This window comes from Hemicordylus capensis, chromosome 2 (genome assembly GCF_027244095.1).
Source record: "Hemicordylus capensis ecotype Gifberg chromosome 2, rHemCap1.1.pri, whole genome shotgun sequence".
NCBI classification, from domain to species: domain Eukaryota; kingdom Metazoa; phylum Chordata; class Lepidosauria; order Squamata; family Cordylidae; genus Hemicordylus; species Hemicordylus capensis.
Genome location: NC_069658.1, coordinates 12,195,620 through 12,339,798, shown reverse-complemented (window position 1 = coordinate 12,339,798; position 144,179 = coordinate 12,195,620). Strand labels below are relative to the sequence as shown.

At 46.5% G+C, this 144,179-nt stretch overlaps 2 protein-coding genes across 5 annotated transcripts in view; one reads left to right on the top strand and one right to left on the bottom strand.

The window, feature by feature from the left end:
- The window catches only part of LOC128342148 (elongation factor 2-like), a 62,200-nt gene extending 30,658 nt beyond the window's left edge, over nt 1-31,542 (bottom strand). Inside the window, exons 1-8 of one of the 2 annotated variants that reach the window (XM_053289073.1) lie at nt 31,231-31,542; nt 19,708-19,922; nt 16,966-17,147; nt 14,870-15,081; nt 12,890-13,071; nt 11,736-11,841; nt 7,694-7,807; nt 6,295-6,433 (exon numbers count right to left, since the gene is read on the bottom strand). In XM_053289073.1, coding sequence (XP_053145048.1) covers nt 6,295-6,433; nt 7,694-7,807; nt 11,736-11,841; nt 12,890-13,071; nt 14,870-15,081; nt 16,966-17,147; nt 19,708-19,922; nt 31,231-31,233 — 1,153 coding nt within the window. In that variant the 5' untranslated portion in view covers nt 31,234-31,542. Of the gene's footprint in view, nt 1-6,294; nt 6,434-7,693; nt 7,808-11,735; nt 11,842-12,889; nt 13,072-14,869; nt 15,082-16,965; nt 17,148-19,707; nt 19,923-30,746; nt 30,861-31,230 lie in introns of those variants that run through there. The other variant, XM_053289072.1, reaches the window with a different exon arrangement.
- A 34,650-nt stretch (nt 31,543-66,192) lies between these two features.
- On the top strand, nt 66,193-139,506 carry ST8SIA5 (ST8 alpha-N-acetyl-neuraminide alpha-2,8-sialyltransferase 5). Of its 3 annotated transcripts, XM_053299831.1 has the most exons (8): nt 66,212-66,499; nt 86,037-86,144; nt 106,968-107,060; nt 112,364-112,450; nt 115,600-115,744; nt 121,598-121,710; nt 128,214-128,306; nt 130,343-139,506. In XM_053299831.1, exons 1-8 carry the CDS (start codon nt 66,369-66,371, stop codon nt 130,803-130,805), a joined length of 1,233 nt encoding a protein of 410 aa, XP_053155806.1. In that variant the 5' UTR covers nt 66,212-66,368; the 3' UTR covers nt 130,806-139,506. The 3 variants fall into 3 exon arrangements, with proteins under 3 accessions (XP_053155808.1, XP_053155806.1, XP_053155807.1); XM_053299832.1 differs by lacking the exon at nt 86,037-86,144 and having other exon boundaries at nt 66,214-66,499; XM_053299833.1 differs by lacking the exons at nt 86,037-86,144; nt 106,968-107,060 and having other exon boundaries at nt 66,193-66,499.
- Nucleotides 139,507-144,179: the final 4,673 nt, after the last annotated feature.

Genomic DNA, 144,179 nt, shown 5'->3' with positions numbered 1-144,179 from the left:
GGCAGGACTATGCAAATTAGTTAGTCTTTAAGAGGTAGAGGATTATGGCCCCACCCAGTTCTTTTAGGACAAAAAACCCAAGAGTACTAAGAAGAAAATACAGTAAACTAGGAGCAAAAACCACTCCAAAAATTGGGGGGAGGGGGGAATTGGAAAAACTAATGTAATGTCTGATTTAAAAAATCTGTAATAATATTTTAGGGGGAAAACGATGGTGTCCCCAAAAGTGGGAACCATAGGAGCAGCTCTGTGTTCCAGGCAGATAATTTAGAGATACTCTCCAAGGGACAGTCCTTGCGGAGTAGGCACGGGTGTTAACAAGCGGAGGTCGAGAAGCCCTTGGATGCAGCAGCAAGAAGAATGCTCCATTCTCTGCTGCTGGCATCCAAGGGTGTCTCCTTGAGTGGGGACATACCACAGCCCTCAGCCCAACTAGTGGGGGAGCACTCCCGCCTACTCTGAAGGAAGGACCTGTTGGAGTACCTGCCTCTCAAATGCTGCTTGAGCAGAGGTGAAGGTATCCAATTTGTAGTGCCAGGTAAAGGTTGATGGAGCACTCCAAGTAGCCACCCTGCAAATGTCCTGGACTGGAGCATTAGTAGAAAATGCATCCAATGTGGCAGCCGCCCTGGTCGAATGGGCAAACACTTTAGTGGGGGCCTTAAGATTCTGAGTTTCATATTCCAGGGCTATGCATGCCTTAAGCCACCAAGCTATGGTGGCGGAGGTCACTGCCTGATGCATGTTTCGGAGCAAAAAAAGAGATGAACAACGACTCCATATTTCGGATGAGTTTTGTGCATTTTATGTAGGTCTTAAGGCACCTACGTACATCCAGCTTGTGCCAGAATTTTTCCACAGGATGAATCGGTTTTGGACAAAAGGATGGTAACATGACATCCTGGGACATATGAAAAGGTGAGGACACCTTGGGCCAAAAAAAGGGGTTAGATATGAGCTTCACCGAATTTTCTGAAAAAATGCAAAACTGTCTGTGAACTGAAAGAGCCTGGCGCTCAGACACTCTATGCGCCAATGTGACGGCAACCAAAAAAGCGAGTTTTATGGTCAGGAGATGTAAGGCGATAGATTGGATTGGCTCAAAGGGAGAACTCTGTAGAGCCTTCAAGACTGTGTGTAAGTTCCATGTAGCGGAACGGTGCACCACTCGTGGGGATAATAGGGTTGCTCCCCTGAGAAAGCGCCTTAAGTGTGGATGTCTTAGATCTCATTTCCAGGGGATCAAGGTGCTCCAAGCTATTAGGGCAGTGGCCTGTCATTATAGTGTGTTTGTGGAAAGAGCCTGGTCCAGACCATTTTGAATGAACTGCAGTAAATGTTGCATGGCAGCCGCCCCTTTAGGGACTCCAGGGGCATCTGGAGGCCAACATCGTGTCAAGCACTTTTGAAGAGTAGCCATGCTACTTTAAGAGGTGCCATTCAGTCTCCATGTGGCTAGCTGTAACCAGTCTGGATCTGGATGGTGCACTGGCCCTTGTCGGAGTAGATCTGCTGTGACTGGAAGCATCAGATGTTCTACTGTTGCCAGGTTTCGGATTTCTGAAAACCAGGGTCTGTGAGGCCAGAACGGTGCCAGTAGTATGACCTGGGCCTGGAGGAATTTCACTTGTTGCAGAAACCGGGCAAGGAGTGGGGTCAGCGGAAAGGCACACAGGAGATCCTCCAGCCATGGTGCCAACAGAGCATCCAACGCTTCCGCTTGAGGGCAAGGGAACCTAGAGAAGAAGCGCAGTACTGAGCATTTTCTGGAATTGTGAACAGATCAACTGACAGGTGGCCGAAGTGTTCCGATACGAGTCTGGATATGTTTGGGTTCACTGTGTTCAGGTCACCTTACATGTGGTGTGCTGTCAGTGATGTCACGTTCTGGTCGGCCCACTGGATCAGGAGAGGTGCTTCTATCTGAAGAGACTTCAACCTGGTGCCCCCCTGGTGATTGATGTGTGCTTTCGCTGAGGTGTTGTCCATTCAGACTAGGTTGTGGACTATGTGATGGAATGCCAGAAGTGCGAGACAGATTGCTCTGAGCTCCAGCCAGTTGATGCTGTGTCATTTTTTGGTGGTTGCCCACTTTCCTTGAGCTGACTTGTGGAGACACTGGGCTCCCCAGCTCTGTTTGCTTGCATCTGTGGTGACTGTGACCCGTGGGGGGTCCAGAAACCTTTTCCCCACGGAAAGGTGTGGAGGCATAATCCACCATCTCAGAGATTGTAGCACTTGGGATGCAAGGCTCACTTGTTTGGTGAATTTCACGGCAATCTCCTGGTGATGAGGCAGCAGGAACCACTGTAACGGCCATAGGTGGAAACGCGACCAAGGTACCAATTCCAAGGTTGGCACCATCAGTCCCAGGATCCTGGAAAGGGAGAGCCGTGACATGGACTTCTTTAGTAAGGCCTGATGGACCTCTGTCTCCAGGGTGGCTCTGCATTCTGGTGGCAAGATGAGCTTGTTCTGTATTGTGTCTATTATTATGACCCCCAGGTATAGTAGCTGGTGAGAAGGACGCCTCCTGGAGATCTTTGTGTTTGGAGGGTATGCAGGAGTTTGGGGTGGCTATAAAGCAGTGAGGTGGATACATGGTCAACTCTATGTAGTGGCCCCCCTTTACTATGTTGAGTACCCAACGATCTGAGGTGGAGGCATCCCAAACGTGTAAGTGAGAGGAGAGGCAACCACTCAGAGGCAACCCGCCCAAGTCAGGATTGCTATTTTGCCTGCTTGCCCTGGGCAGAGAAGGTAGCCCATTTCCAAAACCGTCTGGAGGGTCTGGATCTGCCCCAGAAGGGACGTTGGGACCTGAAGCCCGCTCCCTGCCAGTGAACGAGGACCAAAAGGGGCGAAAGGAGTGGAAAAACCACCTCCCCTGTGGGCAGTCCAGTTTACGTGATGAGAAGGGCATAGCCGTCTTCTTATCCTTTGATTCCACTAGGGTGTCGTTTAAGGCTGCATCCCTGAAGAGCTTTCCCCATCAAAACGTACTGTGGCCAGATTGGTCTTAGAAGCAGCGCCTACGCACCAATATTTCAAGAACAAGTTCCAGCAGCCCAGCACTGAGGCAGGTCCTGCCCTTGAAGCAAATCTCAAGGACTCAAGAGTGGAATCAGAGATGAAGGCTTGTGCCTTGTGTAATTTTAACAGGGTTTGCCTGCAATCGTGCCAGGTCAGAGACTGGGCCCTGGCCTGGATTAGATCATCCAGCCATATGTGAGACAATCTGGTCACCATGGAGGCGGCTGAGGCTCTCATTGCTAAGGCGGCGGAGTCATGTGACCTTTCCATAGCCTCTTCCATGCGCCTGTCTGCAGTGTCTTTAAAAGCAGACTCTCCGTCTCTGCTCAGAACCGAATTAGAGACTATTTGGACCCCGGGTGCATCTGTGAGGGGCGTATTAAAAATCCCGCCCCCTGCTGGAAGGAGTACAGCTTTGTGGCTATAGTTACCACCTTCCTATTAGAGGCAGAAAAACTCCATTCCCCATTAACAGTCTCAATGAAGGGCTTAGAGAGTGGGAGAGTCACAGTATTTGTCTTTGGTCCAGGAAAAACCATAGCACTTTTAGTCATAGGCTGGGATTCCGGAGGATTAAGCTGGGTCAGGCCTAAAGCATGAATAGTCTTGGACATCAATGGGGCAAAGTCCAATGACTGGAAAAGTATCTGGGGAGCGTGTCCTCTGGTTCCTGACCATCTGACCACTCTCCTTCCTCTGTCTGGTTGGTCAGGGTCTGTTCTCCCCAAGGGGTCCCCAGGGTCCTCTGGAGTGTCTCCCACTGGAATTGGCTCATCGTCTAATGGAATAACTGAAGGGGTTTTGTTTGGGGGTTGGTGAAGGTTCCTGCTTGGAGGTCCTACCAGAATTCCCTCTAAGGTGTGTGCACGTGTGCGTGCTCACAAGTTTTTGATGTTAATTTTAGATCCCGCTCAGGTTGAATCAGGAAGGCCCATTCTGAATGCACGTGTGCACATATTGTCATTATACTGCTGCTCAGAACAAAATTCATTCCGCACACAGATGAAAAAAATTAAGAGAGAACACTGGGTCCCGCAGGAGTTCTGCATGTGGGTCCCTGGGGTCTGGTGAATCGTGATCGGAGATTTCAGAGGAATGGGTACTCTTTTCCCTCTGCTTAGACCTATGTAAATGTAAAGTGTGCCGTCAAGTCGGTTTCAACTCCTGGCGCCCACAGAGCCCTGTGGTTGTCTTTGGTAGAATACAGGAGGGGTTTACCATTGCCTCCTCCCATGCAGTATGAGATGATGCCTTTCAGCATCTTCCTATATTGCTGCTGCTGTACCAGCAGGGATTCGAACCGGCAACCTCTTGCTTGATAGTCAAGCATTTCCCTGCTGAGCCATTAGGTGGCTGCTTAGACCTAGACCTCCCTTTTTTTGTCTTTTTAATGTGCTTGCGCTTTTTCTTTGCCTTCTTAGGGACTGGAGCCTCAGAAACAGAGGATGAGGTGCTTGAGGAAGGTGACTGTTCCCTTCTGTATCTTTTTCACTTTTTAGATTTTAATTGATCATAGCACTCAAAAGAAAGAGCTAACAGATCTTCAAACCATGAGCACCAGGTAGGTGGCATATCAGAGGGCATTTCATCAAGGGATTGCGGCGTTTGAGCAGGCTGGGCTAGGCTAGATCACGCCCTGAGGGTCCGGCGGGAGGGGGTAAAAGAGTCAGAAGGCCCAACATGGGCCGAGCTCACCAATTGTGTGCCTGCTCCAACGGCAGCACTCCTGGTCACCACGGTTCTGTTGCATGGAGTTCTTGTTGCCCCATGGCTCGATCCAACACTCCCCATAGCAAGAGATTTATGAGGGGCCACTTTCTGTTTTTCTGGGGCTGTGCCCTGAAGATTGCTGGAGGAGGCCATCAGTGCTCACAGGGGACTGCAGCAAGCAACCGCATGTTCCACAAAGTTTCAGGGAGTGGGCAGAAGCAGCTTTGGGGCTCGGATCGCCCCCCGGTCGACAGAAACGACCAACTGAGCGGGACGGAGCCACGGAGCACCGCCCATCAGCTGGCCGGCGGGGCACACGCTCAACTCAGAGCTCCCTTCTCTCCCTGGCCTCGAAACGCCCGATTTAGTGGGCCCAAACTGCAGAGTATCACTCAGCAGCTGTTCGGGGAGGTGCGTGCCTGCTCCAATGAAACGCCTGATTGGGCGGGTGAGAGCCGGAGAACATTGCCCATCAGCTGTGCAGCAGGGCGAGTGTTTTGCCAGAAGGGCTCTGCTCCGGAAAAGGAAGCCTGGCTGTGCAACCTCTCTCGGGTGGCTTTCCAGCTGCTTGGAGGTTCTTGGGGAGGCCTTGTTGATCTTTTCCCTTATTGATTCTCACATGGAGCGCATGCCTAGTGTGTTCCATAAAAGGCAGAGAAAGAAGAGGAGACTAAGAGTGCAACCAAAGCGAGGAGGAAGCGGGGCGGGGGGGGGCAGTTTGAAAGAAAGGGCTTAAAGATATAGATATAGATATATATGTGTGTATATATATGTGTGTGTGTATGTATATGTGTGTGTGTGTGTGTGTATATTTATATATATATATATATATATATATATATATATATATATATATATATATATATTTTTGTACAGCAAGAAACAAGACAACAGTGAGAGAAAGAAACACAAAGAGAGTCTAAGCAATGAAAGATGGATTGGAAGTGCAAGGAGGTTTTGGGAGAAGCTGAGAAGAACTGCCTTGGACCATGCAGGACTAAAAGAACTAAGTGGAGCCATGATCCTCCACCTCCTAAAGACGCTAATTTGCACAGTCCTGCCTTAGGGGCCATGTGGAGAATCATAATCCGCTCAAGGAGACTCCCTTGGATGCCAGCAGCAGAAATGGGGAGTTCTTCAAATTTAGCTCATTTATCACGCTAAGGTTTTGCTTCCTTTCTTTGGCTTTTTAAAAAAATGAAAAATAAACATAATGATAGTTTTAAGAGGCTATCTGAACAAAAGTCAGATCTGCCCAGGTGAGTGAATGACACTGGAAGTGTGTTTGGGAGAAGTCTGTTTAGACAGAGACGCATAATAGTTCAGTAGAGGATCATGGATAGTGGCCAGCCCTGCCCCATTATTGGGACTCACTCCCTATGATTAGATGCATGGTCTTCCATATATCATTCAGCATCTACTGAAGGAGTGCAGAATACAATGTGATTAACAGAAATGTGGGTAATGTCTCAAAAAGATGCAATTAGCAAGAGCGATACAACTGATGTGTGCAAAGTGGTTAATTGAATTATTTAATGTTCCTGGTCTTACCCATTGCAGCTTCATCATCAGGTGGTCCCTCATACAGAAGTTCACAGCGATACTTCTGGGCTGTGACAGGGGAAGGCAGATGGATGGTGATCATCTGTAGTAAGGCATCTCCTGCAGGCAGCCAGCGACGCATTACCGCCTAGGAAGCATTTAAGCAGAACAGTTCCAGAAATGCTGTCTGGAATCTCTTTTGTTTCATTGGTCATTTAGATAGATAGATAGATAGATAGATAAATCTTTATTGTCATTGTCCTGTGCAGAACAACGAGATTGAAAAGAATCTACAACCACTACTACAGGACCTAACAAGAATAATCTAAACATATACCCAAACGCCCCCCTCCCATCAACCCACTAAAAACCCACTAAAAAAACTCTAAAAACTAAATACAAAAAACCCCTCAGAAGCTGTGTTTTGCTGCGTTCAAAGCTGAGACCGCTTTTGGGTAGAAACTACTTCTCAAGCGGCTGGTCCTGGTCTTTAAGACCCTATACCTCCTTCTCGAAGGCAGAAGCTGAAAGAGATCATTTCCAGGGTGCGTGGGATCCTGCGCTATCTCTACAGCTTTATTATAACACCTAGTGGCATAGATTTGATCTAAGGTAGGAAGAGTACACCCAATTATTTTCTCCGCAGTCTTAACAACCTTGGACAGCAGTGTTCTTTCTCTGGCTGTACAACTCCCAAACCACACACAGATCCCATAAGTCAACACACTCTCTATAGCACAGCGATAAAACACCAACAATAGATTACTTGAAAGATTAGTCCTCCGGAGAACTCTCAAGAAGTATAATCTCTGCTGTGCTCTCTTCACCAGATCTTTGGTGTTTGCTCCCCATGTCAGGTCATCTCTCAGCTCTATTCCCAGAAATCTAAACACCGAAACCCGTTCCACACAAATCCCTTCAATAATGAGTGGCTGGAAATCCAATTTGCATTTCCTGAAATCCACAATGATCTCCTTTGTTTAGGCGACATTCTCCCTTCAGAATAGGCGACATTCTCCCTTCAGAATCACATGCTATTGTTCCAGTGTTCTTCTCAGATGTACTTAGGTAGCAATGACTCCTCAAGGTTGAGATCTTTCTTGCACTAGAAGTTCAAGCCCACCTTCTTAAATCTCTCATACTCTGTGGATTTATGTATAGATTCTGCAAGCTGTGGATATTATGTTCCAATATCTCTGCTTCTATTTTACTGTGGGGGTTTTCTATGCAGTCCCACAATTCCCCTAGTTTCTCTGTAGCAATCAAATATCTTAGTACTTACTTTCAGCCTTTTGTCTCTATCCCCCATAGGATTGAGTTCAAAGCCCTCATGATTAGGTTCATCAAGCTTTCCCCAAACACATTTTGCCCATGCCTTGTGAGTCATTTCCTGACTACTTAAAAGTACCTTGAGAAGTGGCTTTCCTTCCTTTTCTCGATCTTCAGCATCCAGCTTGATATCCAGTTTCTCAATCAGCTTGGATGTCTCTTCCTTCTTAAAGTTCATAATGGCATCAAAGACCTGTTTGACAAAGGTAGGTTAAAGACAAGGTTCTATTTGCCACCAGACAACACAAAACTATGAGCAATATGTGGCCAAGAACCAAGTGGTGAAAGTCAAGTGAGAATGTCCTCTTAATTACTTCAAGACCCAGATTTCATTGCGTGTGTGTCAGTTCTATTGAATACCTGAGTTTTGCAGGCGACTAAACAAGATGCCCTTCCCAATGTTGCAGCCATCCACATCGTCTAGCCGACTATTATAACTTTCTATCAGGGATGACCATTACAAATTATACCCAGGGGCTCTTTCCATTCTGCATGCCTGGCTAGGTTCATGATTCAAGGCATTTTGCCAGAACAGCAGTTATTGAACCCAGTATTTGCTTTATGGCACAGTGAGGCTCAGAATTGGGCTGTAAACCACCTTAAATCAAAGTACTCCAGCTGAACTCATTTGGGGAAATCAGGCTGATAACCTGCAAGCCTTCAGAGTAGTTTTACGGGGACTTAGGGAAGCCCACCTGCTCATAAGTCAGCTGAGTTTCTCAGATCTCACAATTCCTATAATTGCAACACCTAATTATGAATAATTTAACAAGGATCCTACATTCCACTCTTTGGTGACCTGTAAATAGGAGCACTGGTTACTTCAGGATTTCTTCCTGCTGCTGGATGCGAGCACATCTTGTGAGTTATACTTCCCTGTTGCTCCAGAGGCAGGACTATGCAAATTAGCTTAGAAAGCTTTACTAACTCTGGGAAGGATAACCCCACCCAGTTCTGAGTAGCCAAGTAGAGATAACAGAACAGAGAATACTAATTTAGAGGTCAACTTTAAAGTACAGTAATGTAGAGAAAACAGGCAACCCTTCAGTAGACCCAGACAGCCCATCACAGGTAGACCGAGATGTCCTCATATCCAGCAGCAGGAAGAAGCCTTCACAGGAAATAACCAACACTCCTTTCCCTGCTACTGAAAGAGGGCATCTTGAGGGACATGCCATAGCTATGAGATCGGGTGGAAAGCATCCGGGACTACTGCTGAGGGAGTACCTACTGTAGCACTCTTCTACCAAAGGCAGCTTTGGCGGAGCATTGGATGTCCATCTTGTAATGACTTAAGGTAGACAGAGATGACCATGTTGCTGCTTTACAAATCTCTAACAGGGGCACATTTGTAGAGAAGGCTGCCATTGCTGCTGCTGCCCTGGTTGAATGAGCTGAGATATGCAGAGGCGTTGGTATTTTTAATGTGTTGTATGCCAGGGATATGCAGGGTTTGATCCGCTTGGCAACAGTGGCTTTTGAGACCTTCTGGCCCATGGAAGTAGAGAGGTACAACATGAACAAGACATCTGAGGTCCAGTACAGCTCACTATGTTGGATGTACATTTTTAAAGCATCATCAGATGTCTAGATCGTGCCATGCATGCTCTGATGGATGTGAAGGTTTATGGCAAAAAGAGGGCAGGATAACATCCTAGGATCTGTGAAAAACTGATGGCATCTTTGGGATGAAATATGGCTCAGGGATCAGTCTGAGTCTGGTGAGATTATGCATAAGTGTTTGTTTAAGGATAGGGCCTGAAAGTAGCATAACTCCTCTGAGGAGATGTTTGAGGTGAGATTGTATGAGGCGTTGTATGGGTAATGCCCGATTGTCTGATGGGCATTAGAGACCAACAGTCCTGAGAGTGCTACTGCTTGTCGTTTTAGTGTGTTCGCTTTTAGACCCTTGTCTAACCCCCACTGTAAGAAGTCAAGAAAGTCCATGAAGTTGCATGTTTCCCTATGCCTGCCGTTTCTAGTGCACCAATGCAAGTTTCCAGGCGGCTAATTTTAACCAGGACAGATGGTGAACAATGATGGGTCCTTGCTGTTATAGGTCTGTTGAGACTGGCAGGAACCAAGGGTGTATTACAGCGAGATGGAGGATCGTTGGAAACCAGTGTCCCTTCAGCCAGTATGGAGCCACTTGGTTGACCTCTGCTTGGTACAGCTGGACCTTGAGAAGGAATCTGCAAAAACCTGTTTGGGTGTAGAATGGGGTACTCTATTCTGTAACCATGCTGACTAGTTTGAAGGACCCAGCTGTCATGTGTGGAGAGTTCCCAAGCATGAAAGAATTGTGTTAAATGACCCCTCACCAGGAGAGGCCATGAGTCAGGATTGCTGTCTAGTTGTTTTATTCTGTCCTGTGAAGGGCTGGCACTGTTGTCTGGTTTGTTTGTTTTTTGGGTCTAAACCTGTTCCAGAAGGGACAATGAGATCTGTTGTCCCTTTCCCTGGGTCTGAAGGGGACCCTGAAGGGATGAAAAGACTGAAAGGAACTCTTATTCTGCAGAAATACCTGTGTTGTGGGCAGGACTTTTATCCTTGGTTTCGGTGAGGAGCTCATTTAGGGCGCCAGCGCTAAATAGCTTGGAACCTACATATGGGACAGATTGCAAATTGAAGCGAGAAGTGGCGTCTACCTGCCAATGCTTCAACCATAGGGTTCGCCTGGCCACCACAGGAGAAGCAGTAGACCTGGCTGCAAAGTAGACGGAATCCATAGCTGTGTCAGCTGTGAAGGTCTGCACTTTTTGGATCCTTAATCATATTTGTTTTAGGCATATGGAGGTCTTCTGGTGGGTTTTGAATTAAATCATCCACCCATATTAGTGAAGCCCTGGAGATAACTGATATTGGCATAGATGAGCGAATGGCCAGTAAGGAGGCTTCGTGTGCCCTTCTAAGGGAAGCCTCAATCTTTTTATCAAAAGGATCTCTGAGGGAGGTGTCTCCATCTTTAGGGAGAACTGGGCCTGACAGGAGGCCACTACAGGTCCATCAGTGGGAGGCACTTTAAGGGCCTCGTGGTTCTCCTCAGGAAACTGTAGAACCTATTCGCCACCATACTAGGCTTTCTGGTGATAGCAGGCGATGCCCATTCTCATTTCACTGTGCCACTGAAAAATTCTGGGAAAGAAAAATTCTTTTCCTCGGTCTCAGTTTTAGGAAATACAAGGGCCTCCTTAGCATTGGATTGCTCCTTCTGGGGGGTACCTAATTGCAAACCCAAGGTGTATATTGCCTTACTCAGTAGAGAGGCGAAGTCATCTGGGATAAATAATCTCTGAGATGAAGAAAAAGATTAAGTAATTTGGTCCTCAGACCATTCCCCCTCCCCTCTTGTCTCACTTTTAGGATCTTGGTCCCTGGGAACAATGGGGTCCACTGGGAGGGATTGCTCTATAGGAGGAACTGCTCCAGCATTATTGGGCCCTGACCTGAGAGTACATGCAGATTGGGTGATTCATAGTTCAGAGGACTATGCCTATGCCTTAGTGATTTTTCTTTACGCTTGCCTTTTTTAGATTTCCTGTGAGTTTGGCTTTCAGACGATGAGCAGAAAAAGAAGTCCCTCCTTCTCCTTTTTCATTGAGCCCCCTTGGATGGCCAGGCTTGTTGGAGTGATTTTGCCAGTAAGTCTTAGAACCAGGTCTGCCATGCTGGAGGCAGAGCATCAAGGAACTCTGGGAGTAGAAGTGGTGGACCTGGCTGCAAAGCGGACCAAGTCCAGGAAGGGAGCGCTGAACCTGTTCGTGCAGATCCCTATGATGCTGGGGGGCTTTCATGGAGGAAAGTTTGCTTAGCAAATGATTAAGAAAAGAAGAAAAATAGAGAAGGTTTTTGGAGAGAGGAGAAAAGGCTGTCTCTGGAGCAGGACTGACAGAACTGGGCGGGGTTATCCTTCCCAGGGCTATTAAAGCTTTCTGAACTAATTTGCATAGTCCTGCCTCTGGAGCAAAGGGGAATCCATGAGATGCTCTCTTTCAGCAGCAGGGAATAACCAACTTTTAGGAAGACAAATTTGGTGGCCTTGTTCTCCTAAGAGTTACAGGGAAAATGAACTCACTCTCCAGTTCACACAGTAATCCTCTTTTGATCAAACTAAGTTTTACCTTAAAAATGGGATCCAGGATGAGCTGGCAGAATGTCCGTGGCAATTTCTTTCCATCAGGATTGGTTGCTGATTTGCTGAATTTCCCAGCTGCTGGGTCAAAATACCTATATAAAAATGAGAAAGTTTACAATCTAAAAAGTCAAGGAACTGGAAAAGAAACAGTCCTTTTGCTAGTTTGTTCATTTACCTGGACCTAGCATATTCCCTTCCCAAAGAAGCCAGTCACTCCCCTCCCCGCTACTGCAATGTGAAAACTTCTCAGAAACTTCCAAATGCAAGATGCAGGTGCAAGGTAACCACTTATTCATTTTAAATAAGGAGAACAACACTCATGCAACTGACAATGTGGGCTATAGTCCACAAAAAGCTGATGTTACAGTATGTGTGCTGGTCTTTAAGATGCCACAATACTCCCCCCGCACACATTTTTTATTTGGTAGGAGGCAAACACAAAACCGGAACAGGTAAGTATTAAACATGCAAGTAGAACCTTTCTTACATTGTAAGGCTACAATATTTGAGACCTTTTAGTTTAGAAAAAGGTGTCTAAGGGGAGACATGATAGAGGTTTATAAAATTATACATGGTGTGGAGAGAAATAACCTTTTCTCCTAACACAACACAAGAATCAAGGGTCATCCCATGAAACTGGTTGCCAGGAAGTTTAGGACTGACAAAAGGAAGCACTTTTTCACACAGCACATAATTCACCTATTATGGAATTTTCTGCTACAGGATGTGGTAATGGCCACCAGCATGGACAACTAAGCAGGGCTTAGACAAATTCAGGGAGGACCGATCTATCAATGGTACTGGTCTTGATGCTATATGCTACTTTCAGGCTCAGAGGCAGGATGCCTCAGTACTACTACTATAAATATTTATTATATACCACTTTCCAGCAAAAGTTCTCAAAGAGGCTTACATAGGAATAAAAAAAAAAATACCAGCTGCAGGGGAGCAACAGCAGGAGAGGGGGCATATCTTAATCTTTGACTTGTGGGCTTCTCAGAGGCATCTGGAGGGCCACTGTGGGAAACAGGATGCTGGACTGAAGAGGCCTTTGGCCTGATCCAGCAGGGCTGATGCTATGTTCTTAACCACTCTGCTGTAGTCAAATAAGCTACATATAAATATAAAAACCCTACTCACTTGTCTCCCCATAGCTTTTTCATCATGTCTTCCACCTTCTTGGCCCTGTCAGCTGCTGAGAATTGTGCTTTTTCCCCTTTGGAAGCAAATTTAGCTACATACATCTCAGCAAACTGTTTCAAAGTAAAAGCCCAACCATGCAGGCCAGAGCCAAAGCCAACGGTACCAATGACAGGATCAATCTACAAACAGAAGGAAGGTCAATTTATTACAAGCAACACATTAAGACTGCAGTCCTAAGTACAGTTGCTTGGAAAGACAATTCACGGGACACAAATAACTGCTCGAGTGTGAGTGTAAGCATAGAGATGAACCTGCCTGGTATAAAATCAGACCACTGGTCCAGCTAGAGTACAGGAGGCCCTCTTTTTCCTTGGGGGTTCAATTCTGGCCTATTTCCAGGAACAGGGAAACCGGGGTGGGGTGAACCTTGAGCCTATGGGGATTGGGGGGTTAGGTTCCTCAGCACATTTGTGTGCTCAAATCTCATTAAAAAGTGCAGGGGGGGGGGGGCAGAAATAAGAGTAGTAAAGCACATTACCTTGCTCTCCAGCAGTGCCACCCCAACCCCTCCGAGCTTGTGTGTGTGTGTATGGGGGGGGAAGAGTCACAAAATGGCCACCAGAAATGACACCAGATGTCATTTCTGGATGGCACTTAGCCACAAATAGCTGAAATAACCCTACTTCTAGTGTGCAATTTTTTTAAAAAAAAAAATTAGTCTCTATACCACAAATAGCTGACAATTTTCCTAACATTAGGCAAGCAAAGAAACTAGGTCTCGATACTGAAAATGGAGCTATTTATTTTATAATAAATAAATAGCTAAAAATAAAGCTATTTTTGGCCCGTGAACAAAGAAACCAGGTCTCTATGAACCACCCATGAACAACAAAGGCCATGATAGAACACATGAAAAATTAAGGTCTCCTGTATTGTGCCATGTGACTGGTGTAGCTCTCCAAGGTCTCTGGCAAAGAAATGTCCTTCCCAGCCTGGCTAGCCAAGATCCTTCTAACTGGAGGTGCTGGGGACTGAACCTGGGACCTTCTGCATGCAAGGCATATGCACTACCTCTGAAACACAGTGAGCCGGGTCTCATGATCAGTGAGACCCGGTTCGTAAGAGTGAGTGGGGAGAGCGGGCTAGGCCCACTCTCCCCGCTCACGATCAGAGCAGGAGCCCTGGGCAGCTGGATCAGCCACCCACACGATTGCTGGCTCCGTGACAGAGCCGGCAGGGGCTGGGGAGCTCGGAGGCCACGCAGCCCCTGGAAGCTCCAGTATGCCCTGCGAGAGCACGCAGGGCATACTGGGGAGATATCCGGAGCCGGGAGTCGGCTTATCACCTCCCCTCCGGGAGTCTACTCACGATCAGGAAGCCCAGGTTTGCGGAGCACTCACTCCGCAAACCTGGGCTTATGGGAGGGCTACAAAAGTGGGCTAGCCGCTTGGAAGCCGGTGGTTTACACGAGCAGCAAAAACTGGGCTAGGGTCTCCTAGCTTGATTTTTGCTGTTCTTGAGAATAGCCTCAGTATTTCCCATATATAAAACTGTTCTATACCAAGTCATGACATAGCCTACTGTGTAGTTCAGTTGACAGGGTCTCTTCAAATTCCCAGGTAGAGGTTTCTTCTCCCCAGCTCTGCTACTTCTGATTCTTTTAACGGGAGAAAACAGCGATGGAACCTGAAGCGGTTCCAGCAATGGAACCATCAAAACCACAGGATCTGTCACTGCACTCAGCCCTCCTCCCATAGGAGCAATGTAATGTTTGAAAAAGAGAAGTCCCCAGAGAACAACTGCAGTACTGATTTCTGTGAGTAGCATGAACAGATTGCTCCTCTGAGTATGGGTTGATTTGGGCAAGCCTGAAAAACCATTTCTGCACTGGCTCCAAATAGTGGGTTTTGACAAAGCAAACACACCTCTGAAAATATATTTCAGATCCATACCAATCTAAATGTAAGTTTTCTTTACCATAATATTACCCATGGGTCCAGTTTCACCCTCTCCATAAGTGGAGATTATAACATTGACATTTTCCACGATGCGCTGGAAAGTCTGATAAAGCTCCTCTGGTTCTAGCTGCAGTTCCAGCAAAGCACGATCCATCTTGTTCATCATCAGCACTGGCTTGATACGTTCAGCAATTGCCTGGCGAAGGACAGTCTCAGTCTGTACACAAACCCCTAGATGAGGAAGTGGACAAAGTTTTCTAGTCCCTTTGATGCAAAAGCCTTTCGAGAACCATTCACAGAAAGGTTTTCTCTACTGGATTTCCCTCGAAAATTTCAACTGATGATGAGATGAAACAGGTCCCCTAACAGTTTGAATCTATGGGTGACTGTTACGGTAGTTGCTGCTCCCACATCAGTCCTTTCATACTCAAGAGTCTGGGTAAGCCAGTGTACACTCTGCGGAAATTCTGCATGCTGTATAAATTATGCAAATTTGTATATGCTTGCTTATTTTGCATAATTTCTTCAGAAACCCCGACGATCAATCCTGCTGAACCACACCTGCATACTGTACCTAAGAAATTTAACCAGATGTTGCCCACACATTGGGAAGCCTTATCTTCACAGTCCTAAGGACTAGAAAGCTGCTTAAAAAGGGGAGGGGGGATTCTCAGGGCTGAAAGAGCAAATTATGAGGGGCCTTAGCACCCTCCCCAAAATTACTTAAACCGATTGTCTTTCTTTATATCTCACTTTTTCCTCCACGGAGCTCGGAGAGTCTTAAACCAACACATGATGTAGGTTAAGTTGACAGTCATTGACTTGTCTAAGGCCACCCAGTGTATTTCATTGCTAAGGGATAAAATGGGCTAGTCAAATCCATGCCCCACACTTCAGTTACTTAACCACTTTGACTTCTCATTCTGTGTTGCATGTGTGGACAGGTCTACACATTGGCTTCCCATACTGTATTGCGTGTGTGATTCATGGTGGACAGGTCTATCAATGTCTACTAGTCTGGTGGCTGTGGGCCACCTCCAGCCTCAGAGGCACGATGCCTCTCAATACCAGTTGCAAGGGAGCAACAGCAGGAGAGAGGGCATGCACATACCTCTTGCCTGTGAGCTCCCCAGAGGAATCTGGGGGGCCACTGTGTGAAACAGGATGCTGGACTAGATGGGCCTTGGGTCTGATCCAGCAGGGCTGTTCTTATGTAATTCTAAAAAAGTAGATAGGGATGTGCATGAATCAATTCGGTGCTTCCAGTAGGGACACGCTGAATCGATTTGGCACAGCCCACCAAATCGTTTCAGCGGTGCAGGGAGTGGTACCTTTAAGCATGAGTAAAGCGGGTCCTTATCTGTCCTCTGCCCTGCCGCTCACCCAGCAGCCTGTGCACAGTGGCAGGATGAAGCCCTACAGAAGCACCATGTGGACTTCTGAGCAGTCCTGTGCCGTGCCCAGAAAAGCAGCAGGATGGCGGAGGCCCAGGTAAGGACCTGCTTTTCTCATGCTTGTGGAGGAGCAGGTAAGGATTTGATTTACTCATAAGAACACAAGAACAGCCCTGCTGGATCAGACCCAAGGAGGCCCATGTAGTCCAGTTTCCTGTTTCATACAGTGGCCCACCAGATGCCACTGGCAAGCCCACAGGCAGGAGCTGAGGGCATGCCCGCCATCCTGCTGTTACTCCCCTGCACTGGTATTCAGAGGCATCCTGCTTCTGATGCTGGAGGTGACCTATAGCCCTCAGACAAGTAGCTGTTTCATGCTCAAAGGTACCGCTCCACACCCTGCCGAAACAATCGAACACATTCCTAAATAGAGAATCTGGATCAGCAACAGACTTTTCATTGTAACTTGCAGGCTCAAGTAGTGGTGTGTGCAATATCAACTGCAGATCAAACAATCAAATTACTAATTTCTACATACCTGAAGCTGGTACACCGCTAAGTGGTAGACGAGCAATGACTGCTATACCACTTAACACATCCCACACAGTGTAGAAATGCAGATACATTCTCAGAAGACTCTTATCCTCCATCTTTGTGGTCACCTTCCAAAGAGCAGAAGCCTCATGTGCAAATTCATCTTCCGAATTTTAAGCACACTTACCTGATACACAGTCAACAACTACAAGGGCACCATCAGTGACGCGAAGCGCTGCAGTGACTTCAGAGGAGAAGTCCACATGCCCAGGGGAGTCGATCAAATTAATGAGGAAGCCGGAGCCATCTTTGGACTGCTTGATAAAGGCCAAATCATTTTCCGAAAGCTCGTAGAAGAGAGAAATGGCCCTGCAAGAGAGCAGAATGGAAGGTTCCCCTAAATACTTTTTAATGTAGTTATTTAAAATTTCTGACACACCCCATGCCTAGATAAGGCACTTTACAATACTACAATGCATCCTCCTATGTGACAAAGCACTGCTTTGGGTCCCTTCAACCAAATCCAGGTGGTGGAGTCAGATCTCAGGCCTTCTGTGGTGGCAGCACTCTCTACAGAATTGCCTCCCTAGAGAGAGATGTTTGGGAAAACTCTGAGGACAGATAAGATTTTCCCTTTTAGAAAAGCCTTTGCATCGCTGGACTAGCTTTTACACTATTTAATTTCTTTGCTTTCAGCTGCTTGCAAGAAAGATGTCTTCAGATAGTTCAGTTGCTATATTTACAAAATGTTGTAAGTTGCTGCAAGAACTATGTGCTAAGCACATAGGAATAAGCATAAAAATAAAGATGCCGCCCCTGCCAAAAGACAAATTAAACCAGATGGACTAAGGCACAAGCAAGTCTTGCTGAATACAATAAGGCGGGCGGTGGGGGACGGGGACTATGCATGTTTGGGAGTAAGTCCAATTGAAATATTAGGGCATGAGAGTACATTTGCATTTTCGTTATTTTAAAAATGCTACCCACCTATTTCAAACTGACTCAAGGTGGCTTACAAAGTTTCATCTAAAAACATTATAAAAACAGTAAAGAACCATAAAAGATTAACAATATAGGAAAACACCACCAACCATTAAACAGTGGCAGAGGTAAGCAGAAGTGAACAAACGGAGGATTAAGTCCCAGACTCCAGCCTCATCCAAAGACTGGTTGTTAAAAAGAGAGAGAAAGAGAGAAAACTATACAGATCTCATATAGGAAAGAGATGAAAGAGTGGAGCAACTATAGAAAGAGCCATCTTGTGTGGAGATGGACCTCTAAAGGTGCTGGAACTGGAACTCACAGAAGAGCTTTTTAAAAAACTATCCTAACAGGGTAGGGAAATTCATACAGGGGAAGGTGGTCCATCAAGTTCCTTGGGGCCAGAAACTGGTTTAAGGCCCTAACCAGCACTTTGATTCATGCCCAGAGGCAACTGGGTAACCAATGCAGTTGCACTAGAGCAAGTGTTATATAGTCTAAGAATTCTACATCTGTTAGGATTCTCAGTCACATCTTGCAGCAGCTGCAGCAGCTTCCAAAGAGTCTTTAGGGCAGCCCTATAAAGAGTGTGCTATGGTAATCCAAATGAGACAAAACAAGAGTGCGGATAACCATGGCCAGGTCTGACTGAGACAGAAACTGAAAACAGCTGGTAAGGATGTGCACGGAACTGGTTCGGGGGACCTTTATGGGCCCCCGAACCAATATGAAAGACCGGCAGTTCGGCCGGTTCAAAGGTGGGGGGAGGATCTCTTTAGGACGGGGGAGGGTGCCCAGTCCGAGGAGGCATTGGGGCAGCAGGGAGTACACTGCTGCCTGCTGGACCATTTTAAAAGGCAGTGTCGGCAGGGGAAATGCAGCGGGAGGAGTAAGAACCAGTGGTGGAGGGAGGCTGGCAGCGGCCTGCATTCAGCCGCTGCCGTGGCCTCCTAACCCTGCATCTGACAGACACAGGGAGCCGGCTAGCCACGCCCCCATCTGATGTCAGACGCAGGGGGCATGGTCTCCCTCCCAGGCCCTGTTGGGGAGGGAGATTGGCCCTGCAAGTCCAGGAGCGGCTCACCCCGCCTTTAAAAGGCAGACTCCCTTGGGGAGCAAAATAAAACAACGCCTCCCACGTCTGACATCCAGCGGGGGGGGGGGATCTTTAAACCTGTTCACCCAATGGTGGCTCTGCCCCTGGTAAAAGCACCATCCCCCATCCTTAAAGAGATCCCCCCCACCTTCGAACCAGCAGGCGCCAGTTCTGTGCACACCACTAGTATCTGGCACATGAGTTGACACTGTGGCCACCTGAGCCACAGTGACTATCCTAGCTTAAGGATGGCTCCAGGAGGATTCCCAAGCTGTGGACCTGCTCCTTCAAGGGGAGTGCAACCCCAACCAGAACAGGCTGACATACCATCACTGAATTAGCAGCTCCCCTGGCCATGAGCGCCTCCCTCTTGCCCAGGTTTTGTTTTAGTTTGTTAGTTGAATTCCAGTCCTCCACTGCTCCAAACATACAATTGCAGTCATAGTGTACTTCTAAATGGGTTCAAGACTAGAGAATTCATTTCTACCATACTTCATACATACTTTGGCACAAAATCATTCCCTTACAGAAGATGCCATCAGTAACTTTGGCCTGGCCTTCATTGTTTTAATGGCCTTTGGGCCTCTGCATTTCCCCCGCTCTATACACACATGTATGTATACCTTATGTAGCTTTCTTGAATTGTTATCAGAACAGCTATTTCAGTGCATGCGATTATGGACCGGAAATTTGCAGCTTTGGGTTGCTGGAATGAGGCAGCCTGATCCATAAGCCATTCAAAGTTGGAATATATGAAATAAACCTAGTTTAGTCCCATGGATATAAAACACTCAATCTACGGGCTTGTGCCTTACAGCCCAAACTATTACACACAACATTTACGATACTCACGTAGACTTGATTGTGATACATCTTTCCTGTTCATCTTTCCGTGTGTCAGTAAACCGCGTTTCACCCGCTCTGGCTGAAGCTATGATACCTGCTTTACACACCAATGAATCTGTAAGTGTAGATTTGCCATGGTCAACATGAGCAATCACAGACATGTTCCTGATGTTGGATTTTTTGTCCATGATCGCTCGGATCTGGTCTACTGTGAAATTCACCTGGGAGGGAAAGGAAAGAAAGCAATTAAAGCTAAGACTTATCTTCAGAGAAAGAGAGAGGTAAAATATCTGTCTTACTCCAGGGATTTTTCAAATAAGTTATATATATTGAAACACCTGGTTTCCATGGCATTAAAGTGAGGAGCTGAAGTGAGTAAAATGCTGCAATGCTCTAAAATTCACCAGATTTGTACTCTACAAAGCAAGTATCAGAAACCATGATTCTATTTGCTAGAATTGGCTTTTTGGCACCAACAATGTAACCATACTTCTCTTGGGAGGACTGGATTAAAAATGCAGCTATTATTATATTATATCATATTTAAGGGATGGGGCCATAGAACAGTGGTAGAGCATCGGATTTGCATGCAGGAGATCCCAGGTTCAATTCCTGGCATCACCAGGTAGGGATGTGCACAAACCTGTTCGGAGGCCCTTTTACGGGCCTCTGAACAGGTTCGAACACCGGGGCCGGTTCGAAGTTCCACACCAGCGGGGGTGCCACTTTAAGGGTGGGGGAGAGTGCACTCACCCCTCCCGCTGCTTTCCCCTCCACCAGCGCTCCTTCCTGGTAAAAACCTTCGGGGCAGCAGTGTACCTCCCTGCCGCCACTTCCCCGTTCTTGGCCAGAAGTACCGGGTGCACGCACACAAGACGGGCACATGTGCACCTGGTACTTCTGGCCACTTTCGGCCGAGGATGGGGAAGGGTATACTGCTACCCCGAAGGTTTTTACCAGGAAGGAGCACCGGCGGGGGTGGGGGGAACGGCGGGAGGTGTGAGTACATCCTCCTCCGCCCTTAAAATGGCACCCCCGCCAGCGTCAAACCGCACACCCGTGGTTCCATGCACATCCTTATCTCCAGGTAGGGCTGGAAAATATCAGCTGAAACTCCTAGGGGTCACTGCCAGTCAGTGCTAAACGGATCAGTGGTCTGATTAGGCATAAGGCAGCTTCCTATTTTCCTATTAGGCTTCATAATTAAAGAGGCATCTAATAATAAGATAAGGACTCTCTAAATTCACCACAGTCACCATGACGAGCATCCTTGCTTCACTAATGGCAAGCATGAAGCTGATGAAGACCAGCCCTCACTCCTCCAGCCTGGTTTGGACTGGAGCTTAACAGAGCTCACCACCACAGCAGAGCTGGGCTTTGGAAGTGCTCTGGCTTCCTCCACAGCTGAGCACAATAAAGGTGAGCCCATGCCCCTGATCACCAAGCCAATGAGAGCGCTCATAGTAATACTCAGGTGCCTCCAAAGTTCAGTGTGACAAGAACAGTCCCTCTGCTCTTGAGGTAGAATCTCACTGGTAAACGTCAGGGTCAAAGCCAGTACAAGTTTGTGACTTTTAATCAATCAAATTTTAAATCAGCCTAATAGGCCAATTCAACTCAACTATTGTCCTAAGTACCACTATTGCAGCCTATATGCAGAAACAGCTGGGGGAGGGGGAAGGGAAGGGCAAGTCATTTCCATTTGCCTGGCTGGGACCAGCTGCTCCATTGCTCCCTCCCTCCCAGAACTGCCTCCTGCAGAGGCCATCGGCTATGGTGCCTGAATTTGACTCTTCCCTCCCTGGTTGTTTTTCAATCAGATCTATTATGTTGTAGGCCATTATTTTAAACTGTCATCTGCTTTGATTGCATTGGCAGAATGGCAGTATATACCGTATTTTATGGACTATAAGACTAACTTTTTTCCTCGAAAAATATCCGCCAAAATTCAGGAGCGTCTTATATGTTTTAACAGTTTAATATGTTAAAACTCTGAAAAACTGGATTAAAATTAAGGTGCGTCTTATAGTCCGTAGCGTCTTATAGTCCGTAAAATACGGTAAATGTAGCAAACACATTTTAAAAACATGTTACAAAAGGGATGTCTAGCCTTTCAGCATAAAAGCTCTATTAATAGTTGTGCAGATGAGGGAATTCTGGCAGGTGCTACTCAAGAAAACAGGTGGTGCAGGGGCCTGAAAGCTGCGTCTGCCAAAAATCCCCCAATTGCACAACTATTAAAGGCACAGGAGTCCCAATGCTGAAAGGCTGCCCATCACCATTTGGGGTCCAACCCATCAAAGGGAATGTCCAGGAATCCTGTCTGGTTGAAACTTTCTTCTTTGGCTATAATTTTCAAATAAACACACTGCTATTTACTGAGAAGGGTTATCAAAGCAGGCAGCTTATAGGATTGGCAAAAAGATAACACATTTGTCAACAGTGTTCTAGGGCTTTCCCAGACAGAGATCTACACCAGCTTCCCAACACTTAGGGTCGAGGTGCATTCATACTAAGGAGGAATTGAGGACAACTTCAGGACGGCAGCAGCAAGGTGCCATTCATACAGCCAGTGGCATTATTCACCTTTTTCCTTGACTCTTAAGGCATCATATCTGCGTCATTAAGTAGTACTATTTAAAATGCTTTAGTGGGATGCCCAGTCATTTCTAACTGGTTTTCCAAGGGTTTCCATGCTCTTTTTATATATACAGTATGTATGGCTCTGTGGTCGCCAGGAGTAGACACTGACTCGACAGCACAATCGTTCCTTTTTCCTTATGTATGAGTGTGTGTGTGTGTGTGTGTGTGTGTGTGTGTACACGTGTATATCTTTGCTGCTCTGGTGGTAGAGTGGCATGGTGTTCTACCACCAGAGCTGCAAATAATTTTTTTAAATTTTTTTGCTGCTCTAGCACTAGAGCTGCATGGTACTCTCCCACCAGAGCAGCATCTATTAAGGAGTGGGGAAACCCTTGGAAAGCCAATTAGAAATGATTGAGTATCCTGTGGAGGTGGAGGAGGGGGTTAGGGATATGCAAGGTCTAGCGGGCAGACAGTTCGGCAGCGGGGGTGGGGGGTGCTACCTTTAAGGAGCAAGGAGGGTGCTCTTATCATCCCCCTTCCCCGCCAAGCCCCCAAAGCCCCCACATTGCATGGGGTGGCGACGTACCTTCTTTCTGCCTCAGTCAGTGTCAGAGCGGAAGTGGCCGGTGCGTGTGTGGGAGGAGGGGAGGAGCACCCACCCTGCTCTGCCGAACCATCTAAACCACCAGACCTCCAAACCAGTTTGGTGGTCTGTGCACGTCCCTAGGGAGGGTGGGGAAGGAGATGGCAGCGGAGGTGGCAGAAGCAGCAGCAGCAGCAATGTGAGCGATCCAGATTTACTTCGGTTTTTGCTTATCTGGGCTTATATGTGCAGACAGGTGGCTTATATTCTGTCCTAACTCATGCTAAGTTAAGCTACTTTCCCCAACAGTAAAGCTGGCAGTCTGGAAAAGCTTCTGGTAGAGAAATTTGCAGGAAGAACCCTTGCTTATTTCAAGAAGTATTACAGACAATGTATTGCGGGATTGCAGAATGAAAGTCTAGTAAGCAAGCTTAGAATTACTTTGTGGCTCACTTAGTGGTAGGGGGAAAATGGAATGATGAGTTACTAACACAGAGAAAAAAATTTGAGAAGACTACTAGAGTCAGGAAGGACCTCTACCTTCCCAGTCTCCATGAAAGGTACCTTACACCATAGTACTGGTTTTTTAAACCCAGACTTTGGTATAGAGTATAATATCTAGGGCAGGGTTATTCAACATAAGGACCAGGATTCTTTACAGTCTACAGTGTGGAACCCAGCACCCATACCACGCTCTACACAAATGGCTGAACTGTATTCAGGACTGATGCCCTTAAATAAGTGGTTCTCAACCTGAGTTCCTCCAGATGTTGCTGAACTACAACTCCCAGCACTCCCCAGTACATGAGCCAGCTGGGGTGCTTAGTACCATCTGGGGGGACAAATGCTGTGTGATTTTTGGACAAGATCTGTACTCCCAGAGATGGAAAATAAGTAATAGCATGGCAATAATTCCTGCTTTCAGTGTGTTTTCACATTTTAATTGTCCTAAAGTGCCAAAAATCACTATGAGCATTTGTCCAGAGATGGTACTGATGGTCAAAATTTGGCAGTCTGGCTCATGGACTACTTGAATAGGATAAAGAGGTTGGCCTACCAACAACTGCTGCTACATGTCCCAGCATCAGCCTCTTCTTTCTCTGTCCCATTTAATCTACCAAAATGAGTATCAAGGGGCGTGGAATGTGCAATTTGCACAAGGGGAAGGCCAGGGCAGGGTGTAGACTGGGTGTGGTGAAATGGATGACACAGGGATATTTAGGCTAGCAGGAGGACTGGAAGGCTGCTCTTCTGGCATGCAGGAAGATTCCGGTGGCCAAGCAGGAGCATGACAGAAAGGCTTTGATAGTGGAGAGTTGTGAGCTGTAGGTGTGTCCTTAGACTTGAAGAAGGAAGCAGCACTGGTGCTGATGAAAGAACTTTGGCAAGCAAGATGTGGACCAGTGGTGCACTGCAGTTAGATGGTGAGGGGATCTTGGACATCTCCCCATCAGAACTGGTGGGGCTTTTGGTGCAAGATTATGGACATCTGTGAGGTGAGAGCTTGGTGACCAACCCCATTCAAGTTTGATGACCTTGAGCTGGGAATCAGCCATTGGGAGGAAAAGTTCTATGATCTGAAGAAACACATGAACCATTGGAAACAGCCAGATGAGGAGGCTGAGCAATAAATAAATAAATGTTGCTGCACTCATCTGACATATTCAAGGGACTTCTCTTATAAAATAAATAGTGAGCCAACTGATAGCAGGGGCACACTGGCTTGTGTTCACATACCACAGTGCAAGTGCCACTCTGGATGCTAGCCATTTCCCCCACCCCCTCAGATTACTAGGGCATTCCTGAGTGAATGAGAGTGGCGAGAAAGATCTCTCCCCCTTCTCTCCTGGCCTTTTCCCTCAATTGTAAGGGAGGAAAAGAGGAAGTAAGATTTTGTAAACAGATCAAAGCAAGCACACAGTTTGTTTTATTTCTAGCTCTCAGGAAACAGCGGACAGTCAGAGTGGTGTTTGCACACAGGGATGTACCACATCCAAGCCTCAGATTCTCCCCCTTCAAACAAGTTTATGGGAGACAGGTCTGGGGCCCACTTGAGTTAATCCATCACCAGTGGGAAGCAGGAGGCTCCCATGAAGGTCAACATCCTTGACTTTGTGGACCAACTCCAGAACACCCTTAAGGAGACTTTACAGCTTGCTCACAAAAGTCTCTGGGAGGCACAAAAGGCTTAATAGGATGAACATGCCAGGGAATGCACATTTGAGCTGGGAAATCAAGTATTGGTTCTTTGAACAGTTCACACTAACAAAACACAGGCAGAATGGCAAGGGCCTTACTGGATTAAGGAGAAACTGAGGACCGTGACCTATTTGGTTGACTTACCAGGACCCAGCTTAAATCAATGATTTATCAAAGCTATACACACGTGCAGGCAAAAACAGGGTAAGGAAGCCCAGCCCAGTTTTGCCTGTGTGTGTGTACCACCAGGATTGGGCATGATCCTAGTGGCACTGTGACGGCAAACCCACTTCGGCAGTCACCCCCTAAAACAAGGTTAGGAGATTGAACACTCTCCTAACCCCATTTCTGTGATTGTGCAGCCCCAGCTAGCAGACTGTGGGGATCCTGGAAAGCTTCAGGGAGGGGAGGGGGGATCCCCATAATGCACCACGCACTCATGTGGTACATTCTGGGAGCTCCAGGGGTTGGGGCAACGTGTCCCGGCACCCCGGCCCTCCGAGCTACTGGCAGCAGCCAGCAGTCGTCTGGGTGGGTGATCTGCCCACCGAAGAGGAAACCCTCAGTCGTCTGCGGGGAAATAAGCTCTTTAGGGCTTCCTCCCCACTAACCCTCTTGCCCTTTCTCACTGCTCATGAAAAAGGGCTCATCATGTAAACACCCTTAAACCATATTTCACCCAAGAAGCTATAATATTCAATGTCAGTGTTGAGCTAATGGACAGAATGCGTGTCCCTGATTATAAGTGCTTGGGTGACCGAAAGCAGGGAGGAAATTCCCTGGACTTGGAAATTCCCTGTCCAAGTCACAGAAAATGGAAGCCTGGCAGTTGTGTATCCGGTTTGCCACTCAGTTTTCCACTTTACCTGGGCATATGACACTGATAACTCACTCCAACACTGGAGATGGACCTCCTATGTGCAAAGGTCCTTACCATACTCCCTACTTGAAATACCAAGCCATAGAAAAGGAAATTGAAGAAATGTTAGCTTTAGATATAATTAGACCTTCTTAGAGGAACTGGGCCTTCCCTGTAGTTCTAGTAGACAAACCCAGGTTTTGGGTGGACTACAGGGAGCTGAATAAAAAGACCATTCCCAACAGCTACCTAATGCCTAGGGTTGATGGCCTGCTGGAGCAGCTGAGGAGGGCTAAGTTCATCAGCATGTTGGACTTGACATAGGAAGCTGCCATATACCGAGTCAGACCATAGGTCCATCTAGCTCAGTATTGTCTACACCAGGGATTCTCAAAGTTGCGTCCCCAGATGTTTTTGGACTTCAACTCCCATAATCCCCAGTCCCAGTGGCCTTTGGTTGGGAATTATGGGAGTTGAAGTCCAATAACACCTGGGGACCCAACTTTGAGAATCCCTGGTCTACACAGACTGGCAGCGGCTTCTCCAAGGTTGCAGGCAGGAATCTCTCTCAGCCTTATCTTGGAGAAGCCAGGGAGGGAACTTGGAACCTTCTTCTCTTCCCAGAGCGGCTTCATCCCTTAAGGGGAATATCTTACAGTGCTCACACTTCTCGTCTCCCATTCATATGCAACCAGGGTGTACCCTGCTTAGCTAAGGGGATAAGTCATGCTTGCTACCACAAGACCAGCTCTCCTCTTGAGAGATCAGAGGGTATTGGCAAGTGCCACTGAATGAAGGGGCTCAGGAGCACTCAGACTTCATCAGTTCCTGGTTTTGCTATTTGGATTCAGGAATGCCCCAACCACCTTCCAAAGACTGCTAATCAAATCCTCAGGCAATTGGGAGACTTTGTAGTAGTCTATCTCAATGATATAGTCATCTTTTCTAATAAGGGCGATCACTTAAGACACCTTGAAGCAGTGCTGCAGTGCATCAAGGATGCTGGACTTACCATCAAGGCCAAGAAATGCCAGATTGGACTCAGTCAAGTAACTTACTTGGGACATAAGATGGAACAGAGCGCCACCTCACTTTTAGAGGCAAAGGCTGAAGCCATTCTAGACTGGGCCACTCCAAAGACAAAGTGTCAAGTGTGGTTCTTCTTGGGATTAGCAGGGTACTACAGCAGCGATATAGGAAAATGCTGAAAGGCATCATCTCATACTGCGTAGGAGATGGCAATGGTAAACCCCTCCTGTATTCTACCAAAGACAACTACAGGGCTCTGTGGTCGCCAGGCATCAACACTGACTCAACAGCACATTTTAACTTTACCGTAAATTTGTACCTCATTATAGCAGAGTGGCTACCCACTTCTGACCTCACAAAGCATGCTAGCCCCAATGATGTGTGGCGGACAGAGGAATGTCAGGCAGCTTTTGATGAACTAAAAGCTATCATTAGTAACTGCCCTGTGCTTCAAGCACCTGATTACACTAAGCCTTTCATTTTAACCATTGATGCTTCTGAGCAAGGCATCTATCTATCTATCTATCATATTTTTATACTGCCTGATATGTATATCTCTAGGTATTGAGGCTGTCCTAACTCAGATCGGACCATATAGTGCAGCATCCTGTTGTTTTCCTAAGAAGCTATCTGGAGCAGAGGACATTGAAGCATCCCAGAAAAGGAGTATTATGTGATTGTCTATGCCCTGGAGAAATTGCACCAGTATTTGTGGGGCATTACTGTTGTAAACCCCACCGCAGAGACTGAAGTTTGGGGCAGTATACAAATTTGAAAAATAAATAAATAAATATTCCCTCAGAAGGATGAATCTGTTCATATAAAAGTGGATGGTGGCAGCCTACTCAGGACTCCTCACAGCTAGAGGGATTTTGATTCCCTCTCTCTTTGACTGTTACAGACACACTTTCCATCTAGGTGGCCAGATATGGCTTTAAAAAAGCCAAATTCTGGCTTACGGCCCATCTGACCCACAAGTATATCCCTTAGGTTCTGGCAACTCTGCTTTCCATATTATATATCCATATCTGTTTTTCTGCTTCTCTCCCCCTTCCCTAATCTTTGTTTCTCTCTCTCATCCATTCTCTCCACTTCTATCTTCTCTCATCTCTTAAAGAAAATGCTGGCTTTGCCCTAGTATGACCCAACTTAGGCTAGGTTGTGACCCAGTTCCTGTTCCACCAGTTGAAGACAAAGGAATATCACTTTGCAGGCCTGATGCTACCCACAGAATGGCAGCTGACCATTTGTGTCCTAGAGAATGGAGATGTATTATGCAATGCCTGGCACTCTGGGATCTTCACCACCTTGACTCCCATTGTCTCACCAAAATATATAGAACAGAAGGCCAAGAGAAAAACAAATGTGTGTTCACCATCCCAGGGCCTGAGCACCAACTAATAGGTCAGAATTTCAATATCCAAAGGCTACATTTAAAAAATAAATAAATCCTGTATTAATGCTGCAGCAACGCATGCCTATCTCAATAGTAGTATCTAGGCTGCATCTGTAAAGCACAGTAAAATATTAACACCTTCTCTAACAGTAGGATTGCCTCACAGACCACTTCCTGAAAGAGTGCCTGCATCCAAACTCTTCCTTTCCTGCATACAGCAGGAGAAGCTTTAGTATCCCAAATTCCTTCCCTGTTACACTGGGGGGAAATTCAGGGTTGCCTAGAAATGTAAATATATTATCCCCGATCCAATGAAAGTTAATCATAGTTATTCTTAAGTGCCATTCAAATCAATGAGGCAAGTGAATTGCAATTAAGTACAGCCCCACTTACATTCAAGGGGATTTGAGCATAACCAGTGTTAGCTGTATTGGGGTCTCTCTTATTACTGTACAAGTGAATTTTAGCCCGTCGAAAAACGGGCGCTAGTAATGCTTTCGGCCCCCGCCGCCGAACCTCCCAGCTGCCCGATCCCACCATTTGTACAGGAAAGAGGAGCTCGCCAGCAGAGCTCCTCTTTCTGCAAAGGCTCTTCTCAAACTGGCGCTTTGAGCGGAAAGGACGCCCTTTCTGCTCAAAGCGCCAGTTTGAGAAGAGCCTTTGCAGAAAGAGGAGCTCTGCTAGCGAGCTCCTCTTTCCTGTACAAATGGTGGGATCGGGCAGCTGGGAGGGCGGTTCGGCGGCGGCATTTTTCAGGGCCAATTTGGCCCTTAGTAATTTGGCGGGGGGACGGGAATGGTGGGATCGGGCCCCAAGGTTTCCCCCCCCGCCCGGCTTTACTGGCGGCACCAGGCCTCGGCGGCGGCTCCGCCACCACCTCAGCCAGCTTCCCCGCCGCCTCTTCCCCCGGCGCCTCTCTCCTTTATTTGCGGCGGCCGCTTCTGGCCCCGCCGCCGCCTCACCCGCACTCCCGCCGCCAGTTGCCCCGTCGCGGCCACCACCACCTCTGGCCGTGGCCACGGCTGCGCCGCCGCCTCTCCCGCACTCTCCTCCTGGCGTAGGCGGCGGCCACTTCTCCTTTTCCCGGCCCCAACATGGCCGCCGGGTCCTGCCGTTGGTGCCTCCCTTGCCCTGTTCTGGGCATGCCCAGAACAGGCCAGGCACGAACGCACGCTTGGTGTCCGTCCACGGACGGACACCAAGCGTTTTATTAGAGAGGATAAGACTGGCTCTCCAGAGTATGGCTGCAACAGTTTCCAGTCCTGGCTCCAAAAATTTCAGCAATTAATTTTTAAAGGTGTTTTTTTGCACACTTACTTGAGAGCAAACTCCTTTAAACTCAGTGGCCTCTATTTCAGAGTAAACCTTTATAGGAGCAGGCTCTGTTCAAGTCTCACTTCGGCCGTGATGGCTATAGTCTTTGGCAAGCCATCTGTGGCTCTGCTCCATTCCCTAACTCTAATATTGTCCTTCCTTACAGGTCTGTTGTAAGGACTGCTGAGATATTTATTGTATGTGAAGTCATCTGAATGTGTGTGTAGTGCAGTGAATAAATGTCAAGAGGTTATTCTTAATAAAATCTTGACAGTTGCCATCATTCACCTTCCCTTTGAGAAAGAAAGAGTTGTCGTTGTTTCTTTAAATGCGCTTGCTACATTTTGCTGCTATTTAAAGCCAAGGCGGGGGTGGTGAAGTGGGGGTGAGCTAGCCAAAAATAAAATAAAAAATAAAACCACCCCCGTATATATCCTCTTGCAGTGCCTGCAGTAAATGGCTGCCCACCTGGAAGACACAGCTGGTGTAAGATAAAGTACGAAATTAAAACTAAAGAGCAGCAATACGTTCTTAAAAAAAAACAATTCTCCTTTCCTTCCACTGTGTCAGATTCTGCCACTCCTTCATTACCTTGCACACTGTTTTGATTCTGAAAACACTGCAATGGGAATGCACTGCTGAACACACCACCTTACAGAGGGTTGCGCCTGCATGTAAACATACACCCTGTTCTTGGCTACCTGAACAATAGAGGAAGAATTCAAGAGCGATTTCTACATTTTTAGAACATCGATCATAGAGGGGATTAAGAGGTGCACAATAAATGTGCCTGCTCGCTTGCAGCTATTCCCTGCTGCTGCTGAGAAAGATCTGGGACGGACATACACAATACAGCCTTCCACCTCTCCTATTGTACAGGACGCCTTTTAAGAACCAAAAATGTCCTCAGCCATGAGAGGTCAGGAGGCAAGGGAGATTGTATCAGGGCAAGGACAGTTAGGTCTTCAAACCTTCAGCGGGATTTCAAAATCGCTGATCGGCACTGCTTTGGAAACTGTAGCTGGTTTTATTTATTATTATTATTATTATTATTATTATTATTATTTATTATTGCAAACCTGGATCCTAAGAACTTTGAAAGTCGGGTCTTTCCTGCAGACATGCAATAAACACAGAATGACTAAGATCAGCCGATCTAAATCCGTCAAACCCACCATTAATGGGTTATGAAGGCGGGGGGTGGGAGAGACACAACCCCAATAAGCTTCCATTCTGTTTAGGGGATATTGGGGGACAACACTGGGAGACGTTTCTCCGGTCACCCCCTTGGAGGGCAGCTGTCACGGACTCCCAGCCTAACTGGCAGGGTCTAGGAGGGAGACGCTCCGCGAGGGTCCGGGCAGGGGGGGAAATGGCGCCTCCCCCCTCCCCTACGCAGGGAGCAACTGCCCTGAAAATGGTGGTTGTGGGCGTCGCGGGGCCCCACGAAAGAAGGGGTCGCGCCGACCTGAAGGGCGTCTGCGTCACGAGACAGGCCCGCGGGCAGGTGGCCCGGGCTCCCCTCTCGGGGTATCGAGCCCTCTCCCCCGGGGAATCGCTCACCATTTTGGCGGATGGCTCTGGATCTTTCCGTCCCCCCGCCCAGAAATCGCCGCCTCCTCCTCCTCCTCCTCCTCCACCACCACCACCGCGGCGGCCACCACAGCCGAGACCGAGGAGGAGCGAGAGCCGAGAGAAAACGGCGGAGACCACCGAGGGGGGGAGACCCTAGAGCGGACCCTTCGGAGGCAGCCGCCGAGGCGCTCTAGTCGGTAGGACGCTGTCTATGATCTGCAGCCTCTGAGAGGGACGGAGGCGGTGTCTGGCGTTGCTAGGGCGACGGAGCAGCGCGGCTCAGCAGTCCTCCAAAGCCCCGTCTTCCTTGCCCTCCCCGTCCATCAGCAGCACTTCAGCAGGGGCACCCCCCTCCCTCTCTGCCTTATCGTTCCGTGCAGCTTGTGCATGATGCGCCCCCAACGATGACAGTGCCGTGTGTTTTCTGACACTGGCTCTCGCACCAAGCATCACTGATCTCTGAGCGCAACGCCGGAAGCCACGCGAGCCGCTTCTCCCTGCTCTGCGTTGCCTTCGATGCATTTTGCAAGAACCTGCTCCACAGCCAGCCAGTGCTTGGAGTGCTGGACTTGGATAGGGGAGATCTCCTTGCAGTTCTCCTTTCAGCCATGATGAAACTCACTGGGTGACTCTGGGCCAGTGGCTTCTCGCTCAGCTTAACCCACCTCGCAGGGTTGTTGTTTTTTGGTGAGAGGATACACATCATGGTTAACCATGTACACTGCTCTGGACTCCTTGGAGGAAGAGTACTATATAAATGTGACAACAACAGGCTTCTGGACAGCCTTCTGAAGTGCACACACTTGTGTAGGGCTGTTTGTGTGCAGCGCTGGGATTGATCCCAATGCCGGTACTGCCTTCCCCATAAGCCTGGGTTTTGTGCCTGGGCTTATACCTATGTTAAAGGGCATGAGCACACCCTTTTCTCCAGGTATGGGGTTGTGTGTATGCCTGGGCTGCATGCAGCCCGGGCATACTCAGAGACGGGTGCCTAGAGTGCCTTTCTCTCAGGAATAACCCCCAATGTCCTGTGCTCATCATGTGGTTCATTGTGGGATATCCGGAGGCTGGGACAATGAGACCTGGCCTCCAGAGATCCGTGCTGCTCTGTGCATGTTTGTGCATGTGCATGTCTGTGCATGTTTGGGGATCCAAATTTGAGAATCCCAGCCTTAACACATTTCTTGCAGCTTCATGAGCCAAAACCCTTGGGAAATGCTTTGTGCATCTGATAAAGCAGGCTCTGTCCCTGGAAAGCTTATGTTGCAATAAACGTGTTAAGTCTTTTCAAAATTTGTTTATTGTCAGATTTGTACACTGCCTTAAATTAAAATAATTACAGCACCTTTGAAAAAACACAAATATTTTAAACACTTCAAACAATCCTTATCTATAAAACGCTTGGTGTCCGTCCGTGCGAAGCGCATGGCCAGAACAGAGCCAGGACCGCCAGCACCCGGTGGCCAGAAGCGGCCGCCCCGAAGAAGCCGGGTAAGCAGCGGCGGGGGACACTGGCCGAGGCGGCGGCAAAGCCGCCACCTCGGCCAGAGGAGACGGCGCGGCCAAGGAGGCGGCAGAGCCATGGCCGAGGCCTGGCCGTGCTGCCGCTTACCTGGCTTCTTCGGGGCGGCCGCTTCTGGCCGCCCAGGATGGCCTCCGGACGAGGCGGCGGAGAAGAATGCGGCGGTGGGCCCGGGCAGCGGTGGACCAGGCCGGAGCCGCGGGCGGCGGTGGGTGGCGGGCCCGGCCGGAGCCGCGGGCGGCGGTGAGTGGCGGGCCCGGCCAGAGCCGCGGGCGGGAGGGCTAATGGCGGCGGTGGTCTGGAGCGCAGAGCTCCCCTAGCGCCCGTTATCCAACGGGCTACAAAACCACTAGTACAGATATAAAATTACAATATTAAAAATAATATTTAATAATAATTAAAGTTAAAAAACATATACACAATGATGTACAGAGCAGCAGTAACACAGAATATGGCCCTTATCTAAAAACCTGGGTGAGAAACCATATTATAGCTTTCCTTCTAAAAGCCATTATGGAAACTGAGGAGTGGATATCACCTGTTTTGTTTTGCAAGTTACCTAACCAGAAGACACTAATGTCATTATCAAAAATCACTTTACCATGTGCAACCCTAAGGATGCAATCTTTTGCACACTTTCTTAGAAGTATGCCCCATATAGCAGGACTCACTTCAGAGTAAACATGCATAGCACTGTGTAGCAGAAAACAGTGTAGTTGACCCCCTGGGGACCAGAGCCTTGAGTGGCTTCCCAGGTACGCCACAATTTGGTGGCAGCAGTGTGGTAGGATTCAGATTTGTTGGATTTGAATTTGGTGAAGTTTGGAAACAGTATGGTAAAACTTACCAAAGACTGAATCACCTAGAAGTTTTTATTTTATTTTTATTTATTTTATTGTTAGATTTATATACCGCCTTCCATTAAAACAATCACAAGGCGGTTTACAAAAGTTAAAACACATAATAAAAAATGAATTAAAAGTATTTAGCTAAAAATATAAAAACAATCTGATATTAAAATATATAATATACAAATACAGAAAACATGGATAAAAACATGGATAAAAACACACAGAAGCAGCAATAAAACAATCATGTAAAGGCCTGGCTTAAAACCAAGATTTAACAAGCTTTCTAAAAACTGTGACAGAGTCTGAGGAGAGGATGGCCACTGGGAGAGCATTCCAAAGCCTGGGGGCAGCAATAGAGAAGGCCCTGTCCCGAGTGCACGACAACCTAGCCTCCCTCATTGTCGGCACCCAGAGCAGAGCCCCTCAGATGATCTCGTCAAGTGGGCAGAAACCCTTGGGAGCAGGCAGTCCCGCAGGTATCCCAGGCCCAAACCATTAAGGGCTTTAAAGGTCAAAATTTATTTGTTTGTTATTTCTCCATGTAAACCGCCCTGAGCCATTTTTGGAAGGGCGGTATAGAAATCAAATAAATAAATAATAACAAATAAAATAAAATAAAACCAGCACCTTGAATTGGACCCAGAAACACACTGGTAACCAGTGCAGCTCTTTCAAAATAGGTGTGATGTGATCACACTGGGCAGCTCCAGATAGAACCCTAGCTGCTGCATTTTGTACACGCTGCAGTTTCCGGATATTCTTCAAGGGCAGCCCCATGTAGAATGCATTGCAGTAATCCAGCCGTAACATGACCAAGGCATGGGTAACTGTGGCCAGATCTGCCTTCTCAAGAAAGGGACACAGCTGGCGCACTAGCTGAAGCCATGCAAAGGCACCCCTGGCCCTGAGCTTCCAAAAGCAGAGCCGGGTCCAGTAGTACCCCCAAGCTGCGTACTTGCTCCTTCAAGGGGAGTGCAACCCCATCCAGAACTGGTAAAATCTCCTCATCCCGATAGGCTCTCCTACTGACCAACAGTACCTCCGTCTTGTCTGGATTCAGTCTCAGTTTATTAGCCCACATCCAGCCCATCACGCCCTCCCCGATTCAGGACATCCACTGCCTCCCTAGGATCCGGTGACAAGGAGAGATAGAGCTGAGTGTCATCTGCATATTGCTGACAGCTCAGTCCAAGTCTCCGGATGACCTCTCCCAGCGGTTTCATGTAGATGTTAAACAGGATGGGGGACAAGATCGAACCCTGTGGGACCCCACAGGCCAATGGCCTTGAAGCCGAGCAGTCATCCCCCAGCACCACCTTCTGGACTCTCTCCCCAAGAAAGGAACGGAACCACTGCAACGCAGTACCTCCAAATCCCATACTCAAGAGGTGGTCCAGAAGGATACCATGGTCGATGGTATCGAATGCCGCCGAGAGGTCCAGCAGAACCAACAGGGATGCACCCCCCCTGTCTAGCTCCCGGCAAAGGTCATCCACTAGAGCGACCAAGGCAGTTTCAGTCCCATACCTGGGGCGGAAGCCAGATTGAAAAGGGTCCAGATAATCCGTATCATCCAAGACCCTCTGCAGCTGGGACGCCACCACACTCTCTATCACCTTGCCCAAAAAGAGAAGGTTAGAGACCGGTCTATAGTTGTCCAGGCTGGAGGGATCAAGGGAGGGCTTTTTCAATAGTGGTCTTACCACCGCCTCCTTGAGGCACGATGGCATCCTGCCCTCCCTTAATGAAGCATTAATGATCACCTCCAACCATCTGCCTGTCCCCTCCTTGGCAGCTTTTATTAGCCATGAAGGGCAAGGGTCAAGAGCGCACGAAGTCGCCCGCACACTGCACAGGATCTTGTCCACATCCTCAGGCTGCACCAACTGAAAAGAATCCAATGCAACTGGACCAGATGGTACCAAAGGCACGTCTGCCAGAACTGCCCAAACTCTGGAGTCCAGGTCAGCACGGATGCGAGAGACTTTATCTGCAAAGTGACAGGCAAACTGATCACAATGAGCTGTAGATGATTCCTCCCCCATTACCTGGGTGGATGTGTGGAGCAATGTTTTTACCACACGAAACAGCTCTGTTTGTCTGCACTGAGCAGATGCAATGGGGGCGGAGAAAAAACATTTCTTCGCCGCCCCCACTGCCACGGAGTAGTCCCTAAAATGGGCTCTAGTTTGGTGTGACCATAAGTTTTGAGGGAAAGGACCCAGAGTATCTGCAGTCAAGCAGTTGCTGTTTTGTTTATTTGGTTTGTTTAGGGAGATAGGTGTTAAAGGAACATGCCTCCAAAAAGGTCCCACCAGCTGAACAAGCAAATTCGGAGGTAGCTAGAAGAAATGGAGCAGAAACAGAACAAAGCTCAAACTCAGAGTCTTTGGAGATCTGGAAGGTAAAGGAGAGGCTTGAAATGGCACGTTGGCAGATTCCAGAATCTTCATTTAGCAGCCCCGGTGAGAGTACTCAAGCCAGTTCCACATGGCTGGATGCTCACTATGACCCAGTGAGCACACAGGCAGGAGGGGCGGGGCAATGATCTTGTGTGAGAGAGGAGCTGGGTAGGATGGCACCATCCTACCCAGCTCTTCTACCCAGCATTTTAACAAGGTAGGAGGAAAAGCTGCCTTGTCCAGCTCCTCTCTCACACATGCCCCCTCCCTCCTGCTTCCTAGCTGTTTCCTCACATATGATTGAAAACTGGGAACACACAAAGCTTCTGAAACTGGGTAGGACACTTGTCAGCTTGGGGGGGCATTATTGGGGGGCCATTACTGGAGGAGCTGGAGAGCTAGAGGGTTCAAGGTATTGTGCTCTGTACTCCTCTTATATCTGCTCCCCTCCCCATTTTGGTTGATTTTTTGCACTTTAAAATGAGGAACTCAATCCCAAGATTCCCTTAGGCACAAGTTTCCAATACTGCGGTTCTGGCATTCATGGTTGTAAGTGGGAACATGACCTCCATGAAAATTGAGAACCTCCTGTATATGTGATCCCCCCCCCACCGTGTGCATCCCTTTACACTTACTTACATTGAACTACATTTGCCATTATGCTGCCCAATCACCCAGTTTAGAGAGCTCCTTTTAGAGCTCCTCACAATCTGTTTAGAATTTCACACCCCTAAATAGTTTCATGTCATCTGCAGATCTGGCTACCTCACTCTTCACCCCAATTGCTAGAATATTTATGAATAAATTAAAAAGCACTGGCCCCAGTACAGCTCCCTGGAGGGCCCCACTCCCCTCTGTTGTGAAAATTGTCCGTTATTCCTACCCAGAGGTGTATCTAGGGAAAATAGCGCCTAGGGCAAGCACTGAAATTGTGCCCCTGTCCAAACATCTGACACCCATCTTTCAGATAACTTTACCATAATATCAGCTGAAAAATACAAGTCAAGCCCGTTAATCTTTTAATATTTCAAAAACTATTTAGCAGTGGACATAGCCAGACCAAAAAATGCTGGAAAACTACCAATTTCAGTATGCAGGGGCTCATGAAATACCCAAATACTATGTGGAGGTGTACTTGGAAAACTAAACAGAAGTGCCTGTCTCATTCTCTGCTATGCATTGTAGCATCACTATTACATGAGTTTTAAAAATAAATGGAGAACTTGGCTTTTCCCAGATACTCTGAAAAATAATTAAAGGATATGCAGAGTAAACTGTGTCACTGCTTGGAATATATTCTAATATTTCGGAAAGGCATTTAAAATGAGAGAAAGAGAGCAAGAAACTCCCAGTGGCCTTAATACTAAGGATTTCACACTGATTCAAAGACAAACTCATCATTAATAGCCATATTATTAAGTCATCACATTTAACTCACTTATCACAAGAAGCAAAGTAAGAGCAAATGAATACAATCCTAGCTCATAAGCTTCAGCTCAGTATTCTCAAGCCCTGATTCTCTGTATATAGTGCCAAACTGAATATATGTACAGTGACATATTATATTAATTTTTTAAAAAATTACCTGTAGCCCCTTCGGGCGGCTTCCTAAAGGCTGTAGGGGGGCGGGTCTGCAAAGGTTCCCCCTCCCCCCACCAGCCTCTTAATTAACTGCCACAGCCCATCCCGGGCTGATTTTCGGGCCTGTTTGGGCCTGCAAAGATCAGTGTCATGGCCATTTTGGAGGCTGCCACACATGCTGTGAGGCCTGGCAAGGCCTAGAGCCTTGCAGGGACCATTTGAGCATGTGTGGTGGCCATTTTTTAAAATATATTTTTTTAAATGGCTGCCAAAAACAAAATGGCCACCACACATGCTCAAATGGCCTCTGTGAGGCCTGGCATGGCCTAGGGCTTCACAGAGGCCATTTGAGCATGCATGGCAGCCATTTTATTTCCGGTGGCAATTAAAAAAAAATATTTTAATAAATGGCGCCCCCCTTCAAGTGGCGCCCAGGGCACATGCCCTGCCTGCCCCCTCCTAGATATGCCCTCACCCTCTGTTTCCTGTCCTTCCACCAGTTACCAATCTATAAATGAACCTGTCCCCTTTTCTCTTGATTACTAAGTTTACTCAAGAGCCTTTGATTAGTGACCTTGTCAAAAGCTTTTTTGGAAGTCCAGTTTAGGTCGTTTACACAACACTTGAGAGCACTGGGGAGGGCAGGAGGGGGAAAGAGGAGAGCACCTACCTCAGTGACTAGTAGCCATTGATAGAATGGTCCTCTGTGAATCTGCCCAAGCCCTTTTAAAGCCACCCAAGCTAGTCCTGAGGCAGGAGCAGAAGCCTAGCTAGGGGAGAGGGGACTCATGTTCACCTCTCTCCCCAGCGGCCCCTTATGCACAGCAGCTATAACTCCATGTGTGACACCATATGCAAGGGGCATGGCCAGCACTCGGAAGGGTCCATGTGGCTCTAATGAGATCATTTCCCTGCTGAAAATGAACAGGGCAGGGTGTTTTCTTCATTCTATTCCTCGCTTGGAATGAAGAAAATAGCGAGGGGAGAGCCAGGCAGCTCTCGGGAGCTGGGTGGCTTGGGTTCTTTGTACCTGTCCACTCAATCATAGCTCCATACCTGGGTCAGAATCTCTCCCAGTCCTAACTGGAGATGCTAGGGATTGAACCGGGGACCTTCTGCGTGCAAGACAGATGCTCTACCACTGAGCTACAGTCCCATTCCCTAATAAAATGTCTCTAAGGAATATCCTCTGGGAACACAGTGCTCACATGTAGTCACCCATCCAAATGCAAACCAGGGTGGAATGTGCTTAGCAAAGGGGATGATTCATGCTCACTACTGCAAGGCCAGTTCTCTTCCCCATGCTGATGATCTGGTTAAGAAAACAGGAACAAAGCAGGACATGTCAAAAGTACACTACTGCCCTTTTTGTCTGTTCATTCCCCTTTTCATAACCAGCCCAGTGGAGTGCAAGAGAGATGTGGGAGAGTGCATGCTCATGCTGAGTTGGGTGGCAGTGGCTATTGATGCTGTGAAGACAGAGGCAGTGGAGGTTGGTACGCATGCATGTGCAAGAGCTCATGTGCACAGGGGTGGCATTTGCAACTGCCTCAGAAGCCTTGAACTGCCATTGAAACCCCCAAAAGGCAAATTCAGGAACATTAGAGACAGAGTCATAGACTGGGAAATGGAACAGTCCATGATAAACAGGGCAGATAAGGAATATGCTGTGGAATCTGCCGGTTGGCAAGCAGTCCTGGGTATTCACTCTTTATGTGCTGCTTATTGACTACAGAACTGCATTCAGAGACAACAGTGCTCCTGCTGCTTTAGCAGCTGCCTTCTTTCTATTCAAAGGCAGAAGCATATCCCAAAGTGGCTCCCTAACCAGCAGAGGGTGATCAAGCCACGTTGCTTCTTCATGACTTTAATTCTGCCAAGCTTGATTGCTCTCGTTACATCATGATTATATATTCCATACCCTCCAACATTTCACTGAACCAGATAGTGAAATCAGAACTCCTCTATTCTCGAATGAAGGATTATTGCCCAAGCTCCATCCTACACCATTATTTCATGTTGCTGAAAGCAACTCTGCCTCTTTTGTATTTTCTATTTACTTACTCTGCTACCCTATCTTGCTCTGTTTTAAAAAGCAGTATGGTGTTTTTCCCTTAGGGGAATGACAGGCCAGAAAAACATAATTGTCCTACAATCCATTATCAGCAGTTCAAAATAAGCTTCAGTAGAGTGTGAAATTGCCATTTTGCTGTGCACTATGTTGTTAGTATTTATGCAAGATGAATCCACATTCTCCTTGGTAGGAACTCTGAAATACCCTTCAAATTTCAATTTCTCATTAAAAGAACCCTGAAATTTGCTTTTAATTTCACTTTAGAGATTTTTTTTTTCAGCCACATGCACACATACCACTAAAAGAACTAATTCACAAGAGCACGCACCACTGAAAGGTGTAACTAATCTACATGAGCACACACCATTAAAATATGCAACTTCTAGAGACCTTGGGAAGACCCTTGTACCTTGATGATAGCTAGCATCTCCCTCTCCCACTCCCTCCCTCCCTCTCCCTCTCCCTCCCTCCCCCCCATCTTACACACACAAGGCACCTCCAAAAGGCCAAAATAGGGACAGTGGATAACATCTTAATGCAGCTTGGATGTTCCAGGAAGATGTGTCCATATGTGGAGAGCTTTCCTAGTACAGCTTCGGGCATATACTAGGGGAGGGGAAATTTCACCAGTCTGCTCTGCCTCCAGAAGTGCCCTGCACCACCTAAAAATATGTCCCTGAGGGTCACACAGCCCTCAGGGACATATTTTTGGCTAAGGCATATTTCCAGAAGCATAGCAGATTGCCCAAATCCACCTGCTGTGTGCCTGAGGCTGTGTGGCCCCAGCAGTAGGGGGAAGCTTTCTGCAGCATGGACACATCTTCCTGGTGTGTCCATGCTGCGTTAGCCAGGAAGATACCCAGTGACTGATCAGGCACAGGTTGCAGAAAACAGCGACTGATCCTGGTAAAGACAGTGGGGACATATGGATTTGATTGTTTAGAATGCAGTTGCCAAGCTGCATGTTAATATATTCAGTGATGCCTGTGGGAAGTTAATTATCCATTCTCAATGTACCCTAAAACTGTGCCTTCCACGCATTCAAGAGTTCTGAGCTTGTGTGGGTACTCAGAAAAGGAATTTCTTTTTATCTTTTGGGGTTCAGATAGCCAATCAGACCTTACTGGATGGGAAACTGGAGATCTGTTTATTGTCACAGCTCAAGTATATTATACAGGAACACATCTAAGAAACCACCTTTCTTTGCTGCAGAGCAGCATCAGGAAGGGGCAATTTGCATTGGAGAATGTTAGAATCCCTATTCAAACATTATGTTGTACCAGTGCACAGATGTCTGTATACTCGTATGTGTTCTTGTATAAATGACTGATTTTATTCATTCATTCATTCATTCATGCATTCGATTTATATACCGCCCTTCCAAAAAATGGCTCAGGGTGGTTTACATCAAAATAAAAACAATTAAAATAAATTAACCATTAGAATCAAAACTATAAAAACAGCATAAAACTAATTAACAGTTAAAACATTTAAACAATTAAAAAACCTGGAGAACCAGGCCGAACATTTACAACAATTAAAACCGTTTGCAAAAATTTAAAAACCCTGGAAGGCCAGGCCAAACAGAAAGGTTTTAAAGGCTCTCCTGAAGGCCAGTAATGAACTCAGATTACAGATTTCTGTTGGGAGTGCATTCCACAGGCCTGGAGCAGCTACAGAGAAACTACAGAGAAGGCTTTTTTCGATTTTAAAAGTGAACCGGATACTGCTGTAACTGTGTTCAACATAGTATGTGACTAACGGTACCTTTGTATAGTACTGTCCCTGTGTATGGGAAGGAGAACTAGTCTTGGGGTAGCAAGCTTCAATTGTCCCCCTGGTTGCATATGAATGGGAGACTAGAAGTGTGAGCACTGGAAGATCTTCCCCTCAGGGGATGGAGCTGCTCTGGGAAGAGCATCGAGGTTCCAAGTTCCTTCCCTGGCATCTCCAAGATAGGGCTGAGAGAGATTCCTGCCTGCCACCTTGGAGAAGCTGCTGCCAGTCTGTGAAGACAATACTGAACTAGAAAGACCAATGGTCTGACTCAGTGTATGGCAGCTTCCTATGTCCCTTCCTATGTCCCATTTGCTAAGCAGGGTCCACCCTGGTTTGCATTTGAATGGGAGACTACATGTGTGAGCACTGTAAGATATTCCCCTTAAGGGATGGGGCTGCTTTGGGAAGAGCACCTGCATACTTGCATGAAGAAGGTTCCAAGTTCTTTCCCTAGCATAATCAAGACAGGGTGAGAGAGACTCCTGCCTGCAACCTTGGAGAAGCCACTGCCAGTCTGTGTAGACAATACTGAGCTAGATGGCCCAATGGTCTGACTCAGTATAAGGCAGCTTCCTGTGTTCCTATGCACAGTGTGCACTTGTTGGATGAGTGTTCAATGCACTGAATAGGGCTAGAGAAGAAGCGGGGCCATAACTCTTCTCCCTGCCAGGCCAGCGCTCTCTTCCTGATATAACCCCTCCATTGCTTTTCTCCCTGTGGAGCTCCAGATGCATCTTTGCAAGATAAAATGCAAGCCTGGAACCCAAGGGGTGCGGAAGTCGCTCTATGATTATTATGACTTAGAGTCTGGGTGAATCCAGCTGCTCTTTCCCTAGGAGGATAGATTTAAACAAGTCAAGAGAGGGCTTCCTTCGTGCAGAAAATCAGTAGCTCTTAAATACCATTTAACTTGGATTTAACCTGCACCCTAATGATGCAGCTCTCTAGAAAAGGATGAAAAAAGCACTTAACCAGTGCCCTCTTCCAGGGGCGTAGCAAGGTTGAAAAGAAGATGTGCCCCGGGCCCCCCCTGCCCGGTTATTTTCCCTGACACCCCATGCCTTTGCTCCAGAAGAAAATATAGACACACAGAAAAACAGAACATTCTCAGCATGCCCTTTCTCTTGCTCCTGTGCAAATAATATCACACGCTCCCCACCCTCTGATCAGGAACCAGCAACTGGCCACTGGGTCAGGGAAGCAGGAGGGGAGAGTTAAGAACAGGCTGTTTCCCAGCCAGTGCCCCCCCCATGCCATGGGGCATATGTCTCCTGCCCCCCCCCGCCCCACCTTGTTCAATTATAGCTACACTCCTGCTCTCTTCCCAGCCTCCCTACGGCTCACTTGTATACTGTACCAATACAAGGCAGTCTTTATTTCCGAGAACAGCAGCCCTGTTCCAATGTCTTGCTTTAAAATTAGCATTCAGGGCAGGAAGACACTTTATTTTCTTGTAAACAGCTATAAAGCAAGTGGACCCATGGTGACTAGCACGGACTGTAGCTTTTCAGTCGTGGCAGCTGGCGTCTGTTCTTAAACGTCTCAGCCTGCATTGTTTCTGCCTTGCGAGCAGACCTAAAGACATCAGACATATGGTCCATCCTGTTTATGGGTAATCAAGTTCATTGGTTCCCCTCAATTTCATATCCAGGTAAGGGGTGATATAAGCAGCAGTGTAGTCTTTGGCATGAATAGATTGAGACTGGTGGTGTGTGCGTTTCATTCTGCCACACAGTGAATTAATTATGCACTGTCCCTTTAGGTAAAATCTAACCTCCAGTCCTTCCCGCCTTTTCTTGGCCTAGAAACACCCCCGCTGCAGGCCTGTGTTAGGAGCCCTTCCCTGAAGTTGTATATAAACCTGTTACATCACCAGCATGTGAGTGAATCCAGTAATTTGTGGTTTTAAGTTTTCATCAGTTTTAAGTTGCCCTTAAGTGGCGCAGCAGGGAAATGCTTGACTAACAAGCAGAAGGTTGCTGGTTCAAATCCCCGCTAGTACTATATCGGGCAGCAGTGATATAGGAAGATGCTGATATAGGAAGATCCTCCCATACAGCACGGGAGGAGGCAAATGATAAACCCCTCCGGTATTCCACCAAAGAAAACCACAGGGCTCTGTGAGTGCCAGGAGTTTCTTCTGAATTTAAAATAAAGAAAAGGCTAAAACAAACAGCAGCAAGGAATAAAGAAAGTAAAGAACTTTGGAGGGTAATTAACCCGACCAATAGTCCCAAGGCCGAGGAGGGGTTGCGGAAGGCAGAAACATTCCTACCTTCCTCCCACACATGACTGGCCATTGATTCCTCTCCCACCATACCATGCAGCCACACGAGTGAGCGCAGATGCCCTCCTACCTGACTTTTAGCCCCGGTTTAAAACCCGGGCTAAGGAGCCCCAGGATCGGGACCGATCCCAGCAGTTCTCTCGAGCAGCTCAACCTGTGTAGGGCTGCTCTAGCCTAGGCAGAGCTGATTGTGAGACTGGCCCCAGCATATGAAAGTCATCTTCTGAAATAGCAAGTGAAACATAATTCAGTAACACTCAAGGGTAATAGCTACAAGAAATCCTTAAGAAATACTGCAGCCAGCAAGCATACCAGCCACTGTGAGGTTGTTGAATACTAGCTTAAGAGTTATGTCTACGATTAAGTTAAGAATAAAATGAAGCCTTGAGTCACACTTGTAAATAAAAACGTTAGTGTTGTTGCTTTTACATAAAATGTGATGAAGTCTCTTTTCTACCAATACCTACACACCTAGCCCTCATCATACATTACCAAAAACAGCACTCGAAGAACCTTATGGTGGCAGCGTAAGCAGAAGTGCAAGACAAGGTTATGACACTTTTATTATCCTCATACTGAGCGGGAGGAGGCAATGGTAAACCCCTCCTGTATTCTACCAAAGAAAACCACAGGGCTCTGTGGGTGCCAGGAGTCGAAATCGACTTGACAGCACACTTTACCTTTATGGGGGAAGGCTTAAAGAAGGGCATTGGAGTCACAGGGGATTTAGGAAATGTCAGAGTTGGCCTTTGGCCTTTGTGGTTGGGGATGGTGGGCATTGTAGTCCAGCAACTACTGGGGGACCCAAGGTGGAGAATCCCAATGTTTCTCAAGATGTTGTGAATTCAGACCACCTTCCAATCTTACTTTACTTTCTCAGCCCCTAACCCAAACCAGAGTGGTCAAGTGGACTATACTATGCCAGATACTCTTGGGCGATCCTGTTGGCCCATTTCAGCATTGCTTCTGGCTGGGGTTCAGAAATAAACATGCTTTAGTCACCGTAATAGGTTACTGTTGCTACGAGAAAGATAGGAGGGGGGGGGAACCCTACTGATTCTCCTGGAGGCTCTCAGTACTATTGATCATGGGGTTCTCCTGGACTGACAGCATGGGCTAGAAGTGAACAGGGTGCACTTTACTCCAGTTGTTCCATTTCTGCCTTGCTGGGAGGTTTCAGAAGGTGGTGCTAAATAACTTTTGTTCTTCCCCTTGGAACAGGGGCGTAACGACAATAGGGCAAGGGGAGACAGTTGTCTGGGGGCCCACTGCCTAGGGGGGCCCCCAGAGGCAAGTCACATGACTGATTCCCCCAGCCACGCACCCGCTTGGGCTTCCTTCAGTTGTATCCATCCTCCGAAACTAATGTGAGTGTTAAGACCTGGAGCTACCAGAACAGCATGTCTTTCTCTAGTACCATTAAATGACTTGCATCATCCACCATTTACAAAACCTTTAAAAATAATTTAGGATGATGTTCTATTGTGGCACATAGGAGATGTATAAAGAAAGAAAGAAAGAAAGAAAGAAAGAAAGAAAGAAAGAAAGAAAGAAAGAAAGAAAGATAGATAGAGAGATATGCTTTTTGTTACCACTATCCAGCCTCCTTTAAGATTACTTTACTTCATCAGCTGAGCTTTGGGGCGGGGGGGATTCTAAAATCTTGTCTCTGGGCCCACTCCAACCTTGCTATGCCCCTGCCTTGGAACCTTTCTTGTGGGGTCTCACACAGCTCTGCTTTGTCTCCCGTGCTCCTTCATAGACACATGAAACCACTGAGAGAGATCATCCAGAGTTCTGGAATGGGTTATCATCAGATGCTGGTGATGTCCAGCTCTTTTCCTTGTGAAGGAGGTACAGCAATGCCTTCCTTAAATGACTGCCTGATAATGGGCTGTGTATAAGCTGAAACAGAACCCAGGCAAGATGGAGTGGCTCATGGCGGGTGGTCCTAGAACCTGGGAAGCAGTGGGACTGCCTATTTTGGATGAGGTTATGCTCACTCAGACTGGCAGATTAGGAAAGCTCCTGCATCCAGGTCTCTTCCTGGCTTCTCAGATAAAGGAAGTGACAGGGGTGGTCCTTTCATGAGGCAAAGTGAGACAATCACTTCAGGCAGCAGATTATTGGGGGGCCAGCAGGGCGGCAAGATGTCCTTCGCCATTGCCTTTGGAACAGCTCTTTGGGACCGACCTAACCCTTGCAAACTTAGCAAGAAGGGCCTCTCCTCACACTTGCTCCTTGCAAAGCTTGCAAAAAGGAGGGAAGAGGAAGCTGCTGGCAACCTGCCTTCCTCCCTGTCATGCACTTCTAGAGCTTGCAAGGGCTGGTCTGGCTGGGTACCACCAAAGGTATAATTCAGGTATAATTCTGCAATCACCTCAGGTGCTGTAATCCCTTGGGCTGCCCCTGGAAAGAGGCCCGGATCATGTTCTGTTGTGCCCTTCACTGAAAAAAATGCCCTGGTGGTAACCTCTCAACGACTCTAATTCACTGTGCATGAGATTGGCTTATACACTACAACCAAGTGCTGGCTAGGAGCAGGTGAGAGGCCGCATGTTTCCCACTTCCCAGTGCTGGCTGTGTCCCCTGCATTGGCGTGCATCTGATGCTGACGCAGGGGTCATGGCCAGCACCAGGAAGGGGGAGCATGCGGCCCTTTGAGTGAGAGACAGGGACACGCATCCTCCTTCCTGGTGCTGGCGCCCTGCATCAACATGTGCCTGGCATCGACACAGGGGTGTGGCTAGCACAGGCAGGAAGCCATCTGTCCCTGGGCCACCACTAAGACCACTGCACAGCACCCCTGGTACCGTACTAGTTCTTGTCTTTAAGGCCCTGTCCAGCCTGGGTCCAGAATATTTAGGGAGCGCCAACCTGAAGTCCACTTATGAGTTTCAGCTGTAGTTGCCACCTTCATTGAAGGTCAAACACTTTCTAATAGGCAACAAAGCCTTTTTAGTTATGGTCTTGCCTCTATGGAATCTGTTACTCTTCTCTGGCAGCCTGGCCCACTTAGGTGAGCTGTTAAAAAAAAATTTTATTGAGACAAGTGTTTAATCTTTAATATGATGAGAGCTTATTTGAGCAGAGTTTTATTTTCCCCCTGCTGCTGAAAAAGGCTGCTGATTAAGTTGTTGTGACGTTATTACTCTTGATGTTTTAAATTATACTTTTAGATTTGAAAATTAAAAAATGCTGTTCCCTGCTTTGAGAATTCTTGTAAACTGGGAGGTGGATTACACTATCCCAAATGAATGAACGAATGAACGAACGAATGAATGAATAGTAGTCCACTCCCATGCCAAAATTCTGCTTTCCCTTTAACTTCTCTGCCCCATTCTTATGGGGCAAATAGGGGGGATCATTCTGGCAATTTAGTGGGGAGGGGGGAAGCAAAAGGCAGCCAAACTTCCTTTTGGCAAAAGCAGTTCCTGTCATCCTCCCAGCTGCTTTTCTTTAAAACCCAAAGGTCCCCACAGAAAAACACTATGCCATCAAATAGCATCATTCTGAGGGGACTTCTGGATAAAAACAGAGGCAGCCACCAAGGAGACAGGTAGCAGCAAAAACAAAAAAAACAAGTGGGCTCGGGGCAGTTTCAGAGCACCCCGCTAGGCGCCCCCCCCAATTAAAACCAAAAGTCCTCTGTACTGTGGAGCTGTTGTTCTCAAACTTGGGCCCCCAGATGTTGTTGGACAACAACTCCCCTCATAGCCTGTGGCCAATGTTGCTGGGAGTTGTAGTCCAACAACATCTGGGCACCCAAGTTTGAAAACTCCTGGTGTAGAGAACTTTCAGTTCAGTCTTAATAAATAAGCAAACTATCTGTTCCCATGCTACAGTCTTCTCAGATAGATAGATAGATAGATAGATAGATAGATGCATGCATGTAGTTTGCTACAATGTGAGAATACAATAAAGAAAACACAGAGAAGGTGGTGGTTGCCTCACCAAAAAACCCCGTCCTCTACAAGCTGCAGAATATCTATTTCGTTTCTATTTAGGACTCTGTGGCGCAGCGGGGAAATGCTTGACAAGGGTTCAGATCTGCACTGGTACTGTATCGGGCAGCATCAATACAGGAAGATGCTGAGAGGCATCATCTCATACTGCTCGAGGAGGCAATGGTAAACCCCTCCTGCATTCTACCAAAGAAAACCACAGGGCTCTGTGGGTGCCAGGAGTTGAAATCGACTTGACGGCACACTTTACTTTAGTCCCTTGGAGGCAGGAGCAATGCCAAATCTTGGTTGATGCAGGAAGGAAAGCTCCATCTGCACCAGGCCCGTATTCCTCCCCAAATCTTGTTCAATACTGGGGCACTGGACAAGCACAGAAAGAGGCTAGATGAGGTATCGGTCTGCACCGTGGACAGCTCACTGTGGAGCTTAAGCTTCCCCCATTCAGAGGGAAGTGTCTCAGGCTTTGAGTAATAATTTTAGTCAGGATAGGGAGACCACAGGCAGATCAGGTAGTGACCAGAAAGAGGCTACAGGGAGACCATAGGGAAACCAGAAGGAGACCACAAGGAGAAGGAGACCACAGGAATATCAGGAGGAAACCATCGGGAGACCAAAGGTAGATTAGAAGGGAGATCAGAAGGAGACCGCAGGACATGGCTGCTCAACTTCGGCCTTTCTGCAGATGTTAGCCTACAACTCCCATAATCCCTGATTGGGGATTATAGGAGTTATAGTTCAAAAACAGCTGGAGGGCCTAGGCTGAGCAGGCCTTTCTGGTCAACACCGCCTGCCTTGGGGAGACCAAAGGGAGACCAGAAGGAGACCACAGGGAGAAGGACTATTCACACATTAGGGCTATTCATACATTATTTAATTTAATTTAATTTAATTTAATTTAATTTAATGTATTTATTTATTTATCATATTTTCCTACCACCCACCTGATATGTACATCTCTAGGTAGTGTACAAAATTTAAAATATTTAAAGTCAACCCAGGTTAAAATACACAAGACACAATAAAAACAATAGCATAAAACAGTTATTAAAACAAATTATTAAAATTAATTCTAATTAAAAACCTGCTAGAACAGGTGAAAGTCCTGAGGGTCTTCCTGGAAACAAACAGAGAAGGAGATGTTCTTATTTCAGCAGAGAGCATATTCCAAAGCCCTGGGGCAGTCACAGAGGAAGCCCGGTCTTGGGTCGCCACCAAACAAGTTGGTGGCAACCATAACTGGACCTCTCCAGAAGATCATAACAGGCAGCTGGGTTCATGACAAAGGAGGCGGTCTCTTAAATAGCCAGGACCCAAGCCTTTAAGGGCTTTATAGGAAATAACCAGCACTTTGTATTTTACCTGGAAACATATTGGCAGCCAGAGCAGTTCTTTTAAAACCGATGTAATATGGTCCCTTCATGTTGTCCCAGAGACCAATCTGGCTGCTGCATTCTGTACCAATGTTATGTTCTAAGTGTGTACAATCTGTATTTAGTATACACAAATTATTGTTCTTTATGCATTAATAGCAACAGCAATAGCACTTACATTTATATACCGCTCTATAGCTGGAAGCTCTCTAAGCAGTTTACAATGATTTAGCATATTGCCCCCCAACATTCTGGGTACTCATTTTACCGACCTCGGAAGGATGGAAGGCTGAGTCAACCTTGAGCCCCTGGTCAGGATCGAACTTGTAACCTTCTGGTTACAGGGCGGCAGTTTTACCACTGCGCCACCAGGGGCTCTTTCAGTTATTCAGTTATTCAGTTAACAGTTATTTACACATTATGTTAAGTGCATGGACATCACTACACTTGATATGTACTCTATGTTTGAGGAGGTTGTCCTCATGGTGAGCATGGGAGAGTGTGATTCCGAAGCACGTCAGCACAGGATGAAACTTACAGATGTGCTCTTGGGGACTCTGTGCTGAAATACAGTGCTCATGATTGCTTGAATAGGGCTGCAAAAGCAGACACTTGTCCACACATACAACATAATGTGTGAATAGCCCCCCACTCTCTCTGCTTTCTGCCCTACCCAATGCAAACCATACTTGACCAAACCCATCCTATAACAGACACACAAATATATGATTAGTCCCTACTACATACATCATGTGCCCAAATACATACATTATTGTACTACTACTATGAATCTTTGTATACTAGGGGTGTGCATGGAATGTTTGGCGCAGTTCAGTCTGGATTTGAACCAAATTCAGATCGAACCGTGGGTATGCAAGCCAGTTCGGTTGAACTGATCAGTTGGGCTGGTTGGTCTGACAAACCTACTCGAACCAGTTCAAAGTGGTTCTCTATCAATCCGCTTGAACTGACCCGGTTCGCGGTGGTCCCGTTCATGATCGAACCAGTTCTGCACATCCCTATGTTATTTGTTTGTTTGTTTGTTTGTTTGTTTGTTTAACATATGTTTATACCGCCCAAAACTCACCTCTCTGGGCAGTTTACAAAAAGCAAACAATATACCATTTTTCAAAGTAGTTTTCAGAGCAGTTTACATTTTTTAAAAAAAAGAGATAGTTCCCAGTACCCAAAGGACTCACAATCTAAAAAAAGCTATACTGAAAGAAGCACCTATCACAGATAGAACTGCATGTACCAGTTTTTACTCACCCAGGCTTTTAATTAAATATCATTTTAATAGTTTTAACACTGCTTTTAAAATATTGTTTTAAAATTTTTAAATTGTAATGTTTTGACTTTTTCTGTTATCATTTTGTTTTAACTAATGTTTTAACGTTCTTTGTTGTAAGAGACACAAGTTTTTTCTCAGAGACATAGGTTTTGGGTGGTATAAAAACAGTGAATGTTGCTGGTGTCTATCTTATGTTTCTTTTAGATTGTGAGCCCTTTGGGGACAGGGATCTATCTTATTTATTTATTATTTCTCTGTGTAAACCACTCTGAGCCATTTTTGGATGGGTGGTATAGAAATAAAATAATAATAATGTTAAAAAATTAAAATAAATATACTTTCCTTTGATATATACTCACAATGATGAATACTCCTGCCAGATTTTTGTTGCTAGAAATAAATTGAAAGCTCCTTGAAAAGTAGGTTGGATAATACAAGCTGAATTGTGGGAATGATGCAAAATCTGAACCCTGTTCATATGTTATATCTAGTGCATGTACAATTGGTGTTCTGAGTGCAGGAACAGTTCTTCATGTGTCGTGTTCAACGCACAATGCAGTAGTACACTTCCTATATGTTTCCTGCATTTGAGGAGACCTGTATGTCCAGATTCACTTTTTAAATAAATACATGTACTGGCATTCACACAAAAAACATGGACATATGTACACACACTGGTTTGCATGAACAGTGTAATGTCTGCATAGGGATTGACAAGTGCTTGCAAACTGAAACACTTAATACTATATTCCTACTCAGTCCACATTCCTACTGTGGACACAAAGCCACTCAGTAAACTCACAACATTCATTATTTTTTCACATCAGGGATATACTGCAACATTTTGTTGTGAGAGGGCCCATCCTTAAAAAAAAAACAAAAAACCACATATCTCTGGTGACCTCTTTCCTCCACAGCCATCCAAGCCCCTGGTACACTTCACCATGTGGGAGCATCCAATAGTTCTTTGATCTACTGCTGTTATTCTAGTTCGTGTTTTTATTGTATTTGATTCTTATCTCTGTAAGCCAGTTTGAAGCCATTTGGTGGTTAGTTGGAGCAGAAATGCTATAAATCTGGGCTTTTCAAACTTGAGTTGATGTCCAACAACGTCTGGGGACCCAAGTTTGAGAACCCCTATTATAAATAAAGAAAATGGCCCTCTCATCTTCTCTTTGTTCATCTTCATGTTCCCCCATCTAGATAAGAGCGGCAGACTAAGAAAGCCCCTAAGCCCAGACCATTTCACCATACTCTCCTTGATACAGGAGCTTCTCCTCCGTTCTGCTTCATAGTTTGCATCATGGCCTACTACTTCTTGGTCTTCTCTAGAAATACAATCCTGTACTGAATGACAACCAAGGACCAGAATCCTTGAATATCTGCAAGACCCAGCTTGATAGTCCTCCAGGAGCTGTGAAGCTTCTTGTTAATTTGAAACAGAGTACTAAATTCCCTTTATTAGGCATCTACAATTAGCATGGCGGGAAATTGAGCTTTAATTGGGTTTTTGCATGTGAAACTTTTAATAGGCTTTAAAAATGTGACACCTGGGTATGTTCATTTCCATTTTGTGCAATAAATAGAGGTTAGTCCTGTTCTAGTGTCTAGGAGCAACTACATACAGGCAGTCCTTGACTAAGATGCTCTGAGCTAAGACAAACAAAATATTTGGAAACGTAAATTGCCACCTTGTTTCACCTTTACTGCTGTGTTTCAGCCTTGCCATATAGGGGAGGGTCTGCTAGACCAGGGATTCTCAACGTTGGGTCCCCAGATGTTATTGAACTTCAGATCCCATAATCCCCAACCAAAGGCCACTGGGGCTGGGGATTATGGGAGTTGAAGTCCAATAACATCTGGGGACCCAATGTTGAGAATCCCTGTGCTAGACAGTTGCTGATGAGTGTGCTAGAGGTGGAGGTAGGGACAGCCATGGCTCAAGCCCACTTTGTCATTGAGACTGGCAGTTCTGGTGGCAGCTGCTGCAGCAACTTAGATTATGGAGGGATTGGCTGACTCACCGGTCCAAGATGCTTCCCCTGTGACCGCTGCTGATGCTTCCACTCTTCTTCCTCCAAACTCAGTCTCTGTGCTGTTATGGTGGGAGCCTGGCCCATTCCCGGCCCACAGAGCGCTTCCTGCCACCGACCCTCCATCCTTCTCTTTCTAACCATTGCCCAGAAGGAGGAGCAGCAGATGGAGGAGAGCTACCCAGTGAAAGAGCCAGGAAGGGTGTGGGTGACAAGCGGGAGCAACTTCTGATTCTCCAGCCATATTCTGCTGCATATCTGCACATCTGTGACTGGCAAACCACCAGCTTTTGCCAACAGCAGAAAAAGAAACAGGTTATCTGGCCTTGGTTCAGGAACTAGACTTCTATTAATGGCCGCATTCTCACATAATGTGAAATAAGAGTTTAAAAGGTCCAGAGGTTGCCAAACCTGTACGTCCAAATGCAGGAAATTCTGGTCCCATGAGGAAAGTGAGCTGAGGTTTGCTTTTCGAAACCCCAAATAGAACCCTCAGGTTGTAGTGAGTTTTGCTGCCCCAACCCAAGGTTGAATGCAGACAGCGTTACATCCGGAAGCAAAACTGCAGGCTGAGTTCCCTGTAGCTGGAGTTGAGGAGTGGAGCTGAGTTCCCTGTAGTTCCTCCCTCTCTCCAGCTATGATTGGCTGTGCAGGCTGTCCTTCATGAAAGAAGGAAGCCTGCACAGCCAGTTCCCTCTCCTCTCTTCTGTCTCCCTGACTGCAGTCTCCCTGCTCTTCATTATGTCCGAATCTGGACAGGAGAGCAGGGTGGGATAGGGACTGGAACTGTGAGTCCATTGGACCCACGGTTCCATGTTCCATGTGAATTTGGCCATTATTTTCTATGGGGAAATAGGTTCTGAGTTAAAGCATTTTGACTTAAAATACAGTTGTCAGGAACTGATTGTGACATAAGTCTGAGGACTTCCAATGTTAAATCTGAGGACTATTAGAATATAATTGTTGTTGTGAGCCACCCAGAAAACTATTTGTTATGGGTGGATAACAAACAAAGTTTATTATTGTTGTTGTGGTGGTGGTGGTGGTTATTGTAACAAGCCACATTTCTTTTTGTGAAGCACCTGTGTGAGTACAAATTTATGCCTATGACTTTGCAGAACATTATACTTTTAAGATATACTTTAAAGGCAGAGGGAATTGCTCCAGTCCGCACTGCCCAATGCAGCTTGGGCTGATCTCCCTCCCAAACGGGGCTGCGTGGCCCCATTTGGGAGGGAGACCACGTCCCTGTGCCTGACATCAGACACGATGGCGTGGCTAGCCGGCCCCCTGCGTCTGATGTTGGATGTGGGGGGTGGGGCCATGGGGCCATGGTGGCAACCGAAGATGGGCCGTCATCAGCCTTCCTCTGCTCCTGGTTGTACTCTCTCCATAGAGTAATCTTTGGAGGACATTCCTGCTAGTTTTCATTTCCATTCCTCTGACAACAGCTTTAAAATGTTGTAGTCTCTCTTTTTTGTGCTTTGAAAATGTCTTAAAAAAACACCATTGCAAATGTGACTGCTGCAGGCTTGATAGTCAGGACAATCAAAGCATGACAACACACTGAGAGCTGGACGTACTACAATGCTATCGCCTATTTGCCGTCTCTAGGGGTGTAGGTAAAAGGTAAAGTGTGCCGTCAAGTCGATGTCTACTCCTGGTGCCCACAGAGCCCTGTGGTTTTCTTTGGTAGAATACAGGAGGCTAGGGGTTTACCATTGCCTCCTCCCGTGCAGTATGAGATGATGCCTTTCAGCATCTTCCTATATCGCTGCTGCCTAATATACAGTAGTAGCAGCCAGGATTCGAACCTGGCAACCTTCTGCTTGTTAGTCAAGCATTTCCCTGCTGCGCCATTAGGTGGTGTAGACCTTGCAAAAAATCATAATGAGCTTTCATTCCCCACCCCCTGTCCCATGGTACTACCAACCCCCCCAGCTGGTTCATGTATTACAAGCCTTCAGACCTTACTCCTCCTAAGGAAACCCAAACTATTTGTGCTACTGGAACATCTCACTGCCAAGGGAAGGGCGGGGGGCGGAGTGTGCAATAGTGCACTACTCCATTCATGTGTTGAGAGCTTTCTTTAACTATAAGCAGCGTCTTGTGATCAGCATTCTCCTAGTAGAGTGTTACAGAATGCATCAGTCACTGGCTGACATACTGGAGAGTCCCATAGAAATCAAGCAGTTCTTTGGAGTAACTCCTGAGTATTACTACTGGATAGCATTGTGTGGATATCAGCCACTGTCATATTGCTAAAATCTGCAGGGAAGTCATTGAAAGTGTCGATGTCTAATTAATGCATGGCTCAATAGAGGGTATCCTCTTTATTTATAAGGATAAAAATAACTCATGAATGTGAGTATAATGATAAACACCATAACAACCTGGAGGCAACTGGTTGGCAGATGGACCTTGGTTAATACAACCAATCTATGGTTCTTCAAGTGACCTTTATGACATTAATTAGAGGGAAGCCAGCTGATGCCATTAGGGGCACCGAGCTGCATTAATAGCTGGCACAAACAAGGATACTTGATAAAGTCCTACCCTCTCCAATTGCTGATCTTATTTTTAGCCCTAGGAATGGTCACAGTGTAATGCAGCAAAAGTCGTGTGGAGCAATCTTCCTGGTATTTCAGATCCCATCTGCTCACTCCCTGGATTTTAAAAGGGAAAAGCTCTCTGGATAACGGACAGACTAGAACAAACCACCTTGAAACAGGAGATATGACAAAGAATATCAAAGTTTCCATAACATCCATGGGAGAGGAAAATTTGATCCATTGTACTTATGCATAAATTAAAAGAGATGGTTAAATTACATGAAGGAAATGATAAGGCTTTATGGAATTGAGTGAGGTACTCGGGAAATATATACTCACAAATTTAGTTATATAAATGTATCATAGCTTTCTTTCTTTCTTTCTTTCTTTCTTTCTTTCTTTCTTTCTTTCTTTCTTTCTTTCTTTCTTTCTTTCTTTCAATTAACTTGCTTAAAAGAAAGAATACTGATAGGAGAATTAGGATTACCAACCCTCCCAGACTGGCTGACAGTCCCCAGGAATGTGCACCCATCTCCAGGTGACGACTGAAAGCAATGCTAAAGAGGCTCAGTGGCAACCCTAAAGAGGTAAATGGGAATTGTAGTCTAGCAGCAGTTGGAGACCCTCAGGCTGGCCACCTCTGGCCTGTAGCTTTGAAATGCTCTGGGAGAAGATGCCGCCACCAGTCCCTTCACCTGCCTTCCTCCCCTACCACACCCATTGCGGCCTGCAGGACCCTGATTTTTGCCCAGCTGCAAGGAGGGAGGAGGGCAGGCACATTCATTCCTACGTCTGCCTTCTCTGTTTCCCTGTCCACCCCCTGCCCCATCCGCTTCCTGCCTGCTTTTGCAGAGAAACACTGTCCACAGGCCTTTCAGCGAGCATAATTATGAGATCTAGGTAACATGGAATTTGTAGGGAGTTGACTGGAAGCAATATTTAAACCAGGCCTGCTCAGCTTTGCCCCACCCCCCAGCTGTTTTTGGACTACAGCTCCAAAAAGAGGACCCGGAAGATGTACCTATTTTCCCAGGCCTTCAACTGATACCAAATTTTTTTTGCATTTCAATGTGTTTTTATCTATTATGATTTTTAAAAATCTTTTTATGAATTTTAAATGTTTTATATTATGTTTTAATTCTGAACACCGCCTAGAGATTTCGATATTGGGCAGTATATAAATTCAATAAACAAACAAACAAACTCTCATAATCAAACCATATTGAATGTGTGTACTTAAGTTTGGGGACCAGGGATAGAGTGGGGCTTCTATTGGTGTGCCGATTGCCCCGCTGCTCAACAGAGTCCCTAACTGAGCTGACGGACCTGGTCTCGGACTTGGTGTTGGAGTCGCCCAGGCTTGTGGTGCTGGGCGACTTCAATGTTCATTTCGGGACCAATTTGTCTGGGGCAGCTCAGAAGTTCATAGCGGCCATGACGACTATGGGCCTATCTCAGGTGGTCGCGGGAGCAACGCACATTGCAGGCCACACGCTTAATTTGGTCTTTCACTCTGATCAGGGTGGTGTTCCGTGGGTGGGGACTCCTGTGATTTCCCCATTATCATGGACGGACCACCATCTGGTTAAGGCTGGACTCCCAGTCACGCCCCACCTTCACAGGGGTGAGGGACCTATTAGGATGGTCCACCCGAGAAGGTTATTGGATCCCATAGGATTTCAAGAAGCCTCGGAGGGATTCAGTGTTGGCTCTGCCGGCGATCCTGTTGATGTCTTGGTGGAGAATTGGAATAGCAAACTCACCGGGGCGGTAGACATGATCGCTCCTAAGCGTCCTCTCTGACCCGCTTCAAAACTGGCCCCTTGGTATACAGAGGAACTACGGGGGCTGAAGCGGCGAGGTAGACAATTGGAGTGCAGGTGGAGAAAGACTGGGCTTGAATCCGACAGACTGCAACATAGAGCTCATTTGAAGACCTATGCTCAGGTGATATGTGCGGCAAAGAAGTGATTCTTTTCTGCCCGTATTGTATCCACAAGTTCATGTCTGGCGGAGTTGTTCAGAGTTGTGAGAGGGCTAGTATGTTCCCCTCCTCCCTTGAATCAGAGTTTGGAACCATCGATTACCTGCTGCGATGTGTTTAATGAATTCTTTGTGGGGGGAAATTCTCGTATTCAGGCAGACTTGGATTTTGTTTCCACACTTACTTCAGTATCTGTTGTGGAGGTATCCAGCAACTCCTCTTATGTGGTTAGGTTGGATCAGTTCCAGTTTGTGACTCCTGAGGATGTGGACAAGCTGATTGAAACAGTGCAGACCACCACCTGTCCTCTTGACCCTTGCCCGAAATGGCTTATACTATCTGGCAGGGGGGGTTGTGGTAGAAGGCCTGGTAGAGATCATAAATGCATCTTTGAGGGAAGGTAGGATGCCTCCTAGTCTTAAGAAGACAATTATTAGACCGCTTCTAAAGAAGCCTACCTTGGATCCCTTAGAGCTGAGTAACTACAGGCCTGTCTCCAACCTTCCGTGGCTGGGCAAGGTAATTGAGAGGGTGGTGGCCTCCCAGCTCCAGACAGTCTTGGAGGAAACTGATTATCTTGACCCATTTCAAACTGGCTTTCGGGCTGGCTATGAGGTGGAGACTGCCTTGGTTAGCCTGATGGATGATTTCCAACTGGGAATGGACAGAGGAAGTGTGACTCTGTTGGTCCTTTTGGACCTCTCGGCTATCGACCATAGTATCCTTCTGGAGCGTCTGAGGTGGTTGGGGGTGGGAGGCACTGCTTTGCAGTGTTTCCGCTCCTACCTCTCGGGCAGGTTCCAGATGGTGTCCCTTGGAGACTGTTGTTCTTCAAAATCTGAATTTTTGTATGGTGTCCCTCAGGACTCCATATTGTCTCCGATGTTGTTTAACATCTACATGAAACCGCTGGGAGAGTTCATCAGAAGATTTGGTGCAGGGTGCTATCAGTATGCTGATGTCATCAAAATCTATTTCTCCATGTCAGCATCATAGGGAGAGGGCATAACTTCCCTAAATGCCTGCCTGGAGTCGGTAATGGGCTGGATGAGGGATAACAAACGGAAACTGAATCCAGATAAGATGGAGGTACTCATTGTGTGGGGTCGGAACTTGAGAGACGATTTTGATCTGCCTGTTCTGGATAGGGTCACACTTCCCCAGAAGGAACAGGTACGCAGTCTAGGAGTGCTTCTGGATCCAAGTACCTCCTTGGTGTCCCAGGTTGAGGCAGTTGCCAGAAGTGCCTTCTATCAGCTTCAGCTGATACGCCAGCTGTGTCCATTTCTTGAGATAGATGACCTCAAAACAGTGGTACATCTGCTGGTAACCTCCAGACTGGATTACTGCAATGTGCTCTATGTGGGGCTGCCCTTGTACATAGTCTGGAAACTACAGTTGGTTCAGAATGCGGCAGCCAGGCTGGTCTCTGGGTCATCTAGGAGAGACCATATTACTCCCGTATTGAAGGAATTACACTGACTGCCGATATGTATGCCAGCGCAAGTACTTTTTCTAGGGGTCATAGCACATGCTTTGTAATCAGAAGGTTGCTGGTTCAGTCCCCAACATCCCCAGTTTAAATGGCCCTTGCTTGAGACCTTAGAGAATGGTTCTCGGTCAGAATAGACAGGCTAGGTTAGATGGACCAATGCTCTGAACTGGGCCCAGCTAAAAGGTGAAGCTGGAGAATTTGCCTCCTCCCACCTACGTAAAAGCAATGGGGACAGAGCAGGTGGCAACTGAGACTCCAACAATGTGGGATTTAAAAACAACAACACCTCTTCAGCCCACCATGTTATTTCCCCCATGGAAACCACCCCTCTCTCCCAAATGCAATTTGCCTTGTAAGGCAAAACATACAGTTAGCACCCAAGTACCTGTATATTTCCTTCCCCATGAGGCAAACAGTAGCTTCAGGAAGTGTGTGTGTGTGTGTGTGTGTGTGTGTGTGAGAGAGAGAGAGAGAGAGAGAGAGTTCTCAGAGTTATAACTTGACCCCAACTTTTTATAAAAATAATCAATATGGGGAAAGTGACATGGAAGAAAGTTAAACTTTCCTTATTGCTACAATCTCAATTGCCCTCCACCCCATGCTGCTTTTAAATTAAAAATTAAAATGTGAGAGAATCCATTTGTGATTTCCTCCTGTGTCCTGTCCAAGCAGCGGGTGTTTCATTCATCCGAAGGGGAACACATCCCTTAGTACTGCTTCTAGAAGGTGTCCAGAACATAGGAATTGCCCCTGGTACAACAGCGACAGTCGAAATGCATATTATCCTGCACAGGAAACTATTTAACGGAAGTGAGTTTCAAAAGCAGATTGTGATGGGGTGTGAGGCTCAAAAATCCTGCCAGGTGTGCCAAAGCTACCTACCTGAAGATGCTCTTTGCATCATTGCCAACAGTAGCAGCTCATGAATGCATTGCTTTCTCCAGAAAGATTGAAAAGAGCATCTGGTCAAAGATCAAACTGCTGCATGTTTGCTCAAGAATTAGATAAGACAGGATGTGTGCATGCATGTGGGGGGAATGAACATGCCATTTATTGGAATGGTCCAATCTCATTTATGCATTAATTTACCTTTTCATATAATACTCCATTCATTCAAAGTGATGATGAAACATTTAATTTAATTGCAATTTCTCCAAGCTGAAGTTGTTTTGTGTAATCTAATATCATCACTTCCCCTCCCCACAATTTAGGAACACAGGAAGCTGCCTTATACTGAGTCAGACCATTGGTCTACCCTCCTCAGTATTGTCTACCCAGACTGGCAGCGGCTCCCCCAAGGTTGCAGGCAGTAGTCTCTCTCAGCCCTACCTTGGAAATGCCGCCAGGGAGGAAACTTAGAACCTTCTGCATGCAAACATGCAGATGCTCTTCCCAGAGTGGCCCCATCCCCTAAGGGGAATATCTTACAGTGCTCACAAGTCGTCTCCCATTCAAATGCAAGCCAGGGTGGACCCTGCTTAGCAAATAGGATAATTCATGTTTGCAAGGACAAGAACAGCTCTCCTCAAATGGGTGCCCATAAGATGTGTAAATTCCGCACAGGACTCACAACTGCAACAGACTAGCATTGCTACCTTTTTAAATGGATTCAGCTTAAATTATATACCTTTAATAGCTGGCTGAGAAGCCAAAATGTATTAGCCTGCAAACCTTCACACCCCATGTATCTCCTTGCAAAGAGAAAGCTTAAACTGCTATGTTTTTCTGCATGTCAGGCTGTTCTTAAGGGCAAAGGATTGAGGCCTCTAAAAATGGTGACAGAGTTGCAATGGATACGTGAGCTAGGGAAAGGTCATATGATGATCCCCGCGTTGCAGAGTGTAGAAATAAAATAAGATTCAGAATTGCACAATGACGTGTGAGTGTAATTCACCTGTGCATTTTGCTTGTCTGTGCACAAATACTTTGTTGCCTAGAGTCACAGTCCATGAAATGTAGAAGCCTACACAGAGTGGGAGAAAATCCTCAGACCTGGGAATAGGACAGCACTATTGCAGAAGAATGTTATATTCATTGGGGAAGATTCTGTGCACAGGGTTGTCGCTATAATTGAGCAGATAGGTTCAAAGAATCTGAGCCCCCCACCCCAGCTCCTGAAGGCCCCCAGCTCGACCCTTCCCTCTTTCCTTAACCATCTCCCTCACTCCAAGGGACCACCAGGAAGCGGGACAAACACGTCCCCCTCTTCCCTAGCTTTGCCCCTGATGTGGGGAGTCGCAGTGGAATCTGCAGGAAGCATCTCTGGCAGGGAGTGGGAAAATGGGATCAAGAGCTGGATTCTAGAGGAGCCTGGCCTGCTCCCTTCACTTTTCTCATTGTCATCAATCACTTTTTACATCATCTAGCACCTTGAATTTTTTTTTTTAACATCTTGAATTTTTGAACTGCACAGTTGTTGTTTTAGATCTGCACTTTTAAAGGTCAACAAACAGGGTAGCAGTGTGAGAACTGCACATTTTTAAAAAGTCCTGCAGTCAGGGGTGTAGCGAGACCCTCGGGGGCCCAGGGACAAGAGCTTTGTAGGCTCCCCCGTTGCGTGTGTGAAGTGCGGGTGCGCCCCAAGCCATGACCCCTGCATCTGACATCAGACGCAGGGATCGGGGCAACCCCCCTCCGCCGCCCTTGCCCTGCGGAAAAGAGATAATGCAGTTGTCTATTGGAGCAGCTATGCAACACTGATTGTGTTACCACTATACCCAACTAATGCCGTCACGGTCATGTGACTTCCACGGGCTTGTGATTTCCATAGTCAAACTGCACAGGTGCTCAATTCGGCCAGCCAGCGAGAAAGGGAGAGAGGCATGCAGGCTGGCCAGAGAGACCCGGCCCAGCCACAGCACCTGCCACTGCCGCACGGGGGCAAAGATAAGAAGCAGCAGTGGGGCAGGGGTGGCGGGACAGGGGTGGCGGGTTGGTCTGCTTGGGGGCCCCTGACCCTCTGGGCCCAGGGACATTCTATTTATTTATTTATTTTACATTTATATCCCGCTCTTCTTCCAAGGAGCCCAGAGCGGTGTACTACATCCTTGAGTTTCTCCTCACAACAACCCTGTGAAGTAGGTCAGGCTGAAAGAGAAGTGACTGGCCCAGAGTCACCCAGCAAGTCTCATGGCTGAATGGGGAGTTGAACTCGGGTCTCCCCGGTCCTAGTCCAGCACTCTAACCACTACACCACGTTGGCTCTGCTTGTCCCTGCTTGTCCAATGGATGCTACGCCCATGCCTGCAGAGTAGCTTGAGAATGGTCCCCATGAAGCAGAACACGCCCTAGCAGGTAACAAACCAGGTAGCAAGCAGAGCACTGGCACAGCTGGATCCGTCTTGAATTCCCTTCTCCTTCTCTGTCAGCCATTAACTAAAACCTATGCTGGTTTCGAAAAGGCTTCACTAGAGAAGCAAGTAAATTTAGATGTTTTGTTTCTTTTCTCAAAACAAGGCCCCAGTCTCACCTATCCAGCAAGTAGCTTCCATGTGTTCTGTGATGACAGCCCAGGCGGAGGAAAGTGGTGTTACTGCACAGAAACCTTATGAGAGGGGTTCTCAACTTTGGGTCTCTGGATGTTGTTGGATTACAACTCCCATCATCCCCAGCCACAATGGTCACTTTGTGGCTGGGGATATTGGCGGTGGTAGTCCAACAACATCTGGGGACCCAAGGTAGAGAACAGAACCCCTACCTTATAAGCTACCTTAAAGCTTGGGTGGCTTTAAAAGGGACTTAGACAAATTCATGGTGGACAGGTCTATCAATGGCTACTAGTCTGGTGGCTGTGGGCCACCTCCAGCCTCAGAGGCACGACAATGCCTCTCAATACCAGTTGCAAGGGAGTAACAGCAGGAGAGAGGGCACGCCCTCAACTCTTGCCTGTGGGCTCCCCAGAGGCATCTGGTGTACCCCTGTGTGAAACTGGATGCTGGACTAGATGGATCTTGGGCCTGATCTAGCAGGGCTGTTCTTATGAAGTCTTAGGTCAGCTAATCCCCTATGAAACACATCTGTCTTGAGTTGACTTACTCTCTGATGCCGAGATCCACTCCCAGCCTCAGACTGAAACAACTTTTGTGTGCTGACCAGTAACTGTTAGCAAAGTTGCATTAAAAATAGATGTAGACTGAGAGAGATTTGGATAGAGAGTGGCACCATTTTCTAGATCTGTGTGGATTGATTTTCTCTTGGGAGTATCTGGATAAGGGATTGGTTATTCTAGAAATCCAGAGCTTCAGACTCAAGGCTGTTCCCACAAACTGGTAGATCTCTTGAGATCATTAGCTTTGTAACAGAATGGAAAATGAATTAATAAATGCTAATTTGCTTTGGTTATTAATCAGACGGGTGGGCTGTTGTGTCTCAGCGGATGTTTTAGACAAGAAAGGAACAGATGACATGCCTACAGCTCTCAGAGCCACAGCAGCAACAAAACATGGCCATTTGTGGTTCCATCTCTGTAAGAGCGGCTTCAAAACATATGGTCTGTCATGGTTATGAACAGACTTATTGCAATGATTTATGACTGGCTGGGGGAGCTTAATGCACCCCCAATATCTGTGGATGATTGGATGCCATTCATTGTGTATTGGAAAAATGGATTCACTCAGGACAATGCAAAGATGCAAGTGCTGGGCACGTTAAAAACAGGTAGGATCATGTGCTGGAGGAATAAAAGAAAGCTACCTTTCTTTATTGCTTCTTTTATTACACACACACACACACACTTTTGGATCACTTAATGATGCATTTGGTTTAATATTGTTGTATTTATATGCACATTTTTGAAAATTGCACTGTATGAACTGGTAAAGTGTGACATTATAATACAAGTGCCTTTGAGGAAAGACACCTATATCCCCATTAATAATAACCATGGACTATTGAATCCCGGCATGGCACTCTCACTCTCTCACTTATCTCTTCTGTGCATACTGCAGCCAGTGATACAGCATTTGCTTTGCAAGCAGAAGGTCCCAGGTTCAATCCCAGCAGTCTTCAAGAAAGGTTGGGAAAGCCTGCTTGTCTCAATTCCTGGAGAGTCACCAAGGTGGACCAATAATCTGATGCGTAAGGCAGCTGCCTATTTTGTATTTAGATTGTAAGCTCCTTGAGGAATCGACTTACTTTTGGGAATGGTTTTTTTAAAAAAAGTTTGTTTTGCTTATTTGGTGTTCAAATACCAAAATAGCCACCTAATGGCACAGTGGGGAAATGGCTTGACTACCAAGTCAGAGGTTGCTGGTTCGAATCGCTGCTGGTATGTTCCCCAGACTATGGGAAACACCTATATCCGGCAGCAGCGATCTAGGAAGATGCTGAAAGAAAGACATCATCTCATACTGCGCGGGAGAAGGCAATGGTAAATCCCTCCTGCATTCTACCAAAGCCAACCACAGGGCTCTGAGGTCGCCAGGAGTCGGCACCGACTCGACAGCACACTTTACTTACTTTACAAATATCAAAAGTATTAATGGGGCCGTATAATTATTCTTGCTTGTTGGGTCACACCAGCTTCTTTTCTTGGAAAGCGTGGATTGTTAGCAGTGGCCCTCTGACCATCTGTCCCTTGGAAACTTTGCAAGGAAAGCCTCTCACATTCCTTGCAAAGCTTGCACGAAGCACAAGCAGAGCTGAGGAGGCTGCTGCTGGCAACCTTCTCTCCAGCCCACCCCTTCCACTTCCAAAGTTTGCAAAGGAGACATCTGAAAGGGGGCTGGCAGCTGGCCCCCACCAGGGTTATGGGGCAAGGCAGCATTTCACTCCTCACTCCAGACACAATTGCTTAAGCCACTCTTAAGCATCTCAGACAACAGTGCTGCACAAAGAAGACCCCTGCCAGAGGGTCACAGCAGAGAGCACTGAGCTGGCCTGGCCAATCCTTTAACTCAGTACTTGCATTTCCACCAGTGAGCACCCTTTCTCAATTCTCACCCACCCACCCAGTGTAGTGAGGTGTCATTTCATTCATGTCCACAGCTTCCCATCTCACAAAACAAGGGCATAGCTATAATTGAGCGGATGGAGTCAAAGAACCTGGGCCCCCCAGCTCCACCCCTCCCCTCCCTATTTCCTTCATTATCTCCCTCACTCCACGGGGCCCCCAGGGAGAGGGGTGAACACGGGCAGGGCCCCTCTCCCCTAGCTACGCCCCTGTATTGGTCCGATGGCGCCTTCAGCAACCGCCTTGCTGAAGCGAAGCAGGCCCAGGTCTGGTCCACACCTTCACAGGTGACTGCCTAGGAACTCTGTGTAGGCAGCCGTGAGCTGCATGGTGGGAGAAAGGCAGGGTAGCAGCCTGAGAAATGCCTAGTTCAGACCGCGGTGCAGTGCTTGGGCTGCGTTCAAATCCCAGTTTCGCCTTGCAGCTTTCTAGGTGACCTTGGGCCCTCACTTCACCCATCTCACAGGGCCCCCATCGTGGGGCGAATGGGGTAACCCCTCTCCTTGTCTCCTCCCTCCTTAGCGGAAGGAGTTGTGGTGGGCTAGAAATGTGTGAGTAATAATATGCTACAAGGTGCTGATGACATCCTTGGAATTCAGCGGGAGCTGATTCATGCCCTAGCTGAGGAGGGCTGTCTGTTTCGGATGCCTGCACAGAGGGAGGGGGGTCGACAGTCTCTGGGCACGCAGCTCCTAACAGGGCATCTGTTCCTCGTTGGGCAGGGGAGGGGCCGCGCGAGGAGGACAAGGAGCGCGAGTGTGTGCGTCTCCCCGGTTTGCGGCGGCAGCGGCGGCACAGCTTTCCCTCTAAATCAGCGGCCGGCATTCAGGGAGAGAGCTGCTTCTCCGTCCTTCAAGCGATGCGCAGTGACCTTGCCTGAGCTTGCTTGGGGGTTGGTCGGAGTAGTTGTGGAAGGGAGACGGAGAGAGGCGAGGGGAAACAGAGGAAGGCGCATCCCAAAACAAGCCCAGAGCAAGCGGCGCCTGAAGAAGGCGTTGCATGCAAATGTTCCAGGACGGACCCCCCCCCCCCACTTTCCCCCGCGCTCTCCTCCGTCCGGCCCCCTCCCCTCCCCTCCCCCCGAAGGCTTTTTCCTTCGGCCGCAGCGGCGGCTCACGCCAAAACGCAGCTTCGCCGCGACGCGCTAAGCAGAGCGCCGCGTCTGCGTTGGGCTGTGCGGCGGGCAGGCACCCCGGCGCCACCATCCTAGCGACCGTCCCGATTCCTCGGCAGCAGCCGCGGCCGTGCCGTCCGAGCCCAGCACGGCCGCGTCGCAAGTCGCCTCGCCGGAGTCCTTTTGGGGTGGTTGTTGTTGTTGTTGTTGGCAGCCGCCCCAAATCAGGCAACCAGCCCGACGCGGCGTTTGGGAACCGGGAGCGTTTCCTGGGAGGCTTCCGGGTGGCTGCAGCAGCTGGAGGGTTGGGGTTGGGAAACAAACTGTCGGATTTGCCGCGTTGCTTCCCCCCCCCCCCCCCCGCCGCCCGGATCTGGGGAAGAAGAAGCTGGAAGAAGAGCGTCGGGCAGCAGCGGAGCTGCCGGCTCGTGGGTGGGCCCCCCTCTCCCGCCGCCGCCACCACCACCACCACCGCCGCCGCTTTCCATTACGCGCGGGCCGGGGGCCGCCTCTCGCCTTCGCGCAATCCCAACCCAAGCGCCCAGGCGTTCCCTCCCGCTTCTCCAAGCCGTAACAACCCGCCTTTTCCCCGCCGCGCCGGGAAACTTTCCGCGGCGCACGGAGCTTGGGACGCCGCCGCCGCCCTCTCCTCCCCCCGCGCCCGGAGAAGCGATGCGGCCGGGGCACCTTGTCCTTGGGTGGCGGCGGCGGCGGTGGTGCGCCCACAGGCTGGTGAGCGTCTCCTGCCGCCGCCCCCACCTTGGCACGAGTCCCGCCTAAAGAGGATGAGCGGGAGCCCCCTCCGAGCACGAGCGTGACGGAGATTGCCGCCTTTCCTTCCAGCCCCCTCGCCAGCCGTTCCCATTCGCTGCCAGGATGGGATACTCCGACCCGACTTCCAGCAGGGATTTGCTGGGGAACCGAACTTTGCTTTTCATCTTCATTTGCGCCTTTGCCGTGGTCACGCTGCTGCAGCAGATCTTGTACGGCAGAAACTATTTCAAGAGGTAAGGACGGAGGCGCAGGAGAGGAAGGAGAGAAAAAGTTCCTGGAGCATGGTCGGAGGATGCGGGTGTGTGTGCTTGTGTGTGTATCCATCAGTTTTAGAAACTGGGATGGTGGTGGCATCAATCAGTTAAAATCAATCAATCACTCAATCAATGTATCCATCCATCGAAACGCAGTACAGAGTCTAGTGGCATCTGGGTAAAGCTGCAGTTTTATGCCTGTTTACTTGAGAGTTTTTACTTCAGTCGCGCTGAATTGCGGTAGAACTTGGAAGGAGTAAACATGCATAGGCCCCCTGAGTGTGGACACTTACCTGGGAGTAAACCCCCTTGAACAGATTGGCAGTTCTGATGCCTAGGCTTGCACTATAATTGATCCGTGGTGGCATAAAGCTGTCATAGATGGGAGCTCACCTGCTGCATAAGATGTGTGAAGTGTTAGAGCTGGCCCCAAACCTGAAGAGCCAGACAATTTCTAGACTTAGTGATGGACAATGTGGAGGGGAGGGTAAACGAGCATCTCTTTATCCCCTGTACAAGTAACACACCTGGAACAGGAACAGGACTGCCTGGTACAAATAAAGATTTCATTAAACGATGCTGCTTCTGATTATCCTAGTCTTGGCAGCACAGTTAAATTTCTAGGCATCCTGGCTCCCTTGCACCGGGGATTTGTAAAGTCTTGTGTTATCCTTGGTTGGAGGATCTGTATCTATATATGTACACACACAGACACACACACAATGATCTGTGACAATGTATGCAGATAGATGATGGGTGTGTAAATGAAGTGTGCAGTCTTGTTCTGGAGTGGAACAGTTGTGCTGAATTTCAGATTGCCAGTTAGTAGAATAGCAGCGTAACCATTTTGGGTACACTAGGAATCTCCCCCTGCCTGCTGAGGGTGAGAGGGATCAGTGACCCCTCTACTTAAGCCATTTTTAAAAAGTATCCAAGGAGCTTTGGACTACATGTGGATTGAATTTCAGTGTTCTTGGAGGTGCGGATGTACTTTGTTTGAGATTGTATGCTCAGCTTGGCATTAAGGGTACAGCTCTTCTCAGCAGAATGTCATTCCTTAAAGTTTGCAGGGCAGCCTCATGTATCAAAATGGTTTGGGCTTGAAGGATCTCAGGAGGAGATGCTTTGGTTGCTACTGTCCTGTAGGTAGGTAGTATTTGAAGCATGTATAATTTGGGGTGGGGGAGAGTAATAAGCATTATCAAATGAATACCCTGTTCCTTAATACTATTTCTCAAAAATAAGTCCCACACATTTCCACCAAACAGATGTTTTTTGGGGGGGATGGCTCAAGAGGGCATCTGTAGGGTGTGAGCTTGTGCACTGAACACCCTGGTACTTACTGCTGAGTAAACATGCACAGGTTTGGGCTACAGGTTATGCAAATGAAGAGGTTGCTGAGACTCCGGTCCAGAGACAGTTCATTCCCATTGAAATCAACGGGACTTACATTGGCCACAAAGTTATGCCACTGATTTGATGGGGATTTGGGGTAACAAATCCAGTAACAAATGTTACTGGATTTGGGACCAGCAAGTCCCAACTGTGGACTTGAAGTGTGGTTTTTTGTTTTTTTTAAAGGATTAGATAAGTTTGTGGTGATGAGTCTCTCCTGAGCCATGTTAGCTGAATGGAACCTCCATATACTGAGCAAGTATATCTGTGAATGCCAGATGCTGGGGACAGAAGCTCATTGTCTCTATGCCCTGCTTGTGATCACCAATGGTTGGCTGCTGTTGCAAGCAGAATTCTGGGCTAGGCAGATCTTTGGTCTGATACAGCAAGGCTGTTATTAAATTCAAGTAATGACCTGGGCAATACTGGATTGTGATTGGGACGTACTTGAACACATGGCAAAGCATGCCCATTGGCATGCACTGGAATCCATGGGAATCCAGGAAGATGTTGAATTTCCAAGTGGCCACTGGCGGGCATCAAAAGATCATGGTGTAAACCATTCCAACTGTGGCCATTGTGGGAGCAGAGGAGCACTCAGGTAATTTTGGAGCCTGGATGGAGCTAAAGGCCTTTGGAGTTGCCCCCCCCCCGCACCCACTGGAGGTCTCACCCGACAATATCATCCCCCTACACACACACTGTGACAAACACCATATTTTTAACATGTGGGTTCTCAAGGGCACAAACAATACTGAACTCACAGGAATGTAAGAATAGAAAATGAGTATATTGATGCAAATATGCATTAGCAGAAACACTTCAACACACACAACTCAACACGTTCCCACCCCACATATTTCTTTCCCCATTCCCCGCTCTTGTCTCTGAAGCACCTGGCACAGGTCACAATCACACTTGGCCGCCCGGCACACTTGGCCGCCCGGCCAGCGGTGACCACACCACCTAGGACAGACTAAAGAAGATTTGGGGGCCCCAAGGGGGTGTGGAGGCCTGGACTTTGGCCCCGAAGCCCAGGGGTAAGAGCGCCACTGTGTGGCAGGGAATTATGGGAGCTGTAGTCCAACACCACCTGAGGACCCAAGTTTGGGATGTAAGCAGTTACTTGCCCCCGCTTTAATACATTCCACTGGCCTTTTGGGAAGTCAGTGTATTCCTCTGGTCATTCAGAGGGAACTGATGCATTCCAATGGCCATTTTGTGTCATTTGTTTCATGTATGTCCCTCCAGATTTCTGCTCAGCCACAAATTCCATAGCTGGCCTTAAATAACTTACTATTGCTTAGCTGTATGTGCATGTAGATCTATACACAAGTACAGTTATTCACCCATTATGCTCAACTTGTGCACAGTGACAAGCTTCCTAACTCTGCATTTGAGAGGGTCTGTGCTTTTAAAGTGGGCACTTGTACAGACATTCACACAGAAACATGTACATGTGTACAGATACCTGTATGCATGGGCTGCTGCCCTCACTAAGCCTGGGAGGAGAGCTGGTCTTGTGGTAGCAAGCATGAATTGTCCCCTTTGCTAAGCAGGGTCCGCCCTGGTTGCATTTGAATAGGAGAGCACTGTAGGAAATTCCCCTTAGGGGATGGGGCTGCTGTGGGAATTAGACTTTTTAAAAAAAAATTCATCTGCATGCTTGCATGCAGTAGGCTCCAGGTTCCCTCCCTGGCACCTCCAGATAGGACTGAGAGAGACTCAGCCTTGGAGAAGCCGCTGCCAGACTGTGTAGAGAATGGTCTGACTCAGTATAAGGCAGCTTCCTATGTAAGCCTTTAAACAAGCTGGTACTGGGCTTTTCTCCTCTTGTGAGCCCTTTGGGGACAGGGATCCATCTTATTTATTTGTTATTTCTCTGTGTAATCTGCCCTGAGCCATTTTTTGGAAGGGCGGTATAGAAATTAAAATCATCATCATCATCATCTTGAAAATACACTGTACCATTTCATACTGCAGGGGTTCTCAAACTTGAGTTCCAAGATCTTGTGGGACTACAACTCCCATCATCCCTGTCCACAAAGGCCATTGTGGCTGAAGACGATGGGAGCTGTAGTCCCGCAACATTTGGGGGACCCATTTGAGAATCCCTGCTATACTGAAAAGAAAATGTGGCCTGGTTTCATGCTATTTGAGTAACTGTAAATATATTACATGATCTTTAATGGCCATTTTGTAACCCTTTCCAGGGTATATCTCCAGGACAGGTGCTTTTATCACCCGAATGTAGTTACTCTACTGTACAGAGATGCTGCACTTTTAAATAGATTATAAAACCACTAAAAGCATACTTTTTAAAAAAAATGTGTATATTACTAATCTGACTCTCAAGGTCATCAGAAGGACGACTGACATGAGTATAGCAAAATGACCTTTGTAGTGCTGTTGCTCCTTAAAGATAGTAGTTGCTTGCTCAGTTTTAGTCAATTCATCAAGTAAGTTTGCATAAATTTGCATATGAATACAACAGTTTGTAACAAAATGCTTCTTTTTTTTAGCTGTTTGTGTTTGTCATAGCATTGTCTTGGGAGAGGCATTACCTCCTACATAAGCGAAAAGAGGGAATTGCTCTTTGGAGATGGTGCTTGTCATCTTTGATTTGTATAAGTGCTTGCATTAAAAATTTAAAAAAGCAAAACAAACTATTCTGCCCAATTAATCGGGAAACACTTTTGGCAATCAGTGTTTGGATAACTTCATGGAGGAGAGGTCTATCAATGGCTACTAGTCGGAGGGCTATAGGCCACCTCTAGCCTCAAAGGCAGGATGCCTCTGAGTACCAGTTGCAGGGGAGTAACTGCAGGAGAGAGGGCATGCTTTAACTCCTGCCTGTGGCTTTCAGTGTCATCTGGTGGGCCACTGTGTGAAAGAGGATGCTGGACTAGATGGGCATTCTTGGGCCTGATCCAGCAGGGCTGTTCTTATGTTCTTAATGTGGTAAGTCTAATTAATTCATGCACACTTACCTGAGAGTAATCCCACTGAAAATAGTGGGACTCACTTTTGAATAAACTTGCATGGATTGCACTGTAAAATAGTAGTAGTAGTAAGTTTATTACAATAATAAACCAGCACATAAAAAGTAAAGATAGAGGTAAAGTGATTTGTCAAGTCAATTTTGACTCCCGGAGCCCACAGAGCCCTGTGGCTTTCTTTTGGTAGAATACAGGAGGGGTGTACCATTGCCTCCTCCCACGCAGTATGAGATGAGCATCTTCCCATATCTCTGCTCCCTGATATAGGTGTTTCCCATAGTCTGGGAAACATACCAGCAGGGATTCGAACCGGCAACCTTCTGCTTGTTAGTCAAGCATTTCCCTAAAAGTAGCACACACAAATTAGTATCATAGGCGTACACTGTGGGAGCAAGACAAACAGCTCAGATCGCATATACTACCTGGTGATAATAGTATTAGTGGTAATAGAAAGATATTATAACGATTAAAATAGGGCTACTTAACCAACAATCTGCTAGCCCTAACCCTGCAGAGTGGTCTGGAAAGGAATAGCAGCCCATATACTTTCGGAGAGAGTTTTTCACACTGCAGCAAATGCAAAATAACTTGCTATTTTTGCAAACCTTTCTCCCTCCCTTGAAATCTTGCCCCGGCTCTGTGAAAGAATCAGGCACCTGGTTTTTGGAAGTTTGGTTCTAGGGAGGAGAGTAGTGTGTTCTTCATTGTAAGACCCAAAGGCCAGGGTCAGCCCCCCCGATTAACCCTAAGTGCAGCCCCCTGACTAATTGTTTCTCGGGCCTGTGTGAAGCTTTGGCTGAAGCTGAATACTCTGCATAGTCCACCTGGCACCATGTGGAAACAGCCATTCTCACCGTGCCATGCTGCTTTCTTCCCAGCGCTTGGGGGCCCCACCTTGCGAGCCCCTGCACCATCTTGGAAGGCATGCACAGAGTGCTGGGCAGTGTAGCCCTTCCCAGCACTTTCCCCACAGAGCTCTTAATTGAAGGCTCCGTCTCTCTTAGACTCTCCCATCACTGAGAAAAGTGCAGTGCTGTCCAGAGGTCAGCACACTGGGAAATGGCTCTCACATTGAAGGTTTTGTGGGGGTGTGTGTGTTTGTTTTGCCAAAATGGCCCCCACTTGAAAAATAGTGAAGGACACTGTTTTAGAGCAATGGTCGTGTTGTTTCACATAAGCTTGTGGTGCTGTGAGGCAGTGCTGGGAGAACACTGCCAGTCTGGAGAAGCAAGGCGTTTTGGATACTTGAAATTTACATTACAGTTTGAGTATCCGGACATCCGAAATCCGGAATGCTCCGAAATCCGGACACCACACCGTAACAAAAACACCTCGGCTCACCCGCTCGCAGATTCCCAGTTTTGCTGCTTTTAGACATGCAGCCAAAACTTACTTATTTCAGAAGGCTGTTAGTGACAGGTGTTTTATCTGTAATTCTCTCTAGTTGTGGCTCTGTTTTTATTGTGAAGCTTTTAAATGTTTTTGATGTTCTCGCTTTGGTGCTAGAGGGAAAAGGGAAAGCCCCCCCCCTCCACTCCCTGCTCAGTTTTGCACCTGCTCTGTTGGCGTCTGTTTTGGCATTCTGGATCCCATGCCCAAGATATCTCATTGTGCAAATATTCTAAAATCCAGAATAATCCAAAATCCGTAACACTTCTGATTCTAAGCAGTCTGGATAAGGGATGCTCAACCTGTATGGGGCTTTGTTTCTGAAATGTGTCCAGGCTCTAGGCTTTTTGCTGCTCACGGTCATATGCAGGCACATTAAGACGCAGTACCAATGTGGCTGCAGTATGAATAAGGCTGTAATGTGATCAACATATCAGGCAATCAGACCACTCGTTCATATAACTCACACTGCTGTCCTTTTCCGAGGGGCTCGGGCCCTCCTGGGTCTGAAGTAGGGGTCATTCCAGCCTTGTTACCTGAACTGCTTTGTAGGAGGAGATGCTGGCAAAGCCATGTATTCTACCACTGAGCTTGAGAATACGTCCCATTGAACTGGGGTGTACTGTCTGTGTGTGTGTGTGTGTGTGTGTGTGTGTGTGTGTGTGTGTGAATGGTTGACTTCTGATCAAACTTACTCAGGACAGGCCTTGATCAATTTTCTTTTGATGTAGGAGCCAGCCCCCAAATTTAGGAGCCAGACAGTGGACACTTGACAAAATTACTGGACTTAGTGATGGACACTCTGGGCGTAAAAAAAAGTGGGGGTGGGGGAAAGCATCTGGAAAGGATAAAGCATCTCTTTATCTCCCTTACAAGTAACATACTTAGAACATATACAGAGCTGCTGAGACAAATAAAGATTTTATGAACTCTGCCTTTGAATATCCTAGTTTTGGGCTCTGCAATTAAATTTCTAGGTGCCACGGCACCCGGGCACCTGGGATTTGTCAGGCCCTGACTTAGGACCATGCAGCCTGCCATCCAAGTAACAAACAAACAAACAAACAAGGTAGACACCAGCAACAACCAGTGGAAGGGACAGATGCTCTCCCCTTGCTAGATACCTCTATTTACCCGAATACAAGATAATAAGATAGAAAGCATGTCAAATCGTCGCTTTTTACACAGGCTTTTATATGATTGTCTCCACTGCTGCTTCTTGTATTTTGTACTGTTTTTATGCTAGTTTTTTAATTTAATTTTTTTAAAATCAGATTTGTTTTTATATTTTTTAGCTCAATATTTTAATGTGTCTTTTTTATAATCTTGTTTTTAGATTTTATTGTGAGCCGCCTTGGGATTTTCTCAGTGAAAGGTGGGGTATAAATTTAACAAATGAATAAATAAAATAAATACACTCTGAATTTAAGATAACTTAATATAGGCTACATACAGGTTATACCCATACTTACCCAAAAGGAAGAGGACTCTGGATTTAATACAACCCACTGATTTCTAACATCAAATAACTTGGAAGGAATCTCATCTTGGATTCAGGTAAATACCATATTAGAGAATCACCATTCAAGTGCTTTTTGAGCAGGGAATGGACTACAGACCACTGGTGCAGAATACCATATTCGAATGTTTCCCCACATAAAATATTCTCTGCAAAGAGAGAGCTGGCACTCTGGGCTGAGCTGGAATCTCTTTTGCTCAGCCCAGTTTTCCAGTTGCAGAGTATTTTACATGCATACAAAGAGAAGAGAAAGGTTACTGCAGGAGACGAGAGGACCAGCCGTGCCATGTTGGAGCACACAAGATAATTTGTCTTCTCGTAAAACCAGCTGCAGGGGCCTGCAGTTTAGACTGCGGCTGCAGCACCAGGGGAGTGATGGATTCCCCAACTTAAATGGCTCCCCCAAGCTGCTATTCGCTGTAGAGTGGAAAACTCAATTTTCTCCTCTGAGTCTAAGAGCAGCTTTATGGGGGCAATTAAAGCTTGGGGAATAGGCACAGACAGGGGCAAATCTTGGACCTTTCCCTCTGTGCTATGTCCCTGATCCAAATCAATCCCCACCTTCCCGCTGACACAGCTAACTTTAGAAGGAGAAGATTACTTTGGGAATTACAGCCTTGGGAACTGCATCACATCCATGTTGGCCCAGAAAAATAATGGTCAAAAAACTCGAAACTGTGTCCTCTAGGGTCATCAGAGTTTGTAATCTTCTCTCCCCTAGCAAGAGAGACTAATAAAAGAAGTCTCAATTAAGCTTTATTAATACTGATCTCTAGGGTAATTATTTTCATTGCTCGATGCCAGAGGTTTCATTGCCAGTGGTTGCTGGTTTGAATCCCCGCTGGTGTGTTTCCCAGACTATGGGAAACACCTATATCAGGCAGCAGCGATATAGGAAGAAGCTGAAAGGCTTAAGAACATAAGAACAGCCCTGCTGGATCAGTCCCAAGGCCCATCTATCCAACATCCTGTTTCACACCGTGGCCCACCAGATGCCCCTGAGAAGCCCACAGGCAAGAAGTGAGGGCATGCCCTCTCTCCTGCTGTTACTCCTCATACATGAGATGTATGAAAGGCATCATCTCATACTGCATGGGAGATGGCAATGGTAAACCCCTCCTGTATTCTACCAAAGAAAACCACAGGGCTCTGTGGTCGCCAGGAGTCGACACCGACTTGATGGCACACTTTACTTTTACAAGACCAGATCTCCTCAGGCTTTCCTCCTCCTGGTTGCATCAGTTCTTCGCCTGCCTGAGTCAGATGGACACAGCCAGGTAGAGGCTTGATTAAACACGGCAGGTTGCTCCCCCCACCCCCTTCCTGTTTGCATCCATCAGACTCAGGCAGGGGATGCACCAATGCAACCAGGTGAAGGAGAGAGAGAAGAAACCAGAAGGGAATGGAAGCAAGTACGGCCGTGAGCCAACCCCACCAGCACCAAGGAGCAGAGGGCATTCTAGCTCCTAGAGTCAAAGAAGATTGGTTGAGGCCTGCAATAAGCAGTGATCATTCAACGAAGCCAAACATGCCTTCAGCTGTTGCAGTGGGGATTATGGGAGCTGTAGTCCAACAACACCCAGAGACCCAAGTTTGAGAACCCCTGAAATAGCCGTTGTGGCTAATAGCCAGTAACAGACCTATCCTCCATGCAATTGTCAAATGACAATTGTACACCACCCAGAGCCTTTGGATTGTTTATAAATGTAGCCCTGGCGGTTTATAAATGTAATAAAATAAATAAAGAATGACACCAAGTATGTACGAAGTCATGCATAAGCGTTTATTTTGCCACAAGCATGTGCAGTGGGCAGTCCAAGTATGCAGAGTGTGAACTCTCTCAGCACATTTTATACATGACCCTGCAAACTAGTTTTCTGGTATAGAAACACTCTCCATGTTGGAAGGGGAAACAAGGTCGGGTTGGAATGGATCCATGGAGCCTAGCATAGCCCTCACAGTCTCTGGAAATGATCAAAGGATCTCTCGCAAGAGATGCAAGAGGTACTGTGATTTTGTTAAAAAATTGAACCTGGGATGGGAACATAGGTAGCTGCCATATACTGAATCAGACCATTGGTCTATCTAGCTCAGTATTGTCTTCATAGACTGGCAGTGGCTTCTCCAAGGTTGCAGGCAGGAATCTCTCTCAGCCCTATCTTGGAGATGCTGCCAGGGAGGGAACTTGAAACCTTCTGCTTTTCCCAGAGCGGCTCCATCCTCTGAGGGGAATATCTTCCAGTGCTCACACTTCTAGTCTCCCTTTCATATGCAACCAGGGTGGACCCTGCTAAGCTAAGGGGACAAATCATGCTTGCTACCACAAGACCACCACTCGGGGTGGAATGAAAGCACCGGTTTCTAATGTGAGACTGTTCATACGAGTGTCATTAGTGGAAAAGCTTGACCTTCCTCCAATGAACCTTTCTGAACCCAGTTTTCTCCCCACTCATTTTATTTGATGACAACCCTGTGAGGTAGGCCAGGCTGAGGGACTGCCACACTGGCCTCCAGCCATTGTGGCTGAGGATGATGGGAGTTGTAGTCCAACATCATCTGGGAAACCACGTTTGAGAAGCCCTGTGTTACACCACTCTGACCAGTAAAGCAATTGTCGACTTCTTCAACAAAGCTGGAGCAATTTACACCAAAGGGGACCCTTTTTTTGGTGAACAGAACTACAAAAGCCTCCATCCAGCAGCTGACAGTCAAATCCAAGGCTGTTGTCACGCAACGCACATTTAATCGCCTCTCTTTAAATAGCTGTAATTTAGGTTATTATAAAACCAAACGTCTCCAGATGTGGCCGAGGCAGCTAATTGGAACGCCGCTCAAAAGAGAGAGGGCTTTAAAAAGAAAGAAAGAAAGAAAGAAAGAAAGAAAGAAAGAAAGAAATTGGTGTGCTATAAATGGATGCCAGTCCCAATTCTTGACACTCTCATGGAATTTGTTTGTTTTACTTTTTTATTCCATGTGCAAAGCTCCTGCTCACTGTAACATTCATGGGATGTTATCCCATTTGATCCTCACAACACCCTGGTGAGGTAGTTTAGACTGCATGGCTTCACATGACCGCTGGTAAGTCTATAAGTGGGGGAAGTGGGGATATGTTGAGAGCCCAGAGAGGGGGCTCCCGGCAGCGTGATGCCCAAACCTGCCCCCCAAGGTTCTTGTGCTTTCTGTCCAGCATTCTCCCAAGATTCCACACCCGACTTCAAACCTTGGTTACAGAAGTTAGGTTTTGGTGGGGAGTATGTCGGCTGGAGAATCTCAGGAACTGGGCTTGGGCAGAATCTGATATCACACCCTTTGGGAGCATGAACTCTTGGTTCCCAACATATCCCTGACATTTTCCCTGCTTACAGACTTGCCGACAGTCATGATTTGCCCTAGACCAGCCAGTGAGCTTCATAGCTTGGAGGGATTTGAAACCAATCCTGTACATAAGAACATAAGAACAGCCCTGATGGATCAGGCCCAAGGTCTATCCAGTCCAGCATCCTGTTTCACATGGTGGCCCACTAGATGCCTCTGGGAAGTCCACAGGCAAGAGGTGAGGGTGTGCCCTCTCACTTGCTGTTGCTCTCCTGCAACTGGTATTGAGAGGCATCATGCCTCTGAGGCTGGAGATGGCCCACAGCCGCCAGACTAGTAGCCACTGATAGACCTGTCCTCCATGAATTTGTCCAAGCACCTTTTAAAGCCATCCAAGCTAGTGGCCATCACCACATCCTGTGGCAAAAAATTCCATAGATTAATTATGCACTGTGTGAAGAGGGAGAAACATTTCTCTCTGTCCACTCTCTCTATTCCATGTATAATTATATATACCTTGATCATGTCTCCCCGTATTCACCTCTTTTCCAAACTAGAGAGCCCCAGATGCTGTAATCTAGCCTCATAAGGAAGGTGATCCAGGCCCCTGATCACCTTGGCTGCCACACTGGTCTTTTCTTGGTCTCACCCAGTGTTCCCCCTAACAGGGATTCCCAGATGTTAACTACAATTCCCAGAATCCCCAGCTGCAATGCCTTTTGCTTGGGGATTCTGGTAGTTGTAGTCAACAACATCTTGGAATCCCTGTTAGAGGAACCACCGGTCTCACCCCACTATAAGAAGATCTGAACCAAGAGAGCACTAGGCAGAAATTACTGTATTCCAGACAGAGGTTTTTTTGGGCTGAAAGGTAGGTTCTGGAAAACTAATGAATGGAATATATAATATTTTCTGCTTGTAGTATTGACATTTAAAAAGAATTGTGTGCTTGTGTATCGACAATCACTAAGCACCTGTGGAGCCAAACTAGTCAGAGTTCTGTGATTTATTTATGTGTCACTCTTCCTTTGAGAAGCTTGGAGCCGTGCAGACAGGCCAAGAGATCAGTGACTGGTTTTGAGTCATCGTGGGTGAAAGGAGATTTGAACCCAGGTCTCAGTGGTCCTAGACCAGGGCTGCTCAACTTTGGCCCTCCTGCACATGTTGGTCTACAACTCCCATAATCCCTGGCTATGGGCCACTGTGGCTGGGAATTATGGGAGTTGCAGTCCAAAAACAGCTGGGGAGCCGAAGTTGAGCAGCCCTGTACCTAGTCAAACACTCTTAACCACTATACGATGCTGTTGATTGAAAGATATTTCACCTTTTCTTTTTCAGGAACTAGTCTGCTCTTTTGGTGAGGACTGGAGGGCAAATTTGTGTGAGGGGAGGGGTCTTTAACTCTTTTCCCTGAAGTGACTATCTTGCTGCTGCTGCTGCTCTTGCTGTTGTTGTTGTTGTTGTTGTTGGTGGTGGTGGTGCTATTTCCCTCCCTCAAAACTACAGAGGGGAAAATTTCACCACATGGTCACTTCTTGAAAAAGGAAAATATGTGGGCACTGCAGTTCCAGTCACTGGAACCACATCTTATCTAAGAACATAAAAACAGCCCAGCTGGATCAAGCCCAAGGCTTATCTAGTCTAGCATCCTGTTTCACACTGTGCCGACCAGATGCTTCTGGGAAGCCCACAGGCAAGAGGTGAAGGCCAGCCCTTTCTTCTGCTGTTACTCCCCTGCAACTGGTACTCAGAGGTATTTAGAGGGCCATCTACTTTGGCTCCATGCATGGTTATTTCAAAGGTTAAAAACTAGCTGTCTACAAATCCCTCTAGCCATTGGTTAAGCTTCTGTGATGTCACAGAGAAATCATGAATGTACTCACTGATTGCTCAAGATTTGAGCATGGCATGAGCAATCTTCTGTTGTCAAACAGGGCAGCATATGTCTGGAAGAAAAGAGAAAGGCCCACTTGCCTAGTAGAAAACTGTACACAGGATCTAAAGGCAAGAAGGCCTGTTTCCTGTAGACAGGCAGTGGGTGGAGAGAGAAGAGAGATTTGGAGGTGTGTGGCTGGGAAGCAGAAAGAGCAAAACAAGAAGGTAGGTAGGTAGGTCAACAGGCAAAAGGATGGGTCTGAATTTCATATGTTGATGTCTAACCTGCCCCTCTGCATGTGCTACAAATAGTGGCAGTCATACTGTGTAACATTTCACACATGTAACAGGACGTGTGTGCAGCTGCGTAATAGCCCTCTTGTGCAAATGCAAGAAATTGGGCTCATGGAGTTGCATGATGGGCAGCCATCAGAAAGAATGGCAGTTCATTGTGCAACTGTATTTGTGTAACTTCTTGTGTTTGTGCAAGAGTGCTAATGCTCAACTGTACGCGCATTCCATTACAGTGTCTGGAGCGTTGCTTAGCGTGTCTGCCACCCATTTAAACTAGTAACTGTGGCATGTATAGAGGGGCAGTTTGGCTGGACTAAACCTCCCATGATGAGGACAAGGACTCCTGACACACTGGAAGCAGGGAAGGACACCCTCACTCATGGCGCACATGAGTCCATATTGTGTTTGGATGAACATAGGAAGCTGCCTTCTACCGAGTCAGACCATTGGTCCATGCAGCTCAATACTGTCTACATAGACTGGCAGTGGCTTCTCCCAGGCTGCAGGAAGGAGTCTTTCTCAGCCCTAACTGGAGATGCCAGGGAGGGAACTTGAAACCTTCTGCATGCAAGCAGGCAGGTGCTCCTCCTGGCCCCATCCCCTAAGGGGAATATCTTACAGTGTTCATGCATAGTCTCCCATTCCAATGCAAACCGGGGTGGACCCTGTTTAGCAAAGGGGACAATTCATGCTGGCTACCACAAGACAAGCTCGCCTCCTCCAATTATTGTCTGAAACAGAGCTAGGCGTATTTTGTGCTGGAAAATCAGTTTGAGTCTCGAAATTAAGATCTGCAGTGGTTTTTACTTTTATTCTGCATTGCAGGGGTTCTCAAACTTGGGTCCTCAGATGTTAACGCCATCGTCCCCAACCACAATGGCTGGGCACATGATGGGAGTTGTAGTCCATCAACAGCTGGGGACCCAAGTGTGAGAACTCCTGCTGTAGAGGGAATATGTATCTTCAAAAGTATGTCTGCTTATATTCAGTCAACCCCACAATTCTTCCTATTGTTTCTGCTGGCAGCTGCATTACATAATGTCTCTCCTTTCTAAAACCAAAAGGATGGCAGAGGAGGGAGAGAACAGATCACACTTGAACTGTGATTTAAAACTGCAGGAATTTGCAAGCTCTCGCTGCTTGATTGCACCTTGCGAGGTCCTATTTGACTGTGAAAATATTGCAACACCAGAACTCCTAATATATACATCAGCACCTCTGCTAAATAGCAAACTTGTTATCAGAGAGAACATTTTCTTCTGACTCACTGGCGTTTGTTTGGATTTTTTCTTTTTGTGCTTGATAAAGAAAATAAATCCGTAGGCAATCAATAAAACTTTGAAAGGTGTTCCTGTCTTAGCACAATTTCCCCACAGAGCAGTGTTTTTTAAAAGTTGTTTCTTTTAAATCTCCAAAGATTCCAATTTAAAAAGCACTCAAGGTGCTTCACAGCAATGAATGAAACACAAGATCATAGTTCAGGGGTTCTCCAATGTGGGCCCCCAGATGTTGTTGGGTTACAACTTGCCTTTGGCCGTTGTGGCTGAGGATGATGGGAATTGTAGTCCAATGACATCTGGGAACCCAAGTTGGCGAAAGACCCTAGAGCACCTTTCTTATGAGGCAAGGCTACAACACCTGGGGCTATTTAGTTTAGAAAAAAGATGACTGCGGGGAGACACGATAGAGGTCTATAAAATCATGCATGGTGTGGAGAAAGTGGATGGAGAGAAATTCTTCTCCCTCTCCCATAACACTAGAACCAGGGGTCATCCCATGAAGAGAAATTTAAGTTGAAGTATTTTTTCACACAAAGCACAATCAACTTGTGGAATTCTCTGCCACAAGATGTGGTGGCAGCCAACAACCTGGTTGGCTTTAAGAAGGGCTTGGATAAATTCATGGAGGAGAGCTATGCCTCTCCTCCAGAGAGGATGCCTCTGAGTACCAGTTGCAGGGGAGTAACAGCAGGAGAGAGGGCATGCCCTCAACTCCAGCCTGTGGCTTCCAGTGGCATCTGGTGGGTCACTGTGTGGAAGAGGATGCTGGACTAGATGGGCATTCTTGGGCCCAATCCAGCAGGGCTGTTCTTATGTTCTTAACCCCGGCCATAGTGGAAACCAGGTCCTAATATTCAGTAAGAAAGAGGACCATAGAACAGAAAACTATGGTGGCTGCAGTCCCCATGCACATTTACCTGGGAGTAAACCACACTGAATGCAGTGGGACTTCCCATCTGAGTAAACATGCATAGTTTTGGATTGTAAGTGCATGGCTGCACTTTCACTTCAGAACTGGAGAGCCTAAGAATCCTGACAGACAGTAAACCTCCCAAGGCACTAATAGGCTCCACTTCGATCTCAGCAGGCTCCACCCCATCTTCTAGGAACCACCCCTTTGCTCCTAGATCCTGCTTCCAGAATCTGAGCCAGGGCTGTCCTTAAAAAGCCCTGGTGGAGTGCAGGGCCTGGGGCAAATCAGCCAGTGCAGAACCCCTTCCAGTTCATTTTAATGGGGGTTAAAAGAGTAGTACTCGAGGCAGTCACCCTGCCTGCCCTGCCCTAAGAACAGCCCTAGTTTGAACAATTTCACATATACCCTGGTGGGGTCTGAGCTGTCAGTGACTGACCAGGAAAGAGATCTTGGGGTCATGGTGGACAGCTTGTTGAAAGTGTTGACTCAGTTCATGGCAGATGTGAAAAAGGCCAGTTCCATGCTAGGGATCATTAGGAAGGGGATTGAAAATAAAAATGCTAATACTGTAATGCCCTTATACAAATCTATGGTGCAGCCTAATTTGGTGTACTGCTCACAGTTCTGGTCAATCGTATCTTAAGAAGGACATTGTAGAACTGAAAAAGCTACAGAAGTAGGCAGTCAAGATGATCAGAGGCCTGGAGCACCTTCCTTACAAGGCAAGGTTACAGAACCTGGGGCTTTTTTGTTTGGAAAAGAGGCAACTATGGGGAGACATGGTAGAGGTTTATGAAATTATGCATGGAGTAGAGATACTGGACAGAGACATTTCCCTCCCTCTCACATAACACTAGAATCCGGGGTCATCCAATGAAACTGAAGGCCAGGAAATTTAAGACAGACAAAAGGAAGTACTTTTTCACACATATAATTAACCTGTGGAATTCTCTGCCATGGGATGTGATGATGGCCACCAGCCTGGATGGCTTTAAGAGGGGCTTAGACAGGTCTTTCAGTGGCTACTAGTCTGACGTCTATAGGCCCCCTCTAGCCTCAGAGGCAAGATACCTCTGAATACCAGGTGCAGAGGGGGCAACAGCAGGTGAGAATACATACCTTCATCTCTCACCTGTGGGATTCTCAGAAGCACCTGATGGGCCACTGTGGGAAACAGGATGCTGGACTAGATGGGCTTGGGCCTGATCCAGTAGCACTATTATGTTCCCCAGAGAGAAATTTTGAGCAGAGTTTTTTAGTGATGTGCAGAACAGTTCGTGGTCAGAATGTTCTGACTGCTAACCGGTCCGTTCTGAGTGTTCCGAACTTGAAACAGAACACCCTTCAAATGAAGGGCCTGTTCCAAGCTTGGAATGGAATGGCCCTGTTCTAAGTCAGAACATTCAAAACGTTCCGAGCACCATTTTGGACTCCAAAATGTTGCGCTTCTGGCTTTTCCGCATGCGTGGCCGCCATTTGCATGGTCAGCACCACCATGCAAATGGCTGTTGTGTTTGTGCAGAGTCCAGAAGAGTGCATTTTGGAGTCCAAAATGGCACCTGGTGGACCGTTCCGGCTCAGAACAGGGTCGTTCTGTTGGAACAACCAGATCGACTGGTTTTTCCGATGGAATGATCTGGGCATTTGCGTTCCGTTCTGAGCTCCATATGTAACACAAATGACATTTCATGCACATCCCTAGAATTTTGGGGGAGATAAATTGGTTTCTGCTCTAATTCAGTAAACTAGGTCATGTTATTCTACTCCTTGTCTTTAAAGGAGACGGGGAGGGGAACACACAGAACTGTAGCTAAGCTTCATTGTCATTCTGATCCATGATTAATATTTCTATTTCCTCTTTGATGTTTACATTCAAGGGTATTTACTGCTTAGTAGCCCATGAAGCTCTAAGGCACAGCAAAGAACTAAGCTTGCTGTTCCCCTTGAGCGACCTTGGGTCCTCTTGCTTCCATCTGATCAATTCCAGTCAGTACTCGCCTCCTTCTTCTACAGAGCCCTTTGCTGACAATCCCTATCAGTTTTCTTCCCAGTGCTGCCTGTAGCCTGGCATCCTGACAACAGCCGTATCGAGAAGACCGCACTTCTCTTTTCAGCTGGCATGGTCCCTTGGGATCCTTCCACCAGCTGTGGGGGCTTTACTGAAACACCCATGAAACATGTTTCCAGGAGAGGTTTCCCAGGGCCCCTTTTGGGCAGATGACTGCATTCATTGTGCAGAACTCCACAACAAACAAATCCCTATCCATCCATTATGTCCAACACTTGTATAGGCTGTGTACAGTTGAAGGGATAGCAGTAGCGGCCAGTGAGGGCGCTGGTGGAGGGGCGTTGAGAGGCACCTTGAAGAGGAAATGAACTGGTGCTTACCTCCGCTCTCGCCGCACCTGAACGCTGCTCGGAGAAGCAGTGTGCCGCCCAGCACCCCTGTGGTAGGGGATCGCCTCCGCCAGTCACTTGGCTTCCATGGAGCCGATCCCCCGCCCATGGCCAGGTGAGTGGCGGAGGCGATCCCCCACCACAGGGAGTGCTGGGCAGCATGCTGCTTCTCCAAGCAGCGTTCAGGTGCGGCGAGAGTGGAGGTAAGCACCAGCTCATTTCCTCTTCAAGGTGCCTCTCGCCACCCCTCCACCGGTGCCCTCACTGGCCGCTACTGAGGGATAGTCAGGCTTGAGGGAGGCCTAGGCCTCAATCAGAGTAGCTGCTTGGGAAAGGGCTTCTCCAAATAAGGAAGAAATCCCGGGAGAATCAAATCCCTGTGGCCCACTCCAGAGTGAGGGCAGGGGTTACTAGACAACAACCTATAGAGAAGTAAGGAAAGGTGTGTTAGAGTTCAGTTCTTCTGAGTGAGGTCTATTCAGCAACTACTCTGAGAAAAGGGGAGGCTAACAGCCTGGGGCTGGGAATCAACTGGAAGTTCCTTACCTGGAAGTAAGTAGCAAGGATGAGGACCGGTTTAGCTAGATGTGTCAGGGAATTTATGTTTGTTTAAGTGCTTGGATCTGACTGCATGGTTCTTGTAGTTCCTGGGAAAGGGATTTGATGCCGCTATAGTCTTCCTTAGATCCAGTTATTAATAAATCGTTGTTGTTGTTGTTGTTGTTGTTGTTGTTATAGAGTGTCACTCTTTACTGGGTCTTGCCCCTAGTCACATGCTTCTGAAGCCCTAAGAGTGCTCAAGCCCCTTGTAGGGAGGGGTTTTCCCATTTAGAGCCCCTGGTGGCGCAGTGGTAAAACTGCCGCCCTGTAACCAGAAGGTTACAAGTTTGATCCTGACCAGGGGCTCAAGGTTGACTCAGCCTTCCATCCTTCCGAGGTCGGTAAAATGAGTACCCAGAATGTTGGGGGCAATATGCTAAAAATCATTGTAAACCGCTTAGAGAGCTCTGGCTATAGAGCGGTATATAAATGTAAGTGCTATTGCTATTGCTATTTATCCTCCCAGAATATTCCCTTGGAAGGGTGAATCTGCTCATATAGGAAAGTGGATGGAGGCTGCCTACCCATGACTCCTCACAGCTAGAGGAGGGATTTTGTATTCCACCCCACTTGATTGATACAACAGTGTACACAGATAATTGTATTCACATGATATATTGAATGCAGACACAGCGATATAGTTCCTATCTGTACCATGCATTTGAGGGGCCCTGTATCCAAGTATACTTTGATAATGAAGGCACATACTGTCATTCACACAAAAAAGCAATCTCCAGCATGAAAAAAATCTATTCTCTGCCAGTTTTCCATCCAAATAACCTAATATACCATGAAGAGGCCCTGGTTTCTCCCTGTTTTAGCTCCAGGAACATTATATGACCTCTGCAGGGAGCACAACAACCTCTAGGCTTTTAAAAGAGGAGAGCTGGTCTTGTGGTAGCAAACATGAATTGTCCCCTTTGATAAGCAGGGTCTGCTCTGGTTTGCATTTGAAAGGGAGACTACATGTGTGAGCATTGTGAGGTATGATGGGGCCGCTCTGGAAGAGCATTTGCACGCTTGCATGCAGAAGGTTCCAAGTTCCCTCTCTGGCATCTCCAAGATAGGGCAGAGAGAGACTCCTGCCTGCAACCTTGGAGAAGCCGCTGCCAGTCTGTGAAGACAATACTGAGCTAGATAGACCAATGGTCTGACTCAGTATATGGCATCTCCCCACGTTCCTAGGCCAGGAGTTCTCAAAACTTGGGAGCCCAGATATGTTCATTTCTTCTCCCCTTATTCCGAATGCCTTATCCTAGGGGTTCTCAGATGTGGATCCTCAGATGTCACCTACGCTGACAACAGCTCCCATCAGCCCCAGCAACCATGGCCACCATCATTCGCACAGCCCTCGGGGACACATTTTCAGGGGCTGCAGTGGGCTTCAGAGGGAAGGAGAGAAATGAAAAACCACCCTTTTGCCACTGCACCTGCGTTGTTTTAGTCCAGATGTCTTTATTTTGCCCACCCTGTAATATATGCTGAAAATAACTGAGCTGATGAATGGCGTGGAATATCAATTTCCTCGTTTTCTTGCTAGTGGGCTGCAGTTTAGCTGGCAGAGTGGCGAGGAAATGGCCAACTGGACCGGCAGCCTCAATTTCACGGACGGCGGAGCTCTGAGGAATGGCAGTGATCCAGGCACCAGGTACAAAGCCCACAGGCAACCGCGGTGGGTGGGGTGGCCACAGTCAGCAGGGGAGTGACCCCAGCGCCACTCCCTGAGACACCGCTCAGTGGCACGGCCCATCCCTTGCATGGGAAGGGAAAGGTCCCTGCCTGAAGCCCCGGAGAGCCCAGCGGGTTACAGTAGACAGCACCGTCCTAGACAGACCAAAGAGCATTGAGCGGAAGTGCATTCTGCAACGTAGCTACCCTGTGCATCAGCTTCAAAGCTGTGGATAGCATTTCATTTGGCTGTGGATAGCATTTCAACAGATTATTGGGGAGGAGAGCTGGTCTTGTGGTAACATTGGGCAACACGGTGCTGTCGAGTCGGTGTTGACTCGTGGTGACCACAGAGCCCTGTGGTTGTCTTTGGCAGAATAGAGGAGGGGTTTACCATTGCCATCTCCTGCGCACTATGAGATGATGCCTTTCAGCATCTTCCTGTATCGCTACCCGATATAGGTGTTTCCCATAGTCTGGGAAAGATACCAGCAGGGATTTGAACCGCCAACCTTCTACTTGTTAGTCAAGCATTTCCCTGCTGCGCCACTTGAGGTGACTAGCAAGAAGTAATTTCCCCCTTTGCTAAGCAAGGTCTGCCTTGGTTGGGATTTGGAAGGGTGACTACACATGAGTGCTATAAAATATCCCCCTTAGGGGATGAGGTCATAGCTCAGTGGAAGAGTATCTGCGTGGTGGTTTTCTTTATTTAGCAGGGTAAAAGTAACTGGCCCTATCCACCCCCAGCACAGTACTTCCAGTGTCTGTGGCTAGTGTCTATCTTATGTTTCTTTTTAGATTGTGAGCCCTTTGGGGACAGGGATCCATCTTACTTATTTATTATTTCTCTGTGTAAACTGCCCTGAGCCATTTTTGGAAGGGTGGTATAGAAATCGAATGAATGAATGAATGAATGAATGAATGAAAAGGTCCCAAGTTCACTCCCTGGTATCTCCAGTAGGGCTGGGAGAGATTCCTGCCTGTAATTTTGGAGAACTGCTGCCTGTCAGTGTAGACAGTATTGAGTTAGATGGATTGATGGTCTGACTCAGCGTACGGCAGCTTCTTATGTTCTTAAGGTGGGGGGCATGAACAGAGGCAAAGGGCCAGGCAAACTTACCAGTGGTGGCGATCAAACATTTGGCTATTGGCAAGCAGCTTAAAACACCCACACCCACACACAGCCCACAAGGTTTCTGCATAAGGGAAAGAAGCATTACTCTCACTCTGATTTGGCTTCCTGACCATGTTATGTAAAAAGAAAAGTGCCCACCAACCGGTGGGACTCCTGAGAGCACCCCCCCCCCAAGCCCAATGAAACTGGCAATGGCCAAAAACGGTGAGGTCTTTTGATCATGCATGAGCTAACTGAGATGGTTGGTACCATCTGGGTGGACAAAGGCTCCTTGTGACTTTTGACAAAGTCTACAACCCCCTAGAGATGGTAAATAGGTGATCGCATTGCAGTCTTTTCAGCTTGCAGTGTGTTTGCATGCTTTCATTGTCCTGACCATCAGGCCTGCAATGGCCAAATCTACAGTGGTGTTTTAAAAGCTTTAAAAAGTTTTCAAGACACAAAAACGACTTGAAAAAATTATTGAGGTCAGTGGAATAGAAATGAAAATTGGCCTCCAAAGATTACTCCAGGGAGAAAGGACAGCAATTTGTTCATTGTTAGCGTAAGCCTGACTGATCCTTTCCTCTGTTCAAAAATGGTTGCAATTTTACCTGCATCGTTTGAGGGGTAGGGATAAAGAAAGGGTGATTGCACACAGAAAACTGCAAGTGCAATAATGCTATAAACTATTTTCTATTTCTGGTGAGATGGACATTGCCAAATAATACTATGAGTATCTGTCCTCTGGTACAGTGGACAAAATTTGTAAGTTTGGCTCAGGGACTAATTTTCGTAAAACTTCCCACCCCTCCCGAGAACCTCCAGTTTGAGTTAGGAAGTTCTGAGGCAAATGTTTGTCTCAGCAATAGCTTCACAGACCCAGGAAGCCTCTAGGCACTGGAATCGTTAAGGGACGCTGGGACTTCCCTTAAGTCCGAGCTCAGTGGCTCCAACTTGTGAAGAAATTGCCCTTTGCTGTTATTATTTATTTATTCATTTATTACATTTATATCCCGCTCTTCCTCCAAGGAGCCCAGAGCGGCGTACTACATACTTAGGTTTCTCCTCACAACAACCCTGTGAAGTAGGTTGGGCTGAGAGAGAAGTGACTGGCCCAGAGTCACCCAGCAAGTCTCATGGCTGAATGGGGATTTGAACTCGGGTCTCCCCGGTCCTAGTCCAGCACTCTAACCACGACACCATGCTGGCTCTCTTGTGAGGGAAAGGTCAAACGGAGTGCTAGAGTGCTAAGTGAACATTCCACTACAAGAACTCCAAACTGGTGTAAGCTATAGAATCAAACCATCACAATTAGACAGGAAATAATTTATATGCAGATTGAAACCAAGCAAAATAAACAAAATAATACAAATATGACAAAAATTTATATACCGCTTTTCAGCAACAGTTCCCATAGTGGTTCAGAGAGAGAGTGGGGAGCACTCCCTGTCCCCAAAAGGCTCACAATCTAAAAGAGAAACATAAGATAGACACCAGCAACAGCCAGAGGAGGGATGCTGTGCAGGGGATGGATAGGGCCAGTTGCTCTCCCCCTGCTAAATAAAGAGAATCACCACTTTAAAAAGGTGCCTCGTTGCTCTGTTAGCAGAGGACCTGTACAGGTTCTCTGCAACTCCTTGACAGGGCTGTAATCCAGTCGTGGTGATACTTTGGCTAGACTGGGAGGATGGTAGTGCATAGGCTGAATCCTGGCAACCGTGTGGCCCCAGCTTCAAGATATACTGTGCTCTTGAACCTCAGCTATGAGATGCATTCAGTGACTAGTGCCAGAATCCTCTCTTCGTGTCTGATTGTCTAGAGTGGGGTTTCCCACCCGGGGTCCCCAGATGTTGTTGGACTACGATTCCCATCATCCCCAGTTACAAGGCGTTTAGCCGCTTTGGCTGGAAAGTGGGGTGTAAATATCATACACAAATAAATGGGTGCGCTTCCATCTGTTTGCCAGCCCATCCTGAACGTGCTCTTCCTAATCTTTTGTGCTCACAAATTTGCTTTCATCTTGGAATGCCTTGATCTCTCTCTCACTTTAGAAAATCAGCCGTCTTCCAAGCAGAGAGAGGAAGGTCACTCCTTTCTCACCATGCCTGCCTGCGTGCACAGTTGACTCCCTTTGGTTTCTGCATATCTTCTGATCTTTGCAGGGCTTGAACTGAGGAGTGGCATGCTGGGCAAGCAAACAAAAGATGCTTCTGTGCTCCATCTTCTAAGGGCAACTCTCTGCTGTGAGGTTTATCACTGATGTGAGCAGAGCAGGAGGACGCCATCCTGAAGGGCACTTCCAACTTGAGTGGGTGCACCATAGATTCCCGGGTGGGAAGGCAGTCCCTGAAGGTTACAGGAGCTCCAGATACGATACTGACACGTTCTCTGTTCTGCCTGGCAGTTTGTATAATGGCAGAGCGTGGAAACTGGCTAAAATGTAGTCATTTAAAAAATGACTCAATTTATAAAATTTAAAATTAAAAGTTTCCCCCTGCTAACTGAGTGAAGAGGCACCTTTAAAAGTGGTGATTCTCTTATTGAGCAGCGGGGAGAGCAACTGGCCCTATCCATCCCCAGCACAACATCCCTCCAATGGCTGTTGTCTATCTTAAGTTTCTTTTTAGATTATCAGCCCTTTGGGGATAGGGAGCCATCTTCTTATTATTACTCTTTTCCTACATAAACCACTTTGAGAACTTGTTTTGCGGGGGTGTGTGTGTGTTGAAAAGCAGTATATAAATATTCCTAATAATAATTCACAAACAGGGTTTTGGAGTGCATGTAAAGGAAAGGTTCAGATTAATGCCCTCTCATGCAATCAAGGGCTGCCCTGAGAGCTGGTTGGGATGTTCTTCTGTGACATCAGGGCAGGCACGATTTCATTGTGTCCCCAGGCTTATCGCTTGTGCTGGGTAGTGCCTGTCTGAATTGGATCAAGGTGGTTTTTTTGACTTCCTGGATCACATCACTACAGGCTGCATCTGCGGGATGCATATTTCAGTGCTTTCCGGTGGGAGGGAAAGTCCCTGCATTTAGAAAAACAGCAAAACGGAGGGAAAAGCTAGATCGAGCTTTTCTACCTGAATATGTTAGATTTCTGCATGCGAGGAGGAGTTTCTTTTCTTTCTTTTTTCCATGAAGACACACTCAAAAATGGCTGTTGCTGGTCACCTTATGTTTCTTTTTAGATTGTGGGCTCTTTTGGGTCAGGGAACCATCTTATGTATTTGTATTTCTGTGTAAACCGCTCTGAGAACTTTGGTTGAAAAGCAGTATATAAATATTTATCATGGTCATTGTCGTAGTAAAATCTAGAAGTGGCTTGCTTTCGGTTAGTGGTGGATTGCCATCTCTTTCCCTGAATACAAACCTTTAGATCTCCAGTGTTGTGGGAGAGAAGTCATCTGCTTGAGAGGATTCCCTTTCTTGTTCCTCTGGTTCCTTCTCCCTGTCTCGTTCCTCTGAAATCTGGTATGACTGAGAAGGTTTCTAAAATTAATTCTGGGGAGAATGTGGTTTGCTATTGCTTTCAGTTCACTTGCATCTTCCTCCCCACTGCATTCATGATGTGCAGCACAAAGACAACAGTCTTGATGTGACTGTGTGTATGACTGCTTCAGTATTCTTTTTTGTGCTGTGTTTCAAGGATGCACAGGGCCATTTCTGCTCTTTGGTTGAACGCTACACCAGAAACTCCAGATATAATCATGTGTGCAGCCGCATCAACATTGCGTCTTTGCAGCGTTCTGTCAAAGCACATGTGTGCATTGATAACGCATGGGGGTGGGCGAGAGACACCACAGAAGTGAAGGAGCTGAGTTGTGGCAGATGGTATACACACAGTGCTCTGCACAAAATTTGGAAACTAAAAACCTCCAGAACCACAGAGAATACCTAAATGCATTAGCTGGTTCCCCTCTGGAAGCAAAACCGGTTAATTTGCAGTTCCAAAGACTGGGAGATTCAGAGGTACAGTAAGTGTCCAGGGTCTGGGATACGAGGTGGCAGCCTCGCTAATGGAGCTGGGAGGTTGCCAGCTTCTCCCACCTCCCCGACAGTACTCTTAACCTAGTGGTTAAGAGAGTGAGCTATGAGTCAGTGATGAGTCTCTAGTTAAAACCTTGAACTCATTCAGTGGCCTTAAGACGTACCAGTATCTCTTAACTTCAGCTCTGCTATTTGCAATATGGGGATTATCATGTTGGCCTGCCTTACAGAGTTTTTGTAAAGAAGACTGAGAATGGAACATATGAAGCTGCCTGCTGAGTCAGACTGCTGGTCCATCTAGCTCAGCATTGCCTGCACTGGCTGGCAGAAGCTCTCCAGGGTTTTAGACAGGGCTCTTCAGATAGCACAGGTGCTGCCTGCCTCAACAATTCAGGAGTTACTACGGGCATATTTGAATGCATGTGTAGTTCTTACAGATTGGTAAATATGAGAGCCAGCATAGCATAATGGTTAGAGTGTTGGACTAGGACCGGGAAGACCCGAGTTCAAATCCCCATTCAACCATGAAACTCACTGGGTGACTCTGGGCCAGTCATGGATCTCTCAGCCTAACCTACCTCACAGGGTTGTTGTGAGGATAAAAATAACCATGTATACTGCTCTAAGCTCCTCGGAGGAAGAGCGGGATATAAGTGTCAAAATGAATAAAAGTGTCAAATAAATAAATATTATGATTATTATTGTTTAGGAACATAGGAAGCTGCCCTATACCGAGTCAGACCATTGGTCCATCTAGCTCAGTATGGTCTACACAGACTGGCAGCGGCTTCTCCAAGGTTGCAACAGGAGTCTCTCTTAGCCCTATCTTGGAGAAGCCAGGGAGGGAACTTGGAACCTTCTGCTCTTCCTAGAGCAGCCCCATCCCCTAAGGGGAATATCTTACAGTGCTCACACATGGAGTCTCCCATTCATATGCAACCAGGGTGGACCCTGCTCAGCAAAGGGGAAAATTCATGCTTGTTTCCACAAGACCGTCTCTTATTTATAGCTCTCTGATATGCAGTAACAAATTAAGTTCCTTCCTTTTGTCTCCATGTCAGAAAAAGCACAACTGGCAAACTTCTATTTTAGATTTTCCCCTTTAAGGTTCTTTATTTCCCTCTCAGCACCTTCCTCATTGTCAGGCTCTGCTCTGGTGATAAAGTGGCAATAGACATAAGCACAAAGTGATGCTTACTCTTAATTGTCACATAGCAAAGTTACCTTGCGGAAAATGTCTTCCTTCCATCCCGCTGACACTTTGGAATAACCAAAATTGCTATTGCATTTAAAAAAATCCTCATTTTTTCCTAGCATGCTTCAGTACTATCCTCTGGCCTTCGTGACAGTGGATGATGGGAGTTGTAGTGCAACAACATCAGGGGGATCACCATGATTGAGAACCCCTGGTTTACTCTGACTTGGGGAATTAAGTCAGGGGGAATTGCTGGGGATTGAACTTGGGACCTTCTGCTTGCAAAATATGTGCTCTACCCCTGAGCTGAGCCCCTCCTTTTAACTGGAGTTACCGTAGTTTTAAAACAGCAACACAGTTTACTGGTAGATTTCCTGGCCCTATTCAAAATGCTGGTTTCTAACTTTCAAGCCCTAAATTTCTGGAGAATAGGATACCTAGATGATTGCCTTGTCCCATGTGAATCTTCCTGGATATTAAGATCTTCATCCAAGGCATTTCTGTGGGTCTCACCCATTGGCTGAGGCGAGGTGGGCGTTGACTTGTGATAGGTCCTAGTCAGTGGTGGTGCCCTGCCTTTGGAATGCTCTTCCTAGATGGAAGCTCTCCTGGTGCCCACTTTGTTCTCTTTTCAGTTCCAGATAAATACCATTTGCCGCGGCTCTTTAAAGCAGGGTTTCTCAAACTTGAGTCCCCAGATGTTTTTGGATTTCAGCTCCCATCATTCCTATTCAGTGTGACCAAAGGGGTTGATGGGAGTTGTAGTCCAACAACCTCTGAAGACTCAGGTTTGCGAATCCCTGCTTTAAAGTGTTCTAGTCTTCACCGGTGGCTTTCCTCTGGCTTTTTGAAAACAATTCTCTCTGCTGCTTTGCCTCTGTTGTAAATTGTTGTTGAAAATTATGCATAAAAATGGCATAAAATAATTTATGCTAATAATTTTTATTTATTTATTTACACTTATATCCCACTCTTCCTCCAAGGAGCCCAGAGCGGTGTACTACATACTTAGGTTTCTCTTTCACAACAACCCTGTGAAGTAGGTTAGGCTGAGAGAAGAGTGACTGGCCCAGAGTCACCCAGCAAGTCTCATGGCTGGATGGGGATTTGAACTCGGGTCTCCCCGGTCCTAGTCCAGCACTCTCACACACCACCTTATGCAATTTGTGAGGTGTGCCTGAAAAGGGGTGCAGCAGTGCTTCCATTGATGGTGGAGTTTCTTGCCCACCTACACTCTGGCTCTGAGATGCAGTGTCTTCTCATGACTCTCTCCTACAACCAGGCAAGAGACCTGCCACATGGCTGTTCACCCCATTCCAAAGCGTCCATTCAGATCAGCCTCTTTTGCCCGTCTCCTTCCGTTCCCCCCTCCTCCTGCATCCTGCCTTGATTTGCTACCTCTCTAGGTCTCAACTAAGACTGCTGGTGGTGCTGCATCTCTTCCGATTGCAGGGGTAGCCGCTGAAGCAGCATGAGCCCCAGGGAAGGCGAGAGAAAGCTGATCTATATGCTGCAGTTTCCGTGGGGCTGCCACACCTGGGCTGTAATGGACTAGATAGCTCTTGTGCAGCAGTTAAGTGACTCAGGGCATCTCATTTGCAAATTGTGCTGCTGCAAGCTTTCATTCGCAGGATGTGTTCCTAGTACTGCTTCGCTCTTTCTTTAACTCTCTGTAGCAGGCAGGGCTTGCACGATTCTGACCCACCAGGCTGAATGGATATACTACTGTGTGAAATGGAACATAGGGACATAGGGAAGGTTGCTGTATACTGAGTTAGACCATTGGTCCATCTAGCTCAGTATTGTCTTCCCAGACTGGCAGCAACTTTTCCAAGGTTGCAGGCAAGAGTCTCTCTCAGCTTTCTCTTGAAGATGCTGCCAGGGAGGGAACTTGGAACCTTCTGCCCTTCCTAGAGCGGCTCCATCCCCTGAGGGGAGTATCTTGCTCACACATGTAGTCTCCCATTCATATGCAACCAGGATGGACCCTGCTTAGCAAAGGGGACAAGTCATGCTTTCTACCACAAGACCAGTGTCCTTATACTAAGTCAGACCACTTGCTTTATCAATCCTGGGTGGTACTGGCTCTGCAGGGTTCCAGACAGGGCTCTTTCCCAGTTGGAAATGCCTGGGATTGAACCCGCAACCATTGCATGCATAGCGTGTGTGATACCGCAGAGCTGCAGCCCGTCTCCTTAAAAAGAACAAGAACCTGGCCCAGTCCACTTCTACGAACACGCAGAGCTCCCTTACCAGGAGCTGATACTGGTACTCTGACTGGCAGCAGCTCTCCAAGGGGCGGCGGGGCCTGTGTTGGCCCCAGGTGGCAGCCACTGCTGGGCTTACTTACCTGGTGGTGGTCACTCGCCAGCATCACCAGGGTGGGTGGGTGGCTGCTGCTGCATGGCGGTGGAGTGGGATGGTGGCAAGAGCTCTCCCGCCTCCCAGTTATACTGTGTTAAGTCTGTCAGGGGTTTGGGGGCCGGGTTTGCGTGCTGGTGACAGCGGGAGAGCTCTCACCACCATCCCACTCTGCAACAGCAGCTTTAAAAGTTTTTTTAAGTTTTTAAAAATGGCTAAAAGAGATCAAAAAGTGGGAGAAAATGAGTCCCTATTGGGAGGAACATTTCCCCACAAGAAGTCGGGACATCCCCCGCAGGGCGGGACAGTTGGCAACCCTAGCCTCCACACCCGCTGGGGGCCTCCAAATCCTCTTTAGTCTGTCCTAGATGGTGTGGTCACCACTGGCCTGCTCTGTGCCGGGCGGCCGAGTGTGTCTATGACCTGTGCCAGATGCTTTAGAGACAGAATGGGGAGTGGGGAAAGAAATATGTGGGATGAGGATGGGGGGTGATGCTTTTAACTTGCAGTGGGGTGGGGTGGGGAGCTCCAAAGGCCTTTAGGTCCAGGCTCTGAAATTACCTAGCTTCACCTCTGTACACCGTCACAAAACGGGAGCACACCCAGCTCCCAAAACCGGGCCGGACTTGACCATAAACCCTTTTCATGGCCGTGTGACCTGCCCTGGTGTGTCCCAGGCATGTTTGTTTACAAAGGCTGACGTGCACAGGGTTACGGAGCTGGCATGCTGCACCAGGGGGCTCTGCGGACTTCAGAGGCAGCCCCGACACTGTTACGGAGCAGAGGTTGCCAAAGCCGCGTTTCTGGAGGCTTCTCCATTGTCGTGAGTGGGGAAACATCTGGAAAGGCTGCTCCTGAAATCGCCACTCCAGAACTGCTGCTCCAGAACTGCCTCTCTGAGCACAGCGTTACAGCTCCAAAACACTGGACCACTAATAGTGGGCCACAATTTCTAGACCACTTTTCAACACAAAAATATCCACAGGGTGGTTTCTACAAAATGATGGCATTATTTATTTTTTATTATTTCTTGTTTACACAGTCAGACAGGTGTTATTGACTGGTTTGTTTTATGCAGACATCGAGTCCTTCCCAAGGACCTGGGATGGCTGAATTTTATTGTCAATTGTTATAGATATCATCGCAGAATATAGGCTGTTCCCAGTAAAGCTGCTTTTTGTAATTGGCTGATGGTGATTTCTGTGGCCCCTATGGTGTTGAGGTGCTCTTCAAGGTCTTTTGGAACTGCACCCAGGGCACCAATTACCACTGGGATTATTTGGGTCTTTTTCTGCCACAGCCTTTCAATTTCCATTTGTAGATCTTTGTATTTGGTGATTTTTTCTATTTCTTTTTCTTCTATTCTGCTATCCCCTGGTATTGCTATGTCGGTTATTTTGACTTCTCGACTACAGTTATATCTGGTGTATTGTGTGGCAAATGTTTGTCTGTTTGTAGTTGGAAGTCCCATAATATTTATTATTATTATTATTATTATTATTATTATTATTATTATTAATAATTCAATTTTTATACCACCCTTCCAAAATGGCTCAGGGTGGTTGACAATTAAAACAAAACCATTAAAATCAGTTAGCAATTAAAACCAAAAATTATAAAACAGTATAAAACAATTAACAATTAAAACCTCATAAAACAGTAATTAAACAATCACAACAATTTAAAAACCATGAAAAACAGGTTACAACATTAAAACCAATTACAACTTATTAAACCAGTTACAGGTATAACCTAGATCCAGTTTACACAGTTTAAAAGAAAACGTAAAAACAACATAAAAGCAATCGGTAAAACAGATCTCCAACTGATTCCCAACTAACTGGTGGAACAAAAAGATCTTTGCCTCGCTCCACAAAAGAACCAGGGGAGGGCAGATGTAGACTCCTTGGGGAGCATATTCCAGAACCCTGAGGCCATCATGGAAAAGATTCTCCTGTTGGTAGATGTTAGTCTTGTCTTACTATTTCTCCCACTACTGAATATTTATATACTGCTTTTCAACCAAAGTTCTCAAAGCGGTTTACATAGAAAAATGAATACTACATGGATAAGATGGTTGTTATTAAGAACATAAGAACAGCCCTGCTGGATCAGGTCCAAGGCCCATCTAGTCCAGCATCCCGTTTCGCACAGTGGCCCACCAGATGCTGCTGGAAGCCACAGGCAGGAGTTGAGGGCATGCCCTCTCTCCTGCTGTTACTCCACCACAACTGGTACCCAGAGGCACCCCGCCCCTGAGGCTGGAGGTGGCCTACAGCCCTCCGACTAGTAGCCGTCAATAGACCTCTCTTCCCTGAAGTTATCCAAACCCCTCTGAAAGCCACCCAGGTTGTTGGCTGTTACCATATCTCGTGGCAGAGAATTCCACAAGTTGATTATGCGTCGTGTGAAAAAGTACTTCCATTTGCTGGTCCTAGATTTCCTGGCAATCAATTTCATGGGATGACCCCTGGTTCTAGTGTTATGGGAGAGGGAGAAGAATTTCTCTCTCTCCACTTCCTCCACACCATGCGTGATTTTATAGACCTCTATCATGTCTCCCCACAGTCGTCTTTTTTTCTAGACTAAACAGCCCCAGGTGTTGTAGCCATGCCTCATAAGGAAGGTGCTCTAGGCCCCTGATCATCTTGGTTGCCCTCTTCTGCACCTTTTCCAGTTCTACTATGTCCTTCTTTAAGACATTTGTAGGTTGCTTAGGGAGAGACATGGTGAGTCTGTGCCAGTGGCTGGGTGACCTAAGTAGTGTACATGGGGGTGCATTTCCCTCCCGCAAGAAGGTTTAATAGTAGCATTTCTAGCATAGATTGCTGCAGAAATTTAGGGGGTGAAATTTTCACTAGCACATAATTTCCTTTCCAGAAAGGCTGCACCTCCTAAATGTCTGCATGACCGGTAGATCTTAGAAGCATAGGAGTAGTGGCAGTAAAAATGTTGGCAATCTACATGCTTTATGCGTCCATCCTTCCGCATGCAGAAAGAGCCTGCAGTATTTTAAAAACAGTTGAAAAATTGCTCTGGGAATTGGGGTTGGCTGGGTGGAGGAGGCATGTTGGTAATGTCACTGGCACTGGCCAGTGTGCCCTTTACAGTCTGCTTTTGCGGCAAACCTGCAGAACTGCTTTATTTCAGAGCTTGCCTCAGGATAGGAATAATTTCAGCACAGTAAAAATGCCAGCCTAGAACTCCTGAAGATTTTGTCCAGATCTGTTTTGTATAGATCCAGACTGTTGGGTCTGTTTATCAGCAAGGGGACAGATGTACCTTGGGCAATCAATCCTCAACCAGATCCCATGTCTCATAGCCACCTTGTTGCTGAACGTCATGTTGATGAAGTGGGCTGATTAGGACAAGCAGGAAGGGCAGCTTTTCATGCTGCTACCCATTTAAAGTGCTGTTTATGCACTTTAAAAGCTCGGCGCTGCAGCTGCGAGTCCCTGCGTCATTTGGAGTGGGAGTGAATAGACACAAAGCTGGCACTCACAGTGGAGAGCGAGTGGGCAAAGGTACCAAGCGTCTCCCAGAGAAGCCCAACCTGCTGGCTTTGGAAAGAGCCCTCCCTCCACACCTGCAGGCTGACTGTGCTGATCAGCTGCAGAGGAAGTCCTGGGATGGGAGAAGTTGTAAAGTGAATGGAGGGACAACGGAGTGGGAGGAGTGCTAGTCTTGTGGTAGCAAGCATGAATTGTCCCCTTTGCAAAGCAAGGTCTGTCCTGATTTGCATTTGAATGGGAGACATGTGTGGGCACTGTAAGATATTCCCCTTAGGGGATGGGGCTGCTCTGGGAAGAGCACCTGCATGCTTGCATGAAGAAGGTTCCATGTTCCCTCCCTGGCAGCATCTCCAGATAGGGCTGAGAGAGACTCCTGCCTGCAACCTTGGAGAAGCTGCTGCCAGTCTGTGAAGACAATACTGAGCTAGATGGGCCAAGGGTCTGACTCGGTATAAAGCAGATTCCTATGTTCCTAAAGGATTGTGGAGTGCTGCACGCAGCTTTCAAAAGTTCTCCCTGCTCTGTGTTCCATACTGTTTGTGGAACTGGCATCAGACCTCCACAGCAAACATCTGCATCTTTGGCCTCTGTTTCGAGCCAGAATAGCCAGATGAGGGTTGTGGGGGCAAATCTGGAACCCCAAGCAACTTTTTCTGTCCCAGCAGTCCAAATGTCCTAACGGACAAGTGTTGTAACGGTGGAAAGTGGGCCATATTTTGGCTCTCCAAATCCGGGTACCCTAATTTGAGTATTGTGTAAATTAGCTACAGATAATTTGCATATTATCTACCTCTCCATGCCGAACTCCTCAGGAAATGGCATATCCTCCCTAAATGCCTGCCTGAAGGCAGTAGTGATGAGGGATAACTAACTGAAGTTAAATCCAAATAAGTCGCGGGTACTAACTGTGGCGGCGGTGGTGCTGGGGTGGTGGGGAGGACCTGAGAGATGGTTTAGATCTGCCTGTTCTGGATGGGGTTACACTCCCCCTGAAAGATCAGGTACGTAGCTTGGAAGTGCTCCTGGACCCAAAGCTCTCCCTGGTTTCTCAGGTTGAGGCGGTGGCCAGGAGCACTTTTTCTCAGTGGTACATATGCTGGTAACCTCCAGGCTTGAGTACTGTAATGCACTCTACGTGGGGCTGCCTTTGTACGTAGTCCAGAAACTACAATTGGTACAGAATGCGGCAGCCAGATTGGTCTCTGGGACAACACGAAGGGACCACATAACACCAGTTCTGAAAGAACTGCACTGGCTGCCAATATGTTTCTGGGTGAAATACAAAGTGCTGGTTATTACCTATGAAGCCCGTAACGCTTGGGTCTAGGCTATTTGAGAGAGTGCCTCTCTTATCATAATCCCTGCCACCTGATACGATCTTCTGGAGAGGTCTGGTTAGTCTGGTTACAGTTGCTTGTTTGGAGGTGACTCAGGATTGGGCTTTCTCTGTGGCTGCCCCAGGGCTTTAGAACAAGCTTCCTGCTGAAATAAGAACATCTCCTTCTCTGTTTGTTGTCAGGAAGAACCTAAAGTCTTTCCTCTTTTTGCAGGCTTTTAAGTAGAATTAATTTTAATAATTTGTTTTAATAACTATTTTATGCTATTGTTTTTACTGTGTTATGTATTTTAATCTGTGACTTTGAACATTTTAAATTTTGTACACCACCTAGAGATGTAAAGAGAGCCAGCGTGGTGTAGTGGTTAGAGTGCTGGACTAGGACCGGGGAGACCCAAGTTCAAATCCCCATTCAGCCATGATACTAGCTGGGTGACTCTGGGCCAGTCACTTCTCTCTCAGCCTAACCTACTTCACAGGGTTGTTGTGAAAGAGAAACTCAAGTATGTAGTACACCACTCTGGGCTCCTTGGAGGAAGAGCGGGATATAAATGTAATAATAATAATGTACATTGATTGATTGATTATGTGCTGTCAAATTGGTGTCGACTCTTAGCGATCGCATAGATAGATCCTCTCCAGGATGATCTGTCTTCAACTTGGCCTTTAAGGTCTCTCAGCGGTGCATTCATTGTTGTCGTATTCGAGTCCATCCACCTTGCTGCTGGTCATTCTCTTCTCTTTCCTTCAACTTTTCCCAGCATTATGGACTTCTCAAGGGAGCTGGGTTTTCACATAATGTTTCTGAAGTATGATAGGTTGAGCCTGGTCATTTCATTTGTTCCTCGAGTGAAAATTCTGGATTGCTTTGTTCTATGATCCATTTATTTGTTTTCCTGGCTGTCCATGGAATCCTCAAAAGTCTTCTCCAGCACCAAAGTTCAAAAGTGTCAATGCTTTTTCTGTCTTGCTTCTTCAAAGTCCAGCTTTTGCATCTATATCAGGTAGTATTAAAAATAATAATAATTAGCAGGTGCACTTTCCAGTTGACATATTTGCTCTGGATATCTGCCAACAATAGCTGGGGAAGATATCTGTGCCTGATCATTTTCTTTGACATATTAACAGCAGCAATAGAACAACAACAACAACAACAAATGCACAGCTTTTCAGTTAAGGCTGCAATTCTGTACACACTTACTTGAGAGGAGATCTGATTGAAACCAATGCTTACCTCTAAGTAGGTGCTTACTTCTGAGTAGGCATGCATAGAATGTAAAGCCAAAGTCCTTCAACATTACAATACACAGCCTGATGAGAAGGCAGTGATTTACATCAAAAGCAAGCTATCCTCTCAACTGCTGGATAGAGATCCCCTGCTGATACAAAACAAAGGCAACATTCCTCAGGGGATTACTGTACTTGTGAAACTCTCCCAGCAAGCCTCCTGTGCTTTACCTGCCTTAATCCAAGTCCAGCGGTTGAGCAGAATAGTGACCACACATTTCCCCCCATACCTCCACTTCTACAAGGGCTAGAGCTTAGCTTAAAAAGAAAGAAAGAAAGAAAGAAATCTGAAATCTGGGGGAATCTGGGTGGGGTAAGCAATCCAGGTGACATCCTTAAAATCCGGGTACTACTACTTGGAAAATTGGGGAAGATGGCAACGTGAAAAGTGGGGTTTCAGAGCATATTAGTATGGGAACAGAACTTACAGGCACCCTCTTAAGGAAGCGGCACAGAGATGGCAGCTGCAGCTTTCATCAAGACTGAAAAGGGCTAGAGTTGCCATGAACATAATTTGATGTTTTCTGTCATTAATCCAGGCTAACTTCTACTCCCAGGTTTGGGGAGCAGAGCTGTTCTTGTGGTAGTGAGCATGAATTGTCCCCTTTGCTAATCAGGGTCTGCCTTGGTTTTTGTTTGTATGGGTGACTCCACGTATATGCTGTAAGATACCCCCTTAAGGGATGGGGTCATTAATCAGTGGGAGAGCATCTGCATGCTAGCATGTGGGAAGTCCATTTAGGGCTGGGAGAGGACCTTCTCTGAAACCTTGAAAAACCAGTGCTAGTAAGTTGCAGTCAGAGCCCTGCTGCAACTGCTCAACTTGGCCCTCCTGCAGACGTTGACCTATAACTCCCATCATCCCTGACTATTGGCCACGGTGTCTGGGGATGCTGGGAGATGTAGTCCAAAAATAGCTGGAGGGCCGAAGTTGAGCAGCCCTGGTGTAGACAATATGGAGCTAGAGGATCTGACTTGGTATCAGGCAACTTCCTATGTTTAATGCAGCCACCATGGGCTGGTTCAGAGATATGGGAAAACCTGTGCACATTAAGTATAGACTGTGCTATATACACTTGATGACTGGCTGCTGAATGTGTGAACTGGCTTCATAGGTGAAGTTTTGTTTTGCAGGTGAGATGAGAGGACATGCAGCTTCCGTGTGTGGTGGTTGATCTGGACATGCAAACCACCACTGATGCGTAGGCCTCAGGTGCGAACTGTAACGTGTGAGCCATCAGCAAGCAGTGCCAATGGGGGAGAGAGGAGTCTGTTTTTTAACCTCTTTAGCCACCTTGCGTATGGCACAGTGGTTAAGAGGTAATTGATCAGGTTCAAGAGATATTGACCATGCCATATCAGAGAGGAAGCAGGAGGGGAAAATACATATTAGATAGCGTGACTACTAGACTAGTTGTTACTCATAATGACTGTGTGGAACCTCCAGAGGCAGTATACCTCTGAATACCAGTTCCTGGAGGGGGTACCAGTAGTGGAGGGCTGCTGCCTTCAGACCTGCCTTGTGGGTCTTCTCAGAGGCATCTGGTGGGCCACTGTGGGAAACAGGATGCTGGACTAGAAAGGCCTGGCGCCTGATCCAGCAGGGCTGTTCTTAGGTTCTTACATACGGCAGTTCTTGAGGGAAGTTTTCAAAAAGATCCATTTGCTGGATGCTTTTGTCCTTTTGGAGGGGGAGCCATTGAAACTGTTGGAATTTGCTATGTGATTGATCATTGTCTCTGATCTGGTCCAGGGCATGCTTGTCTATATATATGTCTGTGTTCAGGCTTGGGGGTGGAGTCTGAGTTTCTTTTATCCTTCTTAGTTGTTCCGAATTCGAACAGAGGTTCTCTCTCACTTAAATAAGAGACTGTTGTGTTTACTGGTTAGTGTTTAAGTAATAATAAATGTTCAAGCTCTTGTTTCCTGCAACTAAAGCCAAACTTCCTGTGCAATTACTTACAGAATATAAGTAATCACTCTGCAAACGAAACAACACGTGTGCTATTATACTGCAGGTATTATAGAGACATTCATAACATTCATATAACTCCATTTAAAATAAAATTTCCAGGCCACCGGATGAATGTTATGTGCATTATATCCTCGTAGATCAAGATGATAAGGTTTATATAAGGTTGCCAAGTTCTGCCTAATAGTATTCGTCAGGAAATGATATCTATTTGATTGCATAAGAATTGTGTTTAATATGATAGTACTATTCTTTTTAGTGTATAATTATTTAGTTGGGTTTCTTTTCTCCTTTTATTATCTTATGTATGCATTTATTGAGTACTTTTATTTCTACTGGCCAGTGACCATAATAAAGTTTCTGCTCTGTTTTGTAGTTCTCATGGTGAAAGAAAAAACCTGGGCAAAAGAGCTCGGAAGTGTGTGTGTGTGTGTGTGAGAGAGAGAGAGAGAGAGAGGGGGGTGTGTGTGTGGTGGTGGTGGTGGTGGGGTGTGGCGGATGGTGGTGGTGAGTTTCCAGACGGTAATATGAGGCAGGCTCTATAAAGCTTTTTTCACAAGTTCCAAGTGCAGTTTTACTCACTGTACAGATGTTCTTGCAGGCTTCCACACTCCTTCCTTGTGTAGTCTTACCCTCTGTATACACATGGAGCAGGGACATCATGTGATTTTCACAGTTCCACCTGCTGAGCAGCTCTTGCATTCCATGAAGAACCCACCCTTTCCCCCGATTGCTAGGAAAGAACTAATGAAAAAAGTTGTTCCTCTTGGAACACAAGAGCTGGCCAGTAGGTGGCGCTGCAAAAATTGTGCATGGCCCCTACTTGGTGTGTGGTGTGGTGGTGCTAGAAAGGAGCGCAGAAGCCTGCAGGAATGACTATAAAGTGAGCAAGTCTGTGCTTGAAACTTAGGCAAAACCTTTGTGGATCCTGTGCTTTGTTACTATCTGGCAACCCCCAGAAAGACGAGAAGGAGAGACAGAGAGAAAGAGTTAGAAGGATCTCTACTGCCGCAAAGATTCAGGATGCACAGTAGATTCCTATACACGTTTACTCACAAGCAAATCCCACTGAGTTCAGTGGGGCTCCCTCTCAAATGGGAGTGCACGGGACTCTCATATGAGAGTTGCACGGGCCTAAATGTGCAAGCAAGCAGACATTCTGGGGACATTGGCTTCTCTGGAAGGTACATGTCATGCCCTGGAAGCATGACCCAACTTTTGGACTCCTTCCAGCAGAGTTTTGATTACCCAGTTCAAGTGAAGGTCTCCGATGGCAGCCGCCTCTGCTTCTTCTAAAATGTTGTGTAGTGAAACACGCTGGACAGACAGGCTCCTTTCCTTGCTGCTCTTCCTTCTGGCTGTATCTAGTGGTTTGATTCTATTATCTGGCCTAATAGGAAATGACGCGTTTAAAATCACAACACCTGGGGAAATGTTGACTGTGTGTCCTTCTCTGAAAATTGGCCCCAGCCTCACTTCTTTTGGAGTTCCTTTATGAGCCAAGTTGCCCACCGGATTCCCATATGGCTGATGATGAGCTGTTGAAATCTGAGCTGAATTTTTCTAATTTAGGAACGACAGGCAGCACAGCTGGTGAATGACAGATGTCACCCTTGGAAGATGTATTTATCTGTCTTCAGGGCTGCTGCGTTTCCTCTTATCATCTTGGATCTAACCTTGGCTCAAAGGAACATGCTTGGTTTCTCCCAGTGCTTAGGGAAGTGGAGGCAGGCTTGTGGGATAGTCAAGCCAGTGGTCCATCTTGCCCAGGACCACGTATGCCAGGCGAGCCAGGCAAATGCTTGGAAGGCTGGACTTTGGGAGTGTTGGACTTTCCAGTTATTTGTTATACTAAAAAGCACCTATACTGTTAGAGTGGGAAATGTTGTTTTAATTTGCTCATATATGGCAAGAATAAATACAGACTGGCAGATGCATATGTGCAGATTAATCATCTTAATATGACAGGGATACATCCTGCATGCATCAAAGTCATAAAAGGGAATACAAATGCAATTAAAAAAAAACCCCAAGGTGAAAATATGAGGAGTGTGTGTGCTAAAGACACTTGCCTCTGATGCTAACTGGCCTTGGGTTGGCCCTGAATACTTTGACTAGCAAAGGTCCCTGGCTCTAGGGTAGGGGTGGGCAAACTTGGTCCTCCAGCTGTTGTTGAACTAACAGTAACAGCTGGTAGGTAAAGATTGATCCACCCCTGCCCTAGGGGCTCATGCGCTTGCTTGACGTGGGGTTACCTTTGAAGACCACTCTTGACACTGCAGTCGATTAAAAATACATCCACTGGATTGTTGACCCAGACAGATGATTTGGAATATATCTGACCAGTCTTCAAAAGAGCATCACGGGCTTCTTGTACATTTTTAGACTCAGTCCAAAGTGCTGGTTTCAGCCTATAGTATAAACTGCCTTATGCCGAGTCAGGCTATTGGCCCATCTCACTCAGTATTGTCCACTCTGACTGGCAGCAGGGAGTTTGTCACACAGCAGGCTTTATTGTGAGGCTTTTACTGTGAGCTTGAAGTAGCCCCCAAAGAACCAATGCCAAAAGTGGATTTTCCCCCACCCTGACTATAAATCAGGCTATACTCTCACACTACGAAAACCCTGAAGTGTGTGTGAAGTTCTCCCCCATAGCTCGCAGGGGCTTAAGGGAAAATCTGGCTGATTCCAGAGGATATGTGAGCTAAAAGCCCTGTGTGAAAAATGCCCTGCTCTTCAGGGTTTCAGACAGAAGTTTTCCCCCGCCTTACCTGGAGCTTTATCAGATGGTGACTTTACTGCAACTTTGCTTTTGGAGGGTGGGTGTGCATTCACATATCAGCCAGATTTACCCCAGTCCATGAGCACTTCAAACATAATTCGGTTTTTTCCTTCCATATTGGAACCTAGCCTGATTTAGAGCTAGGTTTCTGGCTGCCATTTTCTTCGACGGAGCCACAAAATGGCTCCTGTCCTTGTTAAAAAAAAAAAAAAAAAAAGGAAAGCTCCCCTGCCCCTGCAGATTTTTGGTCAATTTTCAGATGCTTTGGGTACACAGTTTGACTCGGAGGAGCAGCAGAGCAAGGTAAGAAGCCCCCCACCCCTGTGAAATTTGGCCAACTTTCTGCCATTTTCGGCCAACCGGGATCCTAACCAGCGTGGTGTAGTTGTTAGAGTGCTGGACTAGGACCGGGGAGACCCAAGTTCAAATCCCCATTCAGCCATGAAACTAGCTGGGTGACTCTGGGCCAGTCACTTCTCTTTCAGCCTAGCCTACTTCACAGGGTTGTTGTGAGGAGAAACCTAAGTATGTAGTACACCACTCTGGGCTCCTTGGAGGAAAAGAGGGATATAAAATGTAATAAAATAAAATAATAAATAATAACCCCCGCGATCCCATAGGCTCAGTTATTCCGTTTTCACGGTTTCCATATCTGTGGCTGCAGCCTGGAATGGAACCCCCACAAATATTGAGGTTCTTCTGTGCCCCCTCCCTGGAAGTATGCCACCATTGAATTCAGCGGGAACTGGCACAATCCAGGGTGTGTGGGGGGGGATATCAACTTTTGCCTGCTCCTCCGAATTCCCATGTTTGCATGCAAAGAGTCCCAGGCTGAATCCCTGCATTTCCAGTGAAAAATGAGTGAGAATGAGAAAGACTTTTGTCTGGTTCTCTGGAGAGCCATCGTTAGTGGACTGAATGGAACGCTGGGTTTATGTAATGGAAGACAGTTCATCATTCATTTGACTACAAAAGACATTTGTAGGTTCCAGACCTCACCGAGACCACTAAAACAAAAAACCCATGGCAAAATTCTTTATTTTCCTGAAAAAAATGGACGAACGCACAGAACTAGAGGCCATCCAAATGCAGGCCTGGGTGGACCCTGCTTATCAAAGGGGACAATTCATGCTTGCTACCACAAGACCTGTTCTCCCCCCTGTGTGTGTGTTTGTGTGTGTAGACAATTTTTAAAGCTGCAAACATATAAAATGATCACGTTTTTCCTTTTGTTCTTATGTTTCCCCCCAGGTACTTTGAATTTTATGAAGGTCCTTTAGAGTTCAACTCCACAAAATGCCTTGAACTGAGGCGGGATATCATTGAGGTGAAGGTGCTCTCAATGTAAGTGGTATCTGATCACTTTGGCACCCTGGTGTTAGGCAGGGGTGTGTATGTGTGTGTGTGTGTGTTGAACTTTGACTGGAGAGACCTGAGTTCAAATCCCCACTCAGCTAGGAAGCTCAGGAGGAGCTGTGCATTCTCTCCACAAACGCATGTTTTCCAAAGATGATTTTGCTGGGTACTTATAATTCAGGGGTATTTGCAGGGGATGATGAAGAGATGGTGGTGGCTGAACTTGTGGCTGTTGGCCCAGCAGAATGTGGATGTCTGATGTGCTGACTCAGCACACCCGATCTGTGTCTACTCCTCTGTTGCAAAGTGCCCTTATTTTGCACATTGCAGTGTGCTCTCCTTGCTTCCTTTAACCTCCCCCCCACCCACACACACACTTTCTTCCTCCCTGCTGTTTTCTCCCTTGGGGAGATTTCGAAATTATCATGCTCCACTGGTCTAAAGTACAAAATGACCTAGTTCTTTAAGAACAACTTATGGAAGTTCCTAAATGGCACCACTTTCAAATATTAAACCCCCTCTTTGTGGAGGAGCCAAGGGAGAAAAGAACCTCATTGTGTTCAAAGGTTAGATAAGTATACAGAGGGTTCTTCTTATGTGGTTTTCTAAACTGGGACAACCCATTAGAAAAAGCGTGATTTCCCCCATAGGGCGAGGGTTCTCGAACTTCAGTCCCCAGATGTTGGACCACAACCCCCATCATCCCCAACCACAGTGACCAAAGGCTAGGAATGATGGGAGTGGTTGCCCAACAATATCTGGGGTCTCTTGCCGTAGGGTTTGAGGTGTGCCTCTCTTCTTCTGGGACACTCAGGGTTGCTACACTTTAGAGGCAGGATATTGTGGAGGCTTTGAAATAGGCTAACCCTCATAATAACATGCATAGGAACATCAGAAGCTGCCTTCTACCGAGTCAGACCATTGGTCCATCTAGCATGATGCTCTTCCATTGAGCTATGGGCCTATCTCCTAAGGGGAATATCATACGGCACTCACATATCATCTCCTGTCCAAATGAAAACCGAGGTAGAACCTGCTACTAATATGCTCAGGCAATACGTGCAGCAAATAAGCAATTCTTTTCTGCACGTGTTACGTCTGCAAGCTCATGTCCGGTGGAGTTGTCCAGGTTGTGAGAGGGCTAGTATGGGCCCCTTCTCCACTGAATCAGTATTTGGAACCATCAGTTACCCACTGTGACATTTTAAATGATTTTTTAATAGACTCAGACTCCACAATTACTGCAGTGTCTGATGCGGAGGTGTCCAGTGACTCCTCTTGTGTGGTTAGGCTGGATCAGTTCCGGTCTGTGATTCCTGAGGATGTGGACAAGCTGCTTGGAATGGTGCAGCCTACCACCTGTTCTCTTGACCCTTGCCCATCATGGCTTATACTATTTGGCAGAGAAGTTGTTGTAGAAGGCCTAGTAGAGATCATAAATACTTCTCTGAGGGAGGGCAGGATGCCTCCCTGTCTTAATTATTAGACCTCTTCTAAATTATTCCACCTCTTCTAAAGAAGCCTGTGTTGGATCCCTCAGAGTTAAGCAACTACAGGCCTATGTCCGACCTTCCGTGGTTGGGCAAGGTGATTGAGAGGGTGGTGGCTTCCCTGCTCCAGGCAGTCTTGGAGGAAACTGATTATCTAGACCCATTTCAGACTGGCTTTCGGGCAGGCTATGGGGTGGAGGCTGCCTTGGTCAGCCTGATGGATGATCTCCAATTGGGAATTGACAGTGTGACTCTGTTGGTCCTTTTTGGTCTCTCAGCGGCTTTCAATACTAATGACCATAGTATCCTTCTGGAGTGTCTGAGGAGTTGTGGGGTGGGAGGCACTGCTTTGCGGTGGTTCCACTCCTACCTCTTGGGCAGGTTCCAGATGGTGTCCCTTGGAGACTGTTGTTCTTCAGAATCTGAATTTTTGTATGGTGTCCCTCAGGGCTCCATATTGCCTCCGATGTTGTTTAACATCTACATGAAACCTCTGGGAGAGATCATCAGGGGATTTGGTACAGGGTGTTATCGGTATGCTGATGACACCCAAATCTATTTCTCCATGTCAGCATCATTGGGAGAAGGCATAACCACCTTAAATGCCTGCCTGGAGTCAGTGATGGGCTGGATGAGGGATAACAAACTATGACTTAATCCAACTAGGACGAAGGTACTTATTGTGCGAGGTCAGAACTTGGGAGATGAGTTTGATCTGCCTGTTCTGGGTGGGGTCACATTTCACCAGAAGGAACAGTTACGCAGTCTGTGGGTGCTTCTGGATCCCAATCTCTCTTTGGTTCCCCAGGTTGAGGCAGCAGCCAAAGGTGTCTTCTATCAGCTTCAGCTGATACGCCAGCTGCGTCCGTTTCTTGCGATAAATGACCTCAAACCAGTGGTACATATGCTGGTAACCACCAGGCTTGTGTTCTATGTGGGGCTGCCTTTGTACATAGTCCGGAAACTGCAGTTGGTCCAGAATGCGGCAGCCAGGTTGGTCTCTGGATCATCTCGGAGAGACCATATCATTCCTATCTTAAAAAATCGACACTGGTTGCAATAGGTTTCCGGGCAAAATACAAGAGTTTGGTTGTAACCTATAAAGCCCTAAACAGCTTGGGCCCTGGGTATTTAAGAGAATATCTTCTTCGCTATGAACCACACCACCCTTTGAGATCATCAGGAGAGGTTCATCTGCAGTTACCATCTGGACTGGATGGGTCTTGTGCTCGATCTAGCAGGGCTTTTCTTATGTTCTTAAGCCCACAAGCAGGGCATGAAAACAGCAGCCTCTAACACAGTGTGGTAGACTGTTTCTGAACATGGAAGTTCTATTCTTCACTATTATGGCTGATAATGTGAGAAGAAACCTGCCAGATCAGACTCATCTTGTGTCTAGTCCAGGATCCGGCCTCCTTCAGTGGCCAAACAGAAGCTTCTGGGAAGCCCACGATAGATATCCTTCCTCTGGGAGTTCTCCACACAGCACAGCAGGCTTCACTGTGAGTTTCCTGGGAGACTTTACTGCGAACTCAAAGATATCCCAAAAACCTGACGCCAAAAGTGGATTTTTTAAACCCCAATTGGACTGCACTCTTAACGTGCAGTGAAAAACCTGAATTGTGTATGAAGTGCTCCCCAATAGCTCGCAGAGACTGTGGCGTAAATCTGCCTGATATGTAAGCGCACACCCTCCATTCCAGAGGAGATGCGAGCTAAAGGGCTTTAAAAGCCCTGTGTGAAAAACCTCCTGCTATTGCCCTCTAGAAATTGGTATTCAGAGGTATACTGCCTCTGAACGTGGAAGTTCTACATAGCCATCATGACTGACAGCCATTGACAAGACTTCTCCTTGATGAATTTATTGAACCCCCTTTTAAAGCCACGTTAAAGCTTTCTATTCTGGACTGAGATGAAAGTTTCATGTAAACTGTAATAATTCTGAATTATTTGCTCTAAGCTTTTTAAAAACTGTCTTCTTTGAGTGCTTTTGATTTGTTATTTTGGAGCAATCACCTGGAGCTTTACCAGACAGCACCCACGGGTTTACTGCAAGTTTAAAGTTGCGCCCCAAAACTGACACAAAAAGTGGATCTTTTTACCTGGATATAAATCGGGCTACATTCTAACACTCAGTGAAAAACTCGAATTTTGCGTGAAATGTTCCCCAATAGCTTGCAGGGACTTTGGGATAAATTTGGCCAATATGTGAATGCACACCTCCCTTATGGAGGAGATGTGAACTAAAAGCAGGGTGTGAAAAACTTCCTATTAAAAGAAACCTGAATAGATTAATAGTATGAGTTTTATTTGATGAATCTATCTGTCAGTTAAATGTCATAAATTTGGGCTGCCAGGGTTTTGTCTAGGACCTGCTTTTTGGAGCATATAACTATGATTTTGTTTAATCTACCAATCTGAATAATTAAAATAGAATAAATAAATAATCTACATTGGCTGCCAGTTCCTTTCTGAGCAAAACGTTAAGTGCTGCCTCTTACCTATAAAGCTCTTGATGGCTTAAAACCAGGATATTTTTGAAGCATCACCTGCTCTCACATGGGTCCCCAAATGTTGGACTACAACTCTCATCTTCCCTTTGGCCATTTTGGCTGGGGCTGATGAGAGTTGTAGCCTAGCAACATCTGGGGATCTCACAGAGATCCTCACTTCCCTTTTCTCCCAATCCAGTTTCAGCTGCCTCAATGCCATCCTCTGATCTTTAGTTAAATTATCCTTTTCCAATAATCTGTTCAATTCCTCTGCTATAACAATCTGGTGATCTGTGAACGAAAAACATGAAAGAAGATTTGCACAAACAAGGGTGTAAGTTTTGGCTATTGAAGGAAATATTGTGAAATGTAAGATTAAAGAGGCTACGTATATTGAAAAATTACATCCATCCATTAATATTAAGAAGAAAATGAGAGAGGCAATGAAATGTATTGGCTAGTAAAGGGCAAATAAAGGGTTGATTTTGGAGATTTATTTTGGAGAGCCACTACTTTCCTCCTCCTCCTCCCTTTTCTTCTGTCGTAGGAATGGTTACTTCAGCTGTAGTTACTGTATTTAATCTTTTGTTTCCAGCTGCTTGAAATAGAGCATTGATTATGGTGTTTGGAGATTGAAACACGTTTGCTCGGTTTTGGAAGAACTGTTGTTTATTTTTTTATTCTATTCTATGCACTAAAGCAGTCTAAAAAACGTGTTTGAAGAAAGGAAGTATGCGTATATCATCACCATTATATTGTCTTATCTGATGTTTATTTCACTTATATGCTGCCCATCCCAGCATGTCTCAGGGTGGTTTACATCAAAAATCCAAACCATTTAAAAATAAAAGCAGTTAAAATATACATACGACTCGTTTTTAAAACCATTTATTAAAAGCCAAGCTGAAAAGATGGGTCTTTATGGCTCTCTTGAAAGCCTCCATAGTTGATAACCCTGATGACCTCATGTCTCCAGAATCAAGCCAGCATCTGTCACCACAATCTCATCATGCATCCTGTTTTCTTGGTCATGCAATGCCCTTTTCAGACAACAGCATTTGACCTTCATGTGTTCAGTGAATGTGCTTATTGCAGCTGGTGGAGCCCACTGCCTCCCAGTCATCATGCATGTCTGAACAGAATGCTAGAGTGGATTAAATCTCATGGAAGTGATAAATGTTCCTGCTTTTGGGTTGAGAGACAGACTCAACAGCCTCTTGGGTCCATTTCATGAAGTTAACTGAGATTTCAGGACAGCAGAAACTCTCTCTTTTCTCCAACTTCTTCAACTTCTTCTTCTTGGTTTTAGGGTGAAGCAGTCAGAATTGTTCGAGAGGTGGAAGAATCTACAGATGTGCAAATGGGAAATGAATGTCACCGAAGCCAACTTTTTCAAGTAAGACATGGGGCTTAGTCTAACTGGATTTAACAGGATATGTAGACTAGTGAACAGCTGGGAAATCATCAAGACACTGTTGGCATTCTGCATTTGAAACAGATTCATTCTGGATTGGTTTAACTGTCCTGACTTCATTGACAGTAATGTGGGAAATGTAGTTCTATAAAGCAGGGATTCTCAACGTTGGGTCCCCAAATGTTATTCGACATCAGCTCCCATAATCCCCAGGCAAAGGCCACTGGGGCTGGGGATTATGGGAGTTGAAGTCCAATAACATCTGGGGGCCCAACGTTGAGAATCCTTGCTATAAAGAGACTTAGGAATCTTTGCGAGGATTACCAGTATATTCAGAAAACAAAGAATCACAGTTTTCTTTGAATGTTCCTTAAGGAATCCTGGGATGTGTAGTCTTGTGAAGATGTGCAAATGATTGTCCAAGATTCCTAGCCCCGTTATAGAACTACAGTTCCCACCATGCCTTTTATATATACTAAAACTGTAGAGGTTTTGTTTAAATGTTGGAGGACACTGATGTTAACCATTTTACTGCCCCAGTTCATGCAGAGACCATTTAGGTGCATGAACTGTGCCATTCATTTCAGTGGAGAAGAAAGCTTAATTCCTGGGAAGATGTGGATTGGCGTCCTCCATTGAAATGAATGAGTAAATTGTTGCCTGTCTGTTCTTCGGAGTTTTTGTGCCAGTAAGAAATGGTTGGAATGGAAACAATGAAAACTTGATGTTATAGAGGCAGCTCCATGTGTTTAAACATCCCAATCTTGTAGAAAGGGAAGGGTGGGAAGTCTGATGTTTAAAAGGGGAAAGGGCATGTGGGAGAGGGGATCTGAGCCCTCCCCCTGTCCAGTTTTCCTCCCTGCATCCCTTCTCCCTAAGTGCTACAGTTAGGGCTATAGCACAGTGGTAGATCATCTGCTTTGCATGCAGAAGGTACCAGGTTCACTCCCTGGCAGCATCTCCAGGTAGGGCTGGGAAAGACTCCTGCCTGAAACCTTGGAGAGCTGCTGCCAGTCAGTGTAGACAATACTGTGCTAGATGGACCAGTGGTCTGACCTGGTATAAGGAAGACTCCTATGTTCCTAGTTAGCCAGACTTACTGTTGATATCAGAGCCCCAGCTGTGTGATAAGTACCTGGGAGTAGAGGCTGTGGGGAGGTGTGCTGTGGGTAGGGGGAGGGTTCTGCATTCCTCACCTGTGCAGCCATTTTGACCCTTAAATCAGGCTTCCCCTCCCTTTCTGTGGGATGGGGACAGTTCCATGTTTAAGCACAGCACCATCACAACCAGTTCGGCAGATGAGAAGATGAGTTTCCCCCAAATGCCATTCCAGACAGAACCCGGAGTTATGCCTGGCTGTCACGCCACCACAGCTTCACTGCTTTGACTCACAGCTGATCTGACAAAACAGATGCTCTGAACCAGCGTTCCCTCTAATTTTTCTCATCAGTGAGCGGAATGAGTTTTGTTCTGGGTGGCAGCACCAAGGCAATGTGCACATTATTATGTGCCCCTCTAGATACAACACACACACACACACCCCAAAAATATGGAAGGAAAGAAGTGTACTTTACAATTCTATTTATCTGTCTTCTGTTCTAAAAGCAATTGTATTTGCCATTGGTGGTTAAAGGTGGCCTATTAAATAATTAAAATAAAACAAAATAAAACTTGTCTAAGTTTTATTTATTTAAATTTAAGTTCATCCCTGCTTTCTTAGTCTTTTCCTGTAAAATGTTGATTGCCTGAGTGTTAGTCACCCCTATAATTTGATAGTCATGCAGTAGACTTCTCATTTCCTTCCAAATGTCCTGGAGATTGGAGCTAAAACATGCCTTAGATTAGCCAAACTAACTTAAGGTGGCTGCGGCCTTAACTGTAGATTGATTAATTTGTACATTTTTGTTCCATCTTTTGTATCTGATTCGAACCTTCAAGGCAGGTAATAACATCAGAAATTTAAAGATAGATAAACATAGAAAGCTGCCATATACTGAGTCAGACCATCGGTCCATCTAGCTCAGAGTTGTCTACACAGACTGGCAGCGGCTTCTCCAAGGTTGCAGCAGGCAGGAGTCTCTCTCAGTCCTATCTGAAGATGCCAGGGAGGGGAACTTAGAATCTTCTCTGTGCAAGTGTAAAGACTGAATTTTATTTTATTTTTTGTATTTGCAGAAGAAATTCTGAGCAACATACCGGGTTACCCCAATTTATTAGGATTTAAAGACAAACCATCATTTAAAGGGCTTTTAAACTGAGTTTCCTGGGATGAAGCAAGTGCATAAAAGTAGATTTCTTTTGGTGGGGAAGGGGGAAATGCTTAATGTTCAATGTAGCAATTTTGGAAGCCACTTTCAAGAAGTTGGGGTGTTTTAGTGCATTACAGACTTAGGATTCAGAAGATAGCCCTTTCCTGTTAAACCCCATTTGAAAATAAAATGAGTGAACGGAACAGTTGCTGCAGACGGGGTCTGGGGATGCTGCTGGCCGCTCAAGCCTCCGAACGCACAGCAGCCCCCTCCCCAGGAGTGCTAACACACACACACCAGGAAACAAAGCGCGGCACACAAACTTTTTTTTATCCCCCCGCCCCCATTATTCTGCCACTTACACTGGCAGAATCTTGCCTTTTCCCTCCTCGTGGTGGCCGCGCTGAGGGGCTGCCGGGAGCCACCACTGCCTCCTCCTCTACCACCATCGCCTCCATCCTCCTGCAGATCTTGGTGGAAGTCTCACGAGAGGGGACTTTGGACTCTCCCAACCAGAATTGGGATGAGACCGGCCCCATCAGGGAGAAGGGGAAACTGGGCCCTTGGCGGGCAGTTGGCCAGTGGTGGTAGGAGCAGCAGCGTGGCCAGAAACAGCTGCACAGGTGAGGGGGCTGACATTTTATGCGCACACGTGCACCTTAGAGAGAACAGTGCTCTGGACCTCTCTGAACCGCCGCATACCAGATAGATGCTCTGTCTTGCCAGAGTCAGCCGTTCTGATTATATAGCCAGGACAGACGGGCTCTGTGTGTCTCAGCTGGTCTCGTAGCGACCTGCTGCACTCAATGTTTGTGGGCTTTGTGTTTGATCTGGGCGGCTATTGATTCGCCGTGTGAAAGAGTCTTCTTGGTCCTTCCCTAGGTCTACTTTGTCAAGGTGCTGCAATGCCCCGGCCTTCCTCTTCACCACCCAAAAGAACACTCCTTTGGGAACGAAGCTGAAATACGAAGTGGATACAAGTGGGATCTTTCACGTCAACCAAGAAATATTCAGAATGTTTCCAAAGGTGCGCAAAATGAATTGACTGATGTGAGATGCTCTAGGCAGGGCTGCCCTTGAAGATTATTCACAAAATTTAGCTTCTGCCAAATGCTCCCATCAGACTGCTGATTGAGAGCAGCCAACTGGATCATATTACTCCAGTTATATTAAGTGTGCACTGGTTATCCTTGTGTTTCCAAGTTCAGTTCAGGGTGAATGAATTGTTACCTGGGGTATCTTATAATTATGTCCTCATTTTATAGATGCACATCTTGCCTTTCCATTCTTAAGACTACTCAAGGTGGCTTGTGATGGTTTAAAAAGAAACCATCATCAACACCCTAAAACCAAACAGCCCCTAGGGCAGCACAAACAGATTAATCCTATAACTGGAGAGTGATGCATACACTCATAAAACTACTTACCTGGGTGTTACTTATATTTGGATAAAATCATATTATATTTGGATAAAATACCCAACCAGCAGAAGAAAATGTAACCCTAGGGCCACATACACATTAAAATCCCAAAGAAGCAACCCAAGTCGTTTTCACCAGATGGATCTTAAAGGCCACCTTCCACTGTATGTGCTTCCTTGTGTGCTCATTTCAGCAGCAAAATCCCTCCTCCAGGCACCTCCTGTAAATGAGGTTTAGAGGAGTCCGCTAGGAACAGGGCCTTTTCAGTGGTGATACCAACTTTATGGAATGCCTTCTGTCAGCCCGGAGTCAACCAGTCCCTTGAGTTTAAGCTTCTGCTCTGCCACCAAGTAAACTTTTATATTTTCCCTGGCCGAGTCTACTGAAACAGCCATCCAAACCTCTATTTCATTCAAAATTCGGTAGTGTGGAAACGCTTCTAAGCATGGAGTGGGGAAAACAGACAGAAGCCACAGATTGTGAAATTCAAAAAGAGAACATTTTCTCTAAAACAATAAAAATCCAAAACAGTAGTTCTTTTGGAGAATGTTATACAAAGAAACAGCAGCCATATGAGCATAAAGGAACAAATAAAATAGGAGAAAAACACATTCAATCTAACCTGCCATCTAACTTTAAGGGACTACTGTGCCTTAACCCAGAGTCCTTCCCTGGAGTTTTCTGATAATCCCCTCTAATCAGCTTCTGCATTCAAGCCTGGCTTTTTCCCTTGCTCAGCTTCAGGTCTGGCTCTTCCGTTCCAGTACTAGAGGTTTAAGTCCAGACTGCTCCTTCCTGCTTTGAGGGTGATTCAGATCTCAAGAGGGTTCTCAGCTTAACTCTCCCAGTGATTTCTTAGCTCTTAATTTCAGCAGCTCTTCTCTCCCAGCTCTCCCAGACTCCCAACTCCAACTAAGCTCTCTGCTGCAGGCAGGCCTCCTTTTGTTCTCTTCCCCCACTCCAGTTTTTTCTAAGCAACCCAATCAGGACAACTCAAGTTCCCTCCATTATTTTAAAACATACCCAGTCAAATCAAACCCTCTCTTCCCTCCAAAGATTAAGCTGTAAAACTCTTCCCTCCCAAACCAACTATAGAACAGGAGCTGTGAACTTTCAACCGGTGCTCAGCTTTTTGACACAGAACACAGGGAACAGGCAAATACATATGCAGTATAGAAATCTGTAACATCAAAAAGAGGAGGTCCCGGCCTCATTCCTTCACACCTCCTGAGGGAGGCTGCCAAGTCCCTCTGCTGCACTGCTTCAAGCACCAGGCTAAAGCCTGGCTCTTTCAGAAAGCCTTTGAGCGAACTGATGCCTGCTTTTATACAGGTTTTCTGCTTCTCTGCACTATCATGGTGCTGTTTCTTTTGTCTTTTGCAGCCCTGATGCTGACTTGATTTTTATTCTTATTTATTGTTTGATATTGGCTGTTTTATCTGTTAGTCCGTCTGAGTTATTTTTTATTAATTGAAGTGGGATATCCATTTGATTTAATAAATTGCATAAAACACTTCACAGCATCTCGCTACTACATCCCAAACCATGGAGATGGTAGACATGGAGACAAATCATAGGAACATAGGAACACAGGAACATAGGAAACTGCCATATACTGAGTCAGATCGTTGGTCTATCTAGCTCAGTATTGTCTTCACAGACTGGCAGCAGCTTTCTCCAAGGTTGCAGGCAAGAATTTCTCTCAGTCCTATCTTGGAGAAGCTGGGGAGGGAACTTGGAACCTTCTGCTTTCCGCAGAGCAGCTCTATCCCCTGAGGGGAATATCTTACAGTGCTCACACATCAAGTCTCCCATTCATATGCAACCAGGGCAGACCCTGCTTAGCTATGGGGACAAGTCATGCTTGCTACCACAAGACCAGCTCTCCTCATTAGGCTCATTCACACATTATGTTTAACACTCGTACCAGTCTACAGTGTACACAGGTACAAATCTTACACAGGTGCAGTCATTCACATGTTATGCATTCACACGTACAGAAGTGCACTTCCTGTCCATACCATGCATTTGAGGGTCCTGTATCCGGGCTCACTTTTAAAATGAACACGGGTACTGTTGTTCACACAAACACATATGCATGTGTACAGACATCTGCACACTTGTACAGCATAATGTCGGAATTGGACTGTTGTCTTCTGGATTGCAATTGCTGCTTTGGCCACATTCTCATGAGCACAGCCAAGTGTGGTTAAAGAGATAACTGTGACCACTGAGTCCCACACACTCTTGTGGAACTTCCACTGAAATTTAAATGGGCTAGAGAATAGTTATATATCATGGTTAAATGTGGCTTAACGGCAAAGGTTTGATGGGGCTTGCCTGGAAATTCCATGTTCTCAGGTCATGCTGTGTGGGAGCACGTGTGGCAGTGACCATGGCTAACTCTTGAACTATGCTCATTGTGGTCATGAGAATGAGGCCTTTGCATGGTGACCCGGATTAGACTGTTGTCTTTGCCACCAAATTCCTGGGTAGCAGCTGATGTGCATTATAATTTTATATTTAGCATTTCACTTCATGGAAATAGCTTATTTGTGTGGAAAATGACTATTCAACAGCTGAACCTTCTCAAAGGGAGGTTGTCCAAGTATTGCTTCTGGTAGACAATTAAGTAAATGAGTAATGTCTGATAACACTACGATACACAAAAAATACATATGTTAATCATGAAGTGCAGCTTTGGTATAGTGCATTAGAATTTTGTATAGTGCATTAGAAAAGCGCTTCGTGCACAGATCTCATTTGGTGCGTAGGCAGCTGCTGTCTGTGTCAACTCCACCCTTATATGAGGAGTCCTGCAGGTTGCTTTTGAGACGTCAGGGAATATTCAGAACACCGGGGAATATTCCAAATATTGGATATCTCTTCCCCAGGGTCTCAGAGGACTGTTTGTTAGACCATCCATACAAGCATTGTGCAATATATGCTATAAATAAGCATTTAAAAAAAAAGTCATGTCACTGTTTCCTTTGAATGTATTTTTGTTTCCTGCCATGAAATTATTCATGAACTAGGCATGTGCCAATAGCAGCATTTGCATGCTTATATAACCAGGTCTTTCCATATCCACAGGGCGCCAGAGGTTATAAGGAGCCACTGAGTCAGACTCTTAATTTGTCTAAATCCAGTAACGTCAGCTGCCCTCTGAAGCCTTGGGCAGAGGCCTTTTCTAGCGCTGCGACATTAGATACACCAGGGATTAAACTTCTGCAATCTCTGCCACTAAGCTGTGACCCATCCTTGTGTTTGGAGATGCTCCTACCCCAGGCCTGTCCAATGGACCACATAGGTCCAAGCTGCACACCATGGCAACAGATCTCTTCCTCTTGCCAAGCTCATGCAAGGTGATGGAATCATGGCGAACGGAACTGTGGACCCCTGGAACTTCCCCCTTTGGGAGGAGAGCTGGTCTGGTGGTCACAAGCGTGACTTGTCCCCTTTGCTAAGCAGGGTCCACCCTGGTTTGCATTTGAATGGGAGGTTCCATGTGTGAGCACTGTCAGATATTCCCCTTAGGGGATGGGGCTGCTCTGGGAAGTGCACCTGCATGCTTGAAAGCAGAAGGTTCCAAGTTCTCTCCTTGGAATCTCCAAGGTAGGGCTGAGAGAGATTCCTGCCTGCAACTGTAGAGAAGCTGCTGCAGGTCTAGGTAGACAATACTGAGCTAGATGGACCAAGGGTCTGACTCTGTATACAACAGCTCCCTATATATTCCACTCCCCCACCCCCAGGGAGTCGATAGTGACCATTTACAAACATGGGGAAATGCAGATGCCGTAGGTGGCTAACTGGCTCAATTTCCAGTGCAGATATTGTACTTACTTTGTTTGATTCAGGGATGTATATCCCACCTTACCACCAAAAGTCTTTGCTGTGTGTTTTAATAAGGTCTTGAGCAGAAGTATTATAAACTGTTTTTTATAACTTTTCTAGAGTTGCCTCAGGACTCTGGAACACGCTTCCTAACTAAATTAGCATTTCCCCTTGTCTGAATGTTTTTAAGAAGGGCCTAAAAACATACCTGTTTAGTCAGGCTTTTAGTGTATATTTTTAAAGTTTTGGTTTTAGAGTTTTAATTGTATTTTAAATTGTTTTAATTATGTTAATGTTTTAATTGGTTTTATATTGTGAACCACCCAGGGACTTGAGACCTTTTAAAAACACACAGCAAATAAAAACCATAAGATGCTAGAGCGAATCTAACTCGGGAGTGTGGAGGGGAGTAAAACCATCCAAGGCCTAGCTGGTGCCATTAAAAGCCAAAGGGAACAGGAGGGCCTTTGTCTAACACCTGAAAGATGACAAGAGGCACCAGGTGTGCAAGTTTGAAAGGGAGGGAGTTTCACACTTCCAGCACCATGATTGAAAAGGCCCACTCTCTGGTTGTCACCCACCTTACAAAGTGAGTGGCTTCCAGAAAGGACATAAGAACATAAGAACAGCCCTGCTGGATTGGGCCCAAGGAGGCCCATCTAGGCCAGCATCCTGTTTCACACAGTGACCCACCAGATGCCACTGGAAGCCTACAGGCAGGAGTTGAGGGCATGGCCTCCCTCCTGCTGTTACTCCCCTGCAACTGGTACTCAGAGGTATCCTTCCTTTGAGGCTGGAGGTGGCCTATAGCCCTCTGACTAGTAGCTGTTGATAGACTCGTCCTCCATGAAGTTATCCAAGCCCCTCTTAAAGCCATCCAGGTTGTCGGCTGTCACCACATCTCTGTGGCAGAGAATTCCACAAGTTGATTATGCGTTGATTATGGACCTTTGAGAATATTATTATACTGTGGATGCAATCATCTTGCAAATTCCCTACCTCCAATTCTATCTCCCCCTTTTTTTGTCAGTGGTGTTGGAGAATATTTTCAGCAGCTAAATTTGCAAACCAGCATCTACATAAGTGGGCCCCCAGGGCTTGTTTATACTTGTGTGCTCATTGTAGAATGATTGAGACATCAAGTATTGACCTTCATGTGTGAATGGATCGCCAGGCTCCAGATAGAAGCTTTGAGTAACCTCAAAATGTTTTTCTATAGAGTCGGTTCACACATTCAGCTACCAGCCATTAAATGTAAAGAAATCAAGTGATAAACATGCATGTTCGAACCAGTCCAGAGTTAGTGGTTGACATACAAGAGTATGCCATCTTAATAATGCTGCATAAGTTGTGCAAGTTACACGAATGGAAGTGTGTGCAAAATTTGTTACACAAGAGTAATCCCACTTTTCCAGTAGGCTTTTATTTGTGTAATACAATTTTTGTACATTTGCATTTGTGCAACTTGCATAACATGTGCAGATTGTACAGCTGAAACGTCACTAGGTACTCATACTGTCCTCTTGTGCAGTATGTCTATGGTCGTTTTGTCCAGAAGAAATGTGGAATAACTATTTAAAAGGCCAGCCACTACTAATTAACTGGCTTGTTTTGTTTTGCTCTAGGAGATGCCATACTATCGGTCCCAGTTTAAGAAATGTGCGGTGGTTGGGAATGGAGGAATTCTGAAGAGCAGCCGATGTGGCCGGGAGATCAATGGTGCAGATTTTGTATTTCGGTAATTGTCGCAGTGCAGTTCCTTTGGAGTTCTGTTAAAATAAATGCTGAAATAATAGTAGTGTGTTCCCAGTGAGTGTCTTACCACTGGTGTTCATGTATTACACAGGCAACCTTTCCAGTTTTATTTTGCATGTTGTTGATTAAGCTATAGACATAGTTGTCAGTAGCAGGGAGCGAATTATATGGTTCAGGGAACCCCAACTTCAGAAGTGGGTGAGATGTCATTAGATTTGTATCCCGGGGGAGAGTAGAGTTTTCATAAACTCATTGAATTTATAAGCTCATTCTGGGAAGCTAAGAAAGAAGTGAAAACAGAATGAGGACTACACACATCTGATTCAATTGACTTAAAAGAAATGAACGTGGCGATTGCCATTTTATCACGCCTTTTACTACACATTGAGGGTATTATCGCGATCCATGGAAAGCGGGCTAAGGGAGCTTAGCCTGCTTCCCACGGATCGTGGGAACCGCTGGGCTTGCAGGCGAGCCTGGTTTCCCCAAAGCGGGTCACCCGCTTAACTCCCCCTCCTCTGAGCCCAGGTTAGTGGAGCGAGTGCTCCGCTAACCCGGGTTTTTTGGCCGTGTATTGCTGCAGTGCAGCTCTGCGCTGCAGCACCACACGAGGAGATCCCCAGCCTCCTGGGCTCGAGGGTCTCTCCAGCATGCCCTGCGCACTCGCGTGGGGCTTCCTGGAACTTCCGGGGCTGTGCGGCCCCCGATCCCTGCAGCCCCCGCTGGCTCTGTGACGGAGCCGTCAGTCGTGTGGGCGGCCGATCCAGCTGCCCAGGGCTGCCTTCTGCTCGTCTGTGGGGAGAGCGGGCTCAGCCCCATAGCGGTGAGTCTCACTGATCATGAGACTCACCTCATTGAGAGTTGATGTGTGGTCAGATTTTCCTTAACCCTTGGTGGGTGATAAGAGCATAAGGACAAATGACAGAGCAATGGGCTCTGGGGCATATCTCAGTGGCTGAGCACCTGCTTTGAAGGCAGAAGGTCCCAGGTACCTTGAAGTAGGGCCTAGAATGACCCATCTGTAAATCCTGGAACACTGCTGCCAGACAGATTCAGCAAAAATGACCTAGATGGACCTGTGGTCTGACTCAGTAGAATGCAGCTTCACGTGTACACACAGGAGTGAAAGCCAGGGGCGTAACTACTATTAGGCAAGGGGAGGTGGCTGCCTGGGGGCCCCCACGCCTCGAGGGGCCCCCCAGAGGCAAGTCACACACACACACCCAGAGGCAAGTCCCCAGAGGCAAGTCACATTTTAAAATTTTGTCTCTGGGCCCACTCCAGCCTTGTTACGCCCCTGGTGAAAACAGCAGCAATTTAAAAAAGGAATCAAAACAATGAGTTCTAAAATGCCTGGGTAAACAAAAAGGTCTTTGCCTGGCACCGCAGAGACAACAACATAGACACCAGGCAAACCTCACTGGGGAGAGTGGCTTACATAGTCCTCAGCTAGCTGCACCCAAGAGGGCTGTCTTGCTGGCTGCGCAGGACTCACCATGGCGAGGATGCTCCTACTGATGGCAGGGGAAGCTCTGTGCATCCGAAGTGCTGCATCCAAGTTGGTCACAGCTGCTCTGATGCAGTGTTTAGCATGCACAGAGCCTCCCGCACCTAACACCAGTAGGAGTGTCCATGTGGTCCTTTGCTGCCAGAGAGGCCTCCTCTCTCTTGGGCGCACAGCTGGCTGCATGGTACTGTATGTGAGCACCACAATCACCCACTTTATCTCCAGGAACTGAGAGTACCTGGAAAAGGGCCTTCAAACATGACCTCAGTGCACGGAGAGGAACACAAGAGAGCAGGTGTTCCTTCAGGTACCTCCATTTTCTGGGTGGGGGCATATGGTCACTCACTGGGGTTTTTTAAATAATATTTTCCTGAATTTTTGCAGATGTAGTCAAAAGTCATGTGCATGCAGTACAGAACTGGAATTATACAGAAATCCAATTTTTACGATGCTCATTTCTCCCCCGCGTCATTGCAACAGCTGCAGTTGTTCACATCCCCGCAGCCTTTGTGATGAGAAATAAAATGCATTTTTTGAAAGAAAATATACCCAGAATTCCTTGGTGCACCATTCTTCCTGTGCCATTTTTCCTTGCCTTGATTGTATCAGTTGTTCAAATTCAGATGCAGCATTCTTTACAATGATGAAATAAATAGCATTCCGGAAGAAGCAGGCATGGGTTGCTACTCAAGAGTCTGCATATGGAATACTCTTTTCACCAGAGATTTAAAAGGGAAGGGATGTGGGGAGGACCGAGGAGCTTGGCAGAAAGTGAAAGCCTCAGCCATGAGATCTGTAGGGCCATCATCTTTTTAAAATTAAAGTCATTCAGTTGCAAACAAGCATGAGACTCTGTTTCCAGGATAAATGCTGTTATAACTACAGCGGCAGTTGCACCATTACACCTAAGAGAGGCAAATCAGACAGGTTTGATTTGGTTTTCCATGCACTGAACGTAAGAGGAGAGCTGATGTTGTGGTAGCAAGCATGACTTGTCACCTTAGCTAAGCAGGGTCCACCCTGGTTGCATTTGAATGGGAGACCACATGTGAGCACTGTAAGATATTCCCCTCAGGGGATGGAGCCGCTCTGGGAAGAGCATCTAGGTTCTAAGTTCCTCTGGCCTCTCCAAGATAGGGCTGAGAGAGATTCCTGCCTGCAACCTTGGAGAAGCTGCTGCCAGTCTGTGTAGACAATACTGAGCTAGATGGACCTATGGTCCAACTCAGTATGTGGCAGCTTCCCATGTTCCTGTGACCTTGTAATTTGATTGAATGTTTTAGTGAATTTGTTAGCTGGCCTTCAGCATAAAGTTCCTTAGAGGGTGCATAGACAAAGATAAGGGTAATACAACAAAAAGGAATATGATTGGTAAGAATGCAATAAATTCACTGAAACAGCCACTATAATCAGATGGGGGGGAAACCCAGCTTTGTCACAAAAGGCAACTAGAGACAAGCTGAATTACATGCTGGAAGGTCTAGTTCAGTGGCTCCCAACTGGGGGCCTCCAGAAATTGTTGAACTACAACTCCCACCATCCCCAGCCACAATACATTGTAGCTGGGGCTGATGGGAGTTGTAGTCCAGAAGCATCTGGAGGTCCCCCGGTTGGGGAACATGGTTTTCAAACTGTAGTCCACGGAACCCTAGAGATTCTCAGAAGCTCCTCAGGAGATCAGTGGTAGCAGACAGCAAGAGTTTCCATGCCCCCCGGAATTTCAGGTTTTATCTGGATTTCAAGCATCTCACCCAGATTGCTTAGCCCACCCGGATTCGCCCGGATTTAGCTTTCATCTTTTTTAAAAAACTAAGCTCTAGCCCTTGTAAAAGCGGAGTTATGGAGCACTATTCTGCTCAACCACTAGACCACTAGAAGAGCACAGGAGGCTAGCCGGGAGGGTTTCATATTCACAGGTATAGTAATCCCCTGAGGAATGTTGCCTTGTTTGTTATCAGCAGGGGATCTCTTTCGGGCAGTTGAGAGGATAGTTTGCTTTTGATGTAAATCACTGCCTGCCTGCCTGGCTGTGTATTGTAATGTTTGAGGATTTTCTTGGCTTTACGTTCAGTGCATACCTCCTTAGAATTAAGCGCCATTGGTTTCAATTAGATCTCTCAAATAAGTGTGTACAGAATTGCAGCCTTAATTAAAAACCTGTGCATTTTGTTCTATTGCTGCTGTTAATATGCCAAGGGAAATGGTCAGGCAAACATTTTTTCTCCAGCTATTGTTGGTAGATATCCAGAGCAAATACAAATCAACTGGCATGTGCAGCTGCTAATATGCATACACAGAATTATTTTCAAGCCAATTTACATAATATGCAAATTAGGCACCCGGATTCCAGAATATGGCAACCCTACAGACAACTTGCCAGACCTTCTACTCAATGTATGCACAGGTGCGTGCATGACGCCAGTGGCGTAGTGATGGTGTCAGCCTGTGTCCATATTTTTTGGTGGGCTGCCACCCTCACTACTGCCCCCCTTGCTCACCTGCGCCTGCCGCCTCTGCAGCCCCATCCACCTTTGTCAGGCGAGGCCCGGTGTAATGATGTCACAGCCCAGCAGCTGGGCGCCGGGCTGTGACATCATTGTTGTGGCCACCAAAGGGCAGCAAGCTGGCCGTGGTGATGAGTGGTCAACATATGGCAGGGTCTGCGGTGACTCCCCGCACAGGACCCTGGGTCCCACCCCCACTTGAGGGGGCCTCAGGCAGCCCCAGTTCCTGTAACATAGCCACTCAGTTATAGATCCATCCCAGCATTAGACTCAGCCTAGGTACAGGCCCTGTCAAATGCAGGGAACAGATGCGGAGCGTTGTGCTGTTCATGTGTCGAACATGCTGCGTGAATAACTCTGCAAGCAGACAGATCTGTACATGCATACCCTGTGCACAGATTGTATGAGCGTTGAACATAATGTGTGCACAGGACTCATGGACAGGATCCTTCTCTTCTCCTGGAGTGTGCAGCTGCAGAAGAATGTTAAGACGTGTTCTAGTGGGAATGCTAGTGGGTGATGCTGATGAATTCTGTCGAGTTCCCACATTCATTATAGCACCTGCCCCCAATCCTCTAACCTGCAAAACGTTCCTCAGCATACGGAGTAATGTGGAAAGGATATCCTGAAGGCAGAGGGTTTGGAAACCCTGATCTACCTGACGCCTGGCTCCACCTAGAGTTCAGAGTGCAAAATGGCACATCCCACCTATCGGGCTGTCAGGATGACCCGTTAGCTGCAGCATGAGGGGCCCGTTTGTGTGTGCAACCCAGTTTCCTAATAGGTTTTTGACAAAATACATTAAAAACCTCTCAAGCTACTTTCCGGGGCCCTGAACCTGTTTTGGGCTCCTTGGAACTGTTATTGGGAACAACAAATCAGTTATGGAGATTACATTTCAACTGGGTCTTTCATCAGGGAGGGAAAAGCTTGGGGGAAACCCAGGAAGGACATGCCAGAAACAATTGATTAAGGTTAAATATACTTCAAATATCATTTTGTAGGGTTGGTGCATGTGTTACATTTGCTAAGCGACTTCCACTAAAAATGGCTTCTTTGTGGTGGTGCTCCAAGAAAAGCCCTTGTAGACTGGCCTTCATGGTTTATCCCAGGGGTTCTGAGGCTTGGTCCCAGATGTTGTTGGACTTCAGCTCCCATAATCCCCAGCCTCAATGGCCAAAGGCTGCCAAAGGCCATTGTGGCAGGGGATTATGGGAGCTAAAGTCCAATAACATCTGGGGAGTCTGAGAAACTCTTGATTAGATTCTTGATTAGATTCACAATTGATTAGATTCTGATGCCAGACCTTCTACTCAATGTATGCACAGGTGGTTGTGGGTGGGGAAGACACATGTGGTAGTGGTATATTAAATTATGCAAGGAGAAGAGAAATGGAGAGATAAGTTTTATCTCTTTGTCATAATCCTATAATTTATGGCCATCCATTAAAACTGATGGACAAGAGTTTCGAGGCAGACCTTCACACAATGCGTAATTAGCATGTGGAATTTACTGCCACAGGATATGGTGATAACCACCAGTTAAGATGCTTTGAATAAGTCGATTCGAGACATTGATGGGGAGAGGTCTATCAATGGCTATTGGCCACAATAGCTCTTTGAAGCCTTTTTGTCCAGAGGCAGATTGCTGAGGGGCAGCAGCGAGAGAGGGCTAGTGCCTTCCTGCCCTGTTTTGTGGGTTTCCTGTAGACATCTAGTCAGCCACTGTGGGGAGCACGATTCTGGTGTCGATGGACCTTTGATGTGATCCACCAGAATTCATATTTGACTATTACAGGGTTCTTTCAGTTTCTGTGTCCGGAAATTCACAGCAGCTAGTGATGAGGGGAAACACGATATCACAGACTGCTTTGCACTAACTAACCAGCTAGGGAGGTTTTGCTGCCTTCCTGTCCTGTTCATGGACTTCCTGGAAGCATCCAGTTGGTCATTGTGAGAAGCAGGATGTTGGGCTAGATCAGGGCTGCTCAGCTTCAGCCCTCCAGCTGTTTTTGGACTACAGCACCCATAATCCCCAGCCACAGTGGCCAATAGTCAGAGATTAAGGGAGTTGTAGGCCAACATCTGCAGGAGGAACCAAGTTGTGCAGATGCAGCAGGGTTCTTGTTATATTCTTCTTTGTTCTTCTCAAGTTAAGCTTTTTGTCTCAGCTTAGCTACTTCTGATCCCAGAGTCTTCAGTTGCTGGGCTGCTAGGCCCCCAAGGCAGTCCATGTCATGTAGTTAGAGTGTTGGACTTGAGTGTTGGGACTTGAGCCTTGGTCAGGGTGTTGGATTTGAAGACCTGATTTCAGCTCCACACCCAGTTTCACTCTCTCTGCCTCGCCAGCCTCCAAGAGGAATTTGAATGAAATTGGGCTACAGTTTTCCTGCCTTGAGCTCCTTGGGAGTGGGCTGTGTATGTGAAAGGTAATAACAGCTTCAGCTTCTTTGTTGCTCTGTTCTTTTTCCTTTAGATGCAATTTGCCTCCCATTTCTGAGAAATACACTGTAGACGTTGGTGTAAAGACTGACATCGTGACAATTAATCCCAGCATAATTACTGAAAGGTCAGTCATTTGCCTGTTACACACCTCTGCCATGCCTACACTTTCCCCCTGTGTCTTTGTGAAATTGACAAACCTCAGGCAGGAGAAACTGTGCCTTATAATTATCCCCAGAGGTTCTTGCTCTTGACTTCATAATTTGATAGCAACTGGAAATCAGATTAATTTGAGCCTCCTTTTCATCAAAGAAAATGTGATCCAAAAATACATGTGGGCCTTCCACTCTCCCCCACATTTTCTCTCTCTTTCTTTCTTTCTTTCTTTCTTTCTTTCTTTCTTTCTTTCTTTCTTTCTTTCTTTCTCTCTCTCTTTTTCTTTCTTGCTCTTGCTCTTCCCTCCCTCCCTTCTTTCCTTCCCAAAGAAATACAGCTATATTTCATCTATCCATTCTAGCATAAGTTCTCCACCATATTGTGAATCTCACAATAACAGAATGGCAGGCGCGGAGGGAGGCCAGTGGCAGCCCGGTTTCAGCCCACTGCCACGCCCCCTAGCCCCGCGTCTGATGTAGGGAGTGGTTAGTTACGCCCCCTGTGTCCAACGTCATGGATGGCCCCATTTGGGAGCTAAACCACACTCCCATGTCTGGCGTTGGATGCAGGGGGCGTGAGGCGTGGCCCCTGAGGGGCAGCGGCCCGGGTTCTTTGAACCCGTCCACTCAGCGGTGGCTCTTCCCCTGCAGAATGGGAAGGACAGAGGGAAGATCTCTTCCTCTTCAGCACAATGCCAGGTGCAGGTAGCTCCTGAATTCTGTGAAATGTGATTCTCAGGTATTAATGTGATCCTGTATTTGAAGGAAGCAAAATGAATCTCTGACACTCAGATTTGTGGGCCTAGAAATAGGAATCTCTGCAATATCTTGGGGCAGGGAGGTCATGGAGTACCTGTGGCCACAGCCATATATGTCTTATAGGGCTTTCCTGGCAGACAGGAAAGTAATTCTGAAGAGTACACATCGGTACTTCGGGGAACAGCACATTGTGGGCGTTTCCTCTGCTTCCATTTCTCTCTCTTTCTTTCATTGGCTTAGATTGAATTAGATTGTAAGTCCCTTGGGGCAGAGACCTGCCCTCATGTATTTTGTAAAGTACCATGTGAACTGACAGTGCTGTTTACATAAATATGTATATATTCACAGGAAGATATTTATCCCATCTTCCTGCTTTCAAAAAAGGTGCCCAAGGTGACTAATAATCAGCAGTTTTAAGACAGAAACAAAATGCAAGCAGACAGAGTGACAGATTAAAGAGTGGATCAAATCTGTCAGAGATCATCCATCTCCACTCAGATTAAATCCTTGCTGTAAGAGAAGTAAGGAGCTGGCAAAATAATATCTGGGATGAAGCCGGATCAGGCTCCCAGGACAGGGCGTTTCATGCCCTGGGTGCTATCCCAGAGGATACTATATGTGCTTGGTCACAAGAACAGTGATCATAGAGATGGGCATGCATTACCAGTAGTACTGAGAGCCAACTGAACATTACTGGGAGGTTGGAGCTGGGTATGGTTGATCTTCTGTTTCAAGCACCAAAGTGTTTTGATTGCAGAAGTAAAGTGGGAGGTGTACAGTCATGTGGGTCTCAAGATCTGCAGATCTTTTCCCTGGTTATCTTGCACTGCAGGTCTCTTGTCTGGGATCAGGGACATCAAGCTTAACTCAGTGGCAGGGCATCTGCCTTGCATGCAGAAGGCCCCAGGTTCGATCCCTGGCTTCTCAAGGTAGGACTGGGAAAGACTCCTGCCTGAAACCTTGGAGAGTCAGTGTAGACAATACCGAGCGCGATGGAACAATGGACTGACTCCGTATAAGGCAGCTTCCTGAGGAGAGAGAGATTTCAGCTTGTTTTGACTCCCCCAATAGTGCCCACTGCAAGCTTGGTGTTCTCCATCACAGATAAGAGACCTACAGTGCATGAAAACCAGGGTAAAGATCTGTAGGGTTCCCCTTGAGATCCACAAGACCATGCACCTCCATTCCTGTCTAATTGTTATTCTGTTGTCTTTTGTCCAAAAAAACCACACACAAAAACCCCCTCCAGGTTCCACAAGCTGGATAAATGGAGGAAGCCCTTTTTTGACGTCCTGCAAGTCTACGAAAATGCCTCGGTGTTGCTCCCTGCCTTCTACAACACGCGTAACACGGACGTCTCCATCCGGGTCAAGTATGTCCTGGATGACTTTGAGTCCCAGCAGGCTGTCTACTATTTCCACCCGCAGTATCTCATCAACGTCTCGCGCTACTGGCTGAACCAAGGGGTTCGGGCCAAGCGGATCAGCACCGGCTTGATCCTGGTGACCGCAGCCTTGGAGCTGTGCGAGGAAGTGCACCTTTTTGGCTTCTGGGCCTTCCCCATGAACCCCTCAGGGATCTTCATAACCCACCATTACTATGACAATGTCAAACCTCGACCAGGATTCCATGCCATGCCTTCCGAAATCTTCAACTTCCTTCATATGCACAGCAAGGGGGTTCTGCGGGTTCACACGGGCGCCTGCAGTTGACGAGGACCAGCCGTTTAATTGATCATGTGTTGTGCGCAGAGAAAGGAGGAGCCAGCACAACAGGAACTCTGGGTCTGGAGAATCCATTCACGTGGCGGTTTTTGCGGTGAAAGAGTCACCTCAGAAGAAGGGGAGTTCACTCCCTTTCCGATATTCATGTTTTAAAATGCTCTTGTGAAAGTGGCCCCCGTGGGAGGAACTAAGTTGCCACGTTCTGGAAAATCACTCACAGCTGTGTGAATTAGCTCTAGATGTTCAGTGTCGAGGAGTTTTATCACAGTGAGAGTTTTATGCAATAATGTCCATTTCCTCAATGGCTTTGTGTTCCTTAATGGCTGGGGTGGCCTGCTCCTGTCCCTGCTCTCTATGTAGGGTTACTGTCATTTGGGTGAAGCAGGTCTTATCCATCACACAGATCTACTCACTGCCCTGGAACCCATCATGAGCAAAGAAGCACATGATCTATAGGTCCTAGACTAGAAATAGAGCACATTACCATAGTGATTCATTATTATTTCACCTCTAAGAAAGCATCAAACCTGAGTGTACTTGACAAAGTAGAGGATTCTAGCCAAATGGTTCTCAAAACTGTGGTACTAATACACTCTGGAGAGAGAGTACATTATCACTCATGAGGGGATTGTTCAGAAAAATCCTGGAGAGCAGGGGTTCACCTTGGGTCTCCAAAAGGGGTCTGCTCGAAATGGATTTTTTGTTTCATTTTGAGCTCGAAATGAAATACAGAATGTTAGAAATGTTTCATCGAAACAGTGGCAGAGTGTTTCAGAGTGGCAGAAACTTTTCAAGTGTTTCATGTGTTCTGGCCATAGGGAACAATGCGGAACTCGAAACACTCCATTGTTCCCATGGGGAGCTCCTAGGGACACCAAAGTGGGTTGGGATGTTAGGGCATGATGGGTGCTACCTACCACTCAACCCACAAAAGAAATGGGCAAGCAGGCGATTTTTCTTTTCTTTTTTTAATCTTCCCCCCCAAACCCCCATCGGATCCTATGGGGAAAGGTTAAAAAAAACTTAATCACCCACTTGCCCATTTATTTTGTAGGTTGGCTGGTAGGTAGCACCCATCATGCTGTACTACCCAACCCATTTGGGTGTCCCTAGGAGCTACCCATGGGGAACAATTGGGTGTTTTGTGTTTCCCATTGTTCCCTGTGGCTGGAACAAGCGGAATGCACAATTTTGCAACCCTGCCTTGAAAAACACTGCAGAAGCACACAGTGAAAGGGAATCTGTCCTTGACACAGATTTCAAAGGCAGTCCAAAAATAGCCCCCCCCAATCACTGACCCAGAATCCACTGCCAGCCACAGTGTTTATGCTGCAGTAACATCAATGGCACATTTGTTTATTCATTTATTTGAGAGAATAATAATTTCTCAATATTTTGAGACTAATTTGAGAGATTTTTTAATCTCTCACACACAATTGTGACTCCTTATGTTCCAAGCATTGCAACAGCAGCCACAACAGCACCCTTAGCAGCAAGCATAGCCATAAGCTCAACTAGAGCAACTTCAGCCACGTTTTGACTGAGTACAACACCTTGCAATGCAGATTGCAGAACAGATCAGAGGAGTAAGTGAAGCACAAGTTACTATCAAGGCCAGACATGGAGCTTATCACAGCAGTCACCAAGAAATATTACATACACACACTGTCCATTTCTTGCCACAACACTGTCTCACAAACAAAACAAACCACAACTCAAGAAAGGCAGGCACCCAAGTTCTGCCTTTGTCAATCTGAGATCCATCAAAACCAGATAGTTATAGCATCAATAGCACAGCAAGCATATTATACTCAGTACTGATAAAAGAAAACCACAAAATCAAACCTTCCTCAGTTCCTTCCTCCTCTCCTGATGTAAGGGCTCTCCTCTCTCTGCCTCCTAGTCCCTCTGAATACATTTTGAAATTTCCGCCAAAAGTGTTCACCCTCCCTTCCCCCAGCCAATGGGGGGCACAGTTGCTCATGACAACACGTGATTTGGATGCTAACAAGCCAACAAAGAAGCAAGGAGATTGCAAGCCAGTGGGAATCCAGTTCCAGAACACCAATCAGCAAGGGAAAAACAGACCACCAAAATGGTGCTCGAAGCACGTGAAATGTTTTGAGGTGAAACTGAGTCGTTCTGTTTCGAGCTCAAAACATGCCCATTATTTTAAGGGCATTTTGGTTTGATCTCGAAACATTCAAAACAGTCCAGAAGCATTTTCCACATCCCTAGTCTCCAACTGTTGTTGGACGACAACTCCCATTATCCTCAGCCACAATGGCCTGTGGCCATTGTGGCTGGAGATGATGGGAGTTGTCGTCCAACAACAGCTGAGGACCCAAAGTTGAGAACCTCTGCTGGAGGGGAAGTTTTCATTGTACTTTGTCTGCAATTCCATCTGCTTTCATGGTGGTTTCTCAGCGGTATTACTGGTATGAAGAATCTGGCCCAATGGTCCTTGAAAGGATGCACAAATAGGGACACAAGAAGCTGCGTCTACTGAGTCTGACTAGTGATCCACTTAGCTCATTGTGGTCTACTTTTACTGGCAGTGACTCTCCAAAGTTTCAGGCAGGAGTCTGGAGATACCAGGGAGTGAACCTGGGACCTGCATGCAAAGCAGATGTTCTACCACTGAGTTACAGCCCTTCCCCCTATTTACAGTATCTCCTCTTTCAGGTTGCACCAAGCAAACCATGTGGATTGGTTACCACTTAAGATACAGGCTACTTGTCATACTGACGATCCTGGGATTCAAGAGGGATAAAAGGATGCATTCCCCTTCAGAGCTTAGAACTGTGTTTCGGATCCACATTTACAATTATGAGTGCAGTTCTAAGAGGTAGTAGTTCATTCGTTTGGAGTAAAAGGGTGTGCCTGAAAAGGAATTTGCAAAATAGATGCAGAAACAAGCGGTGGCCATGCTATAGGGATAATGTATGAGGCAGCACTAGATCAGGGATCATGAACGTGCATGCTTGCATCTGCAATGCCAGACACAACTACTGTTGCATTTGAAACTAGATAGATAGATAGATAGATAGATAGATAGATAGAAAGGAATTTCTGACCTCAAATTCCACACGCCAAGGAAATACAAATGTTAAGGGACATTTCCCCTGTATTCCTGGTATATTCCAAGCTCTCAGTAATGGTGATCGCAGGGTGGTTTTGTGCTGTCATGTTATTCCCTTGACAATTGCCCTGTCATCTAAAGTAATCCCCACATGGTAACTAGCAAGGTAGTTTTTCCTAGCACATAAGAGCCTCCTTGAGCTGTCAGTGATGAGATTGTTACGATCTTCCTTGTGGTGATATTATTATTACCATGTGAATGTATTGTTTGCAGGCTATCTGGCTCCACCAGTGGTTTGGGGGCTCATCAGGAATATGAGAATGTTCCTTACTGTGAGACATAGGGCCTAATTCACCAGGAAGTGTTCCTGCTCAAGGCCCATCAGAACAAACAGGAGCTGTGCACAAGAGCAGTAGCCTCTTTCATTTCAATGGGGTTCCTGCAGGAGATGTTCTCAATCGATTTTGCCCACACGGCAATGATTTTCAAACTTCATGCCTTCAGGAAACACTTTCTGCATTGACTTTGTCTGTAGAGTTTGTGCTAAACAGCTCCTGCGTGTTGCAAAGGATTTGGGGGCATATCTGAGGGCAGGGTTTCTCATCTTTGAGTCCCCAGATGCTGTTGAACTGCAACTATCACCAGCCCTAGCCACAATGACCATTGTGGCCAGGGATGATGGGAGTTGTAGTCCAACAACAGCAACAGGGGTCCCAAAGTTGAGAAACCCTGTTCTAGGATATACACTCAGCTCAGAGACTGGCCTTTTAGGCCTTCTTGATCAAGAGCAGGGTCCAGCATTTATGATTTGTTTGGCACATTTCTGTAGAACCCCATATGCAAATCTCTGTGTGGCTCACAATCTAAAAACACAACAATTAAATTGGACCCAGCAGCCCTTTGTGGCTGCAGGAGAAGATCAGCAGTGATGGGCAAGTTGTCTTTCAGGAAAACCTCTTTGCTCATTGAGGAACACCCAACAAGTGTCTGGGGTGCTATGGGGCTTCCTAGCAAACCATTTACAGCCACCCCCTTAGGAAAAATGACAGAGAGCATTTGTAAATAGATAACTAGATATCCATGTTGTTGATGTTACTGAAAGTTATTTTTCATGATGCAACTGCCATGTTTGTTGGCACTGTGGAAGCAAACCATGGGCTATGGGGGAGAGGTCTACGTTTCCAGCCAATGTCCATGAAACCACTCCCTTAATGAAGCAGCAGCCTCTGGGTGGCAGCTGTGTTGTGAGAAGCGGCCCAGGGTGTTCCTTTTGAAAGCCATAAATATTCTCAGTGTAAGTGTGAGTCGATGGATATTCATTATTATGAATCTCAGTCACTGTGAAATGTACCTAGCATGTCAAAGGGGTTATACATGGCTGCAGAAGACAGCACTTTGGATAGATCTTTAATTTGTATTTTTGTTCAACTGCACTGAGTTGGATGGGGCCCTGAAGCAGATCCAAAACATATTTGCAATGAATTGTCTTTATGAGATGAGCGGGCTAGAAGGGACACTGCAACATCCTTCCTGAAGCTAAGTAGGTTTGGGGCTGGTCAGTGTCTGGATGGGAAACTCCCTGGGAATCTTACGTACTCTGTCTTGAGCTCCATAGAAGAAAGGCGGACTAGAAACGTGATTTATAATACTGTTGCAAGGATCTCCTGGGGAAAAGCAATGTACATTGCATGTGGGCAATTCTACGGGTAATGGAATCAGGCAGTTTACCACTTTTCCATTGACTGTAACCATAAGCAGTTTTTCAAGTTGACATGATATATATCCACTGGCAAGAGAACATCTGCTATGAGGTCATATTTATACAAAATCCTTCAATAGTATAAAGAGCATCTGAAACATGCAAAATATGTCAGAAACAGGCTCAGAAACAATGTCTAAAAATTCTGATTCCATTACCGACGCATTTTTGCACGTTTCAGACATCTATTGTTTCTTTGTTTGTTTGTTTGCATTTTATATCCCGCTCTTCCTCCAAGGAGCCCAGAGTGGTGTACTACATACTTAAGTTTCTCCTCACAACAACCCTGTGAAGTAGGTTAGGCTGTAAAAATATGACCTGACAGCAGGAGATTTTCTCATGCCAGTGGGTAGGTATATATAATATCAACTTGAAAATTTACGAATAGCTGTAGTCGTTGAGACAGTGGAAGCCTGCCTGATTCCACTACCCTTGGAATTGCCCCTGTGCCCACACCTCTGCAGAATACCTGTCAGTGAGAGCCAGGTGTCCCCGTTTCAGGGCTGCTTCCCCCTTGCAACAGCACTGTTTCCCAATGCAGTGCGTTACTTGTCTCTATAGGTGTAATGCTATATAGAAGAAAATAAAGGAATATATTTAGGGAAACCATCCAGGCAGGAGCTCAAGACTGATCCACAAGCCACTGAGAATCAAGTTGGATCTTCTCTGCATAGTCCCACCCTTCATCTGCATAGCCCCTCCCACAGTTCTCTGGTTTCTTGGCTATGTTACAGTAGGGCTTCTCCGCCTTGGGTCTCCAGATGTTGAACTAAAACATCCATCACCCCCAGTTTGTGACAGCCAAAGACCAACAAAAGCAGGGGACTCAAGGTTGGGAACTCCTGCATAGTAGGGGTGTGCACAAACAAAAGACTGTGGCTCGGCTCAAATTCAAATCAAATTCGAGCCGAACCGGCCGGTGCAGTCTGTTCGACTGAACCGGTTCAGGCGGTTAATACTTGTAAAGGGGAATCCAGTGAGGATTCTCTTTTACAAGCAAAGGGGGTCCTAGAATCCTCTAAGGGTGAGAGCAGCAAAAGAGAGAAATGTATTTCTCAGATGCATACAGTGGATGCAGGGAGGCACCACATGGGCAGCTTCCAAAGCAGAGCATTGTATGTGCTTGGGGCTGTGCTGGGGGGTGGAGCTAGCTGTCACGCCTTCCCAGTAAGAACATTTCTACTTCTCTTGCCACCCCTGCCTGCCCGTTCACTGCCGAACTGGTCCACCCAAACAGAGTTTGGTCCGGTTCAATGCAGACTGAACTGCCCCCCTGGATTGGTCCATAATCTAGCTGCCGAACCAGCCCGAGGCGAACCAGTTCAGCAGCGAACAGTTTGTGCACACTCCTACTGCACAAATGTGCAACAGAGCCTTAGGAACCAATTTTTATTGTATTGGTTTGTATGAACTAATCAGTTTGTGCCAGTATTATCACAAGCTTGGCCTAAGGTATGTTAGGCTTGGCCTAAGCATGGCCTAACACAGGCTTGGCCTACGTATGCAAGACCCGATGCAAAATGGTAATGCACCTCCCCTATTGTTTGCTTCCCCACTCAGCCCTAGAGCTTTCTTGATCTAACAACCCCTTTCCCCGTGTGTCAGAGGGTTATTGGCGGAGAGACCAGAGAGTCAAGTTACGTTGAGCAAGCACATGAATTCTGTAGCTTTCATCTTTGTGTAGAAGAGAGGGTTTGGGCTTGTACAGTTTTCTCATCTTTGCAGCACTAGAAAGCGGCATTGGCAAAAATCCCCACTTTCACCCCGCTCGTGAAGCGACATTTTAAGTGCTAAGAGGCAGGCAAATGGAATTACATTCTGCAACATTAAACTATTCAGGAATCAAAAGTCAAAATTTATAGACATAGGCTTTAAATATAAGAATTGGGTGTTTTTTTTTAGTTTTTACATGCAGATTCAAAATCTTGAGAATGTATGTTTGAATGACGCCCCCTCAGTGGTGGAGGGAGGCCAGTGGCGGCCCAGGTCCAGCTCACCCCCGTGGCCCCCTAGCCCCACCCCTGTGTCTGATGGCAGATACTAAGCCACACACCCTGCCTCTGATGGCAGACACAGGGGGCGTCGCTTTGCTTGCAAACAGGGCCCTGTGGCCCCATTTGCAGGCAAAATTCCTGGCCAGCATCATGTTCGCCGCATGGCTGGAGTGGCTCCCCCTGCCTAAAAGACGGGGAGAGTTGCTCCTGGCCATGTGGCAAACGCAGTGCTGGTTTAGCTTGCAACAGGGCCCCAGGACCCTGTTTGCAAGCACAATCCTTGGCTAGTGCCCTGTTCGCAGCATGGCCGGGAGCAACTCTCCCTGCCTTTTGTACATCAGACGCAGGGTGTGTGGCTGGGATGCCGGGCATGGTCCCTGATTGACGGCGGCCCAGGTTCTTTGAACCAGTTTGCTCAATGGTTTGCTCAATGGCAGTGGCGTAGCGACAATGGAAAAGGGTGATGTCCCCGGGCCATCTGAAGAAGCCCCTCCACTGGATGGGTGACAGCTTGCTCTTTGCACGTCCCCTTGCACCCCTCTGAAAGAGAAGATGGCAGAGACCCATCTTCACTTATTGTCCCAGGTCCTACTCCAACCCGGCTATGTCTCTGCCTTTTTAGAACATTGGTTCTCAACCTTGGGTCCCCATCCACAATGGCCAATGGGGGGGATGATAGGAATTGTAGTCCAGCCACACTTGGGAACCCAAAGTTGGGAACCTTTGCTTTAGAAGTCCACTCATAAAAACCCCAAGTTGTTCAGAACTACAAGTTTCTTGGAATCAAAGAATTAATCCTAGTTCCTTGCATCTCCCCATGCAGTCACTTGGTGCTAGTGATTAGTAACAATTTAATCTTCCCTTTTAACAAATTGCTTTGTAGCTTTTGTGGCATCATATTATTCCTCAAAGCATTCTCTGAACTCTCCTTCCAACTGCAAAGATAGAAAATCCATGATTTGCACTAAATTATTTTTGAAGCAAACTCGTGATTGTTGTGCACATCTTGAGATCTGAACACTTTCGAGCTCTTACATTTAATGTTCATAGAGCAGTACACATGATCTATTCTCTACATTTTACAGGGTTTAGTCCCTGTGTTGAATTTTAAAAGAAACACTTGTACAGTCATGAAAATATGTACACATGTACCAACGTTTGTACATGTGTACAAAATAATGTGTGAATAGCTACCATGGTTTTCTGGGATTCTTGATACTGTGGCTGCATTTCTTGGATGATGAAAAAGGTACTTGCTGCTAAATTTGGGATACGATACACGAACTTCTGGTTACTTTTTTGGTCTTTGTTGTGCATTATACCAGGGAGAGGCTATTTGTGCTTTAAAAAAAAAAATTAAACTCATTTTAATATAAAGTCTGCTGTATTCATTAGAGGCCTTCATAAATGGAAAACGTAAAGGGAAGAGCAATGCTGGTTAGATCAACTTTCAGTTTGAGGGTAATGGATAACATTGCCCTTCTGTTGTTAACACAACCTAAAGTGTTAATTGAAATACTACTTACAATAAGTGTAATTCATATTTCTTGATCCCACTTAGGTATGTGGAAGGAGGGAGGTGAACAGAACCCCCCCTTTTGTTTACATCTCTTTTATTAGCAATATTCTTTTTGTTGAATAACTACTTGCTGAAGTCCTCAACCTTGTAATTTTATTACTTTGACGTGTTTTTCAATTGACCGTATGATGTGATATCCTATAAATTGATGTAAGCCATAACTTTAAAAAACAGCAATCAGGGTATTTTTTCATCAATCACTGTGTCACTGTGTTTGGGAAACAATTTAACAGTTATCAAATAAACCAGTCTGTCAGTTTCATTTGAAAAAGAAATGAACTTGTAGGGTTTTGTTTTTGAGTTGTTTCATAATAAGGCTGCAGAAATCTACTAATCTGTGACAGGTGAAAAATGATGCCTGATGAGCGAAAAAAGTCCTGATGAGCAATGTACCACCATAGCTTGACGAGTAAATGTCTGGCTGATAAACTGAGCCAAGATGAGAAATGGGGAATCACAGATTGTACATCAATAACAGAAAACAAAATCCGTGAACAACCTTAAACAGGTAGAAATATTAATAAATGTACAGAACAAACTCATACACAAACCAAAGGTGCAAAAATGCACCTAATGAAGACTGATATAAAATCTGCACAAGGCATCCAAAATACAAAGACATGCAAATGCCAAGAATGTGAGATGATAAATATACAATAAACACTGTGAATCACTCTGAAAAGGTGGGAATAACCCACTCTCAAATGGTGGAGAATATGTAAAAATGCACATTCAGTTTGAAAAAGAATCTTCACATTGGGAACGGAGAAAATGCAAGATCCCGAAATGCCAAAGAACAAGACAGATAACTCCACAAACTCAAAGATGTCATTCTTCATAAATGCTGATGTAATGGTGCCAAAAATGCCTGAAGTGAATCCTCGTGGATGAGATGTGATCATCCTGAACAAAGAACTTAACAGGCCTCCTAGGTAAAAGCCGGTTTCGGAACAGTCTTCATCAGAAGTACAAATAATCTTCCAACCGGAATAGCCTTGCCGCTTGAAGCGACACAAGTGCTTGCTAAAGCATGCTAATCTCCTTGGTGTGGGCTCCTGCAATCATGCTAATGTTGGCAAACCATATTAAATCTAGATTCAAATGATTGTGTGAACCAGGCTGTTGTCTGCTCAAAGTTCCCCTGCGGATAAAATGTGTTGTACACTGAACACTGGAATGGAGAAGAGGAGAGTCAACCCTTAGCTCCCTGAGCCGCTAGTTTATGAAGGGAGTTTTTTTCATAAGGGAGCATTCGGATATTAGGAGAGAAGAGCTGGTCTTGTGGTAGCAAGCATGACTTGTCCCCATAGCTAAGCAGGGTCTGCCCTGGTTGCATATGAATGGGAGACTTGATGTGTGAGCACTGCAAGATGTGTGAGCACTTCATCCTCAGGGGATGAAGCCGCTCTGGGAAGAGCAGAAGGTTTCAAGTTCCCTCCCTGGCTTCTCCAAGATAGGGCTGAGAGAGATTCCTGCCTGCAACCTTGGAGAAGCCGCTGCCAGTCTGTGAAGACAATACTGAGCTAGATAGACCAATGGTCTGACTCAGTATATGGCAGTTTCCTATGTTCCTATATGCAGCCTCTCCACCTGAATTCTGGAGTGGGACAATGACCAGGAAAAGTGTCACTTGATTCTGTGCAGTGTAGCTCTGTTAGTCTGTTGCAGCAAAGCAAAACATGTTGTGGAACCTTGAAGATTAGCCCACTTACTGCAGCATGAGCTTTCAGAAGATAAAGCCCACTGCAACCAATGAATGTGGTTCCCTCATTCAGTGGACACAGTGGTTCCCTCACAAGCCCTACCCACTGCTACTAAGCTGCAGTTGTGTTGGAGTTCCCTTGGAACTACTGCAGTGCCAGGCCCATCCATGAGAACATAAGCCCTGCCAGAACCGGGCCCAAGTCCTATCCAGTCTAGCTCCCTGTTTCACACAGTGGACCACCAGATGCCTCTGAGAAACCCACAAGCAAGAGGTTGATGAGGGCATGCCCTCTTTCTTGCGGTTGCTCCCTGCAACTGGTATTTGGAGGCATCTTGCCTTTGAGGCTGGAGGTCACATATAGCCACCAACTAGGAACCATTGATAGACCTGTCCTCTATGATTTTCTCCAAGTCCCTTTTAAAGCCATCCATGCTAGTGGCCATCACCACATCCCGTGGCAGAGAATTCAATAAAACTACCTACCTACCTACCTACCTACCTATCTAACACATTTGTATACCGCCCAAAATGCAAGACTCTGGGCGGTTTACAACAAAACAATAAAAACAACAAATAAAAAGTTTAAAACATTACAACAATTTAAAATTTAAAACATTAAAACTATTATAAACACAATTAAAACAATATCTAATTAAAATCATGGGTGAACAAATGCATCTTGACTGCCTTTTTAAAAGTTCTAAGAGATGGGGAGGCTCTTATTTGAACAGGGAGTGTGTTCCAAAGCCTCGGGGCAGCAGCGGAGAAGGCCTGTCCATGAGTAGCCACCAGATGAGCTGGTGGCAACTGCAGATGAACCTCTCCTGATGATCTCAATGGACGATGTGATTCATAGCAAAGAAGACATTCTCTTAAATACTCAGGGCCCAAGCTGTTTAGGGCTTTATAGGTTACAACCAAAACCTTGTACTTTGCCCGGAAACCTATTGCAACCAGTGTCGATTTTTTAAGATAGGAGTGATATGGTCTCTCTGAGATGATCCAGAGACCAACCTGGCTGCTGCATTCTGGACCAACTGCAGTTTCCGGACTATGTACAAAGGCAGCCCCACTTAGAGCACATTGCAGTAATCAAGTCTGGAGGTGACCAGCAGATGTACTACTGTTCTGAGGTCATTTATCTTGATATCAAGATTTTATCAGCCAAAGCTGATAAAAGGCACCTCTGGCTGCTGCCTCAACCTGGGATACCAGGGAGAGTTTTGTGTCCTGAAGCACCCCCAGAATGCATACCTGTTCATTCTGAGGAAGTGTGACCCTGTCTAGAACAGGCAGATCAAAATCATCTCCCAAGTTCCGACCCCACACAATAAGTACCTCCGTCTTATCTGGATTCAGCCTCAGCTTGTTACCTCTCATCCAGCCCATCACTGCCTCTAGGCAGGCATTTAGGGAGGTTATGCCCTCTCCTGATGATGTTGACATGGACAAAATGATTTGTATGCTGTAATTTATAATTATGTGCTGTGTGAAAAAGTACTTCCTTTTGCTGGTCCTAAATTTCCCAGCCTTCTTCATAGGATGACTCCTGGTTCTAGTGTTGTGCGAGAGGGAGAAAAATTCCTCTCTGTCCACTCTCTCTACTCTATGCATAATGGTATATACCTCTCTTGGTTGCCCTCTTCTGCACCTTTTCAGGTTCTACAATGTCCTTCTTAAGATATGGTGACCAGAACTGTACATAGTATTCCAAATGAGGCCACATCATATATTCCTATAAGTGCATTATAATAATAGCAGTTTTAGTTTCAATCCCCTTCCTAATGATCCCTAGCATGGAATTTGCCATTTTCACAGCTGCCATGCTCTGAGTCGACACTTTCAATGAACTGCCCACCACAATCTCAGTCACCAACAGCTCAGACCCCATAGAGAATATGTGAAGTTGGGTTTTTTTGCCCCAGTATGCATAACTTTACATTTGATAACACTGAACCGCATTTGCCATTTTGCTGCCCACTCCCCCAGTTCGGAGAAATCCTTTTGGAGCTTCTCACAATCTGTTGTGGATTTCACTACCCTAAGTCATTTAGTGTCTGTAGCGGATTATAGCCTTTATCTCAGAGCAAGCTCACATGAGGGAAAGAAATGCTGAATCATCCCTGCTGAGCTTTCCTAAGACCCTTCTGTATTTCTGGTAGGTTAAAAAATGGTTGTCGCCACCACCACCCCTCTATTACAGTGCTTGAATCTCCCTGGGCTTGGGGTGGAATTCCCAGGGAAAACTTTCTTTTGCTATTGGAAAAGTACAAAAATCTTCCACATGCAAGCCTGCACATGGTGAGAAAACTAAGAGCTCCTGAGCTCCTGAGGCATGTTTGCACCAGAGGGGGGGAAAGCCCCCTTTCAGCCCTCCTTCTCCATAGTTAAAAATCCACTTGGAGAGACTTGTACAAGAAAAGAACAAACAAAGAAAACAGTTTTATTCAAATGCTACAGACTGGTTCCTTCTGTAGTTTTCTCAGCTTTTAGTTACAGGTAAAAATACTCAGTAAGTTACAAGAATACTCCAAAAAACACCCCATATGAAGTTGGGGTGGCACGCTCTAAAAACCATGGTTACCCAGTTGCAAGGAACAGGTATGTAGGGAAATACAATGGCACAATTAAAACTTACAGAGTCTTTTGCAACACCCTGGCTGGATAGGTGTAGGTCAGTGTTGCTTAGCTTAATTACATTACAGATAAACCATAATTGACCAGTATCAGGGATATATAAAGCACACACAAAAGAAACAGAACATCTAATGCAAAATCTAACTAAACAAACCTTCCCTAGACTAAACTTACCTAAGCCAAAATCCTGGCTTCCTTTGTCTTGAAATCACCAAATCATGGATTCAACCTGCTAGCCTCCTGGCTTCCCAGGACCTGCAGAAGAGACCTTCTCCTGCAGCCAGTTCTCATGGACACATGTTTTCCTCTCGGCACTCCCAGCCTGCTTCTTCTAACAAAGAAGTCTTCTCTTCCTCCCAATGGCTCTCTAGGTCCCACCCACCTGGTATGCTGATTGGCTGAGCTCTGGAGTTCACCAGCCTGTCAGTCAGGACAGGGTTCACTTCCGGTTCACTCTTTAAGGAAGGGATGGCTGATCACTACAGTGTCATCTGCAAAATTGGCCACTTGGCTGCTTATCCCAACTTCTAGATAATTTATAAACAAGTTAAAGAGAATTGATCCCAGTACAGATCCCTGGGGGACCCCACTTCCCTCCATTGTGAA

Coding starts and splice junctions, on each gene's coding strand:
- ST8SIA5 (XM_053299831.1), top strand. CDS start 66,369: ATGGGATACTCCGACCCGACTTCCAGCAGGGATTTGCTGGGGAACCGA. Junction 66,500..86,036: donor GGCAGAAACTATTTCAAGAG/GTAAGGACGGAG, acceptor TTTTCTTGCTAG/TGGGCTGCAGTTTAGCTGGC. Junction 115,745..121,597: donor TATTCAGAATGTTTCCAAAG/GTGCGCAAAATG, acceptor GTTTTGCTCTAG/GAGATGCCATACTATCGGTC.